The 144,179-nt window shown below is 38.2% G+C and overlaps 2 protein-coding genes, 1 long non-coding RNA gene and 1 other non-coding gene across 6 annotated transcripts; 2 read left to right on the top strand and 2 right to left on the bottom strand.

Annotated features, from left to right (window-relative positions):
• Nucleotides 1-22,006: 22,006 nt before the first annotated feature.
• On the bottom strand, nt 22,007-26,623 carry PPP1R3C (protein phosphatase 1 regulatory subunit 3C). The gene is made up of 2 exons (XM_019739231.3): nt 26,483-26,623; nt 22,007-24,476 (listed from the first exon to the last, which is right to left on the bottom strand). The coding sequence occupies exons 1-2, from the start codon at nt 26,494-26,496 to the stop codon at nt 23,537-23,539; spliced, it is 954 nt and encodes a 317-aa protein (XP_019594790.2). The 5' UTR covers nt 26,497-26,623; the 3' UTR covers nt 22,007-23,536.
• A 35,118-nt stretch (nt 26,624-61,741) lies between these two features.
• Nucleotides 61,742-88,372, bottom strand: LOC148755174 (uncharacterized). Its single transcript, XR_016018912.1, has 4 exons — nt 88,234-88,372; nt 68,054-68,144; nt 66,457-66,576; nt 61,742-61,871 (listed from the first exon to the last, which is right to left on the bottom strand). It is a non-coding gene; the product is annotated as an uncharacterized LOC148755174 (long non-coding RNA).
• LOC148755175 (small nucleolar RNA U3) lies at nt 71,604-71,817 on the top strand. Its single transcript, XR_016019116.1, has one exon. It is a non-coding gene; the product is annotated as a small nucleolar RNA U3 (small nucleolar RNA).
• Nucleotides 88,373-88,392: 20 nt separating the features above from the next.
• TNKS2 (tankyrase 2) lies at nt 88,393-143,684 on the top strand. 3 transcript variants are annotated; one of them, XM_019739258.3, is made up of 27 exons: nt 88,400-88,881; nt 100,128-100,352; nt 102,618-102,713; nt 104,044-104,080; nt 104,241-104,316; nt 104,628-104,722; nt 105,835-105,901; nt 109,298-109,484; nt 110,498-110,619; nt 112,946-113,037; nt 113,125-113,203; nt 115,942-116,113; nt 118,184-118,263; nt 119,571-119,716; nt 120,288-120,453; nt 120,983-121,202; nt 123,575-123,684; nt 124,365-124,553; nt 126,228-126,480; nt 127,367-127,449; nt 128,534-128,654; nt 131,460-131,557; nt 132,419-132,493; nt 135,148-135,253; nt 137,318-137,504; nt 140,062-140,218; nt 141,268-143,684. In XM_019739258.3, exons 1-27 carry the CDS (start codon nt 88,692-88,694, stop codon nt 141,328-141,330), a joined length of 3,492 nt encoding a protein of 1,163 aa, XP_019594817.2. In that variant the 5' UTR covers nt 88,400-88,691; the 3' UTR covers nt 141,331-143,684. The 3 variants fall into 3 exon arrangements, with proteins under 3 accessions (XP_019594825.2, XP_019594817.2, XP_088648082.1); XM_019739266.3 differs by lacking the exon at nt 124,365-124,553 and having other exon boundaries at nt 88,393-88,881; XM_088791956.1 differs by lacking the exons at nt 112,946-113,037; nt 113,125-113,203 and having other exon boundaries at nt 88,401-88,881.
• Nucleotides 143,685-144,179: the final 495 nt, after the last annotated feature.

Genomic DNA, 144,179 nt, shown 5'->3' with positions numbered 1-144,179 from the left:
GCACAGAAGAGGAATTCAATCTGAGTTAAAAACAGTGAATGCTTACTAAAACTTACTGAGCTCTATGCATAGCAATAGGCTAAGCACTTTACATCTATCACCTCACTCCATCCTTATAAGATGATTGGAACTTAGGAACAGCATGAACCCCATTTTACTGATGGGAAAGAGAAACCAAGGCTTAGAGAAACTAGGTTAGCAGTACTCCAAATACGCTTCTGGACCAGCAGGATTGACATTACCAGAGAACTTATGAGAAAAGAGCATTCTCAGGCCCCATCCCAGACCTACTGAATCAGAAACTCCATGGACGGGGCCAGCAATGAATTTCAACAAGCCTTTCAGGTGACTATGACACAACTTACCGAAAACCGCACATGCAGAAGGATCCAAACACCAGCACTTTGGCACCAGAGCCCTGTTCCTAAGCTCTGTGCAATCGATTTATCTGGAGACAGAAATAAAGGGCCTCTCTGCCACCTACAATCACAAACACCAAATTTGCAGAATTGGCAATTGGCAATCATCACTAGATGCTTGGCTGCTGAGAATGTCTGGTCAGATTCATAAGGGGGATAAAATGGGGTGAAGTAACCTGTCTTTCCTACATGAGGCCTCTCTCTGACTTCATGGGGCACTGTCACATTTGTCACAGGAATGACAGTTTCCTGCATTCTAAACACCTTACCCCACCCTAGCCACAGGGAGTTCCCAGAGGCTACACCCCAGCCTGACTGAGTCTTCAGTTCACACCCAAGAAAGCAGACAGAGCAATTCAGAGGAATGAAGTGGACAGTAGCTAATATTAAAAACTAACAAATTAAAAGCATCTGTATTCATTTCCCAGGGCTGCCACAATAAAATGCCACCAACTGGGGAGCTTAGAACAATGGATATCTATTGTTACACAGTTCTGGGGTCTAGAAGTCTGACATCAGGGTTTTGGCCGGGCCATGCTTCCTCTGAAACCTGTAGAGGAAGGGTCTTTCCCTGCCTTTTCCGGCTTCTGGTAGCCCTGGACGTTCCTTGGCTTGTGACAGAGTAATTCGCATGCCGTTCTCCCTGTGTGTCTTCACAACATCTTCCTTCTGTACGTGTCCGTTTTGTGTCCAAGTTTTCCCTTTGAACAAGGAGACCGCTCATATTGAGTCAAGGGCTCACTCTACTCCAGTGTGACCTCATCTTAACTAACTCCATCTGCTATGACCTTATTTCCAAATACAGTCATATTCTGAGGTACTGCAGGTTAAGACTTCAACATAGGAATTTGGAGGGAACATAATTCAGCCATAACAGCGTATATTTATGAGGGCAGTGGACTGGACTACTGAAGTTTCCATGCATGGTGTTTGCTGCAGGACCATTTCAGAGATTTTTAGACTGAATCAACGAGGCCATCCACCTGAGATAGTCTCCACCATGGCTAACGATCAGAATCATCTGGTATTTGTTAAAACTAGAGTGTCCCAAGCCTCATCTTACACATCCTGAATCAGAAAGAGATTCAGGGATTTGCATGTTAGCAAGCACCCCTGTGATTCTGATTACCCAGCCCTTCAATGCCCTCAAATTTGGGAAGCACAGTTCTAGCTAACCCACATGGGATGCTCAACGTTCTGGCCCATGTGAGTGCTCAGTGCCTCTGAAGTTGTACCCAGAGTCCCTTAACGCTCCACTTCTTGTGATGCCCTTCCAAGCAAGATGATTTTATTGAGTGGGAGCCAAGTTGAACAAGATCCTGTGGAATCCATCTCCACTAACCCAATAGCTTCTCCCCTTCAGAGAAACATAGACAGGGAGGTCACTGAGAGTTGGCGTCCAACTCAAGGAGGAAAACACCAGAGGCACCTTCATTGTTTGGGCTGAGCCTGGGGGAGCAAGCAGCCTCATGGAATGTGATGGAGAAATGGAAATCAGCAAGGAAATGCTTCAGGGCAGGACTAGTACCATATCTACCCTGACAGCCAGACCGCCTTCCCCAACCCACCTCACAGACCCCTAGTTAGCAGCCAAGATGGAATCACAGCTGTAACAACTGTACTTGCCAGGTAAGGAGTATTACATGGCAACGAAGAGCGATGGAATGGGTGTCTAGATTCGCCAACTCATTCTACTTCCCAGAAACCCCATTTTTTCATCTGTTTGGTTCTCATCATTGATCTTCGCATGACAAGGAACAGATATTCACTCACTCAAGCCAGCCCAGGAGAAGAGAAGGTAACTCAGTATAAGGATACAGGTCCCATGGAATTGCAAGGGCAGGAAAGAATCCACCTGCCTTCATGAGAACCAAGAAGAACTGTGGTTTTGTCTTTCACGGGCTGCATGACTCATCTCCTTGTACCTCTGCCTCCTCCCCTCTTTCTCTCCATTAAAGGGCTTCCTCTGCTACTACCTCAGGGTGTACAGTGGTCATCCTGGTTGGCCTTGTCCCCAAGACTACATGGCCTTTCAACTCAGTTCCCCACAGCTCAGTGGCTCAGTTCCTCTGTGTTACAATTCCAAATTCTCGGAAGAATCCAAGTCCATCCTGGGCCAGGCAACCTTCCTTCACCCAATTAGGTGTGACTGAGTGGTAGGTCACACAGTACAAACCCAGGCACCTCAGCTAGCAACTCCTTAATGGCTGTGGGTGGAAGTAGCACCACCTGAGCAGGGTGCTATGGATGGGCAGCTCCCCAAGGCATGTTTACTACAGCAATATCGAAAAGTCACCACCATTTCTCAAGCAGTTACTAGATGGCAGACATGGAGCTATAATACATTAGTACATATAATTCTCACTTCAAACATTCCAGCTAATTATTACAAATACGGAACCTGAGGCTCACAGGACTGAGGTTACTTATCTAAGCGTGCGCAGCTAGTAAGGGGTGGAGCAGGAATTCCAACTCCTGTCCACCAGATTCCACAGCAGTGCATTTTCCCCCTTGCCATCTAGCCTAGGACAATTGGACCCGGAAATAGTATCATTGTATCACGTCAGGAAATAAAACGGAGGTTAACAATCTCTATCCTGCCTATCTGGCAGGTTATACTGAAAATACAATAAAATCACAGACTGAAAAGTACATTGGGAAAGCTGTACAAAGATAAATGTGAAGTCTTAAAGATGCCTGCTGCCACTGTCCCACAGTGTTTGCTCACTGGGCATTTCCCTGAGAACTGCAAAGCATTTACTCACCTCTGCTCTGAGGCCAGAATTGGTCTGCCCACAGCAGGAGTCTTAGCAGCTGTCCAAGACCCTCTGGAAGGAACCACCCACTGCTTACAAGCTGCTGGTATAACTCCACATAAACAGGACCTGAGTTCTCGACCGGGAGCTTGATACTCCAAGGCAACTTCTGTTTGAATTGGAGTAACTTTCTTGTTTTTCACCCAGAAATTTAGCTTCCAATGCCAAAAGGTTGGTCGACCGGGCTCAAGTTGGGTATAATAGACCACAAACCAGTCACAAGCAACTCTCAACTGTAATGCCACCGTTCAAACCCCAAGATGGGGGTCAGGCCTCCCTGGAGTTTTTGTCCCAGAAGGGAGGTAAGTTTCAGAGGCTTAGTCACACTCTGATGTGGTGGGAAAGATCTCAAAGCATGGAACAGGCCGTGCCGTTTGGCCCTTGCAATGCTTCATTTTAAGTGTCAACTGGGCTATGGTGCCCAGTTGTTCAATCAGTCTAGATGTTGCTGGGATGGTATTTCACATACGTGATTAACATTTACAATCAGTTGACTTTAAGTAAAGCAAATTACCCTGTATAAGGTAAGTGGGCCTCATCCAACCAATTGAAGGCCTTAAAAGCAAAACCTAAGCTTTCCCAGGGAAGAAGTAATTCTGTCTCAAGAAATCCTGGCCTGCCCTACAGATTTCAGAAAACTTCAATATCACCTTTTATCTGAATTTCCAGCTTGCTATCCTGAAATAATAAATCTATCATCTCTCTCTCTCTAGCTTTCCCTGACTGATTCGACCCTCAGGAACTGAACTACTGATGGTGCCCTGATGATATTCACCTCACATTGACTAACTGCTACCGGTGGGGCACTGGGTCAGTCTAGGAAAGGGAAGCAGACCGTGATGTGTAGTCACCAGGTACAGGTGTCATAGACTGAGTCGCTCTTCCTTCCATAGGCTCCTCTCTCTCTCCCAGAGACTCAGGTAGCCTCGAAGAGCTCACTAAGTTTGGTATAGATCCTCATGACTCAAAGTGTGGACCATAGACCAGCTAGATTGGTATCATCTGGGAACTAATTAGAAATGCCGAAGTTCAGGCCTCACCTCAGACCACCTGAATCAGAATCTGCCTTTTAACAAGGTCCCTCCATTATTCAAATACCCATAATGTTCAAGAGGCACTGTGATTAAAGGCAGCCTGAAATTCCAGGATGAACACTGGAATGTTAGGTGTTAAGAAATATGGATGGAGTTCCTAACTGGACTCTAAACAGCTCTGAGCACTTGAGCAAACTAGTGAGGAAATAGACATGCTCAGAACTAACTAACAAAAACGTGTTAGTTGGCGAGGTTTCACTATGTGTCAGGCACTGAACTAGACCCTTTGCATGTATTAACTCTCCAAACCCTCCCATCAAACCTATGACAATGGTGCTATTACTATCTCCATTTTACAAATGGTGAGATTGAAATACAGAGATGTTAAGTAAATGGTCCAAGGTCATACAGAAAATAAACAGTTGAGTCAGATTTGAATTCAGAAAGCCTGGCTCTGTAGTCATCTACTGCCTCTCAGATTCAAGGCATAGAATTTTCACAGTGTTATATCAGGTGTATAAGAGAAGCTCAGGCATGGACTAATTCTGACTGTAGGGTTTGAAGAAAGTTTCATAAAAGAGGCAATTTTTGAAATGGTCTTTGAATGACAGGTAAGAGTTTGGTAGAAATTATAAACTGGGTGCCTTCCATGGGTAAGAAGGCTGTTCCAAACTGATGGTTGCCAGATGGGGGTTGGGAGAAAGAGTGAAAAACAAAAGGGATTAAGAATTGCCACTTATAACAATAGACACAGGGATGTAAAGTAAGCATAGGGAATATAGTCAATAATATTGTAATAACTACATATGGTGCCAGGTGGGTACTAGTCTTATTGGGGCAATCACTTCATTAGGTATATAAATATCTAATCACTATGTTGTACACTGAAACTAATATAATATTGCATGTCAACTGTAATTTAAAAATTGAAAAATAAAAAAATAAAAATAAAAACAGAATGCTGTTCCTATAACCAAAATGGATTTTCCATGTAACCAAGTACTCCTGTATCCATGCTGTTCTCCCTCTGCCTAGAACATCCCACCATCACACCTTCTCTTTTTCACCTGGCTACCTGGTTTCACCTAGTGACTGGCATCCATCAGATCTCAGCCTTCCAAGAACCCCAAACTAAGCCAGGTTTCCCATCAGGACTCTCCTAACATACATTGCTTTTCCTTCATGACACTCAGGTCAGTTTATAGTTAAACAGCTTTTGTGAGGACATGTCTGACTAATGTGGGACTCTCCCACTAGACTGTGAGCTTCTTGGGGGCAAGAACTGCTCCGAGTCCTTTTTCTTTTTCGTTTTTTGGTTTTTCAGCTCCTCGTCCTTGTTGTAAGGGTATACAACATGATGATTTTACATATGTGTACATTGTGAAATAATCACTACAACCAAGTTTTTTAACACATCCATCCCCTCACATAATTACCATATGTTTGTGTGTGGTGAGGATATTTAAGACCTGCTCCCTTGGCAAATTTCAAGTATGCAGTACAAACAGTATTATTCACTATAGTCACCATGCTGTACATTAGATCTCCAGAACTTATCAATCTTATAACTGAAAGTTTGTATCTTTTGACCAACATCTCCGCATTTCCCCTCCTGCTCCCCAGCCCCTGGCAACCACCATTCCATTCTCTGGTTCTATGAGTTCAATGTGTTTAGATTCCACATATAAGTGAGATCATATAGTATTTGTCTTTGTCTTTTTACTTAGCAAAATGTCTTCCGGGTTCATCCATGTTGTTATAAATGAAGGATTTCCTTCTTTTTTTATGGCTGAGTAACAGTCATTTGTGTGTGTGTGTGTGTGTGTGTGTGTGTGTGTGTGTGTGTGTGTATCACATTTTCTTTATCCATCTGTTGACAGACACTTAGGTTGGTTTTGTATCTTGTCTACTGTGAATAATATTGTAATCAACATGGGGGTGCAGATATCTCTTCAAGATAGTGATTTCATTTCCTTTGTATATATACCCAGAAGTGGGATTGCTGGATAACATAGTAGTTTTAGTTTTAATTTTTTGAGGAAACTCTGTATTGTTTTCCATAATAGCTATACATTTCTTTAGCAATGTGCAAAATTTCCCTTTCCTCCACACCCTTGCCAACACTTGTTGTATCTTGTCTTTTTTATAACAACCACCAGACAGGTATGAGGTATAATCAAAGCAATCATCTTATTGCTTTGATTTGCATTTCCCTGATGTTTCATGATATTGAGTACCTTTCCATATACCTGCTGGCAATTTGTATGTTTTCTTTGGAAAAACGTCTATTTTTAAATTGGGGTTTTTTTTGTTTTTGTTTTTGTTTTTTTGCTATTGAGTTGTATGAATTCCTTACATATTTTGGATATTAATCCCTTACCAGATAAATGGTTTGCAAACATTTTCTCCTATTCCACAGGTTGCCTTTTCCTTTTGTTGATTGTTTCCTTTACTATAAGAAGCTTTTTTATACTCTGGTTTCTCTTCAGAGCGTATAAATCTTTCACCTTTTACTATAAGAAGCTTTTTAATTTGATGTAGTTCCACTTGTTTATTTTTGTTTTTGTTGCCTGAGTTTTGGGTGTCACATCCAAAAAATCATTGCCATGATCAATATCAAGGAGATTTTCCCCCTCTGTTTTCTTCTAGAAGTTGTATGGTTTTAGGTCTTATATTTAAGTCTTTAATCCATTTAGTCCACTTAGAGTTAATTTTTGTGTATGGTGTAAAATAAGCGTCTAATTTTTTTTCTTTCATTTTTTTTTAATTTTTTTTATTTTTATGTGAATATCCAGTTTTCCCAGCACCGTTTATTGAAGAGACTATCCTTTCCCCATTATGCATTCTTGGTGCCCTTATCAAAGATCAGTTGACCATATGTGCATGGATTTATTTCTGGGATCTCTATTGGACTGTACCTGGTCCTAATTATTTGTTAATCTCTTGGGTCTAGGCCAGTGCCTGACACACAGGCAGCACTTAGAAACTGTTAGATGTGAGGTAGACGATCATCTGAAGCTCTCAACAATTACCACCCATCGCCTTCTCCCATACAGAAGTTGGAGAATAGGCTGAGAGCCAAAGAAGAAAACCACCCTCCCCTTGATTAATAAATAACAAACAAGAACACTGCCCAAACAGCATACCTTGGGTTTATCCATTTCAGCTCATTCCTACTTTGGAGCCACAACGAACACAAATAGTTGTTCATAGTCCTAATGACTGTTAGTTTTACAAGGTCATACTGTTACCTCCAAAGCATAGAAGATACATCATGTATTTAAATTGAAAATGTGGAACACGTTCCAACACTGTGGCTTCTCCAAAAATCCAGATCAAAAAGGAATAAAACTAAATCGAATCCTATGTTTAAGGCACTGCGATGTTAATTCAAACACCAGTTGTGTTGACCTAAAGGGGTAAATTATTCAGAATTATATAATAGATTAGACAAGTTCTTGCAGGCAAATTCTCTTTTCAGTGTGAAAAGCTTCTTTCAGAAGCCAGCATCATTTTAATAAGAGATTAATTTAGTGGTAAATGAAAGGCTCCATTGCAATTCAGAGCCCTACTTCGTGTGGTCTGCTTAGGAACCTACTGCAAAGCCTTCATCCCAGGCCACTTGGCTACGATGGTGTTTAGATAAAGGCATCTTTTTTCCAAATTAGGTTGCTATTTATCAAAGTTGCAATTCTTCTCCTTAGGGTCCAATTTCATGTTCATTTACTTGTTTACCAAGTCTCAGTTGGTCTTTTTTTACCCCCAAGTGTAAATATGCCTCCAACTTTGATTTAGAGCCAAGGATTTCTAAAAGCAAGTCAGGCTTCAGAATGTTGTTCTTTCCTGTAGGAAGGCCTTATCAAATCTCATCACACACATATTGATTTTGTGAAAATAAACTCGCTTGAAACCAATAAGAAGCCCAGCTTTTGGGACCAATGACAGTGAAAACATATCATGAATGTAACTGTGAGCCGTACTGGCAAAGATTTCCTCTACTCTCCAAATACAGCAAAGAATCTGCTAAGAGACATTCAATTCTCCTGTAATTCTGGATTGCCCAAAGCAAATAGAGTTTGAAGCAGAGATATCCAGTAGCCCAGCACAATTATATGGGTTGAAATAATTGACTTCAAAAGGAAGGCCATCTCTGAACAAAGGAATGATCGATCGTGTTTACAGTTGCCCTTTGAGACATTTGAGTTTTGTTGCTAGTTTGTTCACAAGATAGGAATTTTAGGAAGTTGGCGGAAGAACTTCTTCAATGCTTATTGTCAATCTCCCTGCTGAGACTTCTAAAGAGAAATTATTCATATGTGCTGCTGCTCAGTCTTCTGCTTTCTAGCCTCATGCATTAAAGAAAACAGAAAGGCTGACTTTTCTCTGCTAGACAAGGTCTGGCCCAATATAGGTTGTTGGGGGCCAAGTCCTGAAATAAGCGTTTTACATGCAATATACCATAAATTTTCACAACAACTTAATAAGTCAGGTACATATATCAGTTCCATTTTATAGATGAAAATGAGACTATAAATGAAAATGAGTTCTAAATTAAAGCACTAAAAACCCAAGTGAGTAGTTGTATACATGAAAAACACAACTTCCCAGTCTGGAAACCCCTTTGGAATTCATGATACTTCCCAGAGACACTGTAGTTCAGTGGAAAGAGCATTGGACTTGGTGGGCTTTCCCCAATCCCCCACACTGACAAGCTGTGTAACCTTGGAAAAGTGACTTACCCTCTCTGAACGTCAGTTTCCTCAATTATAAAATGGAAATAATTTGAATTTTACTTTAGGGGGTTGTTGTGAGGATTAAATAAGTTATTGGTATATAAAGGGTCCTCAATAAATATTAGTTACATTCTGATGCTCATGGCCTCTTGTACACACACTGTAGGTGGTCACTGCCCCCTGAAACTTTCTAAATATTCATAGCTCCTCTGGGCAATTCACCAAAGTTTGCCTGCACCAATGGTCCTAGTATACCTATTACTTCTTCCTGTTGGCTTACCTTCCTCCTCCACCCCCCACAAGATTCCATTCTCTCATTTAACTAAACAGAGTTGCATGACAAACAACTGAGTCTTTAGTTGAAAGTAATTGTCGTTAAAGTATGTATGGCCACAGGAAAAGCTCCTGGGTAGATTTGCAGCTTCACATATAGACTCTGGGTAATAAACTCAGCTATGTTTGCTTTGTACTGTGTTTGCCTCCTTCTCTTTACTCTCCTTCCCTGTAAACTGAGATAATTGAGTCACATGGTTTGCAAACTCCTATTTAGCTTAACCAGTTAATGGGTCTCTAGTATTTATTTGTGGTTAGTAAATGCCACCTCACCAACCTAAGAGACTGGAGTTTTCTCTCCCCAAGTCCTCAGGCTTCCCCTTTCACTGCTTTCCAGCATTTCCCTCAGTTTGGCCTTTCCTCAAGTTTAGTCCCCAGTATGGATGTCAGATCTACTCCAGCATGAGGAAATCCTCAATACAAACCATATGCAGATTTTTCAATTGAACTTATTTAAATCCTACTCATTATACAAAGGTTTAGAGGTGACTTAGAATAAAAGAGAGGATAATATTAATGTCACAGTTATGTCACCAGATTGGATGCAGCTGAAGGCACTAAGTGGGTGGCCCCGTAATAGGCCAAATGAGGTATTTCACCTGGTAAGCCCCGCACTTTGGGGTCTCTCTGTTCTTCCTTACTGACTACAGGTTTTAAATAAATTCTGCCACAAGCTGTCTCCACTCTCCACTCGCTTACTTTCCAACTACTTCTAGTACCCAGCGTGCTGGGGGGGTGGGGAGGGAGTAGAATAAAGGCCATAGAGACTGGGACAATAGGAAGTTGCCTCTTTTCTGGACCCTGCCTTCATGGGAGAGCAAACAATTGGTTCTCTCGATGTTCTTGGTCTTTCTGTTTTGCACTTTGGCCATCTGTCTTTGGGCCCTCTTAATAACCTTTGCAGCCCTCCCCTGGTTGCTATAGACCAGTGGTTCCCATCCCTGGCTGTCTGTGAGAATCATTTGGAGAGCTTTAAATGCTGGTGCCTGGGCCTCAATCCAGGTAATTTAGAATGTCTGTTGGAAAGGCCTGGGCACCTGTATTTGTAAAGTTCCTGGGGTGATTCCAACATGCAAGTAGAGTGGAAATCCATTTCTGTAGATTTTCAACTTTGGGCCTCCTGTCTTACATTGTCTGCTGGTATTTCCAGGTCCATAATATTACAATTGATTATTCCTTGGGGTTGGGGAAAAGGGGCATAGAAAAAGCAAGGACAATGTTGTTACTCTCGCCCAAAGACAATTTTTTTTAAAAAGCAATAGAAAATAATTTTCACTTAAGGGGAACAAAATAATTACATATGGCATAACATACTTTTTTAGCAGCCTTTAGTAGTTATTAAGAAAAATGGACATATTTTATTTGTTTATTGATGTATTTATTCTTATATTGCTGTTTCATAAAAGCAATTTATTTTGTTTTCAGATACTACACAGCAAATCCAAATGAACGAATTCTTGATTCCTATATGTAACTAGTGAAAAAATAGTTTTGGGCAAATATAAGCAAATTCTGTCAGGAGTCCTTTCCTGATAGAATGGTCATTAAAATGGTCATTTTAATGGTCATTAAAAAGTCACAGGATATAGGGAATCTGTCTTCTTTTGAAGCTAAAAGTCATCTTTGCACAGATGGGATGAGAGGCATTTATTCAATAAAAATGTGTTGAATTCCTACCTGGTACCAGGCACTGCTCTAGGCCTGGTGTTTGAGGCTGCAATTGAACCTCCCACCTCATCCTATTCCATCTCAAGTCCTACCTGTTGATTTTGTATAGTCTGTACTTCGAATTGAATTGTCCGACATTTTAATCCTCTTGTTTTCAATCATTTTCTTTTTCTTCAATGGTCTGTCTTCATCATCAAGCTTCACTTCGGTCTCAGTCTCTTTGATCCCATTATTTCCAAATGTTTTCCTGCAGTTCTTCTAGAGTTCTTACACACCGTTCAGCCAGTTTTATATTTCTTAAAACTTATAAATTTCTCATTAGTTATATGAAGGAAAAACTCTTAAAGGCAGTCACACCTGTTAGTCTGCCAGCCTAAATCAATTAACAGACTTAGTTTTGTCACCATTGCTAGACATGCCACCTGAACTTAGGGGAAAGTACCAAAGTGTTTTACACACATGTAGGCTAACGACTCATTTACCTGCATCTAGGAAGCAAACTCTTCCTCACTCAGGACTTTATAAAACCCTGTCAGAACTATTTAACCACTTAGACTAGTAATTTCACATTGTCATCCTGCTGGCTAATTCAGCTGGCTTGTGTGTTTTAATTGGCACTGATAGTATTTTTTTAATTGAATTTCCATGTCTTTGAATGTATCACTCCTTCAATTGTATATACCTGGTCCATTTCACTAGTTTATGTTACTTGCTGGCTCTTGAAGACATTTGAGTTTATTATTTCTCATAAAGATGGAAATCTTTCTGAAAAGAGTTATGTCCATCCCAATCTCCTTAAACAGAATATCTGAAATATTACTTAACCTTCTCTTAATAATTCAAAGTTATCACTGTGAAACTCAGTGATTATGCCATGCAGAAAAGAAGTGGATCGTTCAGATTTTCTGACACTCAGTAGTCCCAGGCTGCTATGTTTCTTGAGTTTTTAAAATTGTCTTATCTTGTCCCTTCCTATCTGATTATTAACTATTTTATCTCCCTGTTGCCAGTGTGACTACCACACTATCACCCCCACACACATAAACACATACACAAACACACACTCTTTTGACATACACAAACGCTTTCTAACTTCCACTGTTCTGTGGGCTAGGAAACAAAAATTTACTTTAATTAGAATTGTGTGCAAAGTAATAGTAAATAGGCTCTGAGTTAGGCCTCTTCATAACAGATAAACTTTAGTGCAAATTCTTCATTCACGATTTTGACTTTTCAGACATCATCAGTGTTCATTTACAGGCTCTTAAAAAAAGGTTAATATATGACTCCTATCTAATGAAAGAGTTAGCAATTGAAATTATGAGAATTGGATTTCCCACGAAGAATCAAATACTATGCTAAATAAAAAGCATGCCCCCTGACCTACACAACTACAAAACAAACAATCACAGATGTTATGCCCTTCCTTCGTGCTTCTTAGGAAGCCCTAAGAGAATTTGTGCACCCAGCACTGTAGTAGGAGTTATTCATGTAAACAGCAAGCCACTTCTCATTAACTGGACAACTGTGGCCCAGCTGGCCCAGCCAGCCCAGCCAAGAACCTCTTCTCATTCTGCACTCAGAGGCTACAAAAGCCTCTCACTCAGAGAGAGGGGCTGACCCTTCCTTCCTCCCATCACATCTAATAGGCCCACTGCCCACCCCAGCTTAGGTTTGGTCCTTCTCACCTGGGCTAATACAATGACCCCCGAACTGAACTTCTGATTCCCATCTCTTTCTCCCTGAGTCATCCTGGCCAAACTTTCTAACTCTCTGCTCTCATTGCAATGCTTCCAGGTAAAGATAAACTTCCGTCCATCTCCCTATTAGCCTGAGAACAAAGAGACTGCTTTCTTCGATCCCCATCCTTTGCATGTACCTTACCTTACTGCGACGGCCCACCCTAAGGCCAAGCATGTTTATCTCTCCGCTTTCCCACCACACCATAGTCACTGCCACTTCCTGCTTTTGCGCTGGCCCTTGGGCCCATCTAGAACACTATCTCTTTTCCTCTGTCCAAAGTCCACCCATCCATATCTCTACTGAAGAGCCATTGCCGCGCTCCATTCCTTCAGGATTGCGCCCTCATTCAGCCCCTTGCAGTCCCCAACATTGAAAGCCTTCCTTTTCTTCTCCGACTGTCCTGGCAAAGGCCCTGGGTTGGAGCAGGGGTCTTACCTAAAACTTCTTTGGTGGCTCCTGCCCAATTTCCATCCCTCTAAAAACTAATATGTTCAATAAACACAACTGACCTTGTAAATGAAGAAGGGCAAGGTTTCTATTTGGACAAAGTGCAGTATCCCTCTCCCGCCCCCAATAACACATTGCCCTTCACGTTCCATGGAGAAAGTAGGAGTGGGCCAGGTTCCCAGATATCTAGCAAAGAAAGTGCAAGTCAGCCTCCTCCCCTCCCCCAGCCCACTTCATGCTCGCCAGACAGCATTTAAAATGCACTTCAGCGTGTTCGGCTTTTCATTTGGAAAGGAAACAAGACTTGCCATTCTGTTTCTCCCATTTCATTAAGGACAGAGGTCATCCTGGGAAGGAGAAGGGGCGTTTCCAAGGGAGGACTTGTCGGTGAGTGGAGGTGGGGTGGGGGAACTCTCTCATCCCTTCTCTTTAGCCTGCTTTACCCTTTGAAGAGAACAAGCCCAGCTTTCATAGTGAATTATGTTCAGGGCAGCCTCTGCCAGGACTTGGCTCTCCCTTCTTGGCTCTCCAGAAGGATTGAGTGATAGTTCAAGGTCAGACAGTGTGTCCAGACAGGACTGGCCAGAGGAGGTGGAACTAAGACAGCTGGAGATAAGGGAGTAGAGAAGGGGATAAGGGAGAAAGCAGGGTGTATATGGTAAAGGGAAGCCCAGAAAAAGCTGAACTTGCCAGTCTCTCTCTCTCTCTCTCTCTCTCTCTCTCACACACACACACACACACACACACACACACTCTCTCCTGCACAGAAACGCATTCTTTGCTTTCCCTCCCCTCTTTAACTCCCCAAGGCATTTCTATAAATAAACAGTAAGACCCCAGCCTGCCTGGGGCCCATTATTAACTCTTGCAGTGTTCTGCCTATAAGTATATACGTCCTCACTTCATGGTTTTCAAAACCCTTTCCCATATGTAATCTTCACCTGATTCCTACATCACATACCTTAAAGGTCCTGTAAAGCCCCCGCCCCAGTCCCATGCACAGAACCATAGTCACCCCACACCCACAATTGCAAAGTTCTTAGCCTTAATACTATAAGCTTCAGGTCATGCTATTCAAAAACAAACAAAAAAAGATGTCTACGATTGAGACCACATATACATGAAAAAATATTTGCACACCCCTAAAACTCGGAGCCAGCATCTATGAAAAGTTTGCTCTGTTCCAGGTACTATGGTGTTTTCCCTGCATTATCTCATGCAAATTCCACAGCAAGCCTGAGTTGGCGCTATGACGATTTTATAGATGAGGGAAGGGGAGCTCTGATGTTATGTTACTTGACTGAAATCCTAGGCAGAGCGTGCGCGTGCTGAGTTTGAACCCAGGTTTATGTGACTCTGACACATGTTTTCAATCCATGCCCTGAGGTCCTGTTACTAACAGCTCTTTGACATCTGAGATTCCAGAGTATCTATTGGGGTATCTGGTCAGACATCTGGAATGTCAGGATTAATAACCAAGTAAACAATGCCTGGAGTGACATCCTTTACTTTTCACTTCAACGAACGTTAATTTTGCCAGACTCTGTACTAGGTACTGTGGATAGAGCAGTAAATAAGACAGAGAGATTCTGCTCTCATAGAGCTTACAGTCTAGTTAGAGGAGACGGTCCATAAATGAACACACAATGAAAACACCTGTACCAGTTCACCAAGAGGTTCCAAATCAATATAGAATAAACATGACGTAGTTTAAATCTTTCCAAACACGGTTCTCAACTGGGTTATGTCAAATTATGTCCCTCCTTCTTTGCCTCCTTTAAAATACCTCAGACAGATTCCATTACTTCCTGTCACTTTCAGTTATTGAAATTTAATCCAGGCCAATGTAAACTCCCATCTCATATCTGATCCAAAGTCTCCTGTCCTCTCAGAGTGACCAAAACATGTTGCTGGAGGGGTCTGACATAGCATAACAGGGAACTTTGAGCTCTTCCTCCCCACCCCCTATAGCCCACCGCACAGACCCTTGTGGCTGGAGACCCCCTCATCCAGGGGGTGGCCATGTTGGGTGGGAGCCAGCAAGTTAGCGCAGCCCCAACACCTTCCTCAGTATCCTTTTGACCCATGGGAAAGTCAAGCATCCTGCCATGCCCAGGCATGGGACAGACCTGGTCCTATTGCCATCCTTTCTTGCAGCCCTGCCTTCTCTCTCTAATGTCTTTTTTCCCCCTGGGACACAAATAGACACAGCACAGACAGCAAGACTGCTTCCCCAGCAGATGTCCAGCCAGGAAATATGATACTAGTGGTTCCCAAAGAACACCCCCAACTCTCCCTTGGTGTGGAGGAGGGAGAAAGCATCCTTTTCCCTGCCCCAAGGCGAAATACTCTCACAGGAGCTTTGCTCCTCCCCCAAGCCGACTCTGAGGATCCCCACCCCCTCCTCCAACTAAGCCTTCTCTTTATAGACATGGAATGGGGGCAGGATTGTTAGCATTAGAGCCAGTTCTGCTTCTTCAATTGTTGAAAACTGGTTGGACGCTTTCTTTAGAAACATGGAGTGCTTAGTGCCTTTCTTGTCACCTCTGGGCATTGGCAGCCATTCCAAGACAACAGAAAAGGTCTCACTCAATGTCGCATTATAAACAAAATTGTAATTGTATAATTGTGAGACATGGAATGAAGGAAAAGAGTGGGATACTGTGAGAGGAAATGTCCATGCTCTGGAATCAGGCTTCTTGGGTTCAAATCCCAGCTCCGCCCATTACTATGTGTTTTTGGGCAGGTGACTTAACCTCTCTGTGCCTCAGCTTCCTTACATGTAAAATGGCAATGATAACAGTACCCATCCCATAGGATTAAATAAGAAAATGTCAGCAAAACTCTTAGTGTGGTGCCTGGCACATTAATAAATGCTCAGTAAATACAAGTTTTGTGAAAACATGGATTGAGAGATCCAGGTACTTCACAAACACTCGACAACTTTTGCTGAAATAATGAATGAGGGACACTATCCAGAAACACCTGTTTGAGATTAGGTAGTTAGAGAAGACCACTCTGAGGAGGCGACACTTAAGTTTAGACGTGAAAGATAAGGGGACATCAACCAAAGAGAAAAGAGAAAGCAAACGGAACAATGGTATTAGGTTTTTTGGTTTTATGTTTTTGCCTCCTCATGGCAAAGTTTTTCCCAAGTTCAATTTAGGCAGATTACACTTGTATCACATTACAAAATAGAGCTAGAAAAGTTGCCTTTGACATTGGAATATATTGTTTAAATACTGAGTGATAAGATGCTAATTCCCGCAAGACCAAAGGTTGGCATACCTCCCAGGAGCTAGTCGTCCAGTTACCTCCGTCCCTATCACAGCAGCTCTGACAGTGCCGTCAACACCCCACCATTCTTACTGCTGGGAGGCTGATCAGGGGTTTTCTAGGGGCCTCAGCTTCTCCAGGACACGTTGTGTGACTGCACAGGACTGAGACCAAAGTCCTACACTTTCTTAAAATGGCTATCATCAGTAAATCTACATATAACAAGAGTTGGCAAGGATGCAGAAAAAAGGGAACCCTCGTACATTGCTGGTGGGATTGCAAACTGGTGCAGCTCCTATGGAAAACAGTTCAGAGTTTCCTCAAAAAATTATAAATAGAACTACCTTATGACCCAGCAATTCCACTTCTGGATATTTATCTGAAGAAATCCACTAATTTGAAAAGATATATGCACCTCTATGCTCATAGTGCAGCATTATTTACAATAGCCAAGATATGGAAGCAACCTACGTGCCCATCAATAGACAATTGGATAAAGAAAATGTGATATATATATACATATATATATGATGGAATATTATTCGGCCATAAAAAAGAATGAAATCTTACCCTTTGCAACAACAAGGATGAACCTAGAGGGTGTTTTATGCTAAGTGATATAAATCTGACAGAGAAAGACAAATGCCATCTGATTTTACTTATATGTGGAATCTAAAGAACAAAATAAATGAACGAACAAAACAGAAACAGACTCATAGATACAGAGAACAAATTGATGGTTACCAGAGGAGAGAGGGAACTTGGGGGGTTGGGTGAAAAAGGTGAAGGGATTAAGCAGTACAAATTGGTAGTTACAAAATAGTCATGGGGATGTAAAGTACAGCATAGGGAATATAGTCAATAATATTATAATAATTATGTACAGTGCCAGGTGGGTACTAGACTTATTGAGGGAATCACTTCATAAATTATATAAATGTCTAGCCACTATGCTGTACACTTGAAACTAATATAAAATAATACTAGATGTCAACTGCAATTGAAAAAAAATAGTGGTAGCAGATATACATTTGGAACAAAATGTAAATATTTATTAAAAACATAAAATGTAAATAACAACAATAATATTGTTTTAAAGAAAAGAAAATGGATCTGCTATTATTGACTGAAATAATAAAATGGGGAAGTTAAAGAGGGAAAAAAATTAAGTTATCATTTTCCCTCAAAAAAAAAAAAAAGCTCTGCATTTTCTCTGCAATATCATACAGGAGGCATCCAGTGGCTGCACCCACCACCAGCGTCAGTCAGCCTCATAAGCATGTGACAGGTCAAATGGCATTTCAAGTATGTATGTATTTCCAATATAAAGCTCTAAGATGTCAAAACAATTGTATAACAATAACCAGTTGTTATGAAAGTAGTTTAAATGTACACAGAGAATATTTGTTATATTGCTACTGAGGTGGTTGTTTGGGAGGTTTGCTCCCATTTTTTAAAGTTGCCAGCCAGGACTATGGTAGGAACAAAATCAAGATTCTGGCTAGAGGCTAGGTCTAATTCCACATGACCTTAATGGTCAAAGCCAGAGTAACAGCTTTCACAAGGAAAGGAATGTATCCGAAAACCGGAGGCAGACATATGAACAAGTAGTTTATAGATGATTAACTAGGGTACACCCCAAGATGAATTTTGAAGATTGCATATCCAACAGTGTACATAACTGGAAATTTGAGTCTGTGTGTGTCTCTGGTTACAGCCATGTTTACTTATTTTGAATCTGGTAACATTTTAAATGGCTGGGACAAAATATCTGCTGGAGGTAGTAAGTGCAGGTGACTTACTGGCTCCTCTGACTCAAAGGACTCACACTGTCATGAGCTGTTGATCCCTAGATCCATTAACAGAGCATGAGTGGGGCAAAGGGACTGTGAGAAGTTGTCCCAGCAAACAGCCAGGAGCCCCCAATGGCTATTGTTATGATTGTATCCTTTTGGGATATGTGCATCTATATATAATATTTTGTTGCTGTAATGGTGAGTTTCTGGCATAGGTGTGACCTGATCATTGTTTCCAAGAATGCTGAAACTAGAGGATAATACAATGTAGTTGGAACTGATCCCAAGATGGGAGGGTGCCTCTCTCTACCCCGGTTTGATGTACTCTTAGTATAAATAAATAAGGGCTGAGAGATTGTGCTAGGAATCAGAAAGGCAGAGTGGTGTATGTGCCTATATTTGTAGGTGGTGGTACCAGCAAAGGGCTTTCCACTCCACTGGTGATATTTAAAATGCTAAGGGAGGGTGATTACTGTGTTAAATTGGATTTCCCTTTCTTTTACCTAGAACCCCAGGTGTAAGCACCAAGAACCTAGAGAACAGCTGGTCTTTAACAGAAACACCTAAGGATTCAGCTTTAATTTTCGTTTTTGTAGCAGCAATGAGAACACAAAGGAAACTACTACTCAGCTTGACAAAAATCTAGCATCTCCAAAAAAGGTTGGAAAAGCACACAAAAATGGTCCAATGTCATGAATTCAAACCACATCCCAAAGGCTGGCAGAACAATGCTTTCAAAACTCAGATGTTCCAAAACAGTGTATTATTCTTAATGGTTATATAGGGAATAGATCACTCCTAACCCCCAAAAAAATATTGAAAAGAAAATAAAGGTTATATATATAGGATGCAAATGGGAATGTTTCTACTGTACTTATAGGTACTAATAAAACCTGTTTTAAAATTTTATTACCATATATATGTATTCATATATAAAATATATGCATAAATACATATGAAATAATGTCATGTATATACAAGAAAATTTTACTTAAGAATATGTTAGGAATATTTTTGAATCCTTCTCTGTACCCTCCGAATTCCCTCCATCTTCTTCCTCTAAAAGAACCACTATGCCAAATTCTACTTATTGTTCCCTTGCTTTCCCTTATTAGATTTAGAGATAGATAGATTTGTTAAAAACCTACATATTCAGGAGCAATCCAAAATGGCGGAATAAATAAACACTGTGCCTGCTTCCTTCTGTGAACACATTAAAATCACAACTAAATTACAGAATAATCAACCTGGGGAATCATCTGAAGTCTATCCAAACAGAAGTTTTATAACCAAGGATATAAAAAAGAAGCCACGTCAAGACTGGCAGAGCCGTGAAATGGGCTGGCCTGAAACTTCCACGTTGTGATTGAGAAGCAGGAGAGTTATCTCAGCCGTGGCGTTTCCCCCCAGAGGAGTGAGGGACCCCAGCCACACACCAGACTCCGCCCAGAATACTGGTACCAGGAAGAGGAGCCCCCACAATATCTAGCTGTGAAAAATAGTGGGGATTCTGACCAACCAGGTGGGATGAGAAACCCAGATGTCTCCCACACAGACTATTTCACTCGTAGGCACTCACCTTGGGCTCCAGCGAAGGGACAGTAACTCAGGGGGTGTCGGAGACATATGGGGGGAGGGGCAGACTGAGGTGTGTGTCTTCAGGGGGAGGGCTGGAGACAATTGCCATTTTCCCTGTGAGAGGAACTTCTCCTGTGCAGCTGGCAGGTGGGTGCCATTTTTCCTGTGTTGAGCCCTCCCCCACAGGCCAAGTCTGAATCCTATTGGTCTGGTGAGCTCCACTGCTCCACACGCTGACTCATTAGGAACCCGCCCTATCCAACTCTCCCAATGCTGGAGGCACTTTCTGTGTGAGCAGCTAACCCTGCCCATATTGCATTCTTTCTTGGAAAACTATCAGAGTCCACAGGCCCCGGGTGGGCAGCAACTGGCCTTGGTGTGTTCTCAGACTTTTGCTGAGTAGCTCCAGGCTTAGCACTGGCACCAAACCAGAATTTACATTAACCTGGTAACCACAACTCTTCCCACTCTAGTGACTCCCTGAAACCCTGCCTCATCCAACTTGCTTACCGCACAAGGCATTATAGTGGCTGAACCTTAAGGGAGTCGGCAGGTGGCAGCAGGCCTCAGGGTGTCTTGGTTTTTTGTGGAGTTACCCCAGCCCAGTACTGGTTGCAGTAGTCCTCAGTTTGCAGCATGACCTTTTCCATGCACCTCCAGGTTTAGCACAGGCAGCAAACAACCACGGATTGCTTTGTAGTTCCTACCAGGTAGTCCCCTGGGCAGTGAGTGACCTGGGCTTGCACTGGAGCTCGATCTATAGTAAACACTCAGGAACACCCTGCTCTTTGACCAAGTTCTACTTCAGTCATTCACATGCAGCCTGGAGACAATCCTGCATTGGGTCAAGCTGGCACAGGCAACCAGCAAGAGCTGACCAGAGTCATGCCTGCTTGGAAAGCACTCCCTCTTGAAGAAAGGTGGCAACTACAAAGGAGGGTCACCGGGGAGTGAAGTGGAAGTGTGAAGCAGGAAAACACTACACAAGAAGTCACAGCGCAGCCTGGAATTCATCTTCCAGCCTTACTCTACCTGGCACAGGACCTTGAACAAGTCACTATCCCTTTCCTTTGTAAAGTTAAGCACTGGAGTTCCATGGTCTAAAGGCCCCCATTGGACCCAAATTTTATTGTTCTCCATCCCATGGGAAGAGGGTGTTCTCCTTCACTCAACCATTGGCATGAATAGAAAGCCAGAGGAAACAAAATAAGGGTAATGAACTCCAATGCCTACAGAGGTCAGGCAGATAGTCTAAGAGAGTGAAGCAGTAGGTGGGAACTCTTGACAACATAAGGCAGGACGCTCCATGTAGGGATGCATGCCTTATCTAAAGGGGCAGCTACTATTCAACTCCAGGTGATGTCACTATAAAGAAGGATCTTACAACTTTTCAAGGAAAAAATATAGATTTTTAAAAATGTAGTCTGCTATTTAATTTTGTAAATAAATTGTTTTTAAAAAGAAGAAAAACAAAACAAAGCCCCTGTGTCAAACAAAATACATCTGCAGCTAGATATAGCCTGCAGGCCTATAGTTTACAACTTCTGCTGAAGAGGATGTTCTGATGATAACATTTGGTCTTCATAATTGGGCTTTCCTAGAAGGTTGGTCACTTATTTCCCCTTAAGTTTTAGATACAGTGTGCAGAAGCTCTTTCTGGAATTTTAGGCAAGAACTGAAACTACTGCTTAAGTTCAAAGACCTGCTGCCTCTCACCCCAAAGAACTGAGCCTGTCCCTTCAGTCTGGGGTTGATGCCTGCTGCCCCCTCCCTATGCCCTCTGTGCAGCTCCAAGCTTTGCCCCTTGCTGGAGCTCAAGAGGTAGAAGCCATTCCAGCCCTTCCCACACCATCTCTACTCCTATTTTAAAGCTGAAAAGTGCCCCCTCAAATAACCCTGATCCAGCAGATAGTATGTGTGATGAGCAGTGAGCACAGATGGGGACAGTTGCAGCAGCTCAAGTCACTGCCCCTGGATCCCAGCCCCAGTGATCAGGTGGTAGGAAGTCACCCACAAGACTGGGACCATGCGAATATCCTTAGGTGAATCCAATTCTTAATCCAAACTAACCTTGCTCAGTTGTCCTTAAACAAAACAGGAGAATCCCAGTTCATGGTTTCTTTTTTAACCAATTATGGCTTTGATAAAGACAACATACTTAGATCTTATATCAAACACTTTTATTTTTAAAGTGAGAAGTTCACTAAGCATAGCTATAGGAGAGTGAAATATTTAGAGTAGAAAAATTGTGGGTGCTAGCCAAAATTGTGGGTACTTCAAATACTGTCACAGCAGTTATTCCAATAGCACTTTTCCAGCATAGCAGATCACACGTGTTAAAATTAACTCCATTCTCTGAACACCTCTCAATGGACATGCACAATGACAGAAGCAAACATTCAGGGGCTCCTGTCCTTGAGATCTTACAGAATGGATTTATGCACACCTCAAAACAAATACATTATGACACATCCAAAACAATTCACATCTATTTAAAAAAAATATTTTGACTTCAAAGGAATTGGTAGAAAGACTTAAAACAACAAGAGAACTATAGGAAAGAAACAGATTGCTACTTTCATGTGCAAGGTACTTGATTCTTGAATTGAGAATCAGTGTCAGTCCTCACTTCCAACATCACATCGAAAAAGCATGGTGGAAAAATAAGTCACCTTCAATATGAAGGATGTGAGCTGTGCACACTGACAACACTCTCGGTGATACAACAGCATTGCAGGAGGAATGCCAGTACACAGAGCGGACCTTCTTATGAGGCCAGACACTCACGAGTCATCAGATGACCCTTCAGATATTTGGGTTAAGCAACTACAATACTCTGATTTAATCAAGGCACTTGCAAAGAGCTATTTTTGACATGACAGAGTCCCTACAAGTTGTTAGCCATTGGTGATGGCATATCTTTTTGGTTAAGCAGCATTCTATACTGAGAACCCGAGCATGAAGCCTTCATCACAAACAAGGTCACTTATAACATGACGACTGCAAAACCAGATTTGCTTCAAGTTTCCCCAAATCATGGTTTTTGATAAGTCATGTTTGAACAGAAAGGCTTCCCTTACAATTTTGATTCTCTAGAGTTATATAATCCACCTTTCCCCAACACCCCTAAAGTTTGTTTGGTTTTTCTCCACTAGAATACATAGAATGGATATTTTTCTCCTCTCTACAAATTGTTTACCCAGGAGAGAACTGTAAAACCAACTTAAAAACGCAAAATAACCTTACATTTTCTCACCAACAGTTAAGTATCAGACCTCCCGCTCTTATTCTAACTCAAGTTACAGAGCCCTTTATAAACACTTTTCAGACATTCCTCATACCATTAACACAGCTTTCCATCACCATCAACTGGCTTTCCTCAACCTTTTTTTCCTCAATGTGAAAGCTAGTGAATTGAGAGGGAAGGAGAAATGGCATTGAAAACGTATTACTTTTATGAAAGTGGGGTTCCAGGCTGTTACTGGATCCTCCACAGCCAAACTGTAGCATCATCCATGTAGACCCCAACACTAAATTATTTCTTAAGTGGCTATCTTTTTTGTAGCCAGGTCTCGAAAGCTCAAACCTAAACTACTGAAGGAAAGTAGCTAAGACTTCCTAATATTGAGCAATATAGGCCTGGGATTACATGGGGAATCTGACAGGCCAAGACCAGTCACTAGGTTGCTTAATTCATCGATAAGAGGCCAAGTTCTCCACTCTCCCCCAACTCTGCCATTCTGGGAAGAGCCCGCTGGCCAACCTTGGACTGCCAAAGATTGTTGGTTCTAACTCAGTCTTGGGTGGCACCCGGTGGAATGCACTGTCCTGCGATGCCATCTGTGTCTGCACGCCATCAGGTTTCCATTGCACATGGACAATTCTATAATTCTGACCCTCATTATTGTCCCAGAAGATCTGCCCATTAGCATGGTAAGAAATGCAGAATTCGATCTGCTCCTCAGTTGGAATGACAGAGGGTAAGTCAATGGCAAACGAGAAGGTGTCACTATCTGAGCCTCCATACACATTTTTCATGTAGGCACAGTCCACATTGGTGTAGCTTTTCCAAGTATCAAAAGTAATACGGATCTGAACCTTCTTCTCAAAGCTCACATTTTTCACTTTCACAGTCCCAGTCACTGTTCGCTCTTGCAGAGAGCAGTTCTCCAGACACACAGAGTTCTTCTGAAAGTGGTTCCGAAAACTTAAGTAATCAGTCGAAGGCTGAGGGAAATCTAAAATCAAGTTTTTCTCCTCATGGAGTTTTAAGCCCGAAGACAGATCATTAAGGTCTAAGAGATCAAACTGCAGATCCCACGCTGGTTCTTCTGGGAGGTCAGAGAAGACATGGATGGCGGTGAGAGAGAGGCCCTTGGAGTCAGCAAACACAACCCGTTTCTTGGCTTGGTTGTGTGAATGCTTCCAGTCATTCTGTGATTTGGCTTCCTGTTTTATATTGAGACACGATTTCAGAGGCTTTAATTTGTTGACAAAATTTTGTCGTTGAAAGTCATCATAAGGGCCCAGGAAACCCTTCAGAGGTGGTGAATGAGCCAAGCACAGCCTCATGGCCACATCCACTGGCATGACCGAACTTGTCAAAGGCCGTGGATCTAAGACCTGGATCATCCTGGAATACAAGAAGAAGAAGGGTTATCACCTGGATCTGGAATGTTCTTCCCAAATATATACTATTTTTGTGTTGGCTAAATTATAGCCCGCACGTATCAGGGAGGTGCTACCATATGTAGTAAAAGAAAATATTAGATAGCTCTACCCTTGACTGGCCATAAGGTCATAGATTAATAGCTTAAAACACTCGTGGAGGGGGAGGGTGTCTCAGTTTCAGCATCTGAGAAATAAAAGAGTTGGGACACATAATCTTTAATACGGCTATAAAAACCACTGGCTCTGTTTCTACCAGGGCTTCTCAAACCAGTCTAGTCATAATGGCTTAGGGAGCTGGTTTTCTTTCTTGCTTTCTTTCTCTTCAATGCAGATTCCTAGGACTAAGAGCCACTGAGGCAGAACCTCTGGAGTGAAGATGAAGAGCTACATATGCTCTTAAAGCTTCCCAGGTGATGCTAATGACCAGACAGGTTCTGGAACCAAAGTTCCAGACTCAGTGTTCCCTCTGGCTGCTTTGCTGATTTTGCTGCTGAATTGATCACCCTTCTCTGAAAAGGTAACCCACTTGAGAAGAAAAAGAAAAAAAAAGCAATAAAAATTCTCATGAAACAGTTTTGAGAGTGAGAAAGCTGGAAAGAGTGAAGTCAGGGGGGTTATTATAGCTGCACTTTGATTATCATTCTCTTCCTCATTTCCCACAAATGACCAACTGAAATGTAAGCTAGCAATGAATGCACTTAAAGAAAAACCTGACATAGAATCTATGTTTCATATAGAAAGACATCCATGACGAGTGCATATTTAAGAGGAAAAAGCTGATTACCTGAAAATTGGACTGTTTTTAATATATATTATATATGTATGAACTTGTAAACGTATAAAAACAATAGAAAATACACCAAAAAGTTAATTATTTCTGAGTGATAGGTTTGTAGGTGATCTATTGTCTTGGTACTTTTTTTTTTTTTGGCATTTTCTAATGTTTTAGCAATGGATATTTATACCCAGCAAGATAATAAAGCTCCTTAAAAATTTAAACATAACTATGCTCAGCAATATTAAATTAAGAAGCGTCCATCAAGATCAAGATTTTTGTTTTGTTCTTTTCCTGGCTCTTAGCCCTCAGTACATATTGCCAAGCTTATGAATTTTTTTCCCCTATCCTAGCCTTACTGATAAGAGGTGTGTGTATATTGTATATGACATTTCTTAGTAACTCTTCACAGCAGCTCTAAACATGAAGACAGATGGTCATTATCACAAAACGGATAATAAAAGGACATTCACAGAATTTACTTTATCAGTCCTTGGATTTTTCTGGAAGACATAAACTTAGAACAAACAAATGAAAGCTGTAGCTATATTTGTGGGTCTAATAATAGTTAACAGGCAGGATTTTTTGGAGAAATTTTCTGCCGTTATGTCTAAGGAAGCTATTTAAAGTAGTTTTGTGCAAGGTTTGTTTTGTGGGTTTGCTTTGTAATTTATTTTTTGCACTTATAGAAAGACAGTTTTAGAATTTAGCGATTTCCCTGGAATTGTAAGTCCTGACCAAGAGTTCAAAAATCATCATTTGCTCAAACTCTGAGACTGAGCTTACTATGGCCAACCGTGGTAAGAGCGGACGAGGACGAATCACAGTCCTATAGTTTTTCTTCCATGCTACACTACCCAACCAGCAATGTCACAGTGTTGCTCCCACAAGTTAAGAATCCTTGGGACATCTGTGCAGGACCAAGAGATAACGAACAGTCCATAATAGAATCACTACTAAATCTGACTCCTTAAACCAGCTTCTGGTTTAACAGGCGGATTACCAAAATCAGCTCCGCCTAAGAAACACAGAGCAAACCTCTACACCTCCGAGGCTTCCCGGATGCCAGATTCAACACAACAGTCAGTCAACTTGGCCTCGCGTGGAGTCTCCATTTGCAGAGAGGACCGAAGGGAAACGCAGCCCAATCTCCCCGCAGCGGCGCGCACCCCTCTCGTCCCGGGTGAACCTACCTGGTGCAGCTCATTAGGCAGAGAGGGCAGCGGACCAAAGGAGGTGGCACTCGCTGCCTGCGCAAACTCGTACCCGGTTCCCAGCTGTCCCCGCTGGGCGACAGCTCCGGCGGATTGTGGGTGCGGCGCCGGAGAGGGCCCCCCCTTATCTGCTCCGGACCACGTGACCCAACTCCTCGGACCAACCAGAGCCCAGCTGGGGCGCGAGCCCTCACGGGGAGTACGTGACCGCCGTGGTGCTGGAGTTGCAGGGCTTGAGGGTGGGGCGGGGTGCTTGGGGACTCCCCCACCAGCTTGACTGAACTAGCCCCGGGCGAGGGGACGCGCAGGCAGCGCCGCACGTAGCGGGTGCTGGCGAGGGTAGAAAGCTGCAAACCTCGCCCAGGCGAGACGCCAGCTCAGCCGGCTCCCGGGAAGGAGATGCCTTTGGAGTCTTGAGAAAGGAGTCTGTACCGAGTTAAATCTGAGCACAGAAAGCTGTGGATAGTTCCAAATGTATATAGTATTTGAAATGTTTATACTGTTCATTGCTTAGTGCACCCTCTCAGCTTCGCCTGAGTAGTAAAAAGCTGGCTGCATGTGTTTTGGTTAGGGTGAATTTACAAATGCACCAGGCAGTGGACGAAGGCTGCCGGGAATCAACCATCTCTAACAAATGTTGTTAATAAAGCATGAGCATGCTAGCCCCATAAAACCGTGAGGTAGCATTTAATTATAAGGAATTTTGTGTTTCGATCTATTTTTCAGTTTTTCTCCCTGGAAAAGCAAACTAAAGCCAGAAGTGAAATGCCCTTTTTCACTCACGTGGCCGGTCAGCCACAGAGCCAGTGGTCAACCCAAATCCCTCAGCTCACTTCTGACATCATTTGGCAGTGATGTGGAAACCAAAATGTTAAAATATCACATTGTAAGTTTCCTGACTCTCTGAGCCAGTTACTTTCACTGAGGTTTCGTTATTTTGTTTAGTTTGGGGAGTTCTTAGACCATCAATCACAACCATAAAATTGAATTTCTAAGTAGAGTATGAATTATTTTTTTAAAACCCACCTCCTACTTCTGCTCTATTAACTTAGATATCCAGGCATCAATTAAAATGTACAAAAATCCTTGTGTCTTTTAAGTAACTGTCAAACCGTGAAATTGTTAAAGTGGAGTGATTAGAATGAAGAAAAAGAAACTCATGCTGAATATCACTGGGGAAGATAGTTCGTGCTTTGGCCTGAATTTTGAAATGAAAACTCCAACTATAGCAGACTCACTAGCCCCTCAGCCCAACCAAAACTAGCTGGAAGGACATAATCTGGGTTTGACACTTGCTAGATACTTTCCCATCAACAATGAGAATGATAGAGGTGGAAGGTGCTCTAGGTTATCATTGGCTTCAAAGCCCTTATTTCACAAATGAGGAATCTAAAACTCAGAGAAGCTGCACTGCTTGCCAGAGACTGGTTAGGGCAGAGCCCAAACTAGAACACTGGGTTGAGTTTTTTTCACCATTCATGATCATATGTTGAGCTTAAAAAGTGGACATTACCAGTTAAAGTTATGGACAAACATAAAATAACAAGAATGTGTTGTGATCCCATTTTGGGGAAAAGGTGTGTATACATAGATAATAGAATATGCTCTACCAAAATGTTAACAGTGCTTATTTTTGGATGGTGAGGTTATGAGTAATTAAAAATTTCTTTGTCATTTTGCTTCTCTGTATTTTTTAATTCTTCTACAATGAACATGGACTTCTGATTGGGAAAATGATTAAGAAATGATTTGTAAAGGACTTTAAAACTTTGAGATTCAGCTAACATGTATAGCCTACCTACGAGGTGACAAAAACTGTGTTGGCACCACACGCTCATGTCTTTCACTCACACTCTCCGTTTGTGTTTGCGCCTCAACATTCATGCTGCTTTCTCTCCTGCCCCCTGGTGCTGACTGGTGCCATAAAAGTCACTCTCTCTGAACTTCCTAAAAATAGAAGATCAGCAAAATGGGGCTAAGAGGAGTCAACACTTAATAAACCTCTAAACTGGATGATCCAGCCCCTCTCCAGTCAGTCATTTAGATCTAATATAACATTGTGTAAGCTTAAGGTGTACAATGTGTTGATATGATACACTTATGTATTATAAAATGATTACTGCCAGAGCATTATCTAACACCTCCATCATATCACATTATTACCATTTCCTTTTTGTGGTGAGAACATTTAAGATGTACTTTCTTAGCAACTTTCAAGTATATAATACAGTATTATTAACCATGATGTACATTAGATCCCTGGAAGTTGGTACTATTTGACCATTTCCCCATTTCCTCCATCCCCCCCACCCACAGCCCCTGATAACCACTATTTTACTTCCTGTGTCTATAAGTTCAGCTTTTTTAGATTCTGCATATAAGAGGTATCATACAGAATTTGTCTTTCTCCATCTGACTTATTTCACTTAGTATAATATGGCCCCTCACTTGTCTCCTTCCTGGCTTTTACTGCCCTTCATTATGGGATGAGAGGCATTGATTGGGATGGAATCAGCGTTCTTAGGAGCTGCACCAATGAAGAACGTAGATTAGGAATTGTGGGGAGTTTTAGTATTATTTGTAGATTTTCTCCAGCTGTGGTTTGGCAGTATCCAAACATTGTGTTGTCCTACTTATCTTGGTAATAAATCTACTAGTGAGGGCTTATTGATCTATACAGTGTTTCCAGCCATGCCAGGGGTTACAAGGACTCATAAGTCACAGGCCTTTGACCATAAGGATGTTACAATCTTTATTACAAAAACACAAGTTTAAATTCATGAATCCCCAGGGAACATTTTAAGGAGCGCCAAAGCAAGGGGTTGATGATTGTGTGGCTTACACAAGTGGGTCTCTTACAACATTCATCCATCATATTTCCAGAGATGAGCCCTTGTAGGAAAAAAACACCCTGGGGAAGGTTCCCAGGTTGCCAACTCCTTTTCTGCAACCTTGGCCTTTTTTTCAATGCTCAATTTGAAAAAGTGTTTGAGAATTCAACCTTCCAGCTATTAATATTAAAATGTCAGTGCTTTAACCACATTTAGTAGCATGAACCTCATAACTGAACTTCATTACCCACAGTGTAGTCAGTGAGGTTGAAAATTGCTCATTTGTGTGTGTGTGTGTTTCATTATTTTTATTTATTTATTTTTGAAAACTGCTCATTTTGATTAAAAGGACTGGCATTTCTATTTTTGAGAGCAGAGAGGAGCCAGTTCACATGTCTCAGTGAATAGTAAGCTCTTAACACTAATTTCTTTTTCCTTCTTTAGCCACATTGGATGGGAACACAAATATTAGGTGAAGGAGTATAATTTGAAAACACACACACACACAGTGATTACTTTGGCCAGGCACTGTTTTTAAGCACTTCACAAATATTAACTCACAATATTTATAAGAATCCTATGAAGTAGAAACCATAATGATTATCCCCTCTTTACAGATGAGGAAACTGAGGAGGCTTTGGGAGTTTAAGTAACTTGTACAAGATCACACAGCTAGCAGATGACAGGACCAGGTTTCAAACCCTGCCAGAGTCTATGCTCCACATATGAGTTGCTCTGGAAGAAACAAACACCACACTGGTACCTACCAAGACCAAAAGGAAGCTCTGTAGAAGCCCAGAGAAATTCAGACAGGTAGGGCTCCCTGTGGAATACCTGTGGAAGCTTCAAGGAGGAAGTGAGACTTGGGAAGGCCAGGAAAATAGGAAGCATTTGAATATGGTACAGTATCATCTTTAGAGCATTTAGATGATAAGAAACCAGCAATGGGGCTCAACCAATGAGTAAATGAGATCACAATTGAAATGGTGCCAGCAGCTCACCATTCTTTTCAAATGACATAATCCCAGAGGGCAACAGAAGAAATTAAAAGTGTTGCTGAATAGACTATGCTATTAGCCATTCAGTTTGCTCTAAAGGAATTTTCAAGTGTAATTTACACTGCCTGAAATTGTTTTAGTTTTTACCACATTACCCCACTTTTAAACATCCTTGTAAGAGGGCAATTTGGATCCAGGTGTGAAGCACGATTGTTGTCACCAACAGTAAGTGGTTAAAGAAAGTGCAAGCACCGCCTGAGACAGATAAGGGGTCTCAGCTGAGGTGAGGCAGAAAGAGAGGAGAGGGGAACAAACAAAGGATGATACACTTGGCCTCTCTAGTAATCTGTTGGGGAGGAGGACGTAGAAATAAAAAGACATGTAACCGTGCCAGGTTGGCTCAGTGGTAAGTGGGCTGTGTGAATGTTATACACATTTGCTATATGTGCTTCCAGATTTCCGTGAAAGGAGAGGCCTCCTGGGCCAGGTGGCCTCAGAGGATCAGGACATGTACGGTAACCGCTAGGAGAGAAGTTTGGCTAGAGGGGAGGATTCTAGCTGGAGAGTGTTGGGAGGAAGGGCCAAAGGAGAGAGAATCTTAAGTGTTAAAATTTGTTTTTAAAGTCCCTTGGATGGTATTGAACAACATTAGAGAACTGAGTGCTACAAAACAAATGAGCAAAGAATGAAATAATCTAACTGTAGGGGAGAAATCATTCTCACGTGTCGATAATTATTTCTCCAAGTTGCTGCAGTTTCTCCATATTCATTGAAAGATTAGGGTGAAGAAATGTATACGGGACCTAAAAGTGTGAGAAAGGACCTCTGAAGAAACTTTTAAACCACAACTGAAGGGCTTTTTTAAAAAGCTTTCATATGACAATTATGTGAGAAAAGATGTGTTGTGCAGGGGATGGAAAAGGAAATAGCTCAACGATACTGAAGTTCAAAGGAAATATCAATATAGGAAAAATCAAAATGAGAAGTAGGAATATTGTAACAAAGAATAATGAGGACGTACTAGCCCTATCAACTTAAAAGTTAGGCTGTTTTTTAAAATTGGTATTGGTACATGAATAAAGAATCAGATCGGTGAGATTAAAGAGTCCATAAATAGACCTACTTACATATAAGAATTTAATTAATATATGATACAGGTGGGCATGTCTAATAAGGGGAAAGGAAGAATGGATTATTCAATAAATGGGCAGCTAGGCTATCCCGTTGGAGGGGAGGGGAATGGAAGACCGTATACCAGAAATTGTATTCATGTCATGCCTCTGTGGAGGGGGGCTAAAGTGCTTTGACCAAACAGCAATGTGCACATAAAAAGGCACCTTCAGAGGGAATATTCTGCAACGGGACTGCTGGCCCTGGGCACTGTCATTTTTGTGACCTTGAGAGTTTTCCTTTTAACTCGGGGCTTATGGGAAAGACAAAGGTATTGGGCAGTGACTGAATGCACTCAGTAAGAAAGAACTGATACAGTGTATACCCTTTAATTCTGTTCTTCTCTGTCTGCAGTTCCTCCTCTCTAAGAAGCTGGAGAAGAGGCTTTGTGAGCATTGCGGGTTGGGTTTGTCTGTGCTGAGTCAGTCTGGTGCTCTGTGCATGTTCTTATTGTTCTCAGTAGGTCACAATGCACACCTCTAGTTTCTGTCCCACATTTTGCTAAATCTTAGCATTCCGAATGGTTATGACTTTGTGTTCTGATTCTTTCCCTGCCAACTCAAAAGCCTCTGAGATGTAGCAGTTCTCTGTCTAGCCACTCTTTACTCACCAGGCTCATCTTGTCTAGAGACAGATATTTTTCTGCTTTGTGATCTGGTTTCTGGACTCAGTTGTGAACTGTGGCTATTGGAGGGGTTTTAAAGCACCTTTGGCAGAAGGAATCCAAACTGAAAACAAATCTCCCATTTATAAGGTACCACAATATTTCTTTCTTATGTGACAAAAATAAACGTGACCAACCCACTCCCCGTCACATAAACATAAACACATCACATCAGCCCACCTCCAACTCTCGACATAACTGTTAATAATTGCTTGCTCCAATAGATGTTCAGAACCCTTTATTCTCTTCTTTTAAGCTGCAATGCTGTATTATCTCCCTTAATCATGGACAGAAATTAGATCTTCTCTAAGCCAGGGTGTCTATCAGAGAATGATTTCTGTTTAGCTGTTACGTGCCTAGGAAGTAGTAAAAGTTCCATCTGCGGGAAGTTGGGGAGGATGAGCAATGTCCCATATCCTCATGAGTCAACTGTTTCCACGAGGGCTTTACTAGTTCATAGTAAATCCTCTAGCGTGTCAGCCACAACTTTAAAAACACATTTTAAAGCTGACTTTCTCCAAACCTTGTCTACTCCTTATTAGCAAGGTATTAAATTTTTAAAACTGAACAACTGTTAAACTTTAAAGTTACTAAAATTGGCAATTATTTGAGACCACCAATAGAAAGATGAAACATTTCAAATTCCCTCACTTCTTCTATCAAAAAAACACCTCCTGTAGTAGAAAATTATCATATTGGGCACAAAAAGCATTAGGTCTTGATTTCCTGTATCCATGATTGAGCTTTTGTTGTTACAGAGCTTTGGAGCTCAGACAATCAGTGATTAACAGAAAAGTTTTTCTTTCTGAAGAAAGGACAGAAGGAAAAGAATTAACATTATTAAGAACAAATCATGTATCCAGCACTGTTAGCTCCTTTCAGATATTTTATGACATAATCCCTGGCTACAATATTATTATAATACAATGCTCCTTTTAAATTAAATGCTATTAAATTAAAAAGAAGAACAGAGGATTATTGCTTAAAACATGATGCAAGGTGATTAGGTACCGCTTCCTCTTACCTTGCTCCTACTCTGCCCCATCCTCAAATCCAAAGTTTTTGCATGTATTTATGGAAGTAGTCTTCTCCATGGTTGATATTGGAAGAGGTTCTTATTTTACAAACTACAGACAGAAATGCAAGATTTGATTGGTAAAGATCACAGGGATAGCATTTGAGCAATAATATTTTGCATGTGAAGTATTTGTCCTTTCAACTTTACAAAGGCCTTCACATCCTTTATTTCATTTAATCCTCATTAAAACCACTCATTATTATTCCATCTTACAGACAGGGAAACTGAGACTCAGTAAGGGAACGGCTAAAGGAGGGAGCAAAATTATTAAGTGTTGGAGTTAGGCTTCAATGCCAAGACTTAACCTCACATGCAAACACCTTAATCTGAGTAATTTGCTGGCTCATTCACAGGTACTAAACTAGGATCTGAACATGAGCTCTCTGTTGGACACCTCTCTTCCTCAGTCCCATATTTAATCAGTTCTCGCCTGGTTTTGCCTTCTCAGTATTTCTCAAAATCCATATTCTCTTCTTCAATCCCTGGCTGCTCATCGTCTCACTTTGGACAGTTATAGCCTTTTAACCGGCCTTTCCCACCCTAGATTCTGTCACTCAAATGCATCTTTTTCACACCAACAAGGTGTCTAAAATGTAGCTGTGATCACAAAATCCTACAATGATTGCCCATAAACTAAATCTACCACAAATAAACTGCTGACATTCATAGCTTTCCATGATCCCTATCTGTCTCATCAATTTATCCCTGCTTGTCATTCCCTAGTCCCCTCTGTGCTCATAGACTCTCCCTCTGCTTGGAGTGCCCTCCCTCCATTCACCTCTGCTTGACTAATTAGTCCTCTTTTAAAGTTCAGCTCAGATATCATCTCCCCAAGATACCTTCCATGACTTCCCTCCAGCCCTGTCTCAGGGACCTTCCAATGTATTCCCATAAGACCCTGAGACTATCATTTCATTTACCATCTACTTTTATAAAAATCTGTTTTGTTTTGTTGGCAATATTCTATGGAAAGCTATTTGTGTTGTGGGCAATATTCTGTGGAAAGAGATCTCTAAGTTGTCTTTATTATTTTGCGTGTTTTATTTTTTTATTTTTTTAAGATTTTATTGGGGAAGGGGAACAGGACTGTACTGGGGAACAGTGTGCACTTTCAGGACTTTTCTCCAAGTCAAGTTGTTGTCCTTTCAATCTTAGTTGTGGAGGGTTCTGTTCAGCTTCAAGTTGTTGTTCTTTCAGTCTTAGTTGTGGAGGGCGCAGCTCAGCTCCAGGTCCAGTTGCCGTTGCTAGTTGCAGGGGGCACAGCCCACCATCCCTTGTGGGAATCAAACCGGCAACCTTGTGGTTGAGAGGACGTTCTCCAACCAACAGAGCCATCCAGGAGCTCAGCGGCCCCTCAGCTCAAGGTGCCATGTTCAATTTTAGTTGCAGGGGGCGCTGCCCACCATCCCTTGCGGGAGTCGAGGAATTGAACTGGCAACTTTGTGGTTGAGAGCCCACGCTCCAACCAACAACTGAGCCATCTGGGAGGCAGCTCAGCTCAAGGTGCCGTGTTCAATCTTAGTTGCAGGGGGCAGAGCCCACCATCCCTTGTGGGACTCGAGAAATTGAACTGGCAACCTTGTGGTTGAGAGCCCACTGGCCCATGTGGGAATCAAACCGGCAGCCTTCGGAGTTAGGAGCACGGAGCTCTAAGCGCCTGAGCCACTGGGCCAGCCCTGCGTGTTTTATTTTTAAGTAATGATTATTATCCTTAGAAAATTAACAATTTTCCATTGAGTAAGAATCAAAGAGAAAAGAGATTCCATTCTTTTTCTTTTTTTTTAATTTAGAGGAATAACTGGATTTCTCAATTTCTATTTCGTTTTTGCCTATCATAGATAAGTCTATAGAAGACTAAGGAAGAATTATCTCATGGGAACTCTGAGTTATTTTGAGAATGAAAAAGTAAGAGATTTCACAATTTTTTTTAGAAAGAAGAATATTTGCTTAAGGGAAGAACATTATGGGAGATTTTTAGAAAATAAGACATTCCGAAACTTCCAGAAAAATACCTGCAAAGGCTGACATAGCTTTACTTTTCTTTTTGCTTGTAATTAATTTTCTTCTTTTTAAATTATTTTATTGCAATGTAATTGACATATAGCATTGTGTAAGTTTAAGGTATACAATGTGTTCATTTGATACACTTACATCTCACAACACGATTACTGCTGTAAGGTTAGCTTCACATCTATATCGTGTCACATACTTATCATTTCTTTTTTGTGGTGGGAACATTTAAGATCTGTTTCTTAGTAACAAAAATCTGTTGTGCATTTGTCTCCTCTGCAAGCCTGTAAGTTCCTTGAAGGCAAGGACAATATCTTATTTATCTATGTATCTCCAGCACTTGGCATAATATCTAGCACAAACCAAACATGCCCTTTGGGTAAATTGGATACATTAATTAAGAAAAATGGTCACTGGCTTCAGAATCCTGCATAGAGAAAATAAGAAGATGATATTGAAACAATGTGAATAGGTGACTCAGCAGGTAGAAAGAACATGAATTACCTAAAGATGCTTTCAGAAACAATCTAGAGAGGAGTGTTGACAAAAGTCCTAAATGAAGAGAGTGTACCATTAATTTGCAATCAAGGGGGAAAGTTATTTCAAAAGTACCACAGAGCAGTGTTAACTAAACCATCCAATGCCCCAGACTTAGGAGCCTCAGCAAGAATGCAAATTGTCTGGGGGTTTTCACATTGTCAGGGGGGTTTTGACTTTGTGAAGCGTATGAATGTTTAACTATTACGTTGTTTTGTACGCCTGAAAAAAACAAACAAATAAATAAATACACATTGTCCGGTGACATGACAAGTTTGTTTTCAGATCACAAGTCAGATAACAGGATCAGGTAGACTTGGGTTTTCTAAGCAGTAACCCATAGACTTGAGTTTGTAGATTTGAGGTTTTTTTAAAGCAGTAACTCATCAGGAATTCTTTGAATATCTGTTAAACCGTTTGTCATCTTTTGATTCTCCCTTGCTACTACTGGCTGTTGTTCAACTTGCCCTTTTCTTCATGGACTTCCAAATGCTTCCTTCCTCCTCTGCCTTCCAATGTCTCCTTGGTACTGTCCCACACTATGTTTGTTGTTTGTATAAAATCACCATTGACTTTAAAACCTACTGGAAAATTCTGCTGACTGTTGTACTCCTCTAATTATGGAAAGTACCAGATCACATAAGTCCATGCCTTAATGTACCACATTCCCTGTTTGTTCTTGCTGTTCCCTCTGCCTGGAAAAACTTCACTTGACCAAATCTTATCCATCCTTCAAGCTCAAATGTCCAATGTCAAACTTCCCTTAACCCTAGAGACAGAGACAGAATGTTCTGTTCTCTACCCTGTGTTCCAGAGATAAACATATTTAGACATCTAGAATAGCTTTCATAGCACTATTTGATATTTATTTGTTTACATTACTGTTTCCCCTATTAGACTATGAACTCCTGAAGAGAGGTATCAAATATTACCCATCTCTGAATCCCTTGCACTTATCAATGTCTAGAATACTGTAGACTCTCAAAAGATATTTGTTGAAATGTCCTGTAATCTTATTGGCTCACTAAGGTGTCAAGTTTACACCTAAAATTAACAAGACCTATTCTTATCAAAGTTGGGTGACATACAAGGAGAAATTTGAAGACTGCATAATGTAGGTATTAAATATTCAATTATTCCACCTTGACAGGTGGCTGTGCTTGGCTTCAACCCTCTACCTCCAGCCCCGACTTCTGTAATGCAATCCTCTCCATGGAGCTATGGTCGCTGAATGCCCTTCTTCTTCTCATGCACCTTACATGACCCAGCTGACGTGACCTGTTTATCAATCACAGTGTACTTTGCACCTGGTACACTCTATCTGGAATGCTCTTGCTCTCACCCAAATCCTATCCATCCTCAGGCCCAGCTCAAAAGATAATAAGTAATCATATCTAACAAATTCTGAAAGCTTACTCTTTTCCAGACACTATGTTACCAGCATTAGCTCATGTAATCCACCGACCTATGGAATAGGGGTATCATTTTCCTTATTGTATAGATGAGGAATCTAAGACTCAGAGAAATTCGGTGTCCATAAACACGTCACATTGGACTTGAACCCAGGCCTGGATGACTTCAAAACCTCAGTGTTTGACCCCAATCTGCGTTTACCCACTGATTATCCATCTTGGGTGCCTTGTGGTGTACGACCGATAAGAAGCATGTTAACCCATTTTTCACATTTCACGTTTTGTGAATTACCTTGAGAAACTTTTTAAGGAGGAACCCACTTCCTGGGTCATTCAGAATTCACTTCTTAAAGGTCTCATATCACAGTCTGTGGGTGTATGCTAAGTAAAATAGCTACAAATGGAGATTCTGGTGGAACCTAAATGAAAATTGAGTATGTGAGCTACTTTCCCCACAATATCCACTTTCATCAGCTGAATTAAATGGGGCTCCTAGGAAATGAAGTCCAACAGTATCAATGGGTGGAATTCAGACACATGCAGGCACAGACAGTGGACATGACGGTTAATGAGATGATGAGTGTGAGGGACCCACAGGGGCCAAATCTTACTGGAGCCTGGATTCACACAACGTGCGACCTGCTGTCCGCTTTTCTGCCAACCGACTGACTCTCTGACTTCCCTCCACTCTCCTTGACTCCACTCCCCAACGCAGCCATGGCAGTTACATCAGTGGCCAATGGCTCAAGGGTTACAGCTGACGGCCAACTAGCCACAGCTGACGGCCATCTACTACCCGAGCCAGCACCCTTCCATGTGAGGCCAAGAGCCTGGAAACTGCTCTCTGGCACTCTGTCCCCACAGTGTATAACACCAGAACCGTGGCACAAAGCTACCTTGCTATGATACCCCCTCCACTCGAACCCAACTCTGAGAAGTCATTTCCTGGTCTATCCATATTCAAGCGAAATGGTGAGTGCCTGCCACGAGCTAGAGAGCATGGCGGGCAAGGTTCTGTTGGTGACTGGCTGAGGCAACTGGCAGAGTTTCCGGAGCAGGACAGCAGAAAGTGGACACGAGCCCTAGGAGAACATAGGGAAGGACAGTGGCACGTAAAATCAGGGGCATGAGCCACAGCCCAACTATAAGTGTCAGGGACACCACAAGCAGGGTGTGTGAATTGGTTGATACTGTAATGCAACAAGACATCCCTGTGAATTCCACAGGACACCTTGTAGTTGCCCAAGCTTCTAGAAAGAGGGAACCACAACAATAGTTGAGAAGTAAATACAGGTGACCTTATTTGCACCCACCAGAACAAAAACAGGTGACTCTGATATACCATTAGGTATGCAGATTGATATGTTTTCAGAGACACTGTCCTTGCTCTGAAGTCTACTTTGTCTTTTAAAGTTCTACAACAGGCAAAATGAATCCAGTGGCTACCTCTGGGTGGGAAGGCAAGTGGACAGGGCTTAACTAGAAAGGAACAGGAGAGAAATTTCTAGAGTGAGGATAATGTTGTGTATCTTGATAGAAATTTAGATTTCACTGACATATACATTTGTCAACATTTATCCAATGTCACACTTAAGATTTGTGCATTTCACTGTATGACAATTTTACTTCAAACATTTGAAAGAACCATAAGCAAACATTGAACTCAAGGTAATGACATTCGTGCTAAAGCATTTAGAGATAAAGTGCGGCAATATTTGCAACTTACTTTGAAATTCTGCAAAAGAAAAACAAAGCAGATTGATGGGTGGATGGAGGGATGGACACGTGACAAAGCAAATATGGCAGCATGTTAATTTTAGAATATAAGTTATGTATAAAATCATTCAAGTCTTCCATATGTTTGAAAATTTTCATATTAAAATATCGGTGGGGAAAACATCAATTTCTTCTATTTCAGTTTAACTCTTCAAGGGCAGGAATTGACTCTGCTTAGCCTATGATAAGTATTCATTTTCGATGACTGAATGAATGAATGTAAACTGGAAGAAGCACGGTAAATTAATGATAAATCTCAGAGAAAATAGCAGAGTATCATAGAATTTGATGTGATGGTAAAAGAAACTATTCTACAATCAGTTTTCAAAACTGAGCTGTACATTGCTTAATAATTTTCAGACACATGGGTCTGATGATTAATTTTATTTATTTCAAACTAAGAATCATGTTACACGTTTTATTAATAAAGGAGGCTCATCCTCCCAGGCATGTTTTCTTATTAATAATAAGGAGCCAGTAATTGAAATTTCAACTGAAAGTAAATTGGCCCTAAGAGAAAAGTCAGCCAGACTCCACTCAACGTTTTCCTCTTCTACTAAGTTTTTTTATAGAGAAATGAAGGCTTAGGTTACATTAGTCTGATCTTTGCCCCTCTTTGAAGATAAATAACTTCCATTGTAAAGAGAGTGGGGCTGTTCTCTATTCCAAGATAAATATTATTAGCATTTTGATGTTTACTATTCCAAGATTTTTTCTACACATAGTATAGAAACATTTTTTAACTTAAAATAGAAGGATTATTATGTACATTTTCCACGTCTTTCATACTTACTAATAAATGGTAAGCATCACTTCTTTTCATTAAGTATTCCTCTAAAACATCATTTTTAATGACAGAATTTTTGAGGCTCTATCCCCTCCCCATTCCCACTACACTGAATTCTATCTTTTCTTTTAAACCTTTGCTAATTTAGGGATTAAAATATACTTCTTTTTAAAATATTTATTATAGTGAGGTTGAACTTTTTCATCTTAATTGGTCCTTTGTCTATTATTTTTCCTTTTTTCCATTGAAGAACTTTTATTGATTTATAAAAGCTCTTTTTATGTTAGTTATTAACATTTTGTCATATATGTTACAAATACACATACAAAAATATATTCCAGATTTTTAATTTTGTTAATAGAGTTTTTACTCACAAAAGTGTGATAAAAAAACTTTTTGTTTTCTATCTATTGTTTGTTTCTTTACTATGCTGCCTTGAAAAAGACCTGGAGAGATTGTGAGAAGGAAAAAAAAAAAACTGATTTGAATGGAGAAATTTGAGGAAGGGAAGGAAGAAAAAGTATTAAAGCAAGTGGTCCAAGAAAGATCTAACAGACTTAGTCTTAATTCCATCTCAGTCATTAACTAACTACCAATTGGGCAAGTGATTAAATCTCTCAGAACCAGTGTCCTCTTTCATGAATTGAAGATAATAATCTTTTTCCTGAAGGGTTGTTGGGAAGACTAGATCAAAACCAAAAAAAAGTTAGGTACCTCCTTTGAGAGAGAGAAAGTGGGTACCGTAGAAGCTGTAACTATTACAAAAAGGAAAGATGTCCTAAATCAGTGTTTCTCAAATGTTAATGTACATATGAATCACCAGGGATCTTGTTGGATGCTCATTCTGCTTCAGTACACCTGAGGCAGAGTCTGAGTTTCTACATTTCTTTCTTGTTTCTTTTTTTATCTTTTTTTAGTTTCAGGTGTACCAAACAACATAATGACTAGATATTTACACCCCTCACAAAGTGATAACACTCCCAAGTCTACAGCTGTTACAGTACCATTGACTATATTCCCTATGCTGTACCTTACATCATATATATGCATATACATATATATATATAATTATAGTTGACATTCAAATTAACATAAAATAATATTGAGCTTCTGCATTTCTAACAAGCTCCCAGAAGATGTGATGAAGGTTGAAGGTTCTAGAGTCCTCTGACAATGGGAATCCTTGACAGGGAATATTTAAGAACCAATTTCACAACTGATGTCTATTTTCAGAAGAACTGTGACTCTTAGAATTACACAGAATTTGCAAGATGGAAGAGACGGCTGTCCCTTAGAGGATGAAACTTGACTCTAAAATTAACTAGGTCAGTGTCTCACCAGGTGAAATTTAATTACAGTCACTGTTGCTATCCAGGGAAGCCAAGCCTCAGATGGATAGAAAATTGTGCATAAAGAATAAAGTAAAAGATCTAGTAGTAAAGACCTCTCAATGACCTTCTTCCCAAAGGCCCACCCAAAACTCCATTAAAAGGAAATACCCCTATGAAAAATGTGAGGCGTTTAGTAGAAACTAATTGCAGTGTATCTTTTTCCTGATGCAGCATTTTCCAGTCTCTGCCAATCAGAAGCATCACCTGGGCATTTGCTCCTACCCCTAGAGCTTCAGAGAGTTCATGGATGGGGGTGGGAGAACCCCAAGCCTCTATATTTCTAAACAGAAATGGCCTGGGAAAGCCTGCCTTGCTGCATTCATCTCCTTTCTTTTCAGTTTAGAATTTTTAGTAGAGAGGAGTTTCTGGTAGACGGAGGTTCTATTGTGAGAAGAACTGGGTGACAGTCAGTAGCTGTGTAACCTTGAACAAGTTACTCATCCTCCTTGAGTATGAGTTTTGTGTGTTGTTTTTTTTCTCATCTGTAAAACAAGAATAATAAAAGCATCTAGATAAGGTCGCTATAGAGACTAGATAATGTAATGGATGTGATTACAACTTGTAAACTGAATACAAATATGATTTCCATAAATGCATCCATTATGTCAAGTCTTCACTGAACAAAGCCATTGAGATGTCCCTTGGGTTTTTTTGGTGTGAGATTTTATCCACCTAGCAAGAGGGAGCTGGTAAACTAAAGATTAAGTTAACATAAACCCTGGCTATAATCCCAACTTTGCCTTCTCCTGTTTGAGCCACCTGGGGAAAGATGGGAACCTTCCCATCTGCTATCTCATAATCTATCTCATCTGTAAAAAAGCGATGCTGATAGCGCCTTGCTCCCCTCTCACAGAGGTGGAGATGTTTTGTAAATGATGAAAGCTGAAGGTGTCTTGTAAACTACAAAATCCATACACATGATTGGTGCCTGTTAGTGCAAAAGCTGGAAAGGGCAAGTCACCAGTTTTCAGATTCAGTAATATCTCACCCCTGTCCCACCTAATCCTTGTCCCAAAGGATAAGAAGAGCTGCTGATGGGAGGGGCCACATAGAAGGCATGACTTTCTATCAGCAGTTCAAGACAGGCAAGAGTACTCAGAGTTTCTGGGGTGAAGGTCCTTGCCCTGGGGTGGAGTTGAGCTGCTCAGCAAGCAAAGAGGTTGGCCCATTGTCGGGGTGTCTGGCATCTTTGCATGCTCCCAAGAGTTCACTGATGGATGGTGCCACACGTTTTCCCCACGGCTGCTGGCTGAACCTGTCATTATGCATCAGATTTCAAGAGTGGAACTATAGAATCTGTGCCTTGGAAGAACTGGGATCAGATGTCTGTAGAGTGGAGCACAGATCTATTAAGGGATTAGGAATGGGGAAATGACTTACAGGGTGAAATTGATTAAAAGTGGGGAAGTAAGAACAGCTGTCTGGGAAAATAAATAACGCCACTTAGAGATGGGAGTAGGAGAGATGGGGAGCAGACAGGAAGACTAAGCGGCCGTCAGAGCTAGCTAGTGGAGTGTGGACAGACAGCTGCTCCCAGTCATGACCGCTTTGATGGAGGAATTCTAGGAAACCAAGGAGTGGGACTCAGCAGTGAGGTTTGGAAAAGGTAAGCTAAGGAGAATCATACCCTAAATATTAGCCTCCAGCCCCTGATATTCTTCAGGTTGTCTTTTTTTTTTTTTTCAAAGCTCTCTTTCTTACCAAATTTTACTCACAAACTGGTAATAAATGATATCACATTATATTCAACCTAAAGGTGACAAGTTCTGCGTACTTTCCCTTTCATGATATATTACATTAAACAAGATGTGCCTTTTTTGAAAAAAACTACTAGATACATCTTAGGGAGATGAAGATCTATTTGTAAAAACTATCACTTTAAACTAAGGGTTTTTAAACTTTAGCTAACATCAGAAACATCCGAAGGGCTTGGGCTGCATCCCCGTCCCTTTCTGATTCATTAGGTCCCAGGTGAGGCCTGAGAATTTGCATTTTTAACAAGTTCCCAGGTGAGGTTGCTGCTGCTGCTTCGCAGATCATACTTTGAGAGCCACTGCCATAGGCGATGGAGGATCTTTGACGTAAAGACTCTCTGGTGGCAAATACATTTCGTCAACATTGGCATTCCAACCTTTGAAGTTGAAGTTCAGAAATGTCATTCCTCCCAAGCAGATCACTTGGCTTACTAGTCAATTTCTCACTGTTTGGAAATAGTCATAGAAACACTAAAAGTCATCTGAAAATGGAATTTTGGAGTGGCTCACTGAACTAGAACCATAGCATGAGATGGAGGGCTCTTAGGGTGTGGTGACATCAAGTTCTATCCCCATGGGGAAAGACTTCTCAAGAGGAATGAACACAGAACCACCTCCCCTGGATGATGCTTCAGGTATGGGACCGAAACCGTGCTCTCTGAATCCCATGTTAGAGAATTTGTCGTTCATTCAGTCACTCATTTGGGGAACAATCTCTCTAGGTACTGTATAGAATCGTCTCTCTGAGGAGACAGACTCTATTACATTTAGGACATTCTAGATCAGTGCTTCCAATAGAAAAATAATGCAAGCCACATGTATAATTTTAAATTTAGAAAAACTAAGCAGATGAAATTAACTTTAATAATATAGTATATTTAATCCAATACACACAAAATATCATTTTAATATGTAGGCACTGTGAAAAACTTGAGATACTTTACATTCTTTTATACTAAGTCTTCAAAATCCAGTATGTTACAGCACATCTCAATTTGGACTAGTCACATTTCAAATGCTTGATAGTCACATGTGGCCAATGGTTACCGTATTGGACAGAACAATTCCAATCAAGTTCCTAGAAGTTCCCCCCACTCCTGGCCCATGACTACCCCTAAGAGTGGCTCTCTATGCCAGAGAATAATTAGCCCCAAATGTTTGCTCTCCACCTCAAATCATGGCAATTTTAGTTAGACATGTGGCCTCCCAGAATAAACACTACATTTTCCCTTGCAGTTAGGTCAAGCCATAAAACTTTTTGGTCATGAGATATAAACATAAATTCATGCAGCACCTTCCAGGGACCTTCTTTATGAAATAGCTGGCATCACTTTTTTCTTGTCTCAACTTCCTTCTTCCTATTGGCTGGAATGGAAACCAGATAGCTGGAATTACAGCCACCATCTTATACCATGAGGTGACCTTGGAAATAGAGGCCACACAATAGACTAGGTGCCCATTTCCTGGAGATTTTGTGGAGTAGAGCCTATCATGTTTCCCCAAAAATAAGACCTAATTGGAAAATAAACCATAGCATGATTTTTCAGGATGACATCCCCTGAACATAAACACTAATGCATCTGTTGGAGCAAAAATTAATGTAAGACCAGGTCTTCTGTTCAGGGAACTACAGTATGTACTTTAAAGTGAGAAATAAATTAACTTCTATGTTGAAGCCAATGTTGTTTTTCCAACTGTTACAGGTGAACTTAACTCGTTATAACTAGTTCATGTGCCCACCTATTCATCCTGGCTTGTAAACATGCCACAGGTGGAGATCCCTGGGAAAGAAGGGATATTTGCACGTTTAGCATAAAATAAAACTAATATTGGCTAATAATTACTGATGCTTACTTTAACAGGTCTTATGTTAAGTATTATACGTAGCTCCTTTAATGCTTTCAATAACCCCCATGTATAAATAAGGAAATTTAAGAAGTTAAGTGACTTGTCCAAGATCATATTGCTAGAAAATGGTGAAGCCAGGATTTGAACTCATGCCTGGATGGCTCCATAAACCACGCAGTTTGCTAGATGTATTCCCACGGTGTGGGGACAGAGCCAGGAGTGCAGTCTCCAGGCTCTCAGCCTCACGTGGAAAGGTGCTCACTCGGGTAGTAAATGGCCATCAACTGTGATTGGACGGCCATCAGCTGTGGCTAGTTGGCCGTCAGCTATAACCAGTGAGCCATTGGCCACTGATATAACTGCCGTGGCTACGCTAGCAGAAAATGGAAGCTAGCAAGAAGATGGTGGCTGAGCTAGCAAGTGTGGATCGCAGCTAGCAAGTGGGGTTGGTTGGTTGGCACACAAGTGAATGGCAGGTTGAGGATCTCCTGCTTCCTGTGTCTCCAATCCAGCCGCCAGCGAGACTATAGTGGTATGACTCCCCTATCTATGGCTCGTGGGTGTTCCTTTTTGGCCTCACCGTGTTCTGTGTTCTTATGTGGGGAGCGGGAGCTGAGACCCCACAGGCCGCCCCGCATGACACATGGTTAGAGTCTGGGCCTCACAGCAGGACAGAGAGTGGGGCACAAGTCTGGTTTTGCATAGTCAGCGGAAGCTCTGATATCAAACTTGAATTCACACCCTTATTTTGGCAAGATTCAGTCAATTAGTAAAAATGTGAGTCTGCTGTGTTCTTATCACTCTGTAAGGTGTTGTAGGGGAACGAGGTTACATCACTTAAAGCCAGCTCCCCTAAAACTCAACTCCCTTTTGAAGTCTTTTGCACCTGTCCAGGTATTCTATTCTTTCTGTCGTCTTTTTTGGCACTCTAAAAGCTTAAAAATTGATTTATCTAGGACAAAACATCTTATTGCATTTTCTAATAAGTATCTATTAATTATACAACATTTTAAGAATGATGAAACTGAGATTGTTTTTTGGTGGCAGGAAGTGCGGGAGGAGACTTCTAAAAGAGCAATCTTGAGCCAGAGAGTTAAAAGAATTTTTTATCAATCTCAACTCTTTTTCAGACTATGGAGAATGCAAAAGGCAAGGAGTGGAACTCCACAGAGAAATCGGGGGAGGAATATGTGACTCAGATTCGAACCCGTGTCAGTGGAAACTGCAGAGGTATATTGGGCTTTAAGCAACCCAAGTGCATCTGTTTTATCAAGAACCTCAGCAAAGGGGACCAAACAAAAATGATCTGTGAAGGATAACAAGGCTTCCTGTCCACAGGAGAATGGAAAATACAATGATAACCTAAAAACTCAGAAGAAGATACTAGTCCTCTGTTACTCTGTAAACTTTCACCAGTCAACCTGCTTCACGAGGACATTGTGGGGGTCTGGTGCCAGCAGTTAAAGCCAAGCACCAGGGTCCCAAAAGAGATGCATCTGACTGCCTCTGTGAATATGCTTACCCAACTCAAAAGAATATTCCTGTCATAGACAAGGGGGCCAAGATCCCGACATGATCACAAAGAAAATAAAAGGTGGACTAAGGGGAAATATCTCTGGAAAAGTCTAAAAAACAATGCAGCTCCTGCCCCGGATGAGGGGGTGTCTGCCTTCAAAGAGTCTACCACTCTCCTGGAGGGAGTTAATACCAGTGTAACAACAACTTTTGCCTGAAGTCTGTGTTGGCCTTCTGGACCAGAGTTGCAGCAACGGAATCTCCACAAGAGACTTAGGATGTCCAGGAGCGTGTGGTCCATGGGAGACGTCTACCTGTGGACATAGGTGGACTGGGTTCACCTGCTGTTTCATGCTGAACAAGCCTGGGTTTCTGAAAAACAAAGGCTAGTGAGTGCATGCATCTTCTTGCTCCCTGCCTACAATTTTCTAATAAGCTGTGCCTCAGATGTGTTTAGAGGAACAATGTGTTCATGAAAAGCCTCCAATGAGGTTAGAATACCAGGGGAAAGAGCACATCTGTGACTGTAAGTAATGGTGGAAAGTTGATAATCAGCTTCACTGACAATGGACCCCTGGTTCTCTCCGCACCCTTCATGCTTCCTGCTTGCAGGTCTCATAGACGGGTGGGTTGCAGATGGTGCCAGCAGACCCCCCACAAAGGTGCCTGCCTTGGGATGGAATACATGGGTTAGGATATGAAGAATCTTATAGCTTAAAACTGGAAAAGCATCTCGCAACTTACCATTTTCAGTTATTTCAGTTAATGAGGTGAAAAAGTCGTTCATACTACCAAATGTCTACCCTTTTGAAACAATAATAACCTCAACAGCTGCTAAGTGGGAACATCTTCAGCTGAACATTGTGAAGGAAATGAGTGATGAAACGTTAATAGTTAGCTTCCGTGCTGGATTTCCCTCTTCAGAAAACAGATGACCTTAGGAGCTGCTCCCTTCTAATGGTAAGTGTAACAATGACTTCAAATTTTTGAGTATTTTAATCCAAAGAGAAAGCTAAGTTATTCTCTTTCTGCCCCTCCCCAAAACACATGATTCTTAACATACAAAACAGCACTTTCCAAGTTTTCCTAGTAAGCTGAGGTTTCTTTGCTTTGGCTCTGGGCTAAAACACAGGGTACTTGACCAGTATTACTTCCACTTGTAACTGTTTTGTATATTTTTGCTGCTTAAAAACACTTAAGGCTGTTTCAAAATCATAAATACATAGCATGTTGAATTGAAAATGTAGATGCAAAATAATTTGTCAACTATTGTGTGTAGGGTAACATTCATCGCACGCAAAGTATTATTACTGTAGGTAATGTCCTCAACTCAAAGTAGGATGAAGCTAAAAAGCATGGTTTTCTTTTGCATGGTTCTTTTTAAATTTTTTGTATACTTCCTAAGTTTATAGTCCTGGGAGTCTTGGAAAAGATTTGACGTTTTTCACTTGACTTGTGTTTTCATAGCACTTTCCAACATTGCTTTACTATTATGAGTAGAGAATTGTCTCCCCCACTGTCCATCCCCTCCAATGAAGAGGTGAAGTAATGCACTGAAAGGGGTAGTAGAATTGGAGAGTTTGTAAGCATTATGATATAGACTGGTTTGGGCAAAAATCCTCAATAAATGTTTAAGCCGAAGAGGAAAGTTGTTGAGGAGCAGAATATTTCTATGGTCTCAAGAGTGTCTCTCTCCTGATTGCTTGTTAGCACTCAGAATTTTTTGGTGTAATAAATAATACACATATTCCTTTAAAAAAACGAATCATTTAATGTCCTGATTTGTGATCAGGTCACCAACAGAGATCTCTGGGAACTAGCCCAGGTGTATTACCCATTCTCCGCAGTGCCACAAAATAAAGCTAACATCTAAAGACTATGGAGAGCTTACTTTAACAGACCTTCTTTCTGTTAAGTACTTATCTCCTTGTAAGTTCACGACCCAGAACATTGAGTTTCCTGAGGGTAGATGTGTTGTCTTGTCGCTGTTGAATCACCATCTCTTATTACTTTAACTGGCAAACAGCAGGCAAACTCTTTGTTAAATGAATGAATGAATGAAAGCGTATCAGATACTTCTTAATGCCATTTCACCTTCTCTCAGCCTCCGGTCTCTTGTTCCAGATGCTGCAGAGACCAGCCCTACAGTAGGCTCTGAGCAACTTCACACAGGCACAAAGGATCTGCCTCACCTGCACTCCATACTTGCTGCTTCTGGCCTTGGGGCTTCCGTTTAGACACAAAGGTCCAGGCACCATGGAAACCCTCATGTGCTTATGGGGGAGTTAACACCTCCTGGATATAACTTTGACCAATGGGAGACAGGAATCAATGAATAAATTCTGCTACCTTTCTTCTCTCCAATGGACTATTCAGATACAGATTTTATTTGTTTGGGTTGTTTTTTGGTTTGTTTTGGTTTTTTTGGAAGATAGTCATGATGGTCCCATGGGATCAAACAATTAGCAGCAACCGACTCAAGAACATAACCTTCTTATTGGCACACCCTCCCTACCTCACTTTTTTTGATTCTCTATCCTGTTCCCTAAGCTCACAATTCCTAATTAAAAACAAAAATGAAAAAATAGCACATAAGCCCTTTATCTCAGGCTCTTCTTCCTGGAGAGCCCAGACTAAGACAAAGGAAGTGAATCTACTTTTAAATACTTTGTCTAAAAACATAATCCAGTTGAATTATTATACACTGGGCCATCTTATTTTAATTGCTCAGTTTAAATCAAAGGGAATGCTGGATGTCATCTTCCAGAATCACATAACCAACCAGCCAGGGTACCAATGGTAGCTATTTATTTGAGCTGTGAGAACAGGGCCCAAAGGTGGCTGGGCCCCCATCTGATTCCTGCAATAGTCTTGTTTCTCCACAAGAAGCTCTGCATCTATGGGATTCTTTGAAGATAGAAGGATGTGATATTGTGTCAGGGTTCATCTCAGAATGCTTAAAGTAAATGGTGGCACAGGGATGCCTGCAGTTAATGTCTGAAAAATTATACAAATCACTGGAAGTTATCAATTCTACTAAAAAGCAGCAAACTGAAGAATGAGCTGATAGAGCAAACAACTAGCAATAATAAAATAATAGATGTTATTTTCCTTTCTAATATTTCCTGAATATTTACTCTGTGCCAGGTCAGGGTTCATCATATCAGATGTTCACAAAGGCCCTATGATAACATTATTTTTAATTTCTAGATATCTGAAGGGTTCACAAGTTATAACTTACCCAAGTTCTCACTGCTAGGGAGTGGAAGATGCCAGCCACTTTCCAGGCTTTTTTTAATATGAGAGAGAAATCTCTCTGTTTAAGCCAGTGTTGTGTTGGTGGTTTCTGTTACTTGTAGCTGAAATTATAAGTGTTACACTTACCTAATTACAAGGCATTTCTTGATATTTTAGTTCAAGCCCCAATCCAAAAACAAGGGGAAATATACCCTGGTAGACACCCTAAACCGCTGTCATAAGATACCCTTCCAGTACGCGTCAGGAAAAGGAACATCAACAAACATCTGATATACAAAAGGTGTATCACAGGAAAAAAATCCCACAAGACAAGTTTTTCAGTGTTCCAAGGCCTTTTACAGGTATTATGACTGTATTTTCTCCCCTGATCCCAAAACTGACACCCAGGAAGTGATAAATATGAATGTACTTAGAGATTTTCAATAGGACTGTCGGACAAAGGATATTTCCCTCGTTTATTCTTTGAAAGCCAGGTATTAAGCCCAGGGAAGCTACAGAGATGAAAAGGTGAGACCTGCCCTCTAGGAGGCCTTGGGTCTACTGAAAGAGGTGTGCAGGAGATAACCTACGCACGTCAGTGTGAGATGTTGCAGCTCAGGGAGCACAGATTAGGGTGCCTGATCCATCCAGTGTTGAGGGAGGCAGGAAGGCTTCCTGTAGGAGGTGATGCCCGAGTGAGTCCTAAAAGTTGAGATGTGTCCCTGGGAAAATAAATCTGGGTAGGGGGTAGCAGGAGGGGCAGGGAGAGAGACCGGGAGGCATACAGCGTGCGGTAATAGGGAACATGGGGAGGAGGCGAGGCCACAACTAACAAACAGGAGCCCCATCGTGAAGGCTCGGCATTCAGGTATCTAGATCACCGGGAAACCTACACAGAGCGTGGAAGGGGCTGGAAAAGAGGAGTACGATGAGCATAGTCGTAGTTCAGATAGGTCTCTAAGATGGCCTTCCCTGGGTGAGCTCTCCGACTCTTCCTGCTCTGACACTATGAATCAAGGAACAGGTGCCATGTGTTTTGGTGGTGGTGTTTGTTGTTTTTAATAACAATACATTGTTTGAATTTAGGCTGATAGGAACCTGAAAATAACTCTTGCTCTCATTTGAGAAGCTAACTTAGCTCACTGAACATTCATGCATGACATGCCTGATTCTGTTCCCTTGGGTTGTGCCTGGTGGACGTAACTAAGTCAGGAAAGCAGACGCGTGGGATATGTTTTGGCTGCCAATTCAAGCAGAAGCCAGAAGCAAGGGCTGAAGTAGAGAAAAGGTTAAGACTCAGGATTCAGGGTTAGGGTTCAGTGATAGTAAGTTATCTGCTGCAGGAACGGAGGACCCAACAGGTGCCAACACTCATCCCATCAGATGGTACCTCTAAAGGGCATGGGATCTGGTTTGGACTCCCAATGGCCTGTGCTATAATGAAGAAGCCCCTACACCTTCCCTCACCACCTCCACACACTGGCCAAGGTGTGGGACCCTCCTCAATAATTCCATGCCTCCCTTTCCAGAGTAAGAAGTAGGAAGCCAGGTGTCAGGCAGGGACTCGGCTTTGTTCACAGTTGTATCCGCTATGCCTAGTATGGTACTGAGCACTTGATAGGTACTCAGGAAATATTTGTGAAGTAAACAGACAAATATATCTGTCAACTGGGCCTTTGCATAGTTATTAAACAATGGCAAACGTCATATTTACCATGTGTTCTAAGAATTTTGTAAATATTTTATTCTCAACACAACATTATAAGGGAAGTACACCTTTTTTACAGATGAGAAAAAATAGGCATAGAGAGGTTAAGTGACTTGCCTAAGGTCACACAGCTATAAGTATAGATTGTATCAACAACAACAAAATTAGTATTTGTTAAATGCATGTTACCATTTCTGGTACCTTTGAGATTCCCATTATTTTTTCAATTTGGGGTACTTGTAGGTTTTAGTTGTTGCTAAGGTAGCGTTATTAACAGATAAAGATAAAATTGCTCATCTTCTGGATATGAATTGCAATTCAAACACGGGAGGAGGAGAGTGAGACTAGAGTGGGGGGAAACCTTAAAATCCTCCAGCACAGTCCCATTAGTCTTAAAATAAAACCCAAGTGCCCAGCCTTGGCCTATTTGATTAGGCCCCAAACCTTGTTTCATCTGGTCACTGAGGTCTCTTTCACACTGGACAGCTTTCTGCTCTTGAGACAGGCCAACTGTGTGCCCTTCTCATGAGCTATGCCCCTGCTGTTCCCGCTGCTGGATAGACGCTTCCCCAGGTTTTCTCCTGGCTAGATAACATCTCAGCTTGCATGTCACTCCTTGTTGAGACCTTTCTCAACAAAAGCACCCAGTGTAAAGAACTATACACCAGCCCCCACCTCTAGCTGACCAGTCATTCTCTGTCCCATTAACCTGCTTCATTTTCTTCATGACACTTACCACTAGCAGAAATAATAATTGTGGTGTGCTTGTTTCCATATTTCATCTTCCCCCTTGAGAATATAAAATCCATGAGCTAGGTCAGGAACATTGGCAGCATACAGAAGGAGTGCAATTCATATTTGCTGAATAACAAACGATTGAACACATTAAAAATCTTTGCCAAGCACTGGCCAACACCAAGTCACATGAGAAGAGGAACCTTGGGTCTCCATGTGCCCCTATCTCAGTGCCCGAATCATGCAGGATAAAGTACTTCTGCATCAAAGCTTCACTGATAACACCCAGTTGCCTCCCCCCAAAGACTCCCAAAGGCCCCCTTACAAATCTGAGAGATCAAATTGGGAATCTTGGGCATGAGGCAGATGACAGTGACATCAAACCAAGAGAAGGTTCAGCAACACCAAGAATGCTGGAAATCCGTGGAGCTGCTTCCAAGGTTCCTGGGGGAAAAAAAGATTTGGTGCCACCTCTAGTTATCAACAGGGAAGGGTGGTTGTTCTTTTTTCAGTTTTATATGCTGGGGTGTAGCATAAGATTTTACATGGGGGAAAAAAAAACATTCCTTTGATTTAAGAAACAGTTTGAAAACCATTTCTTTAGAGAATTTTTCCTCATTGTGTACAGAGTGAAAGGGCTAGAGGAAAAAAAAATTATTATTATTATTATTTTTTTTTAACTGAGGTCTTTCTCAATATTCAAAATAAAAATTTTAAATGTTGTCCTTCCCAGGTCTTGGAAACTTCAAGGCCAGGCACCCTGCCCATGGACCCAGGTAGTTGAACACATTCACCCCTCCATTTACCCTTCTCTCCTCACCAAGTGGTAAGTAGTGCTCGTTGCCCACTCCAGGCAAAATACATTGGAAACTCAAACATGTGACCGACGTGGGTCATTTTTTCTTTCAGGAAGAGAAACTAGGAAGATAATTGCCCTGGAAATAACTCAATCAATGGCCATCCTACGCCTGACCCCACAAGGTGCCCACGCTTTCTAGATGGAAGGGAATGACACACTTGCTAGCAGCTAATGATGCATGCCAGTGTCCCAGAAGGCTTTGGTGAAAAGTCTGCTCACAGCCATTGGAATGATTTGGAATGTGGAGCTGAAAATAAACTCCTTCCTCTCGTTTGCACTTCATGTCTTTCAGCTCCCAAGGTGCCACTTCCCCTGCTGCGAGGTGGAGAGTGGCAGGGATTTTATAGCCATGTTCCCCAGCAGCACAGGCCCAGAAGTACAGAGCAGCCGCCCCCACACCTCCATGCTGTGACTGCCACCTCACAGCTGCTAGGCTAGAGATAATTGGTGGCGCTGGAACACGGCCAAGATTTGGCTGGATGTAGAGCAGGCACCTAAACACAAGACACTGGTGCCAACGTTTGAGCTCTGACTGTGGGATAGGTGCCAAGGCCACCACTCAGATTCATGAGACCTCAGAGGTCAGGACGCTCTGTGCCCTGGATCCCACTTGCTCATCTTTAATGCCACTTTCATGCCACTCTTCGTATATACCAGCCTCGTGCTATGGCAGCAACGGGAAGATATTAGATGACATTTGAACCCTATAAGGTATGCAGGTGGTAACTGCACACCACTCACAAGTTGGACGGTGACAGTCACAATTATATTTAGGGACGGAGATGAGCACAGCCCAGCCCCCTGTGGGTACCGCAAGTACTGGTGCAGGGGCTCTTTGCGTTGTGCCAGGGAGCCTATTAGCAATGTGGAACTTGTTCCATGCCAACTGGAAACACAATCACTTTTAACTTTAGCCGGGAGAGAACAGCATCTGAAATTTTAAAAGCCAAACCTTTGTGGTCAGCCAAACAATTGATTAATTGAATCCAGCAACCTATGTGTTTGCACCTTTTGTATGGGTCAACCTATCACCCTACCCTGGGTCACCAAATTGTTATCATGGAAGCCCGGTTACAGCCCTAGTCCTGAGGCTGAGTGTGTGCTACTAGGGCTGGGTAGGGATTCATCCCTTGGATGGAAGATTTTAAGTGGAGTACCTGCCACTCTCAGAAGCAGGGGAGCAGGGGCAGGCATCCCATTTCACATGGGGCGCCAAGAGACCATCTGGCCTAGCCTTCAGTTCACAGAGGGCCTTGAATTTAGAATTATGAAATGATCTGCAAAACAAACTACATATGAGTATAGTCACTGAGATACCTTGACAAGAGTGAAAGAAAATAACAGTCAAGGTAACACTTTAAATTAGCACCCTCTTACCAGATGACACTGCTTAGGGTGTATTAAAATAACAAGCAAAATAATAATAATAGCTGATACTTATAAAAGTGCATACTGTTCTAAAAGTCTAGGGCACTCGTCTAAGATTTGCATTTAATCGTCATAAAAACCCTATGAGGAGGTACTACTACGCCCATTTTAAAGATTAGAAACTGAAGTACAGAAAAACCAAATAACGTGCCCCAAATCACACAGCTAGTAAGTGCTGGGCCAGGATTGGAACGCAGGCTGTCTGTCTCCAGAGTCCCTATACTTAACTACCATGCATTTTAAAAAGTAAATCCTTGGTAATAGCACTATTACATTGCCATTTTAAAGGTTAAAAGCATTTACCTCTGAGCCCGGAAACACTTGGCATCTCACTGTCTTTTGTTTGTTTGTTTATTTTTATTTCACCATTTTTTAATGACCCAGGAGTCTCTAAAACTGGAAGAACCCCAGGCTCTCTGAAAGGTATCGGGTCAGGCTAACAACAGCCTGTCTTCTTCCCGAGGATTGCTCCTACTCTAGAGAAAAGTGATACAAGTTCTGGATGAGGATGTTGGAGGTCCCATGAGTAGGTCGTTTCCTATGCTGCAGAGTTGCTCTTTATTTGGTCAGTTCTTCAACTCAAAGCTCTCACTTTAAGAATCAAGAAAGCTTCTCTGTCCCTAATACCTGGTGATGCCAAGGCTCCTGAGGCCTCTGGTTCTGTCCCAGCTCCTCCAAAGGGAGTGGCAGCATCGGAGGGCAATGCCAGGCACCCACCCAAGGTGCCAGGAGGCATTGCCCAATGTGAGTTCTAACTGACCTACAAAAGGAAATGTGCCTCTTCAAAGCTGGGAAATCTATCAGAAATAGAGCCCCCCGTATGCTATAGGGGAGCACTGTGTACAATTAGTATTTGATACAAGGGCAGTAGGATTTATTCACTCAAAATTCATCTATTAACCCTCCCTGGAAAGGCACTGTAGGAATAGAGACGAATGAGACAGGAGCGCCCAGCACAGAGGCAGTGAACACAAAACAAATCAGTCTGTTACAGTGTGGCTGCTAAAGTATGTGTAGACCGTGGCATGTATGCGGGCTGTGAGAGCCAAGAGGGCATTTTTCATTCTGTAGAGGGACTTCGTGGAAGGCTCCCTTACAGGAGCTGACGTTCGCAGGCAGACCCCAAGGATGAGCAAGCGTTGACTTAGCCAGAGATTGCTGAGTGAAGGACAGAGGGAGGCATCGGGGACATGGGAGTAAAGGCAAGGCCCCCTGATGCTAGCCAACCTATTATCATCTTTCCACCTTTCAGCAAACTTCCTGTTAATTAGTTGATTTAATGAATATTTACTGAGCACCTTCTATGTGACTCATAATGCTTGAAAATTGGGGGTTACTACCTAAAATTCTTAATGTTCAAAAAAGATAAAGAACCAGGTGTTTCCCAACTGACTCTTTCTCATACATGTTTATCTTCAGAAACTAAAGCCAGCAGGTACCATAGGACAGATGCAGAAATGCACATACACACATACCACCACCACCGCCACCACCACCAGCACCACCCACCTCCTTGAGCATGGGACTGGGGAGGGTCATCTTGCTGCATCTTAATGATTTCCTCAAAGAAAGTTTCTCCCATTCTTTATTTCAGACCATTGTTTGACTCTTACATAATTCAACATAATTTGTGATTGTTTTATCTTTTTATTTGCTCTTAGTCTGTGCTCTCCACTAGAATGTAAGCTCCTTTTGGTCATCAGAACCCCCGTTATACACTCAGCACATGGCACATTGTCAGCATTCAACAAATATTCATTTAATTAATGAATGTATAAATGATATCAAATTATCTAATTTTAATATTCTATGACTTTTCATCTAGTCAAAGCAAAAACAAAAACAAAATTAAATAACAATTATATGTTAAGAAGGATTAGCTCCCTTCTGTAGTTCTGGGGGTGAGGAAACAAGATTAATTATTAAGTGAAAATCCTGTTTATCAGCCACTCCTGATAAAATTTTGTTTAGCATCATAGAGGACAATTTATTGTTTTATATATTTATGTTTCTAAAATACCCTAGGGAATTGTGAACACAGAAATTGGAAAGTTTATCTTTCTGACACTTTCTTGTCTTTCTAGCATGGTTCGCCTGATCTGATAAATTGCTTTAATTAACATTTAAGTACATGATCTAGCTTACTAACCAAGGCCTACGCTAGTTTCTCATATCATGCATTTGTTCGTCAAGAGTTTTTGCATTATTTCTGCCCAATCTATCAACCCCAGAGATCTTAAGAACAAATTGAAACCTAAAAAGTGTAAAAATAATTAAAGTAGTTTAATTTTTCTTGTGTTGGCAGAAACCATCTGGGCAAAGCCACTATAATTGACTGCCATTTGCCACTGTTTTTCAATATGCTATTTAATTAAAATGGTACTGATGTGTTGGTCAATGGTCCTGGTCTCCATCCTTTATCTAGGCCACTCCATAGCCATTCCCCTTGCATCAGATTGGGCCACCCCAAGCTAATAGACAAATCACAGATAATTGCAATTTATCCTTCTAAACACACACACACACACACACACACACACACACACACACACACACACACACAGTTATCGCTTATTTGGTGAGTTTGACCAGAGTTTTTATCTGCTCTTTGCTTATTTCCTTTCCAAATGGCTAAGATGATGTATCTCGTATCTAGATGATGCTCCTGACACAGAAATGGAGAACATGGTCTTCTTGAAATGTCTCTTCCAGAATGATATAGATTGCTCCTCTGTGCTGGCCTTCAGAGAACTTCTGGTCAGAACAAATGTGATATCAGATGTCTATGGCAAAAGTTAAAGCAAATCTTACTGGTTTTCTTTAGAGTTTTGCTCTATGTGGTCAAGCTGCCATCTTTCCAGGCTCACTTCCCCCACGTTCCTTCACTCTTCCTTCATTCTAATCAGATCCAATGTTGCATTGCTCCTCATACAAGGTTTAATGGGGAATGACTTTCTAAACATAAAAACAATGAGAAAAAAACATAAAGGAAAATGTGGATAGATTTGTTTACATTGAATTTTTATTTTATTTTATTTTTATTTTTTTTTATTTTTCTTAAGGAGGGCGCAGCTCACAGTGGCCCCATGTGGGGATCAAACCAGTAACCTTAGTGTTATCAGCACCATGCTCTAACCAACTGAGCTGACCTGCCACCCAACATTGAGCTTTTAAGTTTCTGTACTTCAAAATAATATTAACAAAATTAAATTATAAACTGGAAAAATATTTTCAACAACAACAATATTCTTACTATAATGTAAATATTGAAGGACCTAAACAATCAATGCACAAAAAGTAGATACTTCGCTGAGAAATAAACGTGAGAAATATTTAACCTCATTAATAATGAAATACAAATCAAAGTAATGAAACATTTTTCAACAGTTAGATTTTTAAAATAATGTCCTATGCTAACAAATTATTTAGTAAGAGAAATGGTCTCATATACTACTGGCAAGAATATAGAACTTTTCTGTTCATAATCAGGCGGTAAATAGCAAGAGCCTTACAAATGTTCACATCCAGGCTGGGAACCGGTACCTTGAACATCCAGATGCCCCAGGTATGGCATCTAGAGCTGGTCCAGCAGAAAAGTAAGGAACTAGCAGCAGCCCTTGCCTCATCTCAGTGGCTGGGAGGGGCCCCAATACTTCAGAACCACAGGACCCTCTGAAGCATCTGGAGGGAAAATATGTACACTGGACACTAAGAGTGGGCCTCTGGAATGTATGCTCTCCTGAGTTTCTAAGAAAGTGATTATGTCCAAGATGGCAATTCATTCCAATAAAGAGGAAAAAGTGTGAAGGTTGGGGGAAGTGGGGTCTGAGTAGGGCTCTGACTAGGATATGTAGGAACACAGTGGTAAAGAGCATGCACTGCCACTGTTCAAATTACAACTAAGAGGACGTGCTTGATAAATGTTCTCCGTATTATTATCGTTGTTCCCTTTCTGGTTCTGGAGGTTGGCAAGACCATTCCTCATCAGGCAATGAAATGTGTGGGTGCCATGCAAAGGCCAAGAGCACTGCTGGACTGCCACCCACCTTATTTTCAAGGTGATTTCCTTTCTTCCCTCAAGTCCCTCAGAGATGCAGCTACTTGAATTTCAGGGCCATAGAGGTTTTCTAGGGCTGCAGGAATCCAGGTGAGCAACCTGGGCCCCAGGCCCTGGCTGAGGGCTTGCTGTGGAGTAAACATTTGTGTCCCTCCAAATTTCCTATGGGGAAATCCTAATCCCCAATGCGATGGTATTAGGAAGTGGGACCTTTGGGAGTTAATTAGGTCATGAATAGGATTGACCTATTCCTGTCCTCACAGAGCTTCCACATAGCAAGAATTATAGACTTTGTACTAGTAGTTACAGGTGCACTGAGCATTGCAAAGAAGTCCAGTTAGCAAGAAAAAGAACAATTTTTCATCACTTCTCCACTCAATTCTTGAATGAAGAGAATTTGAAAATAGGTATCAGACTTAGGAGCTATCCAGCCCTCATCTCATGATAGTAACTTCACGGTGGTGATTTCCCCTAAATATCCCCAAAGCTGCTCAACAATTCATTTCAATTTTATCATCCCTGAGTACCTAAATCCTTCTTGAACTTTATTACTTGATCCTCTTCTACCATTGCTAGGTTAAATACTTCTTATGAATTCATTTGTAGTCTCCCAGTCTTGCTCTTTCTGTGTGGGAGAATCCTTGTCTCCTCACTGTCTCTTCTCCCAGAAGTCACCCTCGTCCTCTCACCACTTACTTCTCCTCCCCTGGATGTTTGCCAGCCCCATGAGGTCGTTCTTGAGAGGGATGTTCAGAAAATCCAGTTTTATTGCCAATGCCCTTTGCCAGAATCTGCCCACATACCCCACTGGCCAGGAACAGCCCCTTCCCTGCTTGCCTCTACAGGCCCAGGAAGGCCATGGCCAGTTCCTGCCCCTGCACGATGTATTATAACCCCTCCTTAATCATGCCTTTCTTGCACTCAGATTTCTTAGTTGGCAAAGCACTTTCACAGGCATTTTCTAATTTGCTACAGCAATCTTGAGAGGTAGGCAAGGTAGATACTAGCATCCCCATGTTATAGAAAAAAAAGATTTGATTCAAAAAGCTTAAATTAATTGTCCAACATTATAAAAATACCCATGGGAGATGCAGAAACTGAACTCAGGTCTTCTGAGTTATACTTGCTTCATCCGCTGTCATTTTTAACCCCAAGGCTACATGCCCCAGCTCCTAATATCTGCTTCATATTGCCTCCTTTTTTAATGTAAACCTTGGATTTGGAGCACACGAAGCTCCAAGTAAAAACCATTTCCTGCAGCAGCCACAGTCCATGTGACCCACATATGGGAGACCGACCTTCCCAATGCTTCTTGCCCTGGGCCCCAGCTTCCCAGGGAGGGGACAGGGGTCACACCATTTCTAGCTGGTTGTGGATTCTCTGAATAGTGACATCTCAGTGCAAGTCCCAATTTCTGCCTGGCACTGAGCCAGGCCCATAACAACGCTCAATACAGGTTGGAGAACTTGCTAGGAGCTCTGCTGTCGGCTTGTTTTCTAACTCACTGTATCATTTGCCCTCTGGCTCATATGCCCTTTGAGACTTGATTTTAGGCCAAATTTCCAACAAATAATCCCACCCCTTCCAATTTAGAGACACTCATGTGACCTATTTCTTATTGCTCTCCTCATTGTTTCCAAAGAGTATTTAGGGTATGCACACAATACTAGAGTCCCCTTTATCTAAGCATGTGGTCAAGGCTTTGATACAGCTAAGGGGACCTACAGTGCTTAACCCAAAAAGGAGTCAGGGTGGAAAGGAAGAGAGAGAGGTCAAAGAAGTCTTCCAAGGAGAAATGGTGCCTGGCCAGTCTTTAAAAATGAGTGGCCAAGAAGGCAGAGAGGGGAGGGTGTTCTAGACAGAGAGGGTAGCAAGTGCAAACACAGAACGTGAAAGTTTATGGCACTTTGGGGAACTATGAGAAGGTTAGCATGGCCAGAGGGCAGGTTGGATAGGGCAGTGCTGGGAGATGAGTCTGGAGAATGTCACAGTCAGGTAAGAAGGGCCATATGCTGAGGTGCCATGCTGAGGTGATTAGGTTTCACACTACAGGGGCTGGGCAGCCACTGAAGATTTGTAATGTAATATGATCAGATTGGTGGAAACACTCTGGCTGCATGAGGAGACTGGATCAGAGGGAGCTAAATCTATTGAGAGGCTGCTGCTTTAATGTGGGTAAGGAATGATTCAAGGATGCACAGAATCTTGGAATATCAACACCAATAGAGGGATCCTCTTGTCCAAATGTTCTGTTTTAGATATGAAGTCAGGGTGTGGGAGATCGCACTGTTACCATCAGTGCCTCACTTGACCTCATTTATTACCGTGTTTCCCCGAAAATAAAACCTAGCCAGACAATCAGCTCTAATGCGTCTTTTGGAGCAAAAATTAATAAAAGACCTAGTCTTATTTTTCTATAATATAAGACCCGATCTTATATATTATTTAATATAATATAATATAATATAATATAATATAATATAATATAATATAATATAATACCTGATCTAATATAATATAATATAATACCAGGTCTTATATTAATTTTTGCTCCAAGAGACACATTAGAGCTGATTGTCCGGCTAGATCTTATTTTCAGGGAAATATGGTAGTCCTTTCTCCCACAAATGTATTAGTTTGCTAGGGCTGGTGTAAAAAAAAACACCACACATTGGATGGCTTAAACAACAGAATTTTATTTGCTCGCAATTCTGGAAGCTAGAAGTCCAAGATAAGAGTAAATATCCCAACAGGTTTAGTTTCTCCTGAGGCCTCTCTTCTTGGCTTGTAAAGGGCCACTTTCTTGCTGTATCCTCACATGGTCATCCCTCTGTCTGTGTTGCCTATGTCCTAATATCCTTTTCTTGTCAGGACACCAGTCATATTGAATCAGGGCCTATGCTAATGACTCCATTTTAATAATTATAGCTTTAAAGGCCTTATCTCCAAATACACTCATATTCTGAGGTACTAGCGGTTATGGCTTCAACATACGAAGTCAGGGGGGAGACAGGGACCCAATGCAGCCATAACAGTGAGTAATAAAAAGGTGTATCCATAGATGCACAGGGGAAGGAATGTTACAACAGGCATCTGGGTGATAAAGGATGAAATCACTGCAGAACTAGGGAGAAAGGGCAATCAGGCAGAGAGAAAAAAATGAGCAGTGTCCCTCCTGGAATGTCAATCACATGACAAAATCCCTTGGGTCACAGGACACACATCATGAGCAGTCGCACACCCACACTGATGCTCACTCACCGTGCTCCTACCCAGGCACACAACACACAGTTTGCCAGAGGCCTCTTCAGTGGATCACCTGTAGCTTATTATTTGTACATCCCAACACAGTCGGTGAAAACCAGAAGTGAGAGCCTGTTCTAGATCACTGAGGAATGTTGTCTCATCATTCTATAAAAGAATCCCAACAGTCAATTTGTACTCTGCAACTGTCCCCATGGTGGAATCCCATGCAGTTGCTATGTTGTGATAATCCCAATGACAATGAGGAAAGGCTCGTATCATAGGATTAAGTGAAGAAATATGAGGCAAAATTGCGTTGTAACATTCATTCTGTAAAAAAAAAAAAAAAAAAAGACTGGAAGACATTTCAAGAAGAAGCCAGTAACAATGGTCTATAAAAATCAATGGGATTGACATATCTAATATTCCAAATTTTTTATATAGTTATGTGACAAAACACATTTAACAAAGTTTTAAACCTCTATCCATAATAGAGTCCACTTTTTTACCTACAATTTGTTTCCCAGTACAGTGTAACAAAATACAGCGTGTGTTTAAGTCTCTAATGAAGTTGACCACCAAGACAAAACATGTCCTCTATTCCGTTAAGTATCAGTTTAAAATAATCAGTTGCTGAGTTTTTAAAAATAGAACTCAAGGCAAGTGCTGTAATATGTATTTATATTGACCTATTTACAAAGTAAGCTTGCTGTAGAAAATTTGAAAAATAGAAACAACCATATAGAAAAAAAGAAAATCGCCTAATAGACTCTCCTAACATTTTGGTGACTTACTTTTCTATGAATAACTGTTGAATGGTATTAAACTACTTTATAATTTGTCTTTTAATTATTAATAAATCATAGACCTTTCCCCATCTATCCATTATTCTTACACATCATTTTTATGAGTGCCTGCTATACCATTGAATAGATACATCTTACTTTACCTAACCACGTCCCTTTCGATGGAAATGTAGGTAGTTTTTTTCCTTTCAGTCATAATTTAGACTGCAATGAACCACAATGGTAATCAAAGCATGTGTCCATGATTATTTCCATAGACTAAATTCCTAGCAGTGAAAATGCTGAGTCAAACACATTTAAGATTTAGAATATATATTGTCTAATTGCCTTCAGAAATGTTGTACTGATTTACCCTCTCAGGGTGCCTATTTTTCTCTCCAATATTGAATATCATAATTTAAAAAAGTCTTTTCCAGTTTGAATAGGGGTAAATTGGCATCTCAATACTTTATGTCAAAAGCTGTTTGAATGTGTAAATAAATTTTGTTCACTGGTTTGTGATGTTCATTCACAGATTTACTTCCTCAAAAAGCACATTTCTCCAGCATTCCATACTTGTTTGTTTAATGTCTAGTACATGCAAAGCTCTGTACTAAGTACCTTTTCACAATGGGTTATATTTATTTTATGCTTACTGACCCTGTACTTTATTGTTGATGCTACCATATTGCCAAGAATTACAGCGAAAATAACTTACCAGCCATTAATTCCCATCGTTGCCTCTGGAACTTCCTCACAGATGTATGTTGCTAATCCACCAGTTAACTGGTAACCATTAGTAATTTGAAGGCTCATATTTTAGCCAATGATTCCACAGTTTTGCCTCCAGAAACAGCAAGGTGGATGCCATATGTCCAAATGGTTTATTTACATATAAGTTGTCATTTTGTTCTGAAATATTTTGGGCATGTATCATCATTTGGCATACACCATCTAGCTTGGAATCTACGAAAAGTAATTTAAATGTTCAGCATCTTATCTGAGGCACCATTGCTGAAGTGTATCAGAGGCACTAAACAATAACCATGTATGAAAAAATGCCACTAAAAGGAAGGAAAATCAAATTTAAGGTAAAAAAATTAGTAACAATAATATGGAATCTTCCTAAAATCCAGTGCCATTTTCATTTACTAGTCAGGAGTCAAGGGATTTAATTCTGTAATAGGAAAGTGTCTTCAGTGCTTAGAGCATATATTAATCAGGGTTCTCTCAGGAAAATGGAGCTTATGCTAGATGGTTCAATGGAGATAAGTAAATACAGGGAACCAGTTAAAAATGTTTTGGAAGGCTAAACAAAAGACAGTGAGATAACCCAGAGATTTACAACAGCGGGAAGTGGTTACATGATCTTATCAAAACCCAGAAGCCAGCGCAATGGGGCAGAAACTGGAAACTCAAGATACTCCCTGAAGCAGAGAAAGGAGGGATGAAATACCCTGGCTTCTCCCTTTTTTTTTTTTTTTTTCTTTTCTCTAACGTTCCTCCTGGGTTCCTCACTGGTGAAATGTAGACTCTTGGCCAGGAAGCTTGGGAAATGCAGTCTACAGGGGCAGCCCTGTTGGGATTTAGGCAGAGTAGAGGCCATAGATATGGGATTTCACATCAGATAAACAAATGAGTGGCACAGTAGACCAGCAAAGAGGTAGAACTTTGCCATTTGTTCATGGAAGAGAGCACAGTGCCTCAATCACTCCAAACGTTCCAATTTCTTGCCCTTAAACTCCAGTCTCCCCATGAATAGGTCCCCCACACCAGCCCCAGACGCACTGTACTTCCCACTGTTAATCTCTGTTTGCACCTTGACCAATGGTACACATTTCATCATCTTTGTCCATGGAAGCTGATCTAGACTTTGACCAGCTTTGAACTCTGTGTGCCTTTTTAAAGACTCTGGCCTTTGGGCCCATATCCAGACTTCAGACCTTTGCCCATGGATCTGTCTACACTTCCCAATACCAGTTTTCTTTCCCCAAATCAATAGAACCATAAACAGAGGATTAAGTATATTAAAGTTACAATGGTAACTAATGTCATGACTAAAAAATTATATATGTCTATCAAAAGTTGGGAGGCGCAGGAGGGAATGCATAATGGTGTAAGCTAAATTCTCATCTGATACTGGAGGTTAATAGATAACATTTAAAGTTGATAAATCAAGAATAGAGTTATATAAGAATAGAAATTAGAGACCTGAAAGTAACCAACAGAATTAAAAACAGAAATAACTAAAAAGCATTAAGATGGTTGCCTTTGAGCATTGGGCTGCAGGGTGAAACAAGGATCCATTGCTTTTCATTATAAACACTTCTGTGTTCTTTGATTTTTTTTTAAACCATCATAGATTCTGTACTCAGATTTTGCATTTGCTGTTTCCCCTATCTAGAATATACTTTCCCCAGATAGACACATAGTTGACTCTCTCGTTTTCTTCAGGCCTTCCCCGCGCACCCTATTTAAAATAGCAACCTCTCCCCTTCCATACTTTATTTCTCTCCATACCACTTATCACCTTTGAACATTCTATATAATTTTCCTTATTTTTTTCTGTCTGCCCCAATTACAATGTAATTGCCATAAGAGCAGGGGCCTTGTTTTGTTCATCAGTAAATGCCAGCACTTAGAACAATGACTGGTATTATTGACTGTGCGTGTGTGTGTGTTACTAGATGAAAAAAAAATTAATGACCAATAACTGTGTTAGAAAAATTTTCTTGTTTGCTTGTTTGTTTTTGTTTTATTATATTTCACATTGAGATAGTTCTTGGAAGATTAACTATGCCTGCAGTTTTCCAAGTGGGTTACCCTTTTGAACACTGTGTCTTTCAGAGATTCCTTTGAGTTCAGCCTAATAAAGTATCAGGCTGGTCCAAGTGCAGAGAACTGACATCACTGGGAAAAAGGAAAAGAGGTCCCCTGGCAGAACACTTCCTTCCACAGGAGAATACAGATTCCCCGGGGTGTCAGCCAAGAAAAGGAATTTTAGAATGAGGGCATGTTACAATGAGAAATGACATAACGAAAATAACACAATGTCTTAACAAACGGTAGATTGTTTGTTTTCTTAAAATAAAACTTTCAATTATTTAAATCTAAAAAGCTAGAGAATTAAAGGTTAGACAACCTTGTTAATATACAGGTCTTTTAGGTAAGAGAGTCTAAAAACTGCATCTTTCAGGGAACTTTCATTCATTGTAGTCAATGTGCTCTTATCCAATTGCTTCTGAAAAGACAAGTAATTCCTCACAAAGGAACCCACAGATATTAACAGAATCAAAAACACCCACTCTCTTCGGTCTCTCAAAGGACTTCATCTGCGACTTTGCTGGAGTCCTCCCACTAATGAGACTGAATCACTCAAACAGTTGAGTACGTAAAACCCAGAATGCAAAGTAAGACACTCCAGATTGGGTTTGAGACTAAGGCCACCACTTACTATGGTGTGACCTTGGAAAGACCTCCCTGCTCTGAGGACTGCCCCTTTCAAGCCTCAATTTCCTCATCTCAATGGCAGTAATAGTGGAAACTACTTTGAAGGGTTATAAGGACTAGATGGAATAAGGCATGTAAAATGCTTGCCACAGTGCCTACCGCATACTGTAGTAAATATTCAATAAGAAATGGGTATTTTTATGATTTTTATGAGGTAGCTATGACATTTTTAAAGGAAATATCTCTCAAAAACAAATAAATACTAATTGTAAATTTGACATCATACCCATGACCACACCAATATATACATTCCTTGCAAATTGCCAGTCCTTAGAACTCTTTGAGTAAACATGTTTAAGCTTTAATTACCTGTCTCTTCCAGAATAGAAGATATACCCTTATCTTTGACTCAAACAATTTGCCTAGTATTAATAGACTTGTGCTTTATTGGAAAAGCAAGTGTTACTGTCCCATATGTTTGGCTGCCAGTTCTCATGCTGTGTCCCCTACAATTTACACTTTAGGATAATTAACGGGTCTCCATCTATTGACTACCATTTTCTGGGGTGTGGTTAGATTTCAAGATGACCAACATCTATGTTTGGATTTCATCAAGCAGACCACACATGACTCAGGAACATGACTTGACCAGAAATTTCTGAAAGGAAAAGGCTACTTACCTTATGCTTTCTCTTTCCAGGGGTGAATAATTCAGGTTATCAGCCAAATTCCTGACTAGACAGAGGCCCAGGTGCCATAGAATTAGAGTTGCCAGATAAAATAACAATGCCCAATTGAATCTGAATTTCAGAAAACAATAAATAATTTTAGTATATGTACTCGTATATCCCAAATATTACAACATTATCTGAAACTCAAATATAACAGGCATCCTGTATTTTTATTTGCTGAATCTGGCAACCCTACTGAGTATAGAGATAATCACTAACCTCCCCACTCTCCTTCCTCCATGGTGTCATCTTCCCTACTAAACTTTGCGTTTCTTTCTTTCTTTCTTTTTTTTATTAAAGTTTATTGAGGTGACAATTATTAGTAAAGTTACATAGATTTCAGGTGTACAATTCTGTATTACATCATCTATAAATCACATTGTGTGTTCACCACCCAGAGTCAGTTCTCCTTCCATCACCGTATATTTGATCCCCTTTACACTCATCTACCACCCCTCTCCTCCTCTTCCCTCTGGTAACCACTAAACTATTGTCTGTGTCTATGAGTTTTTGTTTCTCATTTGTTTGTCTTGTTCTTTTGTTGTTTTTGGTTCATATACCACATATCAGTGAAATCATAAGCTTCTTTGCTTTTTCTGTAGACTTATTTCACTTAGCATTATAATTTCAAGATCCATCCATGTTGTCACAAATGCTCCTATTTCATCTTTTCTCACCGCCAAATAGTATTCCATTGTGTATATATACCACAACTTCTTTATCCATTCATCTATCGAAGGACATTTTGGTTGTTTCCATGTCTTGGCCACCACTAAAGACCCCGAATAGCCAAAGCAATCTTAAGAAAAAAGAACAATGCTGGAGATATCACACTCCTTGACTTTAGCTTGTACTACAGGGCAACAATAATCAAAACAGCATGGTATTGGCAGAAGAACAGACATATAGACCAATGGAATAGAATTGAGAATGCAGAAATAAAACCACATAAATATGGACAGATAATTTTTGACAAAGAAGCGAAAAACATACGAGGGAGAAAAGACAGCCTCTTCAATAAATGGTACTGGCAGAATGTGCAAAAGAATGAAACTGGACTGCTATCTGTCACCGTGTACCAAAATTAATTCAAAATGGATCAAAGACTTAAGCATAAGACCTGAAACAATAAACTGCATAGAAGAAAACATAGGTACTAAACTTATGGACCTTGGGTTCAAAGAGCATTTCATGAATTTGACTCCAAAGGCAAGGGGAGTAAAAGCTAAAATAAACGAATGGGACTATGTCAAACTTAAAAGCTTCTGCTCAGCAAAAGTAACCATCGACAAAATAAAGAGGCAACCAACTGAATGGGAAAAGATTTTTGCAAACAGTGCCTCCGATAAAGGGCTGATATCCAAAATATACAAGGAACTCATGCAACTCAACAACAAAAAAACAAACAACCCAATTGAAAACTTTGGGTTTCTTTAAGTGGGTCCTGCATCTTTTGGTCCCCATGCCTGGTACTGTGTATTTGCTTAATGAATGTGTCATGAATGAATGGATGAAAGAATGATGCATTATATCTTTCAGGACTCACCATGGGTCAGGCTGTCAGATTGCTGCTGCCCTGAGCCAGCAGCAGCTTGACCTCAACTTGATCATGTAACTTGTCCTGACTCCCAGCATCCCTGTGGACAGAACAAGGAAAGGCAGGTGGTTTGAATCGTACAACCATACACTTAAAGGGTGAAAATAAACAGCAGTGGTACTGATCCGCAGTGCTGGAGACTCAATAGGAACCAGAAGGGACTGGATGGAACTGGAGAAGGGGCCAATGTTGCTTAATTCCAGCTCGTTGTTAACCAGAAGTACCCATTCTCAGCATAGCCAGATAATCCACCTTTTCAAGTGAAGCCAGAAACCCGTGTATTTATGTGAACTCTCCCAGTTTTTAATAATAGACAACTAATTCAAAATTTGTTTTATTAAATACTCGATGGCCAAATAAAAGACATCGGCAGGCTAGATTTGGGCCCCAGGTCTTAGTTCACATCTCTGGACTTTGTAACTCAAATTTTCTGTCTCTGCAGAGTTGCTGATCAGTTTATAAACTATTTTGATTGAAGTTACTGTTGTACTAAATAAGTAACTTGAAGGTATCACACCACTTTTGTGGCTATTTAGTTAAACTGGTTTTAAAATAGTGCTGAAGAGATCAAGGACAAAGGAGCCACCATCCTATTTTTAAAACAGTACATTTCTCTCTCAGTATTGACCAGTCCTCCCGTCTATTCATGTCATTGGTTACATAAAGACAGGAAAGGGGAGGGGAAAATAAGAGTGTGGATGGTGCAACATAAACCATCCCAACTCCTGGAAAGCCAACCCAGAGTATGATCTTTGGATATCATGAAATCATCTATGTTGTTACCTAGATCACAAAGTTTTTAAAAACTTAAACTACTCCAATGAACCATTTTCAAATTCAAAAGTTTTTCTTTTCATACTGTCCTATCCTTTCATTGTGGTTTTTATTATCTCTATTATCTATTTCCTAATGGTAAACACACTTTTCTTTTTTTAATATTTTTATTAAACTATAGCTAACATACAATATATTAGTTCCAGGTATACGCCATAGTTATTCAACATTTATATACCTAAAGAAGTGATCACCATGCTAAGTCCAGCAACCATCTGACATTGTACCCTGCTATCACCATATTATTGACTATATTCCCCACACTGTACATTACATCCCCATGACTTATTTGTTTTATACCTGGAAATTTGAACCTCTTATTCCCCTTCACCTTTTCCTCCCTTTTTTAAATTTTCAATTACAGTTGACATTCAGTATTATTTTAATAGTTTCAGGTGTACAGCATAGTGGTTAGAGATTAAATAATTTACGAAGTGATTCCCCTGACTAGTCTAGTACATACCTGGCACTGTACATAATTATTACTATATTATTGACTATATTGCCTATGCTTTACTTTACATCCTTGTGACTATTTCATAACTACCAATTTGTAGTTCTTAATTGCCTCACCTTTTTCACCCTGCCCCCCAAACCCCTATCCCATCTGGCAACCATCAGCTTATTTCCTGCATCTGTGAATCTGTAAATATACTTCATAGTATCTTTCAGCTTGTTGATCTCAAATACGTGGGTTATCAATTCTACTTGCTTGGTCTGTTGACTCTCCCTAATGCAGTGTTTCTTCCTTATGGGTTTGTGTTTTTTACTGTGAGGACATTTTCAACAGGGATTTTTTTATTTTTTTTTTGCAGGGGAGGAGGAGTGCCTATGGAAATCCCATGTATCCTGTTACAGAATTGTTGCTACAGAGAGGTTTCATATTTGCTCCTCCAAATTTCCCTGAGTTATTATCTTTTTTATGTTCTGTCTTGGATTGAAGATTCTGGAACTACTTGGGTAAATATAAACTTGAACTCCAGCTACGTAAGTCATAAGCTTGAGTCTGATTTCTCAAGGCTAGAGAAATGTTTTGGATCACTCCCCTAAGTGAGCAGACAAACTCTTTCTAGTCCCATTTCACTAAAGGTGCAGCCCTTTAGGCAATCTCTGTGGAGGGGTCTCAGGGGTCTTCATGTTATAAGAGTCCAAGGCCATACCTTCTATCCTCAGATGAACATAAATATTAAATCCTCAGCTAGTAGTCCATTCAGTCTATTTCCAGACCAATATCTTCCTGAGCCATTGTGACATAAGATCATGAAGCTACACATCTGGCTTCACATTCCCTCATTGTTTTTGGCTCCCAGGGAATTCTTTCTTTGTTTTGAACTTGGCTATTGCATTTGAATTTCATCCTGCATTTATATATTCTTGGAGTGAGAAAAGAAGATAATACAGGGTAGGTCAGTAAGCCATGTCACCAGAATCCAGGAAAAAATATTTTTATAAATGTTCCTATTAAATGGAAAGCATCTTTTATCTTGGCAAAATTCTTATCAGAATATAGTTTTTTCATTTCCCAAACCACTTTGGTTCATTACCCCAGCCAACATTCCTTTGTTAAAAGTAAGTAGTGGGGAAAAAAGAAAAAAAGCAAGTAATGGATCCAAAATTGGGTACATATTGTACATACAATTTCATAAACTGCCCATTTTGTATATGGTTTTTTTGTCTTTAAACATTAGACAATTACCGTTTCCTACATCACTAAAAATTCATCCAAAGAGCTAATTTTTACGACCTGTGTATTATTTCACTGCAGTATCATAATTTAACAATTACTGTAGTTTGAACATAGACATATTTTATGTTTTATATAAATAATACTATGATGATTATCATCATATTTAAATATTGCCCACATTTTTTATTATTTCCTTAAGGTATATTCATAGAAATGTCTTTATGGGGAATTGCATTAACTCATTTAAGCCAATGTACTGCATGGGAAATGATTGTTTAAATTGTATCACTGCCAAGAACCTAACTGGCTAATGTGCTAGCAGGAAGAGAATGATTAGCAACCACCTTCTCCAAAACCACAGTTTCGTAAGATTACTATTTGTTTCACTAAAAGTTATCCCTTGATTGCAAGTCATTAGGAACCAATGATAATGAAAACCCTATATGGGATTTACAAGTGTAATTAAATTTTTCAAGGTTTACGTATCCCGCCAGAAAGCCCAAATCAGTTTAGTGCTTTCATACACTATCCCAACCTTGCTTTTCAAACACTGCCCTTCATTTCCTTCTCACATCTCCAAATGTCATCAGTCTGTAAAGATCCAAATCAAATGCCATTTCCTCCAGGATCCCACCTTACCAGAAGAAAAATATGCCAAATCTGGCCCTCCTCTGTTCTCCCACAGTACTTACTGTACTCGTACATCACTTTTCACTCTGTCTTACAGTAGTTGTGCCCATATCCAATCTTTCATACTCAACTATGTGCTTTGAGGACAGATCTTTATTTACCAGTTTTATTGAGAAATTATATATATATGTTTTATGTATATTATATAATTATGTATAATAAGTGCAGTTATATAATATTGAACATTTAGTAATATGCTAATATGTTAATTGAAATTGAAATTTTCAATTAATATTTTTTAATTCTGATATTTTAAATTTTAAGAGAATTTTATAAATATTTCATAAAAAGACTATACTTTCAGGGATCATTTCTATAGTTCATTATTAGAGAAGTTTCTCTGATCGTGTAGAGCACCCGAAACCACGAGGAGGAGTTGCAGTGTTCTCTCCTGAGCATGAAGCCGGCTCTTGGTGTTGTGTTTGCAACTGTCATTAGCCATTGATGATCGTTCTTCTCTTCCTTTGGAAGAGTGAGAGGGAGAGAATGCAGGCTGAGTGGAACAAAACAAAAAAAGAACAACAACAACAAAAAATATTTCATAAAATGATTTCTAAACAGTTTCTCAAGCTGATATTCAAAATGGCATTAATGATGAAATACTAAATGATTTTCCATAAAACCAAGAATGCCCATTATTACTACCTTTATTAATTAATTAATCTGACATTTCTAGTTAGTAGAATTAAATAAGTAAATTGAATAAAATATATAAATATTGAAAAGGAGATGATAGAAATGTCATTATTTGTAGATGAACTGGTTTTCTAAGAGAATTTACAAAAATAAATCAAATGAAAGACTAGTGGAGGAAATTCCAGTAAGTAGGCAACTTAGTTTGTTAAAAAACATAAAAAAGTAATGCTTTTAAAATATACTAATAATAACAAAAATACAAAATATTTCAGAATACATTTAAAATAAATATAAGATCTAATATAGAGAAAACTACAGGTCTTTACTGAAGGACATAAATGAGACTTGGAAAACTGGAAAGACATTTCATGTTTCTGGAATAGGAAGGCTCAGTGGTAATATGTTAATTTTATAGAAATTAATCCAGAAAACACAATGACAATAAAAATACTAACAGGATTTTTCTTCATTTTGACAATTCAAAATTTTATCTGCAAACATAAACATACAAGAAAACAACAACAATATTAGAAGGAATATCAATGTAGGAAAACCTATCCAACAAGCTAATACAATGTACTAAGAAGCCACAATAACATAAACATTAAACTGGAATTTGGATAATCATAGACTTATCAGTAGAACACAACTTAAAATCCAGAAAAAGACCTAGATATGATTAGAGTAGCATTTCAAATCAAATCAACTGGTAATCTAAGGACAAACCAAATGAATTCAAAATATAAAATATAAAAAATGACAATAAAAACTTTACACTTCTTTCTAACAGAAAATACCACACACAAAAAAGGCAAAGTCTGAGGAGAAAGATACAATGGATGTGACAGAAAAAGGGTTGGTTACTCAAATATAAAAGGATCTCTAATGAAATAATGCCCCTCATTAGAGGAACATGCAAAATCATAAACAGTATTTCTAAGAAATAATGATAGATAAACAAAGAATAAACATCATTACTATTAATCTAAGAAATGCATATTAAAATAATGAGATAAATATATTTTTACTTGTCAAATGGGGAAAAATATAAATACATAATAATACTAACTATCTACATAAGTGACTTTTTGTTGCATTTGGCCAATGGGAGGAACCAGAAAGAGATAGGAAACAGGAGAGAGAGACTGGAACTTTTATTTCCCACATTGAGCTGTGTTCCTCTACCTAAAGCCACAATACCTACTAGACAGCCCTTCTCTCAAAACCCCCACCAGGTTCTAATAACAGCTCTCTCCCCATACCCCTTCAAACGCAGGGGTCTGTAGTGGAAAAGGTTTCCTTAGATGTCTAATCCCTACCAGCTTCCATACCTGTTGTTTCCCCTCACCCACACCTCTGTAAATGCTCCCTCTATTAGCCTCCCTTTAGTTACTCCTTTGAGTATGGTTTTCTGGCAGGACCCTGACTGATACACAACCCTACAGTATGAATTTACTTGTTTAATCTCCGTGTGTGTGTGTGTGTGTGTGTGTGTGTGTGTGTGTATACAAATGTTAACTTAGACATAGGTAGAGACACTCAGAAAAATGTCAAGATGTATAGATACCAAAAGGTATCAGGACAAATAACTTAGAAACACACACATATATACATATACATACCCATGTATATATATAATGTACATATGCACATATATATTTATTTATAAATTCAACAAATGATAAAGAATGTACAAGTATAAAGGAAAATGGCCAATGGCATCTCCATCAAACCAGTTGCCTGGAAGTCATCATTGATATTTCCCTCTTCCTTTCTTCCCATATCTAATCCACCAATTCTTGCAGATTCTATCTCCAAAGTGTATCTCAAATCCATCCTCTTTTCCTGAGGATTTGGCCCCATTCAAGCCACTTTCATTTCTCTTCTAGATTACTTTCATAGCCTTTTGACTGATCTCACTTCTACTCTTCTCCTTCCCCAATCCATTCATCACACAATGGCCAGAAAGAAAGTCTTGAAATGTAAATCTGATCAAAACTCTTCAGTGGCTTCCTATTAAAATTAAGATAAAATCCAGAATCCTCAGCATGACTCTACATGATCTGACTTCATCTCATATCCTTCATCTCATGATCTGACTTCATCCCATATCCTTTCTGACTCCTCATCCTCCTCCAGCCATACTGCTGTTCTTTCAAGTCCTCAGACATATCAAATTCTTCCCACTTCAAGGAGTTCACATGTGTTTTTCTCTCTACTGAACTACTTTGCCTATCTAACTCATATTTTTTCCTTCTGGTCTCAGCTTAAATATCTCAAAGAGAATTTCCCCAACCACCACCACTCCCAATTTAAATTAGATCTCTCTGTTCTGCTATCTTATACTCTGGCTTCATGGAATTTCCCTTGGTTTGTATTACATACTTCTTTATGTGATTATCTCTAGTGTGTTTTCCCACTCAAACTAGATCATACACTGCATCAGAACAGGTGCCAGGGAATGATTGTTTCTCTTTTCTACCCAGCATTCTGCCAGCACCTAGCATGTGCGTATGTTCTTGGGATTTTTTTTCTTTTTTTCAACATTGAATTAATGAATGCAGGAAGATTCAGCTCAAGCCTCACTTCTTTGACACTTCCTTTCTGAACCACCCTCCCGGCTCCCCAACACTGGTAGATTTTACCATTTGCTTCCTTGTTCCCCACTGAGTACTGTACCCACAACTTGTACTTGACAAACAGCCTAACTGAACTTCTTTTGGGTTCTTAGATGGGCCAATACTCCATGGCACTTTTGGGCCTTCACACATGCTGTTCCCTCTACCTGGAATACTGCTTTCCTCCCTTAGCCAAATGATCCAACTCACATGGTGTGGGTACGTTAATGTTAGAGAATGAATTAAGAATCTGCTTGAACAGTTCCCTGCCTAGGAAGGTGAGTGTAGACATGCTTCTATGTTTTTAAACTAAGACTTTTTGATGGGAAAAAACACATTAGGAATAGGACATTCTAAAATGATCCACTGCTGATCTCAGAAGCACACGCTGCTGCTGAAAATGTTACAGATATAACTCCATCTCCCACCCATTGGGAGTGGAAATAAATAAACCAGCTTCTCTAAATTGGCTTTAAGGACAATGACAGTGCTATCTGTGTTAACAAAATTTCAAGCAAAAAAGGAATGGTTATATAAGACAACAGTACCTAATTTTCTACATAGTTGATTGGCTTTTTCAGAAGAGCCTTGAAAGTATCCAGAAATCAATTGATTGGGTAATCCACTCTCAGTAATGCCAAAGTTGTAATAGGGCTTAAAATCCCTGAGTGCCACCATGGAGGCCTTCATAGGCACTGTTCAAGTGAAGATGCACCCTGAAAACAGAGAGTGCATCAGGGGAAAATATCACATGACCAATGTATAAATGAATGTTTGAATTTTAATGTTTTATGCTTCAAGAGTTATCAGCAAGCTATTTCGCTAACAATAAATCCTAGATTAAGTTTTACAGTAAGATACTATAAGCAGCATCCATAAATGAAGAACGAAATCCTCCTTTAGAAAATCCTGCAATTTTAACCAATTGCTCCTTGCAAAGTCTTTCCTAACAGGGAAAGGGAAGAGCCACACAAGAACTCATTTGATCATACATTAACCATTCACACGCAGCCATACCCCTCCCCCTTCAAGCAGCACCACTACTGCCCCCAACACCAAATCAAAAATATGTGTCTTAAATCACAATATAAATTGGCAACCAACAGCATTTATGCAGCACTGAAATTGATTACCAACACATGCCCACCTCCTTGCTGCCTATGACAGTCAGCTCTCCACCTCAGTGACAAAAATTGATAGCCAGCATGCTTCTTCCTCCACTTCAGTGTTTCCATCCCTGTTTGGAAATCATGGCCAAAGACAGCCTCAACATGCCAAAGGGAAGGGAGGAAGAACTTTGGCAGCCTAATTTCAAAAGGGTGCCAGTCTCAGGGTGGCCAGTTAGCTCAGTTGGTTAGAGTGAGGTGCTGAAAACACCAAGGTTGCCAGTTTGATCCCCGCATGGGCCACTGTGAGCGGCACCCTCCTTAAAAAAAAGAAAAGGTGCCAGTCTCTTATGTAGAAGGAGGACAAAATTCTTCTCCAAATGTGGACACTGCCTGTTTTCTCTAGTGCAGTCATTAGCTGATGTCTTTGGCAGAGAACACATTGAGTAAGCTTTTCTAGGATGGGCTTGCAGCCTTGGAAATACATCATCCAAAATAAAAAGCCAAACTTCTGATTGCCTTTCAGTTTGTACCCACACATTCACCAAGACACCTCATTTAAAAACATATTTTTTTTAACAAAGCAAGAGCCAAATTTATGATCCCTCTGTCCCCTTAGCAATAACAAGTCACTCAGATTTTAACTTTTTGTTGTATTTTCTTTCCCTTCTCAATTAAAAGAAACATTTTTGTCACCAGTTAACTACTGCATTTCCCACTTTCCTTTTTCTGTTCCCAGGCTTCATGATGTTTCCTGTCCTCTACCTGAACAAAGGACATTTAAAAAGCAACTGAATTATGGGTCATTCATAATTGAGATGTTAAGGTCAGTATATAAAAACCTCTTATGATAAGATTTGACTCAATAGATCATTTATTTCTTTATAAATCTGAAAACTGGTAGGTTTAGTGTTCATTATAAAGTGCTTTTAAGGAGAAATGTAAAATTTTTTCCCAGGAAACTTATTTCAGAAGGTTGTTCACTCACATTATGCCAATATCACATTATAAGATAACAAAATTTAACTACTATAAACTCTTTTCTACTGGATTCAATGACATGGATTTAATAGGCAATCCAGAGCTCCAACTTGAATCAGTTCCAATGTCAAATCTTTGGTTTTCATATGTTCTACTTAATAATTAACTAGCTGGAGTGGAAGATCTCAGTTTGACTACAGTATGATATGTACAAACCAGACCACTGTTTTTTCTATTTTTAACACAGTTAAAGAGTAATAAATATGTTTTTAAAGGCCATGGAAAAATACCACATAGTTAGGAGAAGTGAAAAAAAATAAATGCTTCTAATTACAGGTTAGATTACTCTCATATTCTGGGGTTGATTTTTTCCTCAAGGTCTCAAGAGGATATAATATGACATTGAGTTACAGAACAATAAATAATTTCCACCAATCTCTATATTATTTAAGCTTTGGTTACCTAATGTGAGGCCAAAGAGAGTCAAGCATACCCATGACTTTTATTAACCTTTTCCTAAGAATTAAGATTTGAGTCCCAATTCTACCACTCAAGAGCTATGTGACATTAGGAATATGATTAGATTTTCTGGGTCTCAGTTTTCTCATTTGTAAAATAGAGGTAATAACCCACCTCACAGGGCTGTTGTGAAGATTAAATGAGAGAATATATATGAAATATCTAGTTCAGTGCCTAGAATCTAGGGAACTTGCTTCACACCCCTCCCCATCTCAAAACTTCCATTCTTACTATTATGAACCAATAGGGATGTATGTGAGTGTCAATCCCACTCCTCTGTAGCAATAAGTTAAATGAGTGTCTTTTTGTTTATAGCTGTTCTCACAAAATATATCATGTGCATTTAATTTAATTTATAGAAATTACTATTTTATTATATATTTCATTATATTTCTTAATCTTTTTTTTTTTTTTTTTTTGGTTTGAGACTTGGAGTTCTTTGTTTCTTATGATTGTGGTTTGGGAAAAATATAAAATGTTATAAGTTAGTCCTTCACAGCTCTTTTTCAAAGGCAAATTCAAAGGCAAGATTTTTAAAGTCAGGTATGCCCAAACTTGCTTCAAACAACTTTATCTGAAGAGATTAGATATGCATGCAAAGCAAATACATGATGAAAGGGTACAAGAGGTGTTTCTTACATTAGGTCTTTTTTTTTTTTTTTTTTGCAGAGGTAGGTGGGTGGGGTGGAGACCCCAAGTGCACAGGGTTGAATTAATCATATTCTTCACAGCCCGTTACCATCATTGGTCTGTGCCAGGCCTCGCCCTCATTTTATTTCTTTATACCCTCTAGTTCCTATTCCTCATCCCACCATCGGCAACCATGCCAATAAGTTGACTGGGTATCTTTTGGTTTGTTAAGTGTACTTGTAAAATATATTGTTTTATGTAAAGATAATTTTAATTTACTTAAATAGTATTATGCTGTATCTTTCCATTTCTTATTCTTTCATTCTACACTATGTTTTAAGTTCATCTATATTGCCATGTGTAAGCTACTTAGCTATTTCTAATTCTTGCCTTGTTCCCATGTTATTCAACCACCACACCTTTAGCCACTTTCAGCCACTTTCTCAGTAATGGACACTCAAGACAGCATTCCATCACCACCACTACAAATAATGCTGAAATGAAAATTCTTATATGAGTTCCCACATTTACCTGTGTAAAATTTCTTTGGCATACATATACAGGAGCAAAATTGCTATATACTAGTGTATATGAACCTTTAATTTTATCAAGTACTGCTGGATTACACCTGCTATTAATACCAGCAGTACCTGAGAGTTTCTGTAACTTCAAATGTGGCCTGATATAACTTTCTATAATAATAAATGGAAACTGGTATCTTGTTTTTACTTGTATTTCTCTGGTTATTGAAGCCGTTGAGCATCTCTTAAGTTACATGTTGGAGTTTCCTATACTGTAAATTAGGCAGTTCATGTTCATATCCTTTGCATATTTTCCTATTAAAATTGTTGTCTTTTTCTTGTTAATTTACAGGATTTCCTTGGCTATATTAGATATTAATTTCTTGTCAACTTCAAACTTTGACAATGTATTCTTTTTATGGCATCTACTATTTTTGTCCATAGTATCCTTTGTAGAAATCTTTAATTTTCATGTAATATGAAATTTTACATGAAAGTCTTACACTTTGTGCTTTTGGAGTTTTGTTGTCTTCCCTTGCCCTGGGTCACAAAAAAATATTCTCCTAAGTTTTCTTCTATTAGCTTTATAGTTTATCTTTCTTATTTGGGTCTTTCAACCATCTGGAACCTAGCAATCTGGAATCCTACCTTTAGGTAGGGATCCAGTTTTATTTTTCTTTATATATGGAGCCAATTTTTCCAATGCCACTGCTAATAAAATCCATCCTTTTTCCATTGACTTATGGTGTCACCTTCATTGCATATTAAATTCTCAGTATACATAAGTCTGTCTCTGAGCTCTCAGTTCTTTAAGGTCTATCCATTCTTGTGCCAATACCACAGTTTTTACTATTATAGTTTGTAACGTGTCTTAATATTTCAAAGGATAAGTCCTTTTTTTTTTTTACTCTCCTTTTTGTGTTATTGTCTTATCTACTTGTGGACCTTTATTCTCCCATATAAACTTCAGACATTTATCAAATTCCTCAAAGTATCCAGCTAGAATTTTTATTGGGATTACATTGATTTACATATTAACTTTTGTATTATTGACATTATCATAATACTGAATCATTTGATCAAGGAGATATATTCAGGACAACTTTACCTAAAGAAGATTATAGATTTCCATGACAAGCAAATAGTCAAAAGAAGGGAGCAAAAGTAAAGTTGTTTTTTTTTTCAGTCCTGGTTTTCTTTAAAGGTTGAGAAATCATTTCCTGATTTGAAAAAGAAAACAAAATAGTTTAGAAATGTTTTATAGGACTATGAGCTCTTTTTTTAGTTTCTGCCTCAAGAGGGAAGCTAAGAGTCGCTCTTTGAGAATAAGACCAATCTACAAAATACCTTGATAATTGCAAAGAGAAGAATTATGATGTATGAGGTCTGACAAGTAATGATGTTGCTAAACTTTTTTGATATCACTAAGATTATTCATTATGAACTTGTACCAACTGGACAAACAGTTAACCAAGTTTACTATTTGGAAGTCCTGAAAAGGCTGTGTGAAAAAGTTAGATGAAAATGACCTGAACTTTTTGTCAACAATTCATGGCTTTTGCATCACGACAGTGCACCAGCTCACATGGCACTGTCTGTGAGGGAGTTTTTAGCCAGTAAACAAATAACTGTACTGGAACACCCTCCCTACTCACCTGATCTGGCCCCAATGATTTCTTTCTTTACCCAAAGATAAAGGAAATACAGAAAGAAAGACATTTTGATGACATTTAGGACATCAAGGGTAATACAACAACAGCTCTGATGGCCATTCCAGAAAAAGAGTTCCAAAATTGCTTTGAAGGGTGGACTAGGCACTGGTCTCAGTGCATAGCTTCCCAAGGGGAGTACTTCGAAGGTGACCGTAGTGATATTCAGCAATGAGGTATATAGCACTTTTTCTAGGATGAGTTTGCAAACTTTACATATATCAAAGCTCCACAGTGATTCATCAAGAAATACAAATAGTAATAAAAATTATAACAGAATGTTATCATTAAGAATTATACCACAAATCTATAGAGTTAATACAGAACTAGAATTGGTTTAGAGACATCTCTGAGTATGATTATCTCATACGAAAACTTTAAAAGAAAAGTACAACTAAGTATAATGATTGCTATCTTAATATAAGATTTTTGAGAACTGTCAATCCATTTTTTCTTAGTCTCCAGAGCATTATCTGTTATGGAAATTTGTCAAATAGTTCATGACATTGAAACATTAGGGTTATTTTCAATTAAGCACCATGATCTCTCCAGTAAGCCAAATATGCACAAAATAATGCTTCCCAGTCTTAAAATGAAGAATTTTGGTTGCTAAAGGCAAAAAAAATAAAAAAGCCAACATTTACAGAGGCATTATTCAAAATTTCATTCCTTGTAATAAAAGCATGTGAAAGTTAGAGTATTGATAAGAAGTTTGTAATAAGAGCCATAATCAATAAAATTGATGCTTTTCTCTTAGAAATTAAAATGAGCTACTAGCAAAATTTCTTTATCAAATAATATCATTGAATTCTGAGTATCTAGATATAGATGTGGAAGGCAATCACTGTCATTTATCCATGTTAGAAGCAACTTCATTGTATAGTTGCTTGAAACCCCTGAAATTATGAAGGACCTCTTAACATTATTTTAGATAATTATATACATAATTATATATATTATATATTACATATATCTCTATTCAATGATAGAGATCCATCTGATGGCTTTATGTGTGTATCACTGAAAATGCATGCTACAGGGGAAGAGACTATGGTTAACAATTATTTTGTGAGTTTGTGATGTGAGATGGAAAATATATAGTGGGTTTAATAGTGATGAAATGCCAGCAGAGGAAGGGATGTGCTCCCAAGCAAATAAAGGAGTTGACACCTAAAAGCCAATCTACAGGCTGCTATTGTCAGTTACAGGGCACAGTCAGCTACCTACATATACTACCTGGTCTTCACTCATTGTGAAAGATATAGCGACAATTGTGAGAATGATCAAGGTTAAATAAGTTTGCAAGGAGAAGAAATTTTTTAAAAAGAGTAAAACTGTCTTGTTCATGCTGAAGTGTGCCAGCTGATCACACAAGTGTTTAAAATGAAGACAGAATACAATGTTATTCTATCTGAATAGAATGATCTATTCTGATCATGCTGTAAAGACCATTTTTAAAATGTCAAATGGCTTCCTTAAGCTGTATATCTCAGAAATATACCTAGTATCTTGAGTAGCCAAAACCTTTTGTTTTAAGGTAAAAATATCATGATATTTATAATGCTGAGGTTAAAATATTAGATTGGTGCAAAATTGCGGTTTAAAATAATAATACTAAGATTTCATAAGAAAACTGAATTGTAGTGAAAATGATTCAATAGTTAAGAATTTCACTTTGCCAACTTGATTCTCAATACTCTTCAAAGAAAATAACCAATGGTATATTACAGGGCAATTTTAACATTACAACTAGATGCTGCACAGAATATCGAGAAATATTCCTTAGAGCCACTGACATCCAAAGAGTATATTATTAGACATCCAAATGTTTCAAACATTTGAAACATTAGCATCTGACCGCGAAGAGAACCAAATGTGCTGTTCAGAGAAAAATCTCTCCAACACTTTTGGATCTATATTCAATCCTAACATCCAAAACTATCTGACAAAGTTTGCAGACATTCATTCCCACTTCTGATGACTTACAGTTGTGAATTAGCATTTTCTAATTTAGAAGACAATAAAAAGGAAAGAAAACATTTGCATAAAATCTGACCTACAGTTCAGACCATCCATGATCAAATCTGTCAGAGATGATTATTAATAATTTTAATATTTTTTTTTAATGCTAATAGTTTTAAACCTAAAATTGGTGAATTGCATATGCTCTAAAAATTCATTAAGTGGTCCATGGACATCAAAATTTACAGAAACAGATTAATTGATGGTAAGTATGAGAAGAGAGTGGTTTACTCTGTGCCTCTGGATAATACTGATTCACAATTAGCATCCAAGGACGCAAAGGAGAGAGTCATTCTGTTCCTAGATATCAGTCATGAGAATGAGTGTTATTACTATACTGTACTATTTTTATATCCAAAAATCTGTAATTTGGGTAAGTTAAATGAACAGAATCATATAAACTGTATACATTGTGGGCAGACCTAACTCAGATCTTCTCACCCCCAATTCACTCTGCTTTACACCATTGCTTCTCAGAACTGGAGCCTTTTGAGTGTGTTTGGTATAGCACAATGTTATAGTTATTTAAACCATCAGCTTAAAGCAATACTTATTCTGAACTCTGGGTTGATGGCTAACTAACTTCCTGTATCACAACTAGGTGCTAGTTGTTCAGCTATCATTATGAAACTTCCTTAAACACCTCACAAAATTGTCTTCTTCCTGCCGCCTTGAGGGCATTCAACGCAACTCAAAGCAATGCCTATTTGAATCCAGTGCTCTCTCTGTTCTAATGGCACTCTTCCCTGGACCGTGTACAAAGCACCAGTTTCTCTCTCTACCTCACAACTTGTCCCCTCATTTCACTTCCAGACCTGGACATAAAATAAAATAAGGAAGTATCTAAATACTAGATACTTTTTTTATATATTTCTTTTTAAGCCTTAAACCAGCATTGCAGTTTGCAGTTGAGCCGAATGTTCATATTCATTTTATTTGCCAGTCTCTAAAAATCAGTAGAACTATTTCCACTAGATGGCTGTCTTTACAAAGACTGTAAGAACTATGCCAGCTTGTGGCAATTCGCAGGTTTTAAAGCCTATCTTTTACAGAGATTAAGTATATATGCAGCCATTTAGTAGATTTAAGCTTCAATCTATGATTCCATTTTTCAGTCGCCACTTTGGAAAAAGTCCATAAATGTAAAAAATGTAATGTGCTTTTTAAAAAATAGAAGAGAAATTTTGTTCGTTTCAGGTTGAAATCTTTTTTTCTTGAAATATATTTAACTTATAACATTGTGTAAATTAAGGTATACAACATGTTAATTTGTTACATTTACATATTGTAATGTAATTGCCATTGCAATGATAATTAGCACCTCTATCACATTACATAATTATCATTTCCTTTTAGTGGCTGGAATAATTAAGTTCTAGTCTTTTAGCAAGTTTGATGATTACAATACAATATTGTCATCTATATTCACTATACTGTGTATTGGAGCTCCAGGACTTACTACTCATTGAAGGTTTGCAGCCTTGAACATCTGAAAATTTTTAAAAATAAATACAGAGTTTCACCCAGGAGAAAGTCTGAAAGACATATAAAAATTATCTCTTTGTAATTGTTGTTCACATTCTCAGTCAAAAAGTACTTATTGATTGTAAAAATTTAATGTTCAGTATTTGGGAGAAGAGACTGGCGATTGCTATTCAGTGTGGCATTTATTTGCATCTTTTTCCCAGGTGATAAAGGTATTTTTAAGTTAAAATATGATCTATTGAGTAGAATTTATTATATGCTACAGTTCCTACTCTGATCATCAGTGAGAGTGTTTCCTCCCCTCACGGGCTTTGTTATTTATCAGTTTCCTTTGTGATTTCTTATTTGAGTCACAACTTCTTTAGAATCACATTGCTTAAGTTTCTAACATTTGAGGGTTTTCTAGTTAACACCTTTTAATTTCTAACTAGATTGATTCATTATGGTCAGAGAATACATTCTGTATGATTTCAATCCTTTGAAATTTTGATGAGTCATGCTTTATGACCCAGCCTATGGTCAAGGTCAATTCTGATAAATGTTCCTCATGCACTTGAAATGAAGGTCCATTCTGCTGTTGGTGTGTGTCATGAACATTACTGTTCTTTCATACAGTCAAAATCCATTCATTTTTACCCATATATTTAGCTTTTTCATTGCCCTTTTTTCTCCATTTTTTTTTCCATCTTGAAGCATCTGCAACCCCCTTTTTCTCCTAATCTGCTGGAAATCTCATTACTTGTATGTTAGACCTATTTTCTATGTCCCATTTGTCTCTGGTGAAATTCTGTTTTTCTTAATCTACTTTCTCCTTTTAGTCTATTTTCTTGAATATATTCATCACAATTATATTTAAAATTTTGACTGAAATTTATAATTATGAATTTCCTAGTTTTTTCTCTTATGTTTTTGGTCATTTTGTCCTATTTCTTGGTATGCCTGATTCTCTTTGATTGACATTTAGATATTGTGTTGAAAAATTGTAGAAGCTCTGGATGATGAAGGAATCTCCAGAGAGATTCCCATTTCCTCTGCTAGACAGGTAGAGTTAGAGCTGATCACCTTAACCCAATCAGGGGCTGAGTTGACTCAACGTTAGGCTGCAGTTTTACTAAAGCTCTTCCTGTCTCTTCATCACGCTCATCATAGAGCACAGCCTGCAAAGTTCCAACTAAAAGCCTGGGTAGTTTCCCAGGGCCTCTTCTCTATGACCTGTCTTGATCTCTAATCTGTGACTCCTTAGTAGCCTGAGACAGCAAAAAACTGCACCCTGCCTTTCAGAAACTTTCTGCCTAATGTCAGCCTCCTGCCATACACAGCTTCAGAATTCAGCAAAATGATTCAAACAAACAAACAAACAAACAAACAAAAAACCTGACCAATTGGTCTGTTTTCTGCTCTACCAGCCTCCAATTTATCTCTCTCTAGACCTACAGGATTGCCAAATGATCTAGGTTTCTCTGCCTTTCAGCAGCAGCCCTTTGCTGAAGACTTTAATTGGGTTTTCAGCCACATCCCTTGAGCACAGAATTGTGAAATTCCCCATGGAAAAACATGGCTGTGGAATGTTAGTTCAACTTTTTATGGGTTTCCCCTCTTCAGAATCTTGACCTCTCAAATTCTAAGTTGCCTTAGCAGTTTCCCAATGTGCATAGATTTTTTTTTTTAAATCCAACTTCTCTAGTTATTCTTAAAGAATGCATTTTTCTGCCATAAGTTATCCTATCATGCTAAAAGTAGAAGTCCTAACTATGGAGTATTAGAGCTTTCCCTTAAGCGAAACTATTGGTTATGCTCAAGAAGTTAGATTGCTAAGAGAGTTTCTCATTTTTTAAATCAGGTATATAATGGTCTCTAAATCCCAACTGTATAGTAATTAGTGTGCCTTGTGGCAAAATAAGAATTTGAATTAAGAGAACTTGTCATTGAGCTATTTTGTCAAGAAACAAATGAGAAAAGTATAGAAAATTAAAAACATACAATTAATAAACCATGTTGAAAATAAATTTTATTCAAAATTGAAGCAAAAAAAAAATCCCTCAGTAATTAATAAAAATATCTTTCCCACTTTAGGGTAAGGGAGAATTTCTTAAACACATACCGAGATATTAAAAAAAAAAGTAAAACTCCTACACACTGCTGGTAGGCACGTACATTATTAACAATCTCTTTGAAAAACAATTTGGCATTTCCTTGTAAAATGAACATTCATGTTCCCTATGACTCAGCTATTCCACTTCTAAGTAGTCCATTCCTGCAGTGTTTTTCAAACCTTGGTTCACCACTCATTTGTGAGTTCTATAATCCATTTACTGAGAGTCATAACTAGCTTTCTTTAAATATTGCAGCGGTGAATATTGTTTATTTTGTGACTTTTGTTTTACATATGTGTTTACCAGTTGAAGACACCAATTGTATTTCTTATACTATGGGTAGTGGTCAAAAAACTTGAAAGCCTCTTTTGACCCCAAGAATAAATGTACCTGTCAAGAAGGGCTCTATAAATAGAGACTAGCAGTCATTACTAAACAGGGGCCTCTAATATAAGCTGTGCTTCAAGAAGCCTGCACTGAAATGCCTCCTTTCCACACACTGAACTGCCTGCCTGCACTGTGTCCTGCCATTTGAGCCAATCCTTATAAAGGAGCTCCTGGAATTGTATTTCAACCAATAGGACTAAGACTTTCCCTGTCCAATCGGACCTGCACAGCTAGATCTCCAATAGCATCTTCACCAACCAACTAGAGCACCTCTATTCAAACCAATCAGGACAGTGCTTTTGGGATCAATTAAACTGTGAGGATATGGAGTCCTCATTTGCATGAGGATGGACCAATTCAGGGACCAGGGGTGAGCACTTCTGTACTGCGTTTCCCCGAAAATAAGACCTAGCTGAACTATCAGCTCTAATGCATCTTTTGGAGCAAAAATTAATACAAGACCAGGTCTTATTTTACTGTAAGAGTGGGTATAATATAATACCAAGTTTTATATTAATTTTTGCTCCCAAAGATGCATTGGAGCTGATTGTCCAGCTAGGTCTTATTTTCGGGGAAACACGGTATGTATGTCAGCTGCCCTATGGCTCAAAGAGCGCACTTTTCCTTTCCATTGAAGACTGAAGACTGCATTTCCTGGTTGTACCTGAAACACCAAAGACCATCGAGGAACAGAGCAGGCAGAGCAGAATGGACTGGAGTGGACCACAGCAGCACTGCCTAGCCTGAGAGGGGCCTTGCTCAAGGGCCAGCTCCTCCCAGAGCCACCTCCCAGCCATGCTATTCTAGAGCCATGTTGCTTCATAACTGAGCTATAACTTTATTGAGCTGTTCCACAGCCATGTTGTATCACAATTGAGCTGTTTGCACTGAATAAAGTTTCCTTCTTCACATCATCCCAAATTGGGGATTCCTACTGGCATTGACTTGACACCAACAACCATCCGTTGACAATCTCATTTTAAATTTTTATACATGTGCATCAGGAGAAGGTATAAGAATGTTCATAGCACTATTGTTCACAACAATAAAAAATTGGAAACAAACCAAATGGCCAGTAGAAGTATAAATGTGTGGTCTAGTCATATAAGGCAAATCTATACAGCAATGAAAATGAATGCATGAGTCTTACAAACATCTTACGTGAAAAAGATCACAAAGACTGGTATTTTTATAAAGCTCAAAAACCAAACTGAACAATACATTGTTGATATATATACACAGAAGGGATTAAAGTACAAATTAGTAAACGGAATAAAATTGGGAATATATTTGGCAACTGGATGAAATGGGGATGAACAAGATGCAATAGCAATGGTTGTGTTCTGGTTCTTACGTGTGCGCATGGATATTCATTTTATTAATATGCCACATAATTTAAACTTATACTAAATATATTATGAATATACATTTTCAAAATTTACATTTATAAAAATGCTCTCCAAAGTGCATATCCTGTACCTGTTAGCATAATAGTTAACATTTTCAAACAAAAACTGAAGTTCCTGAAAGACAGGTTAACAAATTAAGGCAAAATGGGTAAAACGCTGCTTGCCAGCTTGTCAAAGCTCAACATGCATCATTTTAAAGTTTCTTGAGTCCAGGGAACGGAGTAGGGAAGGATCAAAAACGGCTATAGCATTATCTTAAACCTGAAAATTTTATCTTGCGCCTACGATTAAAAAAAAAAAGTTTTTTGCTACTCATTAAACTTTATCCCAGGTATCCACACCTCAGCAAAATATTGATTTACATATGGACCCTTTAGTCCTGAGCCAATAAACTATCGCATGAGTAATTAATCAGAGCCATCCCTCTCAATTATTTAGAACTGGAAGAAACTTTCATTGCTTTCTTAATTTCCCTTAAGTCATCTCGGGGCAGTTCATCCAAACTTCCCATTAAGTGGACAGCAACTCATTAATTTCAGAGAAGTGGCTTACAAGAAACAACAAAATAGCAGTTGTGGGGGAAAGGAAGACACAAAACAGAAAAGCAATCCCCCAGGAAAATAGGATTGTGGAAACTTAAAAGAAAGGGAATTTCCCACACTAAGAATTCCAAAATAACATGCAAGATCGGGGGGGAAACTTTCAAGGGCTCTTTTCGGTATAGTAACAGTAAGGAAACTTAGCCCGAGAAATCTTTTTAAAAAGACAATAAGCAGAAACTTCCGACTTCAGTAAAACCCACCACAAAAATGGCGGTGGGACGAAGCCCCTTCTCCTCCGGTTGCCACAGGCTCTCGCTTCACATTTCCCACAAACCCCTCCGCGCGGCCCAGCTCGCAGAAACCTTCCCGGCCAGTCTCCAACCACCGCGCACGCACGGCACGTCGTCACGTGTGTTCCCAGGACTCCGCGGAGCTGGCAGGAGGGGCCTTGCCAGCTTCCGCCGTCGCATCGCTTCAGGGCTCGAGCGGCTTGTTCGCGCTGCCTCCGCCGCCGCGGGGCAGCCGGGGTTCCCGGGGCCGAGCTGGGGGCGCGCGGCGGCGCGGCCATGGGACTGCGCCGAGCCCGGTGACATCAGGGAACCGAGCGGCCCGGGCCCTGAGCGCGTCTCCTCCGGGGGGCCTCGCCCTCCTGCTCGCGGGGCCGGGGCTCCTACTGCCGTTGCTGGCGCTGCTGCTGGCTGCGGCGGCGGCCAGGATCATGTCGGGCCGCCGCTGCGCCGGCGGGGGCGCGGGCGCGGCGGCCGAGGCCGTGGAACCGGCCGCCCGCGAGCTGTTCGAGGCGTGCCGCAACGGGGACGTGGAGCGAGTCAAGAGGCTGGTGACGCCAGAGAAGGTGAACAGCCGCGACACGGCGGGCAGGAAATCCACCCCGTTGCACTTCGCCGCAGGTAACCGGGACAGCGCCGCCTCGACTCGCGCGCGACTCCCACCTGTGCACTCGGGCTCGCAGCCTCGAACCACAAACATAGTGCTCCTCTGACCCGGCCTTTATCACTGGGACTCCGGTCCTGGTCTTTTCGCCCTCGTCAAGTAGGGACTTGGGGAGATCGGGGAGGGGACCGTGGGGCAGCGGGCCACACTTACTGGGAGGGTTTTTTTGGCTTTGTTTTGTATAAACAATACCTGTATCAACTTCCGGTCTTGCTACCCTAAAAGGCTTCTGCACTCGAGAAAGAGTAGGGGACGTAGTAGACATTGTGATTTGAAAGGCCAGTTATTCCAAATCTGTCGTTCTTGCAAGTTCCACTGTAACTCCTCAATCTTTTGGGTTAAGGTCTCAAAGACCTTTGTAAAATGCAAAGATGTTACTTAGAAGGAGTAGCTTAATTGAGCATTGTTGACACATTTGAGTTAATGGGTTTATCTAGGTGGTCACTCATTACCAACTTTCTGGAGAGACTAGAACTAGAAATTGTCAAGTTTGGGAGAACTGAGATCTGACTTAGGCTGGGGCTGGTAGTCTCTGCCCCACACTCAAGTTGGCGTGGAAAGTAGTAGGAAGAAAGGAAAGATGGTGCAAGTACTTTAGCTGGGATCTGGAATTAAAATTGGGACTAACCTCACCTCGTTCTGAGATTTAGGTCGTTTGAATTACTTTTAATATTTACTAGGTTCACTTTATGAGATAAGCATATTAAATTTTATTGAGGAATTTAAAAGAACTGGAAGTGAGGCATAGCTTATTTCTATAAAGCACTTATACTTTTCACTTTGAGAAAAGATGGTGACTATCTCTGTCCTCAAGTGAGCCGTGCATGATTGAAAATGAGAGTAGGTTCTCATGATAGTCCTGGTTTTGTATTTTGTGTATTACATGATTGTTTAAAATAGTTTTTTTTGGAAAAAGCAGAAGGATGTGTTTTAAAGCACTCCGTTCTTTTGGAGTAGGAATGATGAGCAGAGGAGTATAAGATAAGAAAGATCTCCCTGTTCACAGACATTGCTTTTACATTTTCTACCAGCTAGAGATTTGTTTCCTTTAACCTGTCCCAGTTTTAAAATGTAAATATTCTTAGGAGGTATGCTTTCTTGATCAATTACAACTTTGTTGGGTTCCCACTGGGGAGCCTTTTTAAAAGGAGAAGGTTTGAGGGATGGTGGAGGGAGAACTAGAAACAGACTCTGGGCAGCAGAAAGGGGAGAACACTGAAGTCATATCTTGTTCAGCCATTTTGCCTAAAATTTTAGTGTTCGGTGCTGCCTTTCCTCGCTAATTTGGATTGTCCAGTTTGACCATGTAGTCAACATTTAAACAACTGATTTGGCCAATTGTCATAACCAACTGATACGTAATCCTAAGTGTAGTGTTACTTATACTTAGATTCTGTTCACTTGATCTGGGGGATAAAAATAACCAAGGAAGGTCTTGGTTGTTACCTTTCAAGAATTTGGTATATTAATGAGTTTGTATCTGAAAATAGTAATATTTAGAGGTTTAAGATTATGGGACTAGCTTCTTATTGATTTTGTTCCTCCTCCACCATCCGATCCTCAATTCTGTCCCTACATCAGAGTACTTTCTACATAGATTTCATGTGGTTTGTTCAGACTAAAATAGAAAAAACTTATGTTATGAGCAAACCCACCCTTCACAGTTTACCTATATTCTGAGGCACAGGTTATAAGGTTAAGAATTTAAGGTATAAAAAGAGTAATAAAATAAAAATTACTAATGGTCTACATTAAACCAAAGCTTTAAAGCCCTGTATTTAAACCTAGGCGTATAACTTTGTAACTTATATAAATGTTGGATCACTATGTTGTACACTTCGAACTAATATATTGTATGTCAGCTGTTACTGAAAAATTTTTAAATTTAAAAATTAAGAAAAAATTTAAATTCACAAAAAGATTGTGTAGAAGTTGCAAATGCCAAATCACACCAAAAAAACTTATTGTTAGTTAGTTTCATAAATTCAATCTAAATTATTAGATTAATGAGAGAGCTGTTTTCTTAATTTTTAAATAAATGCATCCAGCTGCATTTTCTCTTAGTATATGGAGAATACGTTTTATAATGCCTTTTGTAGGTAGTGAGTTATCAGTTATGTCAATGTGCATATAAATGTGCCACTGGAAGCTCAGTGTAGGTAGTAGAACTGTATAGCTGCCTGACTAAGCAGTTTCTTGTGTTTGTACATTGTAGAATAAGCTATGGGGGGGAGAACTTTTTTTTTTTAGCCAATTAAAGTTTTGAGGTTTTCTTGAGGGGGGTGGCATTATTTTGTCTTTTTGTTTTGATTTCCAAAAAACAAGAATGAAAGATCTATGCAGACCAAGGAAAATGGATCATAATAGAAGAACAGTTTAGAAAAAATTTTATCTGTCTTTTAATCTGAAATATTTAATTCAATTAAAAGAACAATCAGTTGCCATCCCCAAAGGAATTCTTCTCTTAATGAAAAAAGTATTCAACATAAATTGGAACTTTTCTTCAATTAGGTGCTTTTTATTATTGGACTGAATTATATTTTCTAGGTAAATATGCTTTAAGAAGTCATTTCTTACGGTAAGAGTTGTTTCCTCCCAATCACCACACTGCCAGCTCCGTATTCCCCATACCCTCCCCTACACACAGAGGATATGAATGGTTTTTTTGTGACACATCACAAAACTTGTAGAGGCAAGTTGGTGGTAGGGAGGCTGCAGCTCTAATTTTGCTGAAAGCAATAGCATCTGAAATTCTTGACAGGATAATTCCCTAGAAAATAGCAGATTTCAGTAAAGGAGACTGCTTCTCTGAACGTGCTTCTGAAAAATAAAGAAGAGGGACAGAAACTGTGGGAGAAAGTCCTCTTATTGTGCTTATTAGCCAAAGAAAGAAATACATAACATTCTCTAGAATCTGAGAACTGGGGCTGGGGGTGGGGTAGAATAGAATTCCGTGGCTTGAGAATCTTAAATATTTTAGGGGTTGTGCAGAGAAGTATCACTCAGTAGAGAAATATGTAAAGTCACTTACTAGGTTCAAGGAATTTAGGTATAGAGATGGTGGAAAGAGATGATTGATATATATGCGAGTATATTTAAAGAATGACAAGTTGAAAAAGCTTGCATTGTAGAGTTCTAGCTAAACAAGGTAACACTTGTTTTGTATTTGTAGTTTGTTAAGTTACTGTTCTGTGTTTGTAGTATGATACTTAGCCATGTACGTTGGACAAGTCAGACTGAACTTCAGTTGTTATATTCAATTGTGTGAATTGCGTATAAGAGAGATTTTTTATTATTCACAGGAGGGAAGTAGAATTAGAGCACCTGGAATTTATTATACAAGCAACAGATACAAAAACTAGAGTTACTTATTCTAGAGATGAAAGAAGACTAAGGTTAGACAGTGTTACTGTCTTCACATATGTGGATGACAGTCCAGTAGAAAAGTGCGTGGGTTTGACTTGTGGCTTCAGCAGTCAAAACTAGTGCCAGTAGATGGAAGGTTACAAGGAGTCGTACTGCCATTAGCAATCTGTTCAGCTGTGGAATTGGCTGGAGGTACCAAGCAGTGGCTGGATTGGCATCTTTCAGAGATGTGTAGAAAGGATTTCTGCATAGGGTGGGCAATTGGACCAATGGGTCAAAATCTAACTGGTATAAAAAAGTGGAATGATTCCCCCAATTGAAGGTTTTAACAGCTCAGCTCCCAAAGATGTAATAGCTTTTGTGGTTGCCATCCGTATCCTTTCCCAAAATGGTATTATTAAAGACCTCCAATAACGATTCAATAGCATTTGCTTCTTTTGGTTATAGGCCAACAACAACATCATGATTATGGAAGGTGCACAAAATATACCCACATTCCTTATGTAGGACTAGAGCTATAGGTTTTTGTTTCCAGGATTGGTTTTTAGTGTGGAGGGTGATTAAGTCCTGCATCAGTAGAAAACCTCAGTATCAAATAAAGACCAGTATATTTAAGAATTCAGAATCTTTCTTAGCAGATCTCCCAGTATATTAACTACACCTTTTCCCTCAGCTCTTGCTGGACTTAGAGGTAAGCAATTGACTTCAATAACAAGTAGTTTGGAGTGCTTATTTCAGTAGTTCCCCCGTTCAGATTGTCAGAATTTCATCATCCCAGAGTTTCTCCTACTCTGATCAGACAGATGGTATATCTGTCCCAAGTTGAACTGGGCAAAACCTTCTCCCTTGTATTCCTTATTCTAAATAAGTATGGGTGGGGCATACCTTTTCTCGATCTTTGTTAAGTAAAGTTCCTTGTAAGTGAGAAGTTTAAAACGACATCCCTCAGAAAAATCTGACAGGAGTCCTGGCTATATAAGTCAAAGCTGAAGGCTGCTTGATTATACATCCTATCTCCCAGACGCAGGAGGAGCCTTCTCTGTTTCATGGCACTTAATTGACATTTTCTGTTTCTGAATGTTTTCTTCTGACAGCTGTCTATGACACCAGCCTATCTTTATATTGGCAAGACATCACTATCATTTCATATTGGACCAATGGTACCATAATGGCCTATCCCATTTTTGGACTGCAAAAGAGAGGCGGTGGCTCTCAGGGAAACTTCTTGAAGAGTCTAAGTTGATTTCTCTGTAGTGACTTCCATTGCTTTACAGCTTTTTGGAAGCCATTCAGATGAATGGATGTTTCCAGTGTAGCAGCAAAATATGATACTGTTAACAATAGTCATGGTTGGCAAGACATTTCCTGGAACTGCTGAAACTGATGGTACCTAGATAGTAATGAAACCTGACAAGAGAGAAGTTGAATAGACTGCTTTTCTTAGTGATCACAAATCATCAACTCCATATTCTCTGTGTGGGTCATTTGCTTACTATGCCAACAAAGTGTTAGACATGCACTAAACTAATGTTTATTAAGTCCTACTATATGCTAGATACTGGCCTTGGCCGGGAACAGAAATGAACAGGACAGTATCTGCCCTTAAGTGACACAGTTTATTGATCAGCAAATTTACTTTCCAAATAAGCCTTGTTTGTTTTACTGTCAGTGCTATATAGTGGATTCAAACTCAGTGTACAATTTCATCAGGATTTTCACACATAGAGCAGTGTTTGAAGATGAGTGCTCTTCCATAATTATAAAATAAACCACAATATATCCTGAGCAGCCATGACTACTAACTTTCGGCTTCTGATTCCTTTGTAAAGAGATCCTTAGGATATGGAGATTGGCATTGACTCGAAGGATATGCCTATTCATGTTCTACCTGGCTAGTGAGAACATGATCAGAATATACCCTGCAAAGCTATTTTTTTCTTCAAGAAATGCGTACTTAAGATGCTTTGAACTATTCTTGAGGCCATAAGAATGGGGATTTCATCAGGGATTAGCCGTCAGTTTGGGAAGCATCTTGAATCTAAAAGTTTCACCAAACTTTTAACAGTGGAAGATTTTTAAATTTTAAATAGCTGCATGCTGACCCCCTCTATATAATTTCCTTTTGTGCCAAGAAGTGGGTTCAAACAGTCAAATCTCAGACTCTTCATCTACTCTCAGGGTAGCAACTCTGCTCATATGTTATAGTCCTTACAATGTGACTTTAAAAACATGTCAGTTTCTCCTGTGAGTCTGCAGACAGGTGTCTTAATGGCTAGGGATCCACGCTGATACAAAGTTATAGAAGTGGAAGTTATCTGTGTCTTGTACTGTGAGTGACTATATAGATAAAATCACTTAACTCTTCTACCCGACCTCCTCCCCATCTTAAACTTTAATTTCAGTATTTAGTCATACATATCAGCATTGAGTCCTTCTTTGACTCTGGTTTTAAGCATCGTTCTTCTGTTCCCAATGACATTTAGACAAAAGGCTACTTACTACTTGACCTTTCTTCAGCTAGATTGCAAATCCTTTGGAATGGGTATCTTCTTAATTGACACTATCTCTTGAAACAACTGGATGTTCTTCTAAAGCTATTTTTGTGCCCACCTCACTCTCCTTTTTTGGGAAGTTAGCCTGTGAGTCACCATTTTGATTACTTCAGATATGTTGAGTACCACTGAAGAAATAGTGGTCCTTCTAAAAGTGCTTGGATACATCAAATAACTTTCCAAAGGAAGGGGTACCTTTACTAATCTTTCTTTGTTCTGATTCCTTTTCTCTTACTCTCCAATTTAAGAAGTATTTTTCTAAAAGCATTTCCTCCAGGTGGGTGCTGAGTGGCTGGGATAGCAGAGCCCTCGATTGGGGGCAATTCCAGACGGCTTACTTGGGGAGGACAGTATGATCAACAATGCCCAGCAGAGATAAGGAAGATTCAGATCAGAGCATAAGGGCAACAGATTTGGCCTTGCCCACCTGGAAATTTTCCTTCTTGGCCTCTGCAGGGCCATTCTTTCTTAGTACTACTACGTACTTCTCAGTCTCCTTTTCTCATATCATCACGGGTGTATGCAGCAAATACCAACAAATTGCTATGTGCCACATAGTGTGAAGGACACTGGGGAAGTAATGATGAACTAAGATAGACATGGCTCCTGCCCTTTATGGAAATGAAGAGTCCAGGACATAAGTAAACAATAATTACAAATTGTAATACGTGTCAAAGGATACTGCTGTGAACAATAAAGACAAAAATCCCTGTTTTTCTGGAACTTGAATTCTAGTAGAGAAGAAAGGTGAAAAATAAATAGAATGTTAAGATAGGAAATAATGTGGGTGGGCAGAATGGACTGCTTTAATTAGGCAGGATGATCAGTGATGACCTTCTTCATCAGGTGACCAGGTGGTGACATTTAAACGGGTTAGACAATGAGTAGAAGTGAGAGATACACAGAGCAAGGGAGGAACAGTCCAGGCAGAAGAGCAGCATGTAGCAAGTCCCTGAAGTCAGGCCATACTTGACGACAGCAAAAAAAACTGGATCATAGTTCAGAAAGGGAAGAATGGTAGGAAATGAAGTTAGAGAAGTAGGTAAGGGTCACATTGTGCAGCGAGCCTTGTAGGTGCAGTAAATTCATTGAATTTTATTCTGAGAGCATCAGTGGGAGGCCAATGAATTCTTTTAAATGGGTATGATATGATGATTGTTTTTTAAAAGGTCACTAGGCTCAGAATTGGAAATGAGAGGCCCAGCTTGGAGACTGTTGCAGTAGTTCAGGCTGGAGACAATGGTGGTTGGGTTAGGGAAATGTCAGGGGAAGTGAAGAGTCCTTCACACTATGTGTTGAGTTTGAGATGCCTTTCAAATACCCCAGTGGATATGTCTAGTAAACCGTCTGGAATTCAGGTGAAAAATCTAGACTGGAAATTTAAATTTAGGGATTGTATATCTAGGTGACACTGAAAGCCATAGGAGTAGATGAGATCATTTAAGATGGGAAAAGAGGGCAGAGAACTGAGTCTTGAGGAATCCCAGAATTTAGAAATTGGATGAAGGAAGCACGAAGCCTTCAAAGAGATAGGCCATGTCTAAAATATGAACTCGTCTTCTGTCACAAACATATTTCGTCTGCAGTCTTGCCCATCTGAATTGATGCCAATTCTACCCCTCCATTTCTCAGTCCAAAACTTTGGGGTCATCCATGACCCTTCTCTTGTCCTTGCTCTCTTTCACCTTCTCACCCTTAACGCTCCCCGCACATCCAGTCCATTACGAAATTATGCTGGCTCTACCTTCAGAGTACCTAGAATCTGCCACTTACTCTGACAAGTGTTACCAGATTATAATCTAAACCACCATAATCTCTCATCTGCTTTACCCTTAACACCCTTAAGTCTAGTCTCAACACAACAGCCAGAGGGTGCTTTTCAAATGTTAAGTCTTATCATGTTAACTGATCACAAAACCCTGCAGTGACTCTGAGTAAAAAAGCCAAGGTCTTTACAGTGGTCCTCAAGCGTCTCTGTCTGGCCCATTTGTTACTTCTAACCTCATTTCCTACTTTGCTGCCTCTTTCTTTCTCACTCAGCTTGTCACTCTGGCCTTATCACTGTTGGCCAGTAAGGCTCACTTCCGCTCTTTCAAGTCTTTGATCAAATGTCTCTATGTCAACAAAGCCTGTGGTAACCTCCCTGTTCAACTTTACAGCCCGCCCCCATACATACACCCTGATCCTTTCTTACCCTGCTCTTTTTCTAATCAACCTTCTAATATACTTATTTTTTTAATTTATTGCTCATCTCCCATACTTCCATAGAAGTTCCTCAGAGGCAGGGATTTGGTTTCTTTTGTTCTTTAGTATGTTCCAGGCACCCAAAAAAGTGTCTGTCACATAGCAAATATTCCCTGTTCATTTGTTAAATGAATGGATGAGACAGGAAGAAAACCAGGAGTGTGTGATCTCATGAAAACTTTGGAGAGGATGTTTCAAGGAAGAGGGAGTAGTCAGTCGCAGGATGTTGTTGAATGGTCTAGTCAAGTGAGGACATACATTGTCCTTTAGCTTTGGCAACATGGAGATTGTAAGGGACTTTGATGAAAACAGTTGTAAGGAAGAAGCAGGTGCCAGATTGAATTTGGGAGAAGAATGAATAGGAGATGAAGAATTGCTGACAACACTTAGAGATTCGTTTATGCAGGGGAGGAGAGAAATAAAAGTGTGAATTCAAAGAAAATGTTTTTTATAAAATGGAAGATACAGAACATGTTTACGTACTGTTAGGAACGTAGAGAGGGGATTGATGGGGGTGGGAAGAGACCAAAGACCTTGAAGGTGAGAAAGAACTACAGTGTAAGGTGAGAAGGGATTGCTCTTTGACAGAAAGTACACTTCTTTCAACAAAACAGGTAGAAAACTAGTGCTCTCTAGTCATGTTCATTCATTTTCACATACGGTTTCAAATACCATCTTTATGTTCGCGACTCCAAAATGTCAGCCCCTAGCTCATACTGGTTTCTTGAGTTCAAGATCCACAGAACCTTTTATTTACTGGATGTTTGTTCCACAGGCACCTCAAACTAAGCATTTTCAAAAACAAATCATCTTATCCCACAAAATTTCCTGTTTTATTTTGTATCTCAGAGATCTGATAGTCACTCCCATTCCTTTTCTCCTTTTTCCAAATTAAAGAAGTCACCAGATGCTTTCAATTTTGTCTCTCTTTAGTTACTCCTGGGGACATTACGTGCAGTACCAAAAGATGAGAAACAACCTCCCAATCCATGAGAAAGGAGCTAGTTATAACTTCCAACCAATAAAAATGTACTGATAGGAGTTAATTTCTGGGATACTATTAGATTTTTAAAAAAGAGGATGTAGAATAGTGTTTTTGTTTTTTAATGTTAAGTAGGTGTTTGTCCTTCAAATACCACTGATCTGTTGTACGAGTATTTGCTATACTGTTTCCAAAAGGTGACTCAGGGATAATTTCCTTTGGGTCTTTGTTAGGGGAAGGAGGAAGATTCAACTTGAATAGTTGAATTCAGTTAATTTGCATCTTTATGAATGCCAACCATGTACCAGGTATTAGTTATTTTTTGCAGTGAACATGACATACTGGAATTTTATATAAAATTTCATTAGGAAATGCTAACTCGAAAAGATACCTGTACCCCAATGTTTATTGTAGCATGATTTACAGTAGCCGAGACATGGAAGCAACCTGAGTGTCCCATCGACGAGTAAATGGATAAAGAAAATTTAGTACACACACATGAATGTTATTCAGCTGTAAAAAAGAATGAAATCTTGCCATTTGCAACAACATGGGTGGACCTTGAGGACATTATGCTAAGTTAAATAAGTCAGAGAAAGATAAGTATTGTATGATACCACTTATCTGTGGAATCTTAAAAAAAAACAATGCAAAGAAAGTGAAGTCATAGATATGGAGAAAACCTGACATCTACCTTCTTGGGCAGTCTCTGTACTGGCTATCATGAATGATTTGCTCTTTCATGCTTCCATGCCTGTGCACATTTGTTTCTTCTGCTTAGACTCCGGTACCCTCCCTTTTTCAGCTCCTTCCTCCTCATTCTCCTAATGATCCCTTAGTTTTTCCATAAGCCTTCAGCTCAGATGTCATCGCTGGAATATCCTCTGAGATAACCCTTCCTATTCTTTACTTTCTTCCAACTTAGGTATTCCCTTCTTTGAGCTCTAATAGCATTTTATATATACCTCTGTTATGGCTATTGTATTGAAATTACTGGTTCTTACTGTTCCTCACCATCGTAAATTGTTAGCTCTTTGAGACTAGGGAAGATACTGTCTTTGTGACAGAGCCAAGCAATATTAAACTAACAAAGAATCTAATTAATCTCTTCAACCGTCTAACTCTTCCATAAACTGCAACCAGGCCAGCCCCAGGCATACACCTTAGAATGATTGTACCTTTCTTTCTCATTCAGTTACCAGGCTTGGTGGTTTTAAGAATATCCTGACAAAATTTCGGATGAGTGAGAAGGTCCTTTCTTTCTCTCCTAACACACACGTAAACCTCCCTATCTGCTTTCACGTATGCCTGAAATCCTTTTCATTTCAGTTAGCTGTAAAAAGTTTTAAAGTGGTATTAGTGGGAATGGTAAGAGATTGAAGCTCATTGGTACTAATCTGTAAACCAGTATAAATGAGTTTTCAGACTATTTTTTTCATATGGGGCAGTTGCAGCAGAACCATGGGACATGGGTTTCCAAAGGAGGCCTCCTGCCTAGGAAGAAGTTGCTTGTGTTGTGCAAAGTAGGGGCTCCTATGAAGACTCCTGATTCACACTTTTGCCTACCATCACTTCTTTGTGTCTTCAGTACTAGACAAAGATAAACTGTAAGCAGATCATATTCTGTTTATATCTCCCTGTTCCCCCAGTTTAGTAGAAACGTTTTATAAGGTAGATGTGGGAAGGGGTTTCTGGCAAGAGTTATATAGTTTGAACATCTGAAAATGTACACTAAATATGTAGAACTCTGTATTTGCAATTAGAAATGCTATTGTAGGTAGAGTGAGAAATGTTTGAACTTTATGCTTTCAGTCACTTATTTTATAACCTTTCTCTGAAGTTAGTAGTACTACCTAAAGCATTGGAGAGACCTTTTGGATTTCTCATTAAGATAAGTTAGTGATACATTTCAGATCCCCTTTTCATCACTGAGTTCTTGAATTGTTGAGTCTCTTACTAGTTTCCATCCAGAAACATTTTAGCATGGCTTCTACTTATTGATTCTAACTTGATTGTTTTCTTTTGAGGATTTAAATGTGGGTAATTTGTTTTCTTCTAGGCTTTGGGCGGAAAGATGTAGTTGAATATTTGCTTCAGAATGGTGCAAATGTCCAAGCACGTGATGATGGGGGTCTTATTCCTCTACACAATGCATGCTCTTTTGGTCATGCTGAAGTAGTCAATCTCCTTTTGCGACATGGTGCAGACCCAAATGCTCGTGATAATTGGAATTACACTCCTCTCCATGAAGCTGCAATTAAAGGAAAGATTGATGTTTGCATCGGTAAGACTGTTTGCTCTCCATAATTTTCTTGAAATTGTTTGTAACTATTCTGAATTTGAATTGACTTTATTTGTTAATATGATCAAATTCTGCCAGGCTGAATTTAAATACTTAAGAGCACTTTGTGATTTAATCTAACCACTATTTGCTTAGAGTCTTTTTGTGTATGGTAGTGGACTTAAGTTCTTTAGAGAATAGAGTACAGGATTCCCGTTTTCTAGAAATTTGGGTTCTTTGGGGAGATAGGCACACAAAGAATCAGATAACGTCATGGGAGACGTGAGCAGTAGTATTAGAAGATGATGAGTACAGTGAGTTGGCTGGAGTTAAGTCACTCCTTCCAGGAGTCTTTCCAGGAAGTAGTGGGAGAAAGGTTGAAAAGGTGTGCAGGTACTTGTTTATAAAGAACTTTGAATTCCAGGTTAAGGAGCTTGATATTGCTAATGTAGGTTGTGTGGAATCATTGAAGACTTTTAGGAAAGAGAACAGTGCAAAGAGAGTAGTGTATGTTAGGAGTGATCTGGTCGGGGGCTGGTAGAATGGACGCCATTGGGGAGATTAGCTAGGAAACTACAGTAACCCAGATGAGAAACGATGAGGGCATGAACTAGGATTGTTGTAGAATGGAAATGGCGGATAACTGAAGAAGCATTTGAAGGGAAAATTATGAGTCATTTAGAATATTTTAACAAATATGATAGGATTTGCCTGACAGATTGATCATTGACAGAAAATTATATGTGAGAAGGCTGCTTATTTGAGAGTTTTCATTAACCTGGTATTGGCTTTTCTGAACCTAACATGGATTTTGGACCCTGCTACCTTAGTTCTATTGCCTGATGTAAATCAGGGACAATCGAAATCCTTGAGGCCGGTAGAAAACCAATACTGTGCACTAGGAAAAGTCCAAAGGCTCTATGCTGGACTTACATTTTCCTCATCTGTCCTCCAAACCTCAAATCACTGATTATACCAAAGTCAACAGCTTAGTTTAAATGAGGTAATTTATAAAGATACGAAATAAATTACCTTGTAACCTCTGCACAGTTCTCCTGTCCTGTGTGTTATCTTGCTACTGCCTTCTGTTCAGAATCCTTTTCTGGTTCCTGAATCTCGGACATATAAATAGCTTTAATAATGCAGGGTTTTCCAGGGGTGGCTGGTTAGCTCAGTTGGTTAGAGCGTGGTGCTAATAACACCAAGGTTGCTGGTTCGATTCCCACATGGGCTGCTATGAGCTGCGCCCTCCTTAAAAAAATAATAAAAATAAATAATGTGGGATTTTCCGAATAAGGTTACAGATCTGCACTATCCAATAAGTTAGCTGAGGACTTGTAATATTCTAGTCCAAATTGAGATGTGCTATAAGGGGAAAATATACCAGATTTCTGAGACTTCGTTTGAAAAAAAGGAATGCAAATATCTCAATTTTATATTGATTACAGTATAAATGTAAATATTGAAACAATAGTGTTTTAGGTATATTGGGTTAAATAAAATGAGTTAAAATTAGTTTAACCAGTTTCTTTTTTTAATGTAGCTACTAGAAATTTTAAATCACACATGTGGGTCATGTTAATGCCTCACATTTTACTTCTGTTGGACAGTACTGTTACAAATAGTAGAATGAATATTAACCCTATCAAAGAATGGGAGCTAGGCTTCCCTTTCTGCAGGTATTTGCATTCTTTCCGCAGCTCCTTATTTATAGAGTGTGCCGGAATATCTTTATATAACAAATAACAATACAGAGTATAACACAGATCTTTTTAATGTGCTTTGGGTTATAATGTTTTTGTTTCTTTTTTTTTTTAAAGAATTGTGTGATTTTTTTAAAAAAATTTATTTCTTTTAATTCCACAGATCGCTATTCCTGGGCTATCCATAGCTTTAGAAATTTTATTTTTGTTACGATAGAAAATCTTTCTAACATAGGCAGTATTCATTTGAAATGAGAAAACAAACTTTCAAGCAAACTTGCCTTTTATTTCCTCACATACTCTTATCTGTCCTTAGTCACTTATCTAGGAAAGGAAAATCTGACTTTAAGCTTAGGGGACATTTATTTAGTGTGTATGTAATACATTGAATAATGAAACTTTTATATAGTCTTATCTGTAAAATACAATATTTACCATAGTATCAAAATATGAAAGGTCTTTAAATAACCTTGAGACTTCTGAACCAGAATTTGAAGAAAATGATTTACTGAAATAAAAATGTCATGATTATCATCTTGAAAAAGGTAGTGTTGCTATTTTGCAGTGCTCTTACAGCATGGAGCTGAGCCAACCATCCGAAATACAGATGGAAGGACAGCACTGGATTTAGCAGACCCGTCTGCCAAAGCAGTGCTGACTGGTAAGTCTGTGTACTCTCTTTGGGTATTCCAGGAAGAATGTAAAGAGTGAGCTTGCTAGGTAGATAGCTTCCTGCAGTTAGTCACCTCGGCTAGATTTTTTTAATAGTATCAGTTCAATTGATGTTTTTTCCTTCATCTGAACAGTTGGCATTTGATTATTGTCTAAGAAAGGTAAAGCTTTTTTTCCTTTTTAAATTGATGTTCCTCCTTCAGTATTACATGCTTTTTATCTTTAAAAAAAAAAAATCTTGGGGCTCAAAAGAAGCTTTATACTAGCCGTCAGTACATAGTTCATATTGTGGGCAGCAGTTTAGATTTCATTTCAGCAAATCAATAAACACTATGCATTATGTTAAATTATGTTAATTTAAATTGTATTAATTTTAAAGTTTTTTTATTCATTGTAAATATAAAAGCTGTAGGCATAAAGAGTTTATATTTAATCCTGTTTTTATTTATATATACGAGCGAGGTGTGATCAAAAAATAGAAGATCCCTGCCTTTCCGTTGTATGGCACTCGGCAGCATTCACAGTATTGTTTGATTACACCTCAGACAGATGTCCTGAGTATCTGAGGGGAGTTGGTTTCAGGACCCCCCACAGATTCAAAAAAACCTGTGGATGCTCAAGTACCTTATATAAAATGACCAAAGAACTGCATACAGTCGGCCCTCCACATCCACAAATTCCCAGCCATGGATTGAAAATACTGTTTTCAGTCTGAGGTTCGTTGAATTCATGGATATGAAACCTGCAGATATGGAGGGCTGACTGAATTTAAAATAGCATTGTAATAAAAACAATTTTAATGTTGAAAAATCTTACGGATTCACAAGAATGTTTATGATTATGTTCAGTTGGTGATGTTATAGAGTATATTTTGTCATTTCTGAATGTTGATATATTGGTTAGATTTTGTTTTGTTTGGCTTTTGAATGAAGTTGTGGATGCATTTTGTGTGTTAGACAAATAGTGTATTAGTTTTATAAAATTTAAGGAGTAAAAAGAAAAGGAAAAGCTCACCCATAACCAACCACCTAAGACAAAATTAAAATTTCGGTGTATTTCCTTCTTGGCTTTTCTTTTTCTGTGCATATTGTTTTTGTATAATTGTGATCGCACTTCATTATATAACATTGACTCTTCACTTTCATAACAAAGGTATTCTATAAATATTTTTAAATTGCATAATCTATTGATTAAATCATTTTCCATTTATTTACAATTTATTTTAGCTATAGTTCAGTGAGCATCTTTATACATAAATCTGTCATTACTTTTGTAATTAACTTTTCTTAATTTCTGCTTTTTTCCCCCCTAATTTACAGGTGAATATAAGAAAGATGAACTGTTGGAAAGTGCCAGGTGTGTTATAAATATGTACTATGAATACTTTACTATTTAAATATTTATTTTACAATAAGCAAACTTTTTAAAAAATTAATGTTTTTGAATATTCACATAGATGTCTTCAGATAGGATCTGATAAAGATTAGAAATTGCTAATACTTTTTTTGTGTGTTAGGAGTGGCAATGAGGAAAAAATGATGGCTCTACTCACACCATTAAATGTCAACTGCCATGCAAGTGATGGTAGAAAGGTACTTCCTTTTGCAACTAAGTTTGTGTTCATCTCCTGGTAATGTGAAAATGCACTTATTATAAATTAAAACATTTGATGAGAATGCTGATATTTTCTTTTGGAGTAATTCTTAAACTTAGTAAAACTTTATTAATAATAAACATTTAGTTGTTTATGAGTATGTGTTGGATTTTGTAAAACCAAATTGATAACTATTTACACAGTAAAGTTATAAAGTTTTAATCTGGATTTCTGGTTTCATATTTGGATTTTTCGCCCTTTTTTTAGCCACTATTTGAATTTCATTAATTTTTCTGATTAATATTTCAGTCAACTCCGTTGCATTTGGCAGCAGGATACAATAGAGTGAAGATTGTACAGCTGTTGTTGCAACATGGAGCTGATGTCCATGCAAAAGATAAAGGGTAAGTATTTGAACAAAAATTAGGATTTCTTAAATATTGTACTAGCCTTATAATATTATACTGTCAAATTTTGAAGCTGAATGAGTGAGACCCAGTGATACACATACATCAAGGAGGGAAAATTGTTTTCGGGGGAAACGTTGAGTTTACTGTTAGAACTCTTGGTTTTATGAGATGATGATGGGAACTCAGGTGGAGGTGGCTAGCAAATAGTTGGAAATGAAATTAGTGCTCAGCTAAGTAAGAAACTGTAAAACCAAAATGGTAAGGAAGGTCATGAGCCTTTAAAGAGAGGACAGATAGAACTAAAGACTAAGCCATGGGTGGCCATCACTCACCAGAGACCATCATGATGGTGTCTGTGGTAATTAATTGTGAGTGATCCCCAAAAAGGAGCGGCTTAAAGGTATAAGTCAAGATTTTAAGTAAGGTTCCATTGTTCCTTCTATAAAGTTCTTCCATTGCCATCCTGAAGGAAGTAGATTTTAGTTTTATTAAGGATTATAGGAATTTACCTTACATAATCTCAAAAAAACAGTTTCAGAGAAGAGCCAGTATTTGAGCGCTGAGTTTGGAAAAGATGTGAAGTAATCCAGGAGGGAGGGTAATCTATTCTATACCCAGGGGATAGTATGTGTAGAGCTATTCAGGAAGCTGCAAGTGCTTTGAAGGGTAAGACTAGATAGAGTGAAATCATTGTATGCCAGCTTAAGCAGTTGGAACCATATTTCGAAAGCAAGGAAGAACCAGTGAAGGACATTAAAACATGGAGTAACCACATCCGATTATCTTTTGGGAAAATGTGGCTACGGCTTGGAGGACAAATTGAGGTGACGGTCATTTCATAGTACAGGGAGAAATAGTAAAGGCCCAAACCAAAACAGTGGCAGCAGCAGTGGGGGGAAAAGGTGGATTTGAAAGAAACTTGGAAGTTATAATTGTTAGGACTTAGGATTCAAATGGGTGTTATTAAATTTTACACTTTTTTTTATTATTAGAAGGTTACATACGCCATTTGCTGTTTAAATCTAACTGTAAAGTTAAATAAAATTAAATAAACTAAACCTAGGGAATTTTTAATAAAAGGCTTTTTCCCCCCTCTCATATTGTAGTGATCTGGTGCCGTTACACAATGCCTGCTCCTATGGTCATTACGAAGTAACTGAACTTCTCGTCAAGGTTAGTTCTCTTGTTCCTTTTTAATAATTATAATTTATTTTAAATACATAGCTTATCTTTTTTTTAACTTTTCATTTATAATTGACATTAAAAATTATAGTAGTTTTAGGTGTACAGCATAGTAGTTGAACATTTATATAATTTATGAAGTGTTCCCCCCGGTAAGACTAGTATCCACCTGGCATTAAGTATATCTGTATTCTGTGTGTTTTTAATGCTGGGTGGATATAGGAATATTTATAATTACTATAAAATGTAGATGACTGATAGGTCAGCATCTGTCTGCTTGAGATTTTTGAGATACCATAACATTTTAAATATAAAGTAGCACTACCATCTTACAAATAGCAGATTAAGTGATTCTGTAATTTTTGGCTAAAAGTGAAGTTTTAAAACTTGGAAAATATCAAGAAGCAATTTTTAGTGAATCATGTATTATTAAAACTATCAGTTACATTTGCAAGACTTGCTTAGTTGTACTTTGAGTTGGAACAGCTCACTTGGTGAGCTTTACTTCTTCCCGTATGCTGGGTGGCTGTTGTTTAACAAACAGGTTCCCAGGACTGGCAATGAATTCTTTATTTTGCTCCCTGTTGGATGAGAATAAGATACGGATCCAAGGATGTTACCCACATCCATTTCCTTTTGTCCCCCAGTCTCTACATATGCATTCGACCACACTCTTCAGACTTCTCTCACTCTGCACCTATTCTGCCCCTTTAATACTTTTCCTCATTCTCAGCTGTCATGGGAAGGGAAAGAGGACATTTGTTTCCAAAGCCTCAGCTTCCTTTGGGGCAGGTGCTACCACAGAATACATTTTCTCACAGAAATAACTATTATAATGATTAGATACTCTTGAGTAGTCAATAAGCCTTTTTAAATTTATATAATGTGGCTACAATGTTATATATTTATAGCAGTAATGCTTTTGCTTATTATAAAACTGAATCTTGAATTCAGCACAGTATTTGGAATGTAATTGTGGATGAGAGTGAAACTTCAGGCAGATTGCGGTGGGACTTTTATAGACAACTGAGTGGTGTTTTCCTGAGACCTAGTGTTTCGCTAAATAGGAGTGGGAGGCTGAAGAAATGTCATACAGATAGAGGAGCGTGCAAAGAGTTACCAGAGTAGTCAAGTTCAGGAAAATGAGAAGAAAGCAAGGAGATGGAGACTGGGAAAATGCAGGCAGAGGTCCTAGGCAATGCTGAGTCAGTTGGCAACACTTGCTAGATAGTCCGGCCAACAGAAGCTGGCATTTAACAGCAGACATATTGTGATTGCTTTTCATGACCAGGATACTGTACAGGTTGTGATGTGATTGCTTGAAAAGTTAACATTTTATACCAGTAGAAGTAGTGTCAGGATGCATTGTTACTTTCACACTCAAACCACATTGAGAATCTTTTGTTATTTTAGTCTCTCAGTGTTTTTTTAAATGAATTTTTTAAACTGGAGTATATTTAGTTGAGGGCCACTAGGGTGATAGGAAGTCTGGAAACCATCTGATAAGGATAAGTGAAGGAGCTGAAGGTGTTTAGACTAAAAGAAAAACATAGGAGTTGCCTTCAAATATTGCCAAGAAGAATGTTGATCATTTTTGCTCCAAAGAAGCCCAATAGGTCAAAATTTAAGTGATTTTGATATATTTAACTTAATGTAAAACTTCCTAGCAACAAAGTATAAAAAGTTATGTTGGTTGAAAGTACTAAAAGAATAAGTAGCTGGTTCACCTTCTGCAGGAATGCTATGGAAGGGATTTTGTATTTGATGAGAGGTTGAACTAGAATGACTTCTGTGGTGCATCTAATTCTAATACCTGGAAATAGCTAAAATTAAAAAGACTGACAATACCAAGGATTAGCAAGGCAGTAGAGCCTAGAACTCAAACATTGCTGATGGCAATGCAAAATTAATACAACCACTTTAGAAAAGTGTTTGGCAGTTTCTAATAAAACTAAACATATATCTACCAATGATTTCCTCTCCTAGGGATATATGCAAGAGAAGCGACAGCATGAGTCCATAAAGAGACTTGTACATGAATGTTCGTAACAGCTTATTCATAATAGTCAAAAACTAGAAGTAGTCCCAATGCCCATCAACAGGATGATGGATAAGTAAATTATGGTATTTCTTATACAATGGAATGCTGCTCAGCAATAAAAATGAATTACTGAGACAGCATTAATGAATCTCAGAAAAATTGTGTGTGAAAGAAGGTAGACCCAAAAGTACATAGTGTGTTATTCCATTATTATGAAATTCAGGAACAGGTAAGGGTAATATATGGTGCTAACATCACAGTGAGTGCAGGAACTGTCTATGGAAGGAACATGAGGGAACATTCTGGGGTAATGAAACTGTCTTATATCTTGAATTGGGTGATGGTATCACGAATATGTACATTTGTCAAAACTCCTCAAACTACAGTAGTTCCCCCTCCCCCAATCAGCTGTTCTGCTTTCTGCAGTTTCAGTTACCCGCAGTCAACGGTGGTCCAAAAATATAAATGGAAAATTCCAGAAATAAACCGTTTATAAGTTTTTAATTATGTGCCATTCTGAATAGTGTGATGAAATCTCGCAGTGTCCCACCCGGGACATAAATCATCCCTTTATCCCATGTATCCATGCTGTGTATGCTACCTGCCCGTTATTCATTTAGTAGCTATCTTGGTTACCAGACCAACTGGCATGGTATTGCAGTGCTTATATCCAGGTCACCCTTATTTTAATTAATAGTGGCCCCAAAGGGCAGTACTGATGCTGGCAATTTGGATATGCCAGAGAGAAGCTGTAAAGTGCTTCCTTTAAGTGAAAAAGTGAGTACAGTGCAGTAACGTATTTTGAGAGAGAGAGAGAGAGAGAGACGTTTATATAATTTATTACAGTATATTCTCATAATGATTCTATTTTATTATTAGTTATTGTTGTTAATCCCTTCCTGTGCTTGATTTATAAATTAAACTCTATCATAGGTATGTATGTATAAGAAAAAACATAGTATTTATAGGGTTTGGTACATCTGTGGTTTCAGGCATCCACTGGGGGTATATATAGACACTTAAGAACTGTGCATTTTATTATATGTAAATTACAGTTCAAAAAAGGAAAAAATTAATTCTTGGAAAAGATACACGTTACATCTAAAACTTCATTCTTAACTGTTTTTAACGATAAAAGAGTTAAATAGGCCTTTGTGGGTAGACCTAGCAACCAGTTATTGTTTCTTCTATGGGGAAAAAAAAGTATTCTTTTTCTGAAATAATTGGTTTAAGAACGGAACTTTGGGAACATACCTGTTTAAGCTTGCATGATGTTAAATGACAGCGTACTAATAATATAAATTCTCTTAAAAATTAAACACTAGTTATACACTTTACTCTCCCAGCACGGTGCCTGTGTAAATGCAATGGACTTGTGGCAGTTCACACCTCTTCATGAAGCAGCGTCTAAGAACAGGGTTGAAGTGTGTTCTCTTCTGCTAAGTTACGGCGCAGATCCAACACTGCTGAATTGTCACAATAAAAGTGCTATAGACTTGGCTCCGACACCACAGCTAAAAGAAAGATTAGCATGTGAGTATAAATGAATGTTTAGCAAGGATATTATGATATCAATAAACAAAAAATTTTTTCTTGTTTGTTTCTAGAAATTTTTAAATAAAAAATATTTTCCTTAGCCATGGATATCTGTTGTTGCTCAGAGTAGGATATTATTATAAATCATTTGGAAGTTTCTACTCATTCTGCTCTTTAGATGCTATGAAAAGAAAATATATTTGTATTTATTTTTTCACATCAAGTTAAACACTTTTTATATGTATTAGTCTTATAGTTGGTATGCTTTTGGGAAAAAAACTGGGGTTTTGTTTCTATCTTTGATGTGACTTTCTAGTTTTAATCTGCCATGAAGTTAGTGTTATTTGTAGGATTGCCATTTTATAAACATAGTCCCCAGATTTACCATTTAATATTCTTCAATATCTGAGCAGTTCTGTGGTTCTCTGTCTACAGCTGAAATAGTTGTAGTAGAAAATTGTCACCTAATTCAGATATAGTATTGCTGTACATAAGTAGGAAACTTGTATTATTCTGGATTTACAAAGGATATAATGGGTAGTTTCAGAAATCTGATGAATAAAACAGAGGGATCTTGAGAAAATAACCCTCTTTCATTTGTTCATCAGTAGATGCCTCTTGGAAATATCCAGCTTGTCTAGTCCCCAGTTCTTTGATGTGAGAGCAAAGCCATCTGCTATTTCCATGTTAGTACAGGGACTATGATCGCTTTTTATTTTATTTTTTCACTGAGAAAAGTTCTATTCTTTTTGATAATTCTCAGAACTCTCTGGTCTGGGACTATTTTGCCCTACCACAGATACCTCCAAATCAAAGTAGTCCTTGAGTTGGCCGTATGCTAAATCATATATATAGTTGGGGATGGATTGGGTCATAACTGAGAGGAACTAGAATACCACTGTCTCCCTTTTCAGGGGTTATGTTTGGTGTAAGCGTCTTTTACTAAGTTCATGTAAATCCCATCGATTTGATAATTCTCATGCAGATTTAAATGCTTTTTCTTTATCTAGATGAATTTAAAGGCCACTCTTTGCTGCAAGCTGCACGGGAAGCTGATGTTACACGAATCAAAAAACATCTCTCTCTGGAAATGGTGAATTTTAAGCATCCTCAAACGCATGAAACAGCATTGGTAATGTTTCAGATTTAAGTTTTTAAAATATAGTAACCAGAAACATTCCAAACTAATGATAATGTCCTGCTTCTGATGATGATACAGGATAATTGTCATAATGTCCTACTTTTAGTAATTTGTTTTAAAAATCTATGCTTTTTAAAGATTAATGCCTGCACATAGTATATAAAGAAAAAATTTCAAACAATACAGAAAAAGAGACAACCTCACTCCCCAAAAGGCAGTGCTAGTATTCATTTGAGTATCCTTCCAGAAAAAATTTTATTTATATACTGGCATATATTACGTGGAATTTTTTATTATTATAAATGATACATACTATTTGCTTTTTTAGTATAAACATTATAAATGTTTATGATTGAAAAATTGGAAGCCACTGAAAATAATGAGAAAGAAAATAATTCTGCTGTTGAGATAAAATCACTTGGTTTTCCTTCCAGTATTGTGATCTTTTTCAAAATTAGATCTGAAGTCTGTATATCTCCCCTCTGTACTGTGTGAGTGAAGTGTGTGAGTAGAGGCTACTTCCCTGATAGAGGTAATAACATCTCTGTGGAACTGTAACAAAGTAATTGAGAACCAGGCGGTCCAGAAAAGCAATCAGAAAAGAATGGATAAAGTAAGGAAAAGTGATGGAAGATAGGGAAGGGACTGGTACAATCAGAGGCACCTTAGAAGTAGACGTTTAAGAGGAACAAAGTCCTGCTATATGAATTGCACAATGTACTTCGGATGAGGGAAGATGACCCTGAGTAAATGAATGTGTTTAGGGGCATATTTAACTCATAGTAGCCTTACTTTCCTAATATCTTTTATGGTTAATTTTCTTCCTTATGCCATGATGTAAACTATGTGAAAGGTATGTAGAAACCTAGCTATAAAACATTTTAGACCTTTTTGCTACTTATAAAAAATTTCCAAGTTAAAAAAAAATAACAAAGCTACAAACTAATAAGAAATGCTACTGCAAAATTAAAATCATAACAGCCTTAAGATGGTACAGAGAAATTTGGAAAAACTGACATGGAAAATTTTCTGGTCTGAAGAGCAAATACTACATGTTGTTTTCCCCTAAATACTCCGCTATTAAACAGCGTTTTTTTGTTACTAACCTTAAAACATACTAGGAGTTAAGTATTGGATAGTTGTGGTCAGGGGCAATGTCTTCCATATTTCCAAAGATTACAGGCCCTGTCCTGGGATGGGGCAAAGGAGTAGGGGTGCAATTTGAAATGGATATGATCAAGAATTCTTGGAAATAAGTAGTTTATTTCCATTCTGTGTGCTACATTGCTGTCCTGGGATGGTTACTCATACTAAAGGAGCTATATTCACCAATTAGAAATGGTTTTATTGAGGGCAATGAAATGATTTTGTTGTCAACAACATCAGAGCATGAATCTGTAGCAGTCATGATAATCTGCTAAGCTTTATTATTAACAAGTCAAAACAGAACAAATTTCATGTGTACTGTGTATTTAGATGTGTAGAACTTAGCTTAACAATTACCCAAAACATTTATCCCATGAATTTTCAGGTTTCAATTTTATGTTAACATATATACATGCATTGATTTAGTCATTCACTCATTCAGACATTTGTTGAACACCTGTATGGGTATCATCCTGGATGTTGAGGATGCAAAGATTTGGGACCTGACCATGACATACTTATTAGGTTTGTAACTAGCAAATCCCTACCTCCTGTCTCCCCTCCCTCTTTGCTACATGATAGGCATAGATTCTGCAGCACCCAATTCAGTGTATCGTTTTCTACCACTGATTTTAGCCAAACGGGTAATCTAAGCTCCTTATTCTGGTGGAGCAACTGTTTGAAAGAGAAATAAACACTACTCATCTTGTCAGCTATTTCATTGGTGCTATTACCAAGCAGATTCCAGATGAGTGCTGTTATTTCATGTAAAGAAACCCCAGCCTTTGGAGTGTTTTGTTAATTAACCTTTAAAAAATATAAATATTTTGCAATATGGGAACAATTTTGAAAGGAGTATTGAGCACATAAATTTAAATTTTTCATCACGTCAGTAGTGGCTTTTTCAAAGATGTAACAACTATAAAGCTTGATCAGAATGTTTAGTAACAGATATCATCTGGTAAATAAGTTTTTCAGGCCCTGCCAGAATTTAGTAATCGTTGCACATTCTATCCAATAGAAACTCTTTGAGTAGCAAAGTTTAAAAAAAGTTAAAGCCAAAAATAAAACAAAGAAGTGAAATAACTTCTCAATTGGAAATATAAAATGTTCTTAAATAAAAATCAGTCATATATCGTCCTTGATTAATGCTGCAATTTAAATTATCTAGCATTGTGCTGCTGCATCTCCGTACCCCAAAAGAAAGCAAATATGTGAACTGTTGCTAAGAAAAGGAGCAAACATCAATGAAAAGACTAAAGAGTAAGTATACTTTTAATAATCAAAAATTAGTGCCATTTTATTTTTTTGAAAATATATTCATTGTTTGGCTGACTTTTTCTCTTTAAGATTCTTGACCCCTCTACACGTGGCATCTGAGAAAGCTCATAATGATGTTGTTGAAGTAGTGGTGAAACATGAAGCGAAGGTATACTTCCTTTTTGGTAATCTTTGGTAATCCAGTGAATTATTTCCTATTTAGCAGATGAAATACCTGACTTCCAAAACCTATTTACTCTCTCATAAGTATTACTTTTTCTCTTCTTAATCTATACTTAAAAATAGTCCTACAGGTACTTTATTTAATATTTTTCTAGAAAGCCTATAGATTTACTCAAAAGTACATTATTCCTATATGTCCTTCCTTCTGTGTATATATCCTTCCTTCCTATATATCTATTCCTTCTACCCATACCCCACTGGTCAAGTTATCCTTAAGGTCTTTTCCTAGTAGTATATTCTTCAGGAAAATATCCCTAGCTAGAGATACACTGATTCTGGTCTATCATCTTTTCCAGTCTTTTATCTTCCATTCCTTGATTACTGTGGTAACTTCCTGTTGTTTACCCCAACCACAGACTTTTTTACACTCTGTTATTTCTGTGACTAAGCCAGAAAACTTAGAACAGGAGGAAATAAAGTAAATTATTTGATTAAAAACCTAGCTCCCCATATTGGGAAGTTACTGGGTTTTAGTTGGCATTTGTACACAAAGCATATTAGTCATGGAATAATTATGTTTTCATCGAAGCTAGAAGTTGTCATTTCTTACCCAGGAATTTAAAAAATAATAAGAGATACACACAGCATCCCAGATTGGAAGAGATGACAGTCACCTAATTCAATAGTTTCACAGTTTTTAGCCATAGATCCTTGCCTTCTTTAAAAAAATCTTCAGTAGAAATCGGTTATATAACAAAGAATGGAACTGCTCTGAGTAAAAGGAGAAGAAATACAGATCCCTTCCCCCAGGTGGCCCCGAGGCTCTTTTCTAAATGTGCTTTGCATAATAGTTTTCTGATCTGTCCTTCCTTACATTTCCACTGAAGGAACCACTTAGAATTCTATAATTTCTTTTTCTGTTGCCTCTCAGTGTCTTGATTTCTCTTTGTTTTGGGGGAATTCTTAATAATGTATAATCTCAATCTTTCCTATTGTAAATTATTGAATAAAATAAAGTTATTTCTGCTTAACTGCTTGGCATACTCATTTGTCTGTTCTATAACTTTTCACTGATTACTTTTTTCATACATGTGATGAATTATTAGAAGACTCTCGGGGTGCGTATTAAATTTGAGTTGTGAAACTCGATGAAATATTCTTAAGGAGGGTGACCATCTATCCAGGTTTGTCCAAAACAGGGATTTCCAGAAACACAGGACTTTAGTGATAATACTGGGGAAGTCCCAGGCAAACCAGGACAAGTTGGTCACCCTAATCTTAAACAGAGTGGTACCCAAATAAAGTTTTCAAGTGGTTATGTTTAATATTTCAGTAAGTTTTGGTATGTGAGTAAAAAGATTGATGTGAATAAAATGCCCTGAGCATTTTAAATGGCTTTTTCGGGTTCCATAAGCCTGGAGATTAGCTATTTATAGTCTAGTTTTGGACTCATTGAGAAAGTCTTTAACTATATCCCCATTTATTCTCCAATTCCATGAATATGAATTGGACAGTGTCTCAAAACACACCAGTGGCCTCAGGATTGTTTGCTGAGGAACTTAATTTCTCAGTTATGTTTTGAAGAATTATTTCCCTGGTAGGGAGAAGTGGGGATGGGGATGAGATTGGGGTGCTACAGGTAATTTTTATTATTAACACTTTCAAAAATAGAACCAAGTTGAAAGAATTTTGTAGAGAATAATTATATACCCATCACCTAGATTCTGTTACTAACATTTTACTGTTATTGTTTTATTACATATTATCACTTTCCCCCTCTTATCAGTATAACCCCCTTTTTTTTTTTTTACACATTTTAAAGTAATTTGCAAATGACTTTGAATTTTTCCCTCCCTAAATACTTCCACGTAGGCCTCATCTAGAGGTCAGTATTCATTTAAAGATTTTTTGGGATATAAAATTTACATACAATGAAATCTAGAAATCTTAAATGTACATTTACTGAATTTTGACTAATGCATACACCCACGTAAACCAAAACTCACCAAGATACAGAATGGTATCTTGTGGCAGAGACAGGGCCCCATCCAAGGTACTCTCGACCCCTAAAGGCAATAACTGTTTTGATGTTTTTCTACATAGATTAGATTTGCCTGTTCTAGGCCTTCATGTCTGAAATCATAGGATATATACTCCTTTGTAAGGCTTTTACCTCGATATAATGTTTTGGAGATTCATTCACATATCCATAGTTTGTTCCTTTTTATTGCTCAGAAGTATTCCATTGTATGAATATACCATAATGTTTATCCCTACAGATGATTTTACATAATAAAAAAGAAGATTCAGCTAGTAGAAATACATGTTTGTAATTTAGTCTCTGGCTTTGTTATTGATTATTGTCTATCTTGGGGTTAGTCTCCACATTTCTGGACCTCAGAGATCCATAAAAATACATGGATTAGACTTTCTTAGGCAATGGCTAACTCTAAAAGCTGAATCTAATAACTTTAATGTCAAACACAGCTGTTACTCAACATCTCACGCTTTTAACCCAAAACTGAGTCTTCCTTCTGATGTCAGCCTTCATGAATTGGTGAATTTATTCCCTAGATTTGAGCATAAATACTTGCTTTAGCACTGGATTATAGGCTTCATAAGATAATAATTGAGAATTTTAGATTAGTAGCAATGTTAAATACATGATTGGATGGTTTTAAATTTTACGTTGAAGCTAATTTAAGCTTTTTCTGCATTGTTCAGGTGAATGCTCTGGATAATCTTGGTCAGACTTCTCTGCACAGAGCTGCACACTGTGGTCATCTGCAGACCTGCCGCCTCCTCCTGAGCTACGGGTGTGATCCTAACATCATATCTCTTCAGGGCTTCACTGCCTTACAGATGGGAAATGAAAACGTGCAACAGCTTCTTCAAGGTATTAAATGCTTCCGTGAAATTAACTTTTTTAATTAACCTTTAAATTTTTTCCCATATCATGTAGGATTTGGTAGTAAAAAGAAAATTTTTTTAGAATTTTTGGCTGTCATTTCTTCCTAATTCATTATACTCAATGCCCAGATGTCATTAAATCTTAATTATGATTTTATTCTGTAGTATTTTATGTTCAATTTCTGAATAAATAAATGACTCTTAAGTTTTTATTTAGAAAGCTTTTAGGAGTAAGATACAATAGCTGTTTCTTTTTAAAGAAGGGAAACTTTAAAAGGTAGATGTCTCTTAGTAGAACAATCATAGAGAGAAAAACTACTCTAAAGACTGGCCCTACTACTTCTTCACTCTTTTTATTTTTTTATTTTTTTATATATAAGGTAGATTTTTGTACAGTTAACTATTTGACTTATTAAAACATATTTAGTGAATTCACTCACATTCATTACACTTAAAAATATTCAGATATAATATCTACATACAATCTAAATAGCTACACATAGGTTAAACATTTCAGCCTAGAAATCTGGTCCCCTGATTTTAAAATGTCTTTGCCTGCGTCTCTGCATTTTACTGAAAGTTAATGGAGTGTCTTCGACATTTCAAAACTCAAATGAGAAGGAATGTAACAGATCAAGTCTTTTGTACCTTTAACAGTCACCCTTGATCAAGATCCTTATACCTGTCGTCTAGAAACCACCTTTTGAGAAAAACACTGCTTGAATAGATGAAGGCAGGTTGATAAAAACCTCCTGGAAACTGACAAAACTGTGAACTAACTACAGGACTGCTTTCAAGATGACCTTTCAAGTATTCCCATGATATACTTCCCCATATACCATGCATTTGTTTCAGTGTAGGTTTTGGCGGTATGGCACTTGTCCTGTTTGGTCATCTAGTGAGGGACATTTACAGTCTTGATAGTTTTATGCTAAGTGCTATTACTTAACCTTTTCAGCTACTTTCTTAGAATAAATTATCAAAGTACAATTTCCAGGTCAAAGGATAATATGTAATTGTCAAATCACCTTCTAGAAAGGTTGTTATGTACCATTTTACACTCTACTACTAACCATGTATGGTAGGACCTGTTTGTCTTGTCAGCACCAGGTATTATTATTCTTAATCTTTTCCTTGGGTGAATTTGTGTATATGTGTGAATTACAGAAGTCCTGGATGCTTTTTTAATGCAAATTATAGAAACTCTGTCATATCGCTCCCCCATTTCCTTTTTGCCCACTAATGAATGAATGAAAAAAGTGTCATTATTTTGCATTTCTAAGATGTATGTTGCAATATTTTTTCCGTTCTTTTTCTTTGCCTTATAACTTTTTAATGCTTTGTTTATTGCCTGGCAGATATTTTTCCAAAGCAATTTTGGTTCTGCTTTTGATATACTACTCTAAGATACTTTTCTACTGCAAGATAAAAAATAATATTCACCTATATTTTCTTCTATATATTTAAGGTGTAATCTTTATACTTGAGTCTTTAATCTGTCTGGTGTTTATTTTGTTCTAAGATACAAGGTACACGTTCTCTTCTTTTTCTATGAAATTTATATGAGCTATGAAACAGAATTTCAGACCTGAAAATGAAAATGACTTCAAATATCTTCTAGTCCAGCTTCTCTCTTTTTAGAATTAGAAAAATCTGAGTCCCGGAAAGTTCAAACGATTTGTCCTAGTCAGCTAGTTAAGGACTAATTAGGTCTCTGGCCATTGCTTTCCTAATTTAATATTTTTCCACCATTCAACAGGCTTGGTTTTAAAACAGGCCATCTTTCATTATTTTATGTTCCTTTACATTACTTAAACCACATTTTATGATTATTCATATTTACATACATTTTGCTTGTGTGTGTGTGTGTGTGTGTGTGTGTTTCAAAAAAAAGTTTTAAGGAAGTCTTACTGTTTTCCTCTACTACCATAGGGATGTCCTACATAATCTACCAAACTATAAAAGAACTCTACTTCCAGATAAGATGCCTCCCTTAAAAAAAGGCTTGGTTCCACCTTCTAAGTAGGAGTTAATCACTCTTTTTCTCTTTTTTTAGAGGGTATCCCATTAGGTAATTCAGAGGCAGACAGACAATTGCTGGAAGCTGCAAAGGCTGGAGATGTAGAAACTGTAAAAGTAAGATATGCTCTTAGGTTTTTTGTTAACTTTGAGTTTTTATTTTGACAGTGTTTAATGAAAATGTACTGTTATAATGAAGAGCCTAGTTATTTATACGTACATTGTTTTAAAAGGTAAATGATGCTAATCAAGTTCTCTACAAATACGGATCGTTGACTAATAAAAGAAACTTATTAGTTTCACATACATTTCTTTAAATGCAGCACAGTCACATTTAAATAACCTCATGTTTATGGAAATGAATTTTGTTTAAAGAACCTATACATTATCACTTTAAAAGAATAAGGTATATCAAATTATTGTCCATTCTTGTTTACATAGATATAACCCATTGAGGTTAAACCCACTGGTAGTTGGATCCTTTGGTTTATTAAAGGGCTTAGGTTATTCCTGCTTTTAGGGTAGGACAATAAAGAGCAAGGGTTTTTACTAATGTTGATATTCTTTCAACTTTTTGTGCACCATGATTTATCATCTGTGTTGCTTTTCTTCCTCAGACATAAATACTTTTCATGCAAACTACTCTTGAGTATTTTGAGTGTTACTGTTATAGTCTTTCTCAGCAAGACTTCCTCATCTAAACCAAAGAGCACAAAAAATTATTCGATTGACTATTTTCTTAATTCTCCAAAGGGTGGTATATAAGCAATAGCATTCTGTTAGTTAATTCATTCCATATAGTGCAATATAATTCTCTTAATGCAGTTCCTTGACTACTGTCATCACTATCATTTCTAGAAACTTGTTAGAAATGCACATTCTCAGGACCCACCCCAGACACGCTGAATTAGAAAATCTGGAGGAGAGACCCAATTCACAGGAAAATTTGAGAACCACTGGTTTCAAGCATTACTTCTCAAACTTTAATGTGCTTACAGATCACCTCTGGATTTTGTTAAAATGCAGATTCTGGTTCAGTAGATGGTGGTCTGACATTCTTAGTTTCCAACAAGCGTCAGTTCGTGCTGATGCTCCTATGATGCCGTGTACCTCTACACATATTTGCCAAAAATGGAACTTAAAATTGCTGATAATTGATACTTAGATCACCTTTCTGTAAATAGGAGTCATGGCAATGATAAAATTTACTTAGTACCAGCTTTAGCAAAACATGATACAGGCGTAGATGAGAGGGATTCCCAATAAATGACAAGATGAGATAAGAAAAAGGAGTAGATAGTTGCTGAGGATGCTGATTTGATGAGACAAGAAAGTAAGTCAGACATTTGAAATTTCTACTAAATGAATGAAAACAAGAAGCCAGAACATGTAGCATCATGTGTATACTGTGTTCCTTCCTATAGAAGTTGTGTACTGTTCAGAGTGTCAACTGCAGAGACATCGAAGGACGTCAGTCTACACCACTCCATTTTGCAGCTGGCTATAATAGGGTGTCTGTGGTGGAGTATCTGCTGCAACACGGAGCTGATGTGCATGCTAAAGACAAAGGGCAAGTACCATCTGTTGCCATGGCCTCTCTTTCCTTTATGTGACCTTTCTAAGAAAATCTGAAAATATTTTTATGATAGTTGGTAGCTCTTTTATTTTAAGGAAGTCTTACAACATTGGCTTAAATATAGCTTCTTAATTTCAGTTAAGATTTTATGATGGTTAGCATTTATATACAGACTTATTTGCATAATGCCCTGTAACATTATAATGGGCAAGGAGATTACGACATTAGTGTGATACTGATTTTGAATATAGTAAAATTTTCAATTTGCATTGAGGATATTTGAATTCTTCCAGTTTATTGTAAAATGATTTTTCTTTAAAAATACACAATTCTCAATTATAAATATTGAGTATATAGATGTTTATTATATTCTCTGCAATTTTAAATATTTCCTCCCTAGCCCCCCAAAAAATAATTCTATTTATGCTTTCACTAAATACTTAGGTTCTATAAAATACAATCAGTACAATCCCTTGAGCAGTTCAAGAAACTTATCGGCCATATGTAATTATTTAAATTAAAACATATCTTTGTGTTGCATTGCTCACTTAGCTTTTCATTTCAGAGGCCTTGTACCTTTGCATAATGCATGTTCTTATGGACATTATGAAGTTGCAGAACTTCTTGTTAAGCATGGCGCAGTAGTTAATGTAGCTGACTTATGGAAATTTACACCTTTACATGAAGCTGCAGCAAAAGGAAAATATGAAATTTGCAAACTTCTGCTCCAGGTATATTTAAGTACTTACTATGGACAGTGTATTACATAGAATGTGTTTGATATTTCTAATAACTCTAACATAAACTAGTAAGGGGATAGAAAGAAAAGTTACGTAATTATCTACCTCAATTTCAGAATAAATGTTGTGAACAGTATTTTAATCTGTATGTTTACCAAACACAGATTTGTTATTGTATAAAGTCAGCTATCATCATGTAACAATTCTCTGATTATCTTAATTTTTCTTATTTAGTACTTTAACTTCAAAATAGTTGATGGATTAATGAAATACCTTATTTTTTAATTTAGTTTAATATTTTGACTATATTATTATAGAAGCCCAATAATATTTAACTGTCTCTATATTCTTTTTATAATTTTTCTGTGTATTAAATTGAACATTAATAAGAATCATGTTAACCTTTAAGGTAATCGCAGTATAAAATGGTTTTCTTTGGCATAGTTACATTGACTCTTTTCTCATTGGCCAAAGGCAGACTTAAGGCAATTCATCTCTTTCTCTTTTTTCACATGCCCAGCATGGTGCAGATCCTACAAAGAAAAACAGGGATGGAAATACTCCTTTGGATCTTGTTAAAGATGGAGATACAGATATCCAAGATCTACTTAGGGGAGATGCAGCTTTATTAGATGCTGCCAAGAAGGGTTGTTTAGCCAGAGTAAAGAAGTTGTCTTCTCCTGATAATGTAAATTGCCGTGATACCCAAGGCCGACATTCAACACCTTTACATTTAGCAGGTAAGTGAGGTTTCACAGACTTAGGCTGGCAACACCTAAGATTCATTTAACCTGAGTAAAATATTTCCTGAAAGTAAACTTAGAAGAGTCAATTCAAGTTCCTTTTAATACCACCATTATACTCTAGTGTATTTGTACAGGACAACTGTTCTTCATGTTCACTTTAGTACTAGTATGTTACATTCAGTAAGAACAATTGAAAGAGGCTCTGCCAGTCACCATGTACTTTGGAACCTTTACTTCAGGTCATCATATTGTTTGAGTTATCTTTGATGAGTGAGTTTTGGCTACAGAAACTTCAAAAGTATTCCTGCGTGAGCCAGCCTTCCTCATGAGAAGCTAAAGCTTTCTCTTCTAATGATAGCTGTTAAGCACAAGAAGGAAAAATATCTTAAAAGACTTTTCAGTAGTTACATAAACCTCTTGCCAGTTATTTGTCGTATTAGTTTTCTAGGCCTGCCTTAACAAAATACTACAGATTGTATGGCTTAAACAACGAAAACTTACTTTCTCACAGTTCTGGAGTTCAAGGTGTTGGCAGGATCAGTTTTTCCTGAGGCCTCTGTCCTTAGCTTCCAGGTAGCCACCTTCTCACTGTATCCTCACATGGCCTTTCCTTTGTTATAAACACACACATGCCTGGGGTGTCTCTCTCTGCATGTCCTAATCTCTTCTAAGGACACCAGTCAGATTGGATTAGGGCCTGTGGCCTCATTTTAATTACATTACCTCTTTAGAGGCCCAGTCTACAAATACAGTGACATTCTAAGGTACTGGTGGTTAAGGCTTCACCATATTGACACAGTGCACCTTTGTTTTTAGTGCAGGTATATAGCATTGTGGTTTTTACAGCTTTTACAGCTGCATTGAAGAAGCTAGAAAATGGGCCATTAAAGTCACTGAGTTACAGCTAGTACTTCAGTGGATTTGCGTCATAGGCATATTTGATTCATACAAGTTTATCTAAACACATGGTTTAAAAAGAGAAAAATGTAATGCAGGTGTTTCTGCCATTTTGTGTGATATCAGAAATGAAAATCTTCTCTGAGTTTCTTTCAGTCTCACAGGCTGGTAACTGTGTTCCTAGTGTATAAGGGATATTTTGGTTATATGAGATTTTTTTACCTTTAAATTCTCACCCCATGTAAGTTGGGACCCCACTGTCCAAGGAAAAGAATTACTCCATCTGTGTGTCTTTTAGAGAATTTTGGAAGTGATAAGCCACAAATGCTAATAACGTGGTGATAAAAAGCTTTTTTACTTCCACTGGCAATCAGGAGTTTCTGTGTAGTTCATGCAAGACAAGATGTGACTTGGCCTCTGATTTGAACTGTGCTGTGCATATTTATTTATATTAGCTTTTTATGGTAGCTTATCTAGAACATTTAACATTGCTATTTAAGTCTGTGTTATCTTTGTAAGTGGCAAATACATTGTAGACACAAAATATTTCTGACCTTTTGGGCAGTGGTATACCTTGAGACCTGGAAGGACTTTTGGATTCACTGTAATACTTAGTTTATGATAGTTGAGTGGTTTTGTTTTTCTTTACTTGATCTTACTTTAATTTTTTTCTTTAGATCTTTAAGCAAAAGAATAAAAACTACAGTAAAAATAAATGTAAATAAAATATTATGAACTGTTTTAAAGTTTCAAGTGATACCTGGTTTTATGTCGGCAAAGTTAGCTCCAGATTTACTTTCAGTCTATGAATATGTGTCACATAAAAAATACTTTACCATAAGCATATGTACTAAGAGAGCTGACAGTTCCCAGGGTGACAGCAGAGAGCTTATGGCATATTTATAAAATACTAAGTTTTACTTCATAGCTTTAGCAACACTTAACAGGTTCTGCTGCCAGACTTGTAGAGATGTGTACCCCTAAGTTCTCTCTAGCAAAAAGCATGTCCTTGTGGCCGTCTGGGGAAATGGGGTCCTGAGACCCATGCTGGGTGCTGTCTCCTGCTCTGCCAGCCACTTGTGTTCCTAACTTGGCTTTTGTATGATTGGATGCCTTTTACTTGTAGCCCTTGAGACCATGTACCAGAGCTGAGTTCAAGAAGTTGTATATAACAACCATAAAGGCAGGGAGTTTGGTAAGAAGGTTTCAAAAGGAAAGATACAAGCCAGTCAGTCAGTATAAATTTGAAAGTGTCTAAACGAATGTGTATCATCACTAAAAGCTTCTAACTTGAGGCCAGTGGCCAGTTTTTCCATCAGATAAAATTTTCATAGGCTACAATGGGGAGTTTCATATTTTTATAGTCTCTTTATTTTTATAATAATGCTTATGCTTTATATAGAGAGTTACATATATGTAGCTATTTTTTATATTTTATATAAAGTAATTTTTCTTCTTTCCTAAATCAGCTGGTTATAATAATTTAGAAGTTGCCGAGTATTTGTTACAACATGGAGCTGACGTCAATGCCCAAGACAAAGGGGGACTTATTCCTTTACATAATGCAGCATCTTATGGGGTAAGTTCTTTCATGTTTACCTTTAGAAATCTCTGACATTTTCAAAGTGAAAATCAGTATTACAGTTCAAAGTTTGACTCATTTTATAGAGAAGTAAATATGAGGGCTAAAGAGGTTAAATAACTTCCAAGTTTTAATTCTGAATCCGTTGTGAGCTTGCTGTGTGGTGTGCAGCACATTTTGTCATTCATTTTATTATCTTCCTTAGCACCTCTCTTTTATTTTTACTGAGATGTTGGTGCCCAGGAAACCCACTGGGATTCATCGGAACCTGTAGAGATTCAGATGCATTGTTCCTGACTTTTTACCGCCCTAAATGTTACAACCAATATTGATCATCTTCAGCAGTATAGTTTGAATAATTGAAGTAGGCTGCTGGTTTATAAATTGATGTTCAGCAGCTTTAACATTTGAATAAATGAGAAATTGTTGAAGTCATGTTAGTTTAGTTCCCTTTGCAGAATTCTTCACATTTTCTAGATAGTTTCTCAAGCTATTGAAATGTCTACTGTAATTTTTAATTGCCCATAAATTACAATGTTGAGGAGAAACAATTTTTCTTTTCATTTCCGACTAAGTATAAAAACATGGAAAAATAGGTATATGGCTAGTTTCTCTTTAGAAACTAAAGTGTGATAAAATAAAATTTCAGACTGTAACAGGAGTATTTTCTTTTACAGCATGTAGATGTAGCAGCTTTACTAATAAAGTATAATGCATGTGTCAATGCCACGGACAAATGGGCTTTCACACCTTTGCATGAAGCAGCCCAAAAGGGACGAACACAGCTTTGTGCTTTATTGTTGGCCCATGGAGCTGATCCTACTCTTAAAAATCAGGAAGGACAAACACCTTTAGATTTAGTTTCAGTAAGTGATGGGCTCTTTGAAAAATCTTAATGTTTTTCTCACTTTTTAAAATTCACTTGGTATATATACAATATCTTCGTGGTGAATGTGGCAAAATCTGGTTTTTAGCCCAATTTAAATGTAGGATTTCTTTGGTATTAATATATAATAAGTAAATAATAGGATTGTCAATCAGTTACTGTGTCCTGAGTACTTTGGGAAATGGGAAAAAGAAGTCCAACTGCTAATGTTATTTGGGAAACAAAATAGGCACAGGCCTTCAGTGGGTGCTGTTAACAGTGCATACAGTGCAAGATAGTACAAGATAATGGGTCTTGATGAAGTCCCCAGCTGGAGCCATTGCCCTCAAGGTGCAGCCATAAAGCCTGCTTCTAGTAGAGCTTCTCTTCCCTTCCATACTCCCTCCTCCAAAATTTCCTATTCTTTATTCCACCAGAATTGTTGAAACAAGCTTATTCTTCCAGTTTATTCTAGAAGTCCTTTTTTCCTTCCTATCCCGAGGAACTTGTGTAGAAGTCTCCATTCTAGCCTCTGCCTCTGCTTTGGCCTCTGTGACACAGGTGCCTCTTTTGCTGCTACTACTGGAGAAATTGACCAGAGCAGTGAAGGGAAAGGTAGAAGAAATCCTCGAGTTAGGAAGAAAGGGAAGTCTCTTCTGCAGACTGCGTTGTACTGAGAAAGATTCAATTGTTCCAGGTTGCATTGAGGAGCTGATGTAGTTCAGCTGCATTGGAGGTTAAATAGATTTTTCTCAGTTTGACAACCCAACCACATCTGCAAGATTTTTTCGGAGAAATGGTTTTCCCATTCCAAACTATCTTGGAAGTGAACTTTTCTAAATCAATCTGCCCATTTGTTATGTTAGTCCATCAGATGTAATTGACAATGAAGCAAAGTGCACTAGAGAACATATATGGGCTTTAGGGTCAAACAGACCTGCCTTAGAATTCCAGCTCTGCCACTTACATATCGTTGCCCAATCTTGCAAGTTGCCTAACCTCTAAGCCTCAGTTACCTCATCTATAAATGGGGATAAAATATGTCTGGTTAATATGAGAATTAAATGAGGTAAAGTCCTTGGCATGGTGTCAGGTACATAAAAAGGACCCAATAAATGGTGCTAATATCATTTTAAATTTTTATATACAAACTATGTGTGCAGTAGGAGTCCTCAGACTTGAGGGAAGAAAAAGCTGAGGATTGGAATAGGAGGTTTAAATGATTAACCATGAAAACAAGTACTGATTTACTTCTTGCGAAATGTTAATTAGTGTCTTAACTGAGCATTAGGAAAGAATGGTATATGTCACTAATTAAGTTTATGTACCAGTAAATTTGGGGATTTTTTTTCCATTCTAGCAAATTTGATTAAAATAATTATCTTTGTTACCCCCCAAAATTATGATTTTATTTTCATGCTTTGCCATATTTAACAGTTTTATTTTGATTCTGTGTGTCGTGGAAGAGATTTTCTGAATTATGTTTTATATTTAAGAAGTTGAGCTAAATATCACTTAGTTGCTTCACTTTTTAAAGTAACCTTTTTTAATAATACACAATTCTAGTGCATATCTGCTGGGTTTTTGTCACATTTTTAAATGCATCCTATTGGGTATAGTAGAATTGTAAAACTTGCTTATCACAGATTTCATCTCTCTCTGACATGTACTCTAGGCAGACGATGTTACTGCTCTCCTAACAGCAGCCATGCCTCCTTCTGCTCTGCCTTCATGTTATAAACCTCAAGTACTCAATGGCATGAGAAGCCCAGGAGCCACTGCAGATGCTCTGTCTTCAGGTCCATCCAGCCCATCAAGCCTTTCTGCAGCCAGCAGTCTTGATAACTTATCTGGAAGCTTTTCTGAACTGTCTTCAGTGGTTAGTTCAAGTGGAACAGAAGGTGCTTCCAGTTTGGAGAAAAAGGAGGGTAAGACATTCTACAAAAACAACTTTCTAACTTGTATTGTAGCCACATATTTGGCATTTGGCATGCTAAGAAGTATTTTTTTAACCTTAAATACAACTGTTAATATCAGATTAATTAATATAGTCTCAAAGTTTTAGACTTTTATTATTTTCCTTACATAATTATTAAAATTCCTAATGAAACTTTCTCCTTCCAAGTTGAGAGATTTGATGCGACTAACCTACTCTTCAGTTGTAAATGTGCTTTTGGAAAGATTTAGAAGTCCTTTTGGTTAAGTAGTTATGCCTTTATTTATCTCTTCCAGTGTATTATTATAGACTTGTGAAATACTTTTTACACCATGTCAAAATACCCAATTTTGAAGATCGTCCTTTAAAAAGGAGAGGAAAAGACACACACATACCTGCATCCTCTATAAAGCCATTCTCTTTTTACTTTTTATCTGTCAAAATTTATCTCACCCTATGTGACTTTGTGGAACTTGTTTTCATAAACTTTTTTGTGAAGTAGCTTACAGCCTCAAAGATAGGGAAACTTTCTTTTTTTTAGTGGAGATAAAATTGACATATAATGTTAGTTTCAGCTGTATGAAAACTTATTATAAAAATACAGTTAAAAATAATTTTTTTTTTTAATGAAAAGATTTTTTTTTAAAACCGGAGAGTGCCCCGTTGGTTAATTGCTTCTTCTAATGATGATGTTTTATAGCTTTCTCTTTGCAATTTTTGATGTTATGTTCAGTATTATATCCCGAGTAGTTACTAATATTTTGCTTCATTTTTACTTTCTTCATGTATATAGTAATAGCACAAAACTTCATTGTTATAATGTTGATATATCATTATTCTGATGTGAAACATTGTTCTGAATTTTTTTTATTTTCCAGTTCCAGGGGTAGATTTCAGCATAACTCAGTTTGTAAGGAATCTTGGGCTCGAGCACCTAATGGATATATTTGAGAGAGAACAGGTGAGTAGATGAATTGTTTTTCCTTGGTTTGGTGTTTTAGGAAACCTCAAGGAAGAGGTGGGACATATTTGAAATGCTCTGAACCATTCAACCTGTTTTGAGAGTGAGGGTTTTTTAAGAAACTGAAAATCACTTACTCTTCTAATTTGGCTTGATCTTGGAATTTCTATTTAGTTTATTAGCATGTAAAAATTGACTATTGGGTAGTAATAGTAAAATAGCTTTCATGAAAGGAAAGTTTACTTATTCAACGCTTAAAATAAGTTATCTTTAAGCCATGTTTGCTTAGTTCTGTTGTGTCAATCACTACCCACTTTAAGCTGACACTTTGCTAGCCTCTATAGAAAGGTATGTAGATATGCAAACTATATATCTGGACTTTTCTAGAACAGTCCCAATTTACAGTATTCTTTTAGAATATAATTACTGAATTTTTGGTTCAGAACATATACTTACTATAGATTTGTACCCTAAGGAACTTTCGAGCTAGTTATGGAGCTATAGCAAGAACATATGAAGAGTTAAGTTTTGGGCATACATTTTAGAAATTCCAATAAAGAGACAGTTATTGCGAGCTGTACTGTTTAGGGAAAGTTTCATGGACTATGTGTGAATAAAACAGGATTTTAAAGAATGTCTTGTTTCACCAAGTGGGAATATACATTTGAGAAAAAGGGGTTAGTCTGAACAATGATGCAAAAGTACAAGTTAGCATAGCCTGGAGAAATCATTGAAGGTATTGTATAAATAGGTTGGATGTAGAGGGATGGTGGAAAAGATAAATGTACCTGAATATGGTTTATTTGAAAGTGCATTATTGTATGGCAATTTAGTTCTCAGGTTCTTATGCTAAATGAAAATAATGATATTTTTTGGCCACTTACGGCTCAACTTTCTGTTTAACTAGATTAGCTAATTACCGACAACTTTTCAATTTCAGTTTAACAACTGTTTTATTTTCATCCCTAAGCTATTCTAAAGAATTTGAAGTAAATGTATAAATCTAATACATTGTGAGATCACCAATATATGAATGTCCACCAGATGAGTAAGTCTTCTAAACAGTTTTATCCTCTTTTGTAAGATCACTTTGGATGTATTAGTTGAGATGGGACACAAGGAACTGAAGGAGATTGGAATCAATGCTTATGGACATAGACACAAACTAATTAAAGGAGTTGAGAGACTTATCTCTGGACAACAAGGTATTTCATTTTAAATCATTACTATCATTAATTTAACAGTTTACATAAAAGCAGCCCTCCACTTACTAAATGATAATGTAAAAATCTGTAAGAGAGAGTCCATTTAGTAGGAAAAGCACTAATAAGGATTTGAGAAACTTATAATCAAGTCTTAACTCTGCTACTGTTAAGCTTCCTGAGCTGCTGCTGTTTACTGTGTGAATCAAAGGAAAATTTCTGGGCCGTTCAGAAATTTGGGGATTGATTTAGCTCTGAAGTTATATTTCTGTTATTTGTAGTCAGTTATTTCTGAAGTTATTCTAGCTCTAAAATTTTATGATTCTAAAAGATCTGAAACTTGGATATCTCATATGTTATGGTAATATAATAGGTAATGACAAGGTGTTCAGGCCTGCACATAAAACAGTTTGTAAATCTCTCTTTCGTTGTAAATAGCTGAATCCTAAAGGTATGCAGTGAAAATACTAGGAAACAGTAATGTTGCAACTGAGGAAATTTAACAAAATTGAACATTTTTATTTCTCCTGAATGTTGGTACCTAAGGAAAATGCAAGTTGTATTCATTCAACAGGTATTAACACTTCCTATGTACCAGGTACTGGATATAAAAAGGTGAATTAAGTGTCAAAACCGTATTTTAACATCATTGTGAAATTGAGGAAATTATTTACCCTGGGATTAGAGCATCTATAATTGAAGTCCTGGCTATACAACTAGGGTTAAAGATAAACCTCCACTAGCAAAAAATGAAGGAATTTTCAGGGAAGAATGTATGCTAGACAGGATAGGGTCCACCTCTTGAAGAAAAAAAAAGAGTACCTCTAAAAATTAGTTGATTCAAGCTAAGGAATGCTTTAAACTAGAGTTCTGGAATAGGATCAGTTAAAGGTAGATGCATTTTATTTGCTTGGTAGGGACTAGGGCCTAGGGCAAAATGTTTAAAATGTGAGATAGTCTTGGATATTTCTAGTATAGATGACAAAATTGTATAAGATAAAGAAGAGGAAAAACCCATGGCTCCCTGGGATGTTAGTATACAATATAAATAGCACCATAATGAAGAGGAACTAGAACCCTCAGTTGTGGACTGCCATTGTGACTCTACTAGAACAATACTGATCTGGTAGGGTAACAGTTGCGATTGAGTACTGGAATAACAAGGGTCATTTAGGAAAGCAGCAAGTTAAAAAAGAAAGCAGGTAGTGTTTGTACATTAAATACATCATAGTGTCTGGCACACAGTTATTAAGACTTCATTGAAATGCTCAGGAAACAATGACAGAAACAGACACTGCCTCTAAGTGGCAGAGATACATACCTCTGTGCCACTTCTGGTCCTGTAGTCATTCTGATACACCCAGCTACAGTTGGATAAGAACATTCATTCCTACCTGGAATAGAAACATGGTCATAACACAGAATGTTTTCTAAGCTGACACATCAGGGTCACTTGGCCTGCGTAAAAAGTTAATCTATCTCATCTTCATTTGAAGCCAGGATTCTGTACCTACATTTTACCTAATTTGCAGATTGGAACTAGTGGTAATCTTGTGACATTCTCTCATCTTGCTGACATAAAAGCCGTAGCTATCACTCAGTGCATCAAGTCAATAGATAACTTGTCCTTATCTTGCAGCATTTTCAAGCCTCTTTCTTCTGGGTGGTCTGAAGATGCCTTAGTTAAGCATTTGTTGGACTTGATTCTGTTAAATCTTTATTCTGTAAAATATTGACCTCTGTATAGTCTCCATACTTCCTCTAGACATTGTAATTCAGCCATACCTATAAGTCTGTCAGAGTTTGGCATGTTGGTGGTAGTCTGGTTATTCGGACCAGAACTCAGAATTAGAATCATGCTCTTAATCTCTAGAGGCAAACCACTATGCATTAACCCAGTAGTAAAGGATTTAATCCCTACCTGGGAAAACAGCGGAAATTTGGAGATGTTGTTGCAGAAATTAAAGGAGAATTGTGCTGTAAATATACCAAAGAAATTAGAAAATTCTATTTAAGATTCCATTTAGAAAGCTTTTGTGAGAATAAAGATACAAAAATCTATGTAGTTAATCTTAACCATTGACATTCAGAAAATACGACAAATTCATTGCTGAGTTAAAGAATCTATTATGGGTTAGAATAAGCACTCCATAGTTAGTAAATTTTATGGACTTCTCATTCTAGGATAATTTTAAATTACCTGAAGCCATGCAAGTTTCTGTCATAATTCTTCCTCATCCCGTGTTTCTCCAAAAATAAGACCTACTCGGACCATCAACTCCAATGTGTCAATTGGAGCAAAAATTATATTAAAAATTAAATTATATTACATTAAAATAAAACTGGGTCTTATGTAATATAAGACTGGGTCTTATATTCATTTTTGCTCCAAAAGACACATTAGAGCTGATGGGCTGGCTAGGTCTTACTTTCAGGGAAACACAGCAGTTACAAAAAATAAAAGGACTAAACGCTGAAAGGGCTGCACATTTAGTAAAGGAAATAATTTGAAGAAGAAAATGTGTGACAAATTTATTAAGAATTGGAGATGAAGAATAAAGATGTTCTGAAACTATTCCCATAAAATCCTTATAACTTGTGAGGTCAAATATTAGTAGTTTAAATGCAGTGTGGTGTTCTAGTTTGGATCCTGGAACAGGAAAAGGACATTAGTGGGAAAAACTGGTGAAATCTAAAATGTTTTTAAAAATTGGTCGTAAGCATCAGATAAATCAGGTGGTTATTGTTGGTTGATGTTAATTGGGTTTTTTTGGCAATTTTTTTTTTACCTCAAATTTCATTGGCTAGGTCTTAACCCATACTTAACTCTGAACACTTCTGGAAGTGGAACAATTCTCATAGATCTGTCTCCTGATGATAAAGAGTTTCAGTCTGTGGAGGAAGAGGTATGTTGCTATAGCTTAAATAAATATTGGTTCAATAGCTAAGTATCCTGGAGGTTTCCAGATCTGCTTGAAAGTGTAGTAGGGTGTTTTAGTTGTCTCTAACTCTATCATCTGGAAAAGTTTAAAAATCATTTAAGATACACTCCCTCAATAAACCTTAATTCTGATAACTTGGTCCAGCACTACAGTTAACACTAATATGGAGTTCTGTATTAGTTAGAGGTTGTTGTCATTTGTGGGGAAAGGCTAATGTTCCGTCCCTTCACTAAGGCAATTGCAAAACCCAGTATCCCAGACAAAACCCAGAACGTGTGGATACTACTTATCCAGGAAATTTTTCTTCCAGCTCTCTTTCCACAAAGTTCTTGAATCCACTGAAATCTTTTAATATGCCTTCCACTTTGAAAACATGTGCCCTATATGTCGGAGTTGAGCTCAGAGATACAAAATTGAGTGAGACTTAGTTCTAAAACTCAAGAAACTCCAACTCTCAATGAAATACAAATTGTGCTTTATTAGGACAAAACAAATCGGAACAAATAAATCTTTGTTGTTTTTTAGTATGGTGTTTAGCTTTGTTAAGCTCACCGATGCATCCAGTTGTCTTTTTCTTCCTTTAGTTTGCATTACATAGTTTCCACCTATAAAGGCTGTTTTCAGATTGATTGTACTAGCTAACAGCTATCGCCAGAAAATAGTACTTGTGAACTCACAGAATTCTTATTCCTTAAAATAACAAAAATATTAAAAGCCCACATTATATTCTCAAAAATAGACTCATATGAGTCAAGGACCATGTTTCCCAAATCAGAAAAGACAGAAAAGCTAATGGACATATATTTGAAATATTTTTTCCATCAGATGCAAAGTACAGTCCGAGAACACAGAGATGGTGGTCATGCAGGTGGAATCTTCAACAGATACAATATTCTCAAGGTAATAAGTTAGTAAAAATTAAGTTTGCTGTGACCGTAATTTTCAAAGCTCAAAGCCATAATTAACTTTCATCTATCCAGCCCAATAAGTCTTTGACTTGGCATCAGGGGATATTTGGGGAAAGATTATATCCTTGGGAGCTTAAGATTCTCAACATCCTGTACTGTATTCTATAACCAATAATTCAGCACTTGTTGAACATATTCAAGTTTAGAGGTTATGCTTTATCTTAGGGTAATGAAAAATCCTGTAGGTGTCAGACTATATAAACTACTACGGTATTAAGGTTACTCTGCAGTAATAAAGCTGAGTAATTTTGTGGCAAGTGAAAGGACTCCATCTTTATTGTTATATTGTGCTTTTTTTATCTGTCCTAACTGTAACTACGCCAGATTTCTGCGAGTCACCATGGATGTCACATGTATAATTTTTTGTTAATATTTTTTTTTTTTTTTTTTAAGATTTTATTGGGGAAGGGGAACAGGACTTTATTGGGGAACAGTGTGTACTTCCAGGACTTTTTTTCCAAGTCAAGTTGTTGTCTTTTCAATCTTAGTTGTGGAGGGTGCCGTTCAGCTTCAAGTTGTTGTCCTTTCAGTCTTTGTTGTGGAGGGCGCAGCTCAGCCCCAGGTCCAATTGCCGTTGCTAGTTGCAGGGCCCACCATCCCTTGCAGGAGTCGAACTGGCAACCTTGTGGTTGAGAGGATGCGCTCCAACCAACTGAGCCATCTGGGAGCTCAGTGGCAGCTCAGCTCAAGATGCTGTGTTAAATCTTAGTTGCAGGGGGTGCTGCCCACCATCCCTTGTGGGACTCGAATTGAACTGGCAACCTTGTGGTTGAGAGCCCACTGGCCCATGTGGGAATAGAACTAGCAGCCTTCGGAGTTAGGAGCACGGAGCTCCAACTGCCTGAGCCACCGGGATGGCCCCTCACATTTATAATTTTATTAGTACTCCCTCTGTACCTTCCTCTTTTCTAAAAAGTCTTTTAAAATGTTTTAAGTCTTTCTGATGAGAGTCCTGTATCCTTATTGCTATCAAGTTACTCTTCTCAGGATCTTTTCCAACTTTGCTATGGTTTTCTTGAACTATAGCAAGCAAAACTGTATGCTCTACTTGAGATGCATAATGATTTTGTAATAATTATATTGATATATTCTTATTATAAAAATAAGATGGTTAGAATTAAAATGTGATAAGTAATCTTTCTAATACCTAAATTTTCAACTCAAAAGTGAACAGTCTCTTTAGGCTGCTGTATTATTGTTTCACAATAACAGACTATTATGAGTATAATATTAGATGTCATATTTTAGAATTAGTGAATACCAAAAGTATTCATTGAAGTTGCTATGTTTATAGTATTAGAAATTATATGATTTAAAACATATATTTTTCAGATAAAGTATCATACTTCTGGGAGTTCCTTTTTATTAGTTTATATCATAGTATGACACAAAAATGACATTTTGGTATTTCCATTCATGGGCATATATAATAATTTTTTAAAAGAGAATTATACCTATTAACAGGCAAATTTTCAATCAGGTCCACTTTGTCTGCAAACAGTAACATGTGTAAAAGTTTGTTAACAGTGAAAGCAGGCGAGAAGGTACTCGTTTGATTTCCAAAATAGAAGCATACCTTGTTTTATTGTGCTTCACTTTATTGAGCTTCACAGATACTGCATTTTTTACAAATTAAAGGCAAGATCCTCCACCAACAAAAAAATTACAAGTAACTTTAAGCAATACTTACTTTATTGCTGTGGTCTGGGACCGAAAACCACAAATATCTCTAAGATATGCCTGTAGTTGAATTTTAAAAAGATAAATGCTGTTTTCTTCCTCTATAATTTTATTTTAATGCAATATTTAATGAAAATTTTTTCAATGATAAGACTTTTTATCTTTCATAAATGAGATTTGTTTGTGCCAATTGTTTTCCTTGATTTTGTCAGTGGCAGTATTTTGAATTCTTTTGAGCCAAAACTAAAACCACCAGCTCCCAGATGTGCTCTAGGACCAGCGGGGGGCTGTAGCACCTTTAAACACAGCTAAGAAACAGCTAGGATTATGAAATTGGACTCTGCAAATACTCCAAATGAGACCAGCATCCATCTTTAACTGTTCTCCAGACAAAAATTTTAGGAATCGGAGGGACAGGGGAAAGATAAAGGCATTAGTGGGTGGGTGGGTGGGTGTGTGTGTGTGTGTGTGTGTGTGTGTGTGTGTGTTTTAAGAATGTTTTTTGCTGTGGCTATTTCAAATATTTTTAATTAAAAATAGATAAAGGTAGTTCTTTGAGCTCCATAAAGCAGTGGGGGGGGGAATAGTGTTTACTCTTTTTTAATACTTGTATATAGAACTCAACATGTCTAATTTAGAGATGTTCCAGTAATAATTCTAAACTAATGAAAGTGCAAGTATTTTAATATGTCTCTTTTTTCCCTTTGAAGTTTTCAATTTCCAAAATGTAGCTGTGTTTCCATCTTTATAGTTGGAACAGAGTTAACTAAAATAATACATAGTTTAAATTTCAGAGAAAAGTTTTGCCTCTTCTGGCTATGTGGCCCATTTTTTGGTTAAGATGAACAAATAGGTAAGTAATTTTTATGACCTAAAAATGTGATTTTTCCGGTTTCTTTTTTATAGATTCAGAAAGTTTGTAACAAGAAACTATGGGAAAGATATACTCACAGAAGAAAAGAAGTTTCCGAAGAAAACCACAACCATGCAAATGAAAGAATGCTATTTCATGGTAAGATTCCTCTCCCTCTACCCTATCACCACCCTCCTCTACATTAGGATGGTTTTTGTCAGGTATGAAATAATAATGAATCTGCATATTTCTCATACCTTTTTAAACAAAATAAACATTATTTTTCTAAATTTTACATTTATATTTGTATTTTTAATCTCTTTTGAATTTGTATATTTTACAATGGATTGTTTATAAATAGGATTACCATAATGGAAAAACTATAGAAATGGGAATGTTGATGGTTCATATTTTCCTTTTTTTTTTTTTTTTTTTTTAATTGGGGAACCATGTGTTTCTCCAGGGCCGCTCAGCTCCAAGTCCAGTCGCCGTTTTCAATCTTTGGTTGCAGGGGGCGCAGCCCACCATCCCATGCGGAACTGAACTGGCAACCTTGTTGAGAGCTCGTGCTTTAACCAACTGAGCCATCCAGCCACCTTCCTTTTTTCTTTATGTAGTAGATTTTTCTACTGATCACTCAGAAAATGTGTATTTTACTTTTACTTAGTTGATTGGATTAAAATAAGATCTGAGAATCACCTCAGAAGAATGTATGCGTCCTAGTATGACTTTGACTCTTCAGTGTCAGAGCTATACAGAGGGTGCCAAGGTGCCAAAAAATGTACACACGTTTTCAGAAAGGAAAAAACTGTTATTAAAATTATGCTGATGGTAACCACTTTGAGCACCTCTTATAATTGCAGAAGTCAAACAAGACCTGTATTCATCTTTTATCAGTATATATTGAGTACTACAATTTTAATACAGTTTTTTCCTTTCTTAATATGTGTATATATTTTTTTGGCACCCTTTGTGTTTAACTTCATTATTAAAAGAGCCATTGTCATTGAACTTGTTTTCAGAGAACTTTTGTTGAATTGAGAGCACCATTACTTACCAGTCTTGACATTTCCTGGGTTTTTTTAATATTCTTAGTTGGTCTTTTATATTGTTAGATTGGTCTTTCAAGTTTATAGCAAATATAAACATAGATATTAATGTATTTATCAAGTCTTGAAGCATATTACCTATAATAGCTCCAATCTGTTCCTTCATTTGGGCTTGATTGCAGAAAATTTTTGAGACCTGTAAAGTTCTATAAAACACAGCATTTTAATTTCTCAATCCCCTGGGAGACTGGCTGCAGCAGTCTGAATTGGTGTATAATATCTAAATGGTACTTGGCACAGAGCATAATATTTATGTATTGACTTGATGGTTATAATGAATGATTTTTCTGTTTTATAAATGGTTTTGATTTCTTTTTCAAATTAATTCAAATAAGTGATTCTGTTCTTCAGTATTTCTGTAAAGTGGAATTCAGTGTATTTTCCTGTCTCTTTGTGAATGGAGACATTGATGAAGCAGTTAGCTGTTATATTGGCTTTTCTCGGCTCCCACCTTCACCCTATTCCCCAGCCTAGTTCCCAGGCTCCATGCCTCCTCCCATTTGGCTAACTCTGCTTCTTGGCACACATGCAAGGAAGAAGAAAAAAGAAGTCAATATGCAGGGAATGAAGGAACATACCCATTTGCAGATTGAATCATATGTAGCAGATGATGAAAGGCAGAGAAGTGGAAGGATAGGAGAGAAGCAGTATAAAGGAGAGAGAAGGGACACGAAAGGACCACTTCGGCCACTTTTGATATCTAGAAAAAGTACATGGACGTCATTGTAAGATCTGATTGCATTCAGCCTTGCTATATGAGGTGAATTACAAGACACTTGGCTTTAGATTTGCATGGATTTGGGGTCTGAAATTTGATAACTCTAGCACTGATATTTCAAGTGAGATGTTTTGTTATTCTAGTTGACTCCGTATGTGTCCTTATTTTGGCATCTGAACCACCACCCTAATAGAAACATTGACATTAGCAATTCCTCTAAAACAGTTATTTATTCTAAAGTAGTGAGCCAGCTGACAGTTAACTTGTTATCCTTGTTTTCTGATTTTGCTTTATTGTGGTCGTGTTTAAGAGTTTAACTTGTAAGAGTTAGTTTTTTTTATTACTCTTTTTCTTCTAAGATAATTTTAAATTGTTATCCATCTATATGTATTTTAGGGTCTCCCTTTGTGAATGCAATTATCCATAAAGGCTTCGATGAAAGACATGCTTATATAGGAGGCATGTTTGGAGCTGGTATTTATTTTGCTGAAAACTCTTCCAAAAGCAATCAGTATGTATATGGAATTGGAGGAGGTACTGGGTGTCCAGTTCACAAAGACAGATCTTGTTACGTTTGCCACAGGTAAGAGAGCACACGTTCTCATTTATTTTGGTAAGAATTAGATTAGAACTGGTTTCATATTTTTTTAATTTGGGGGTAAGGCATTATCTTGGACAATTTTATGAATTCAAGCTAGGTATCTTTTAGATTGCTTTGGCCCGCTCATTTGTTATAATAAAAGCTGATATTTATTAAACAAGCTGTATGACCCAAGCACAGTTCTAAGCACTTCATCTGTTTAATTCATTTACTCATTAGAACAGCTGGTACTTTCAAAAATACGGAGTAGAAAATATCAATGGGCATAAAAGATTTTATTTTGGCCTTTGAATATTATTGGACAGTGGACTCTTTAAAAATCTATTCACATGCTAAAATGGTATTACTTGCCAAGCCTAATAATTTCATAGCAGTGCATGAGGGAGTCTCTTCTTTCATTACGGTATAATCCTAAGCCTCAATTTGCGATATTCCTACTTGAAAAGTTACAATAAAATATGGCAATCCTTTAGAAAGCATATTATTGTAAAATAACTACTTTGCACTTCTTTTTACCCACTTTTAGTTACCCATGTTATCTGGTCTAACTCAGTTGTTAAAATCATTCAAATAACTTGGCCCTAAATGATAAAATCCTCATAGGTAAATAAATTATCTTTCGCCATTTGAAAAATTGAGTAAGATTAATTATTGAGATTTATTCTGCAGTTAGGGCACTGCTTGCTCATAAAGATCTAGAGCAGTAGTTATCAAACATTAGCTTCAAAATCATCAAATGGCTAGTTAAATGGACATTCCTAGGCCCTACTTCCTGAGTTGCTGATTTAGTAGGTCTGGGGTGGGGCCCTAGAATTTGAATGTCTACCAAGTTCCCTGGTGATACTGAAGCTTCTGATCACGGATCTAGAAAAAAAAACCCTAGAGTAGTAGTTCTCAGCCTTGGCAGCACATTGAAATCACCCAGGGATGTTTAAATCTACTAATGCCTGTGTCCTACCCTCGGAGATTCTGATTCAATAGTTGGGTATGGTCCAGGCATTAGGATTTTTAAAGGCTTCCCAGCTGATTTTGAAAGGTTGGCAACACAACTGGAGAACTATAGTCCTGAAGAGAAGCAACGTTTGGGGTTTTTGTTGTTATTGTTGTTTCCCCCCCTAAATTTAGACTTGTATAGGTGTCTAAAGTCAGCCTTCTACCTACTTCTATTTTAGATCACAAATTGGACTGGTTAGGAGGCTTGTAGTTTCTGGAGATTCTATAAATTGAACACTGCTGTTTTTACCTGTCTTGTTATCTGGAGGCTAAATATTTCTGATTATTAGTAATAAGCAATGTTCCTAGTACCTTTTCTAAACTGTCTTTGGAGCAGAATGCTTGGTTGTTAGGAAACTTAAGACTTCTTTATTCTGGATTATCATGGGACTGATTGTGACTATAATAGAAAATCTATTAGAAATGCTAAGGTTTCCAAAGGGCATATTTAGAATAAAAAGTATAGATAGCTTCTCTTCTTGGTAGAGCACAATCAACTGGTCCACCAAAATCTCCTGTTCTCTCTGAAAAGAAAACAAGAAATGGAAACAATGAAGTAACTAGAAGTGGGAGAGAGGGTTGTTTGGAACTAAGGAAGGCCAATCATATGCTTGAGGGGATTGGGAGAGTAATCTCCTTTAAAATTCTGATAAGGGAAGACCTATTTGAGGAAGTAACGTTTCAACCAAAACCTGAAAAATGAGTGTCAACCAGTTGAAGAGTGGTTCCAGATGGTAAAGGAAACAGTATGGTGTGTATGATGGCCATGGGGTAAGAAAGTTTAACCTCTGTGAAGGAAGAAAGGTAATGTGTCTGGGGCATAATGAACACAAGGTGTAGGATTAGAGAATTTGGAGCTATGGTAAGGGATTTGGATTTTCTTTAAGCACAATGAGCAGCCTCTAAAAGGTTTTAAGCAGAAGAGTGATGTGATCTGATTTATGTTTTTTTTTTTGGGGGGGGGGGGTTGTTGTTGTTTTTCCCTAAATCACTGGTTGCTTGGATGGAAAATAGTTTAGACAGGAATTAGAGTAGAAACAGGAAGGCTGTCAGAGGCCATTGTTACAGTCCAGGTTAAAAATTTTGGTGATTTGGACTTAATAGTGGCAGTAGAATTAAGAGAAGAATTAAGAGGAGAGAATGGATTTCAAATATATTTTGAAGTTGGAATCAACTGCACTTAGTTGGACAAATGCCCCTCTTCACAAGCCACTTCATAGAAGCCCTTTAAACCTCCTCTTCCTCCTTCCCACTTGGGCTGTGATTTGTGCTTTTACTGGGATACAAACAGGATGGCAGAGTCTGCATCTCTATAAGGTTATATTACATTTTTAGGTTTTATAGTTAAAATAAAGATTAATTAAATTGAGAAATTCTTTTCATGAGAATAGTAGAAGACATTCTTACAAAGTTCTTAAGGGTGAACTGATAAGAACAATCATAAGTGTTATGTATAAATGCATTATAAAGCCTATATAGTGTACACAAGTATAATTATCATGTACTACCTTGTCTTCAGGTAGATCTTTTCCTTTTAATGTTATAGGCAGCTGCTCTTTTGCCGGGTAACTTTGGGAAAGTCATTCCTGCAATTCAGTGCAATGAAAATGGCACATTCTCCTCCAGGACATCATTCAGTCACTGGTCGGCCCAGTGTAAATGGCCTAGCACTAGCTGAATATGTTATTTACAGAGGAGAACAGGTAATTCAGTTTTATTCATCTTCAAAACTGCTTTAGAATCATTCTTTAATCTCTAAATTGACATGGCATATATATTGCCTTAAGAACTGGATTTCTTTTTAACTTTTGTTTGGAAATAATTTCAGACTTGATAGAAAAGTTGCAAAAATAGTAAAGAAAATTCCCTAATGCCCTTTACCCAGACGTTCCAAATGTTAACATTTTAATATTCTCTCCTTTATCATTCTCTCCCTCCCCAATGTGTGTGTGGGGCGGGGGGGGGGGGGAGTGTGTGTGTGTACACAAATATAATAATCATGTACTACATGATAGGAACATAGGCATGTTTCTTCACCCTTAAATACCACGTTTCCTCGAAAATAAGACCTAGCCGGACAGTCAGCTCTAATGCGTCTTTTGGAGCAAAAATTAATATAAGACCCAGATATTATGTTATATTATATTATACTGGGTCTTATATTAATTTTTGCTCCAAAAGACGCATTAGAGTTGATTGTCCGGCTAGGTCTTATTTTCGGGGAAACACAGTACGTACTTCAATGTGTATTTCCTAAAAAACAAGGACACTCATAAAATTACCAAAATCAGGAAAGTACCACTGATTTATCTAAATCTACAGACTTTATTCAGGTTTTGCCAGTTATACTTGGATTTTTATTTTTAGCTTCTCCAAAATATAATTAATCAGAATCCTATATTTAATAGTTACTAGGATTCTATCACAGAGATATGTATAATTCCCTCTTGCTCTTATGACACAGATCTAGTTAAAAGCATCTCTAGACCTGTGTTCTGAATTGGGGATATATATCAGAATTATCCTAGGTTATTAAAAACAGGCAAACACATACTTAGTACTCATTCTAGACCTGCTGATTCAGAATCTCAGTGATTGGAGTCAGGGTAAGGATGTTTTCAGAACATGCTCTTACCTGATTCTGAACCACAGCACTAAATTTGAACCTCTTCCCTAAGGATTAATAATACTTATGGTAAGTCTGTTTTCAAAAATTTGCTTGCCAATATTTGAATTAATCTTTCTTTTCCAGGCTTATCCTGAATATTTAATTACTTACCAGATTATGAGGCCTGAAGGTATGATCGATGGATAATTGTTTTAGGAAACTAACTCCACTGAATCTAAAGTCATCTAAGCAGCTGGTGGCCTCTTAATTTTTACTCCTTTGCTGAGAAAAATCATCTTGTTCACAAGCCTGTGGCAAAAGGATAAAAAATGTGAAAGAAGTTTAACATTCTGACTTGATAAAGCTTTAATAATGTACAGTGTTTTCTAAATATTTCCTGTTTTTCAGCACTTTAACAGATGCCATTCCAGGTTAAGCTGGGTTTGTCTGTACTAAATTATAAACAGAGTTAACTTGAATCTTTTATACGTTATGCATTGATTCTAACAGAAACTGTAATCCCCTCAACAGAACTCATTTTACTAATACAGTACTGTGTTCTTTAAAACACAGCATTTACACTGAATACGATTTCATTTGTAAAACTGTAAATAAGAGCTTTTGTACTAGCCCAATATTTATTTACATTGCTTTGTAATATAAATCTACCACTTTAGACCTGCAGCGGTTTACAAATTTTTTTCATGTGCACCGCTCATCTGCACTTCATCTTGCATCATCATGATTGATTTTTACATTTGATTTCAGAGACTACGTTGAGTTGTAAGCAGGGACTTTTGTCAACTAGGAAAGACTGATTTATCACATTTAATGCGCTTATGGAAGCATTTATCTCTCATTAGAAATCTTTCCCATTTAAGAATCTGTTTCATGAATACTCCGGGAATTTAATTTGTGCTACCTTTGTATGTATAAGAGTCATTCCAAAGAGCTCTAACTATTAATAGTCCTGATTTTTAAAGACGCTTCTCTACTGGCCTCAAACTCTGGGTTCACATTGGAAAAATTTCTCATATCGTTTTGTGAAAATTAGAGCAAGTGCTTTTATTTTTTAGAAAGGCTAAATCCTGTTACTGAACAATTACATTTTTCTTTTCTTGGACTATAAATAGGAAGTTAAACTTCAGAGATGGGAAGGGTAAGCATGAATAATTTTCCAATATGTCCTAATTATCTTAAATCTAAATGGAAAAAATATAGCAAATGGGAGTGCGTGATTTTTTTTGTCCTGAGTATTTTTTCCATTTTTTTCCCTTGGCCTTACTATTATAGTCAATCTATATGTAGGTAAGCTCACCCCAGGACATGAAATGTGGGTATCCCAGTTCTCTCTTGGCCTCCTGAATGGGCAGGTTTGCAGTGAGATGGGCACTTTCTGCTCTGGGTCGCCTCATCATGACGTTCCATCCAGTTGGAAACATGCTTTGTTTGTGCACCGCGTGGTGACCAGGCTGGTTTGGCAGCTGTGGAGGGAATGCTGTCCCATAAAATGCCGTTCCTGTTCTCTAATGTTAACTATCTTTTCCATGAAATATGCTAACGCATCAGAGACATTAGGCAGTCTGTTTGTTGACTTGAGCTCCCTCAGAAGCCAAGGCAAGATTTTTACCCACTTAAATCTTTGTAAATGAGGGTGTTCCCATTCACTCTCTAGCAGTTTGCCTTTGTTTTACATTTCATTCAGTCTCCAAATAACTGGCCTTTTACAGTAACTTGTACATAAAGTGCTAGAAAATCATGTTTCTTGTCTTGAGTAAGAATTAATCAGAGTAAATGCATATCTGGAGTTTCTATGGTGTAAATTGTGATTATTATTTAAGAGGTCGATTCCTGACCTTGAAGTGGTTTTATACAACTCTCTAATCATTGCAAACGTGATCCTCAAGTTATTTGTTGGAACTCAAATGGAGTATGCCAAATTTTATATAATTTTTCAGGTTCTGGAAGCTTCCAGGTTTTATAATTAGAAGATAATGAGATGAGTTAATGGAATTTATATTTACATACATTTAGCCTATAATTCTCACCCTATGAGTGAATCTTGAATTGCTTATCATGTAAAATTATCATGGTCTATGAATTTACAATATTACAGCCTGTGTTGTTTCATCTAACCCATTGCTTAATTAGTATATTGTTTTTCTATGAATGATTATATTGTGGTTAATATGTTAGCATGGCTATATTTTCAAATAGCTTTTTGTTTGTTGGGAGCTTGGGGGGTTGGGAGGTTAGGGGATTGTTTTGGAGTTTTTGCATGAAATATTTTACTTTATAATGATGGAGTTGCTTTTTGTTTTGTTTTTATGAATTTTTTTTTAAATGAGGTTTAACTTTTTGTGTGAGTAGTACTATTATACCCATCTTGATTGTCTTCATTGTACTTTATCACATTCCATACCCTCATTTAATTCTTAATAAACTGTTCACTTGTTTTTCTGGGTAGCATGGTAATTACTGGAATAGTCTAAATGTGTTGAATGGTCTTTGAGAAAATGAATTAAGATGACAATAAACTACAATTGCAGGAAAACAATGTATTTCTGAGTCTAATAGTGATAGAGTGCTGTTTAAAGATTGAAATATTGAATGTTGTGACCATAGTTGCTCAGATGCTTTAAAATGAATGTAGCTATAAGATGCTTCTAGACATTTAGTCCATCCAACACAAGTTTTGGCAAACCTGAAAGCTCATTCCTGGGAAATGTATCTCTTAACTTAAAAAGAGGAATATATTTTTGTTTTCTGTGTTATATAAAAAAAATTATGTTTCAAATCTTAAAGTTAGTGGTATTTATTACTCTTAAAAGAAAGTATAGTAATGTATGTATTTTGGATTTCAGTATGCTAAGTATCCATGTGTGTGATCAATTCCCTGCTTTCCATAATAAGAGTAACGGTGCAAATAACCCCTAAGTCATGGCTTGAAATATTTTTTAGCAGCTTTATCTTTCTGCTTCAGTTAAGATAACATCAAAGTGTTTGCTAGTTCCTAAACATGCATTCTAGTATATGAATGTGATCCAGTTGTTTAC

Source organism: Rhinolophus sinicus, chromosome 15 (assembly GCF_057876585.1).
Source record: "Rhinolophus sinicus isolate RSI-liver-muscle chromosome 15, RSI-T2T, whole genome shotgun sequence".
Lineage (NCBI taxonomy): Eukaryota > Metazoa > Chordata > Mammalia > Chiroptera > Rhinolophidae > Rhinolophus > Rhinolophus sinicus.
The sequence above is the reverse complement of the archived record's forward strand: the minus strand, read 5'-3'. Positions and strand labels throughout refer to the sequence as shown.

What these genes read in the sequence shown, in the direction of transcription:
- TNKS2 (XM_019739258.3), top strand. Translation starts at nt 88,692, where the DNA reads ATGTCGGGCCGCCGCTGCGCCGGCGGGGGCGCGGGCGCGGCGGCCGAG. An exon ending in AAAGATTGATGTTTGCATCG is followed by an intron (nt 100,353 to 102,617) that starts GTAAGACTGTTT and finishes GCTATTTTGCAG; the next exon opens with TGCTCTTACAGCATGGAGCT. An exon ending in TGAAAGAATGCTATTTCATG is followed by an intron (nt 135,254 to 137,317) that starts GTAAGATTCCTC and finishes TATGTATTTTAG; the next exon opens with GGTCTCCCTTTGTGAATGCA.